The following is a 144179-nucleotide window of genomic DNA, read 5'->3' as shown; positions in this document are numbered from 1 at the left end:
AGACAACAACCAAGAGTCACGAAAGCACTCACACCTCGGCCTAGAGAACATACGGTGATTCCAGAAATGCCAAACGAATCACTTGGAATGAAGGGGAACGGACTGATAAGCATGTCTAAGGGGGATAGCTGAGAAATACCATGACGATTCTCCTATGGAAAAGAGACAAAGGTCCCAGAAAATGGAAGGCGAACAGAAATCACCCCTGGAGAATCCACAATGAAAGATGATGTCCGTCTTTAGACAGACTCTGCTGGAACGTTTGAAAGGCAGAGAAATTCACAAGCCAAAAGATGGCAGCGAAGGTCAAGGCTGGGCTAAGTGGGAAGGGTGAGTTATGAGACTGCTCCAAGCGGGCCAGGAAACCGTGTGTCCGTGAAGCTTGCCGGGACAGCAGAGACACGATTCTGACAAATCCTCTGACATCGCAGTGGACCCGAAAAACAACCTGGCCTCATCTACACAGTGCCAGACTTGGGCTCAAGTAGCATATTCAAGTCCCATTGAACTCAACTGCAGGTTGCCAACGGAACATGAAAGGGGCCGGCCGGTGGTGCAGCGGTGAGGTCCGCACCTTCTGGGTCGGTGGCCCGGGGTGGGCCGGGTGGACCCTCGGGTGAGCCTGCTCACCACTGCTTCAGGCCTTCTGGGGCAGGCGTCCGAGGTAGTGTAGAGGCAGATGGGAAGGGACGTTAGACAGGGCCAGACTTCCACAGCAAAGACAGGAGCATTGCCAGCAGATGTGAGCTCAGCGATGCACTTCTGCCAGAACAAAACCGATTCAAAGTTGCAAAGCATAGAGAAACTGAAGCTGAAAAGAAAAAGTGAAAAACTGCATGCCAGTGAGAAGGATGAGATCTCTATGAAGAAACTTAGCAAAACAGGTGAAAGCCATGGCAATGGAAAACTAACAAACGTTGGGGGAAAGAAATTCAAGAGGACACAAGGAGAAAGAAGGAGATTCCAGGATCTAGGAGTGGAAGCAGCAACACACTGGAAACGTCCCTACCAGAGCAAGGAATCTCTGGATTCCATGCAATCCCAGTCAAAGTTGCAGCAATGTTTCCCACAGAGACAGAAGAGGGAATCCTGAAGTTTCTAGCCAGCAACAAGAGACCCTGACTAGGCAAAGGAATCCTCAGGAAAACGAAAAAAGCAGGACGTGGCACACTTTCCGATTTCAACATATAGGACGAAGCACTAGGTACCGAGACGGCACAGTCTGGGCCCCAAAACAGGCACACAGACCCATGCAACAGAATCGAGAACCCAGAGCCCAACTCAAACGTACATGGACAGCCCATTTTCGACCAGGGAGCCAAGAGGAGACAGCGGAGAAAGGAGAGCCTCTACCATAAACGGTGCTGGGAAGCCTGCACAGCCACATGGAACACAACGAGAGTACACCATGATGTTACACCTGGCACACACACCACCTGAAATGGATCAAAGCCTTGAATGGCAGACTTGAAACCGTGAACCTTGTAGCAGAAGACCTAGGCAGAGTGTTCTTTGCCATCTGTCTGAGCCGCCTGTTTGCAAGAAGCAAGTCCGACTGGGCCAGGGCAACCAAGTCAACAAGAAACCAACGGGACCACGTCAAATGCGGACGCTTCTGGCCAGTGAAGGAAACCATCGACTGAATGGAAAGATAGCACAACGACTGGGGGAGGATGTTTGCAAACCACACATCGGACAAGGGGTGGAAAGCCCAAAGATGCAATCAACTCGCACGTCCCCAGAAGAAAAAAAAAACAACAAGCCAATGAAAACCTGGGCAGAAGATGGAAACAGAGATTTCTGCCAAGAAGATCGAAAGAGGGTCAACGGGTGCATGAACACTTGTTCACCGTCATTAAGTCTCAGGCCAATGCAAATGCAAACTGCAAGGGCACAGCAGCTCACTGTGGTCAGAATGGCTATAAGGAAGCAGACAGGAAGCCACAAGTGTCAGAGAGGAGGTGGAGAGAAGGGAAACCTCCTGCACCGTTGGTGGGAGTGCAGACCGGTGCAGCCACTACGCCAAGCGGTGTGGAACTGCCTCAGAACTTGAAGAATCCATGTCCCATATGATCCAGCTATTCCTCTGCGGCGTGTTGATCCAAAGAACTCGGAAACACTCCTGCATAAAGACATGTCCACCGCTGAGTTCACCACAGCGTCGCTCCCACTACCCAAGACTTGGAAGCCTCCCTGGAGCCCAGCAAGGGACCAGTGCAGAAGGAAGATGGGCTATAGCCATGCAATGGCATACCAGTCAGCCGGAACCAAGGATGCACTCCAGCCATTTGTGACCACCAGAATGGCTGTGAGGGTTTTAGAGAAGTGAAACAAGCCCCAGGGAGCAAGGCAAGTACCGTAGGACCTCACTTAAGAGGAGAGGAAAAAACAAGCGGTCAGGAACACGTGGCACGGGACATTTGATTGGGGGTTCCCAGAGACAAAGCGGGGAGGTGTGAGAGGGTGAAACAGATGATGAGGCACAAGTGTGTGGTGAGGGCCTGCTATTAGGCTTACGCAGGGGAAGATGATGTAAGCTACACGGAAGTCTACATCGATGAGGATGCAAATCGGAAAGATATAGGATGTTCTAATGCAGGGTTGCGGCAATAAATTCACCTCAAAGCAAAAATCCAAAATGGGGTCCAGAATGACGGCATAAAGCTTTGGGGCTGAAAGAGATTAGAGAAGGTGAACTTCCAAGGCTGGAAAATCACCTCAAAATGCGTACTGATGCTACAGAAAGGTAGACCATTCCAAATAGATGAAGAGCAATGCTACCCACAGCACATGCTGCCTGCGAAACCCATGCACCCACGGAAAAGGTTACCGTGCAGGATGTTACTACTAATCACCTTCACGAATAATCCAAACAGGCCCACGTGTTCCCAAGCTCAGGCAAAAGGTTGGTCCAAAAGTCCAATTCAGGGCCGGCCCTGTGGCGGAGCGGGTAAGCGCCCACGTTCCGCTTGGCCGGCCCAGGCCTCACTGTTTCACATCACGGGTGCAGATCACATTAGCAGTGTTAGGAAATATAGATTTCATGGTACGGTGCAGACAGGGATCATAAACTAAGTAGCAATGGTGAGGTCACCTTCTCAATACGCACCAGAAAAAGAACCGTGAGGCTTTTACAATCCATGAACGCATCTGGTACACTTCCCCAAAGGAAGCAGGAAGGAAAACATGGGACCTGCCTAGGTGGAATCGGCAGAGTGCTAGGAGATGACACGATCATTGCGCATCAGAGGATTGCCCGGGCAACTTCAACCTGGGAGGGAGTCCAGGACTTTCTCTGGGGAACGTCCACCCACTTGGCCATCTACATAAAATGTAAGAGGTAAAACCCAGGATAATCTTACAGGACAGAAACCAGTGTCTAGAGAGAATGTAGCAGGCCTTCCAAAGTTCGAGGGGCAAGACAGAAACCGACAAGAAATCGAGAAAAAGGAAAACTATCCTACCTGGAAAGGGTGAGGAGTCAGACTGGCCTGAGATGGCTCTGAAACTCTGTGTGCACGCAGGTTGTCAGGACAACTTCGAATTTTGAGGTTGTTTATGACATCACGAGGATCATGTCCGCCAAGATGGCCACACGGTTACAGACCGAGGATTGGCCTAGGCTAGGCTATTAAAGGGAGGGATACCCAGAAACAGCTTTGAGAAACAGAAAGCGGACACAGAAACTGGAAGGCATAAAACAGACGCTGATTCGAGGGGTAAGAAAGGGATCCTTGGCAAGAAGCGAGAATAGAGGGACAAGCCCCGAGAGGAGAACGTTGTCATCTATTCAAGTCTATGGGGAGGCCATGCTGATTCAAGCTTGCAACTTGATTGGAAGCAAGAGGCCGGACTTGGGCCTTATCAGACCTACGTGGTCCTTCTGCCTTAAGCATAAGCCAAAGTCAAGAATGAGGTCTTGAGGACGTTGAAGAGAAGCCTCGATGGCTCCTTTCCTAGGCCCCTGGCATTCTTTGCAGATCAGTCTCACTTTCCATAGCTCTGGCGTCACGGGGGCCCACTGGGTACATGCTAATGTGTCCCAAGACATGTCTTGGAAGCCTAGAAGGAATGGAGCCCCGTCACGCTTGGGCTATGTCTCTTTGTTTGGAAGTGCTCTACAAGGGTGCTGAAAAGCACCCTTTTCCACAGGCCTTCGTTCCTTCGTGAAGGCTGCCCTCCCAGGCTAGTGTGCTCAGTTTGCCTCCATCGAAATTCTCTCCCCCTACCTCTTGCCGTAGAAGGATTATGGATTATGTGTTTTGACACCACATGTAAGGAAGTGGGCTGAAAATGAGAACATTACAATTCTGTTTCAAGAAAAATAAACAGGCCAGGGCTGAGGATGTAAGGCAAACAAATGGCACAGCCTATAGAAATAAAGTAAGCCCGTATCTAGGCGGCACCTGGGGAAACTTTCCAGGATCAGGGGTGAAGTTCGAAACTTCCCAAATCCGGAAAGGAGACAGAAAAATATCTTTCCTGGAGAGAGGGATTCATCAGATTCGTCTAATTTGTCTTGCAAACATTGTGTCCGTGAAGGGGGATGTCAGAACCACCTCGAATTTGGAGTTTCCGACCTCAGGATGTCAAACCAACCCAGATGACCACGTGTTCCCAGTGCTTAGTTTGACCCAGGCTAGGACAGCAAAGACTCCTTCAAGTGACCGGTGCAAATTCAAAGACAACAACCAAGAGTCACGAAAGCACTCACACCTCGGCCTAGAGAACATACGGTGATTCCCGAAATGCAAAAGGAATCACTTGGAATGAAGGGCAACGGACTGATAAGCATGTCTAAGGGGGATAGCTGAGAAATACCATGACGATTCTCCTATGGAAAAGAGACAAAGGTCCCAGAAAATGGAAGGCGAACAGAAATCACACCTGGATAATCCACAATGAAAGATGATGTCCGTCTTTAGACAGACTCTGCTGGAACGTTTGAAAGGAGGAGAAATTCACAAGCCAAAAGACGGCAGCGAAGGTCAAGGCTGGGCTTATTGGGAAGGCTGAGTTATGAGACTGCTCCATGCGGGCCAGGAAACCGTGTGTCCGTGAAGCTTGCCGGGACAGCAGAGACACGATTCTGACAAATCCTCTGACATCGCAGTGGACCCGAAAAACAACCTGGCCTCATCTACACAGTGCCAGACTTGGGCTCAAGTAGCATATTCAAGTCCCATTGCCCTCAACTGCAGGTTGCCAACGGAACATGAAAGGGGCCGGCCGGTGGTGCAGCGGTGAGGTCCGCACCTTCTGGGTCGGTGGCCCGGGGTGGGCCGGGTGGACCCTCGGGTGAGCCTGCTCACCACTGCTTCAGGCCTTCTGGGGCAGGCGTCCGAGGTAGTGTAGAGGCAGATGGGAAGGGACGTTAGACAGGGCCAGACTTCCACAGCAAAGACAGGAGCATTGCCAGCAGATGTGAGCTCAGCGATGCACTTCTGCCAGAACAAAACCGATTCAAAGTTGCAAAGCATAGAGAAACTGAAGCTGAAAAGAAAAAGTGAAAAACTGCATGCCAGTGAGAAGGATGAGATCTCTATGAAGAAACTTAGCAAAACAGGTGAAAGCCATGGCAATGGAAAACTAACAAACGTTGGGGGAAAGAAATTCAAGAGGACACAAGGAGAAAGAAGGAGATTCCAGGATCTAGGAGTGGAAGCAGCAACACACTGGAAACGTCCCTACCAGAGCAAGGAATCTCTGGATTCCATGCAATCCCAGTCAAAGTTGCAGCAATGTTTCCCACAGAGACAGAAGAGGGAATCCTGAAGTTTCTAGCCAGCAACAAGAGACCCTGACTAGGCAAAGGAATCCTCAGGAAAACGAAAAAAGCAGGACGTGGCACACTTTCCAATTTCAACATATAGGACGAAGCACTAGGTACCGAGACGGCACAGTCTGGGCCCCAAAACAGGCACACAGACCCATGCAACAGAATCGAGAATGCAGAGCCCAACTCAAACGTACATGGACAGCCCATTTTCGACCAGGGAGCCAAGAGGAGACAGCGGAGAAAGGAGAGCCTCTACCATAAACGGTGCTGGGAAGCCTGCACAGCCACATGGAACACAACGAGAGTACACCATGATGTTACACCTGGCACACACACCACCTGAAATGGATCAAAGCCTTGAATGGCAGACTTGAAACCGTGAACCTTGTAGCAGAAGACCTAGGCAGAGTGCTCTTTGCCATCTGTCTGAGCCGGCTGTTTGGAAGAAGCAAGTCCGACTGGGCCAGGGCAACCAAGTCAACAAGAAACCAACGGGACCACGTCAAATGCGGACGCTTCTGGCCAGTGAAGGAAACCATCGACTGAATGGAGAGATAGCACAACGACTGGGGGAGGATGTTTGCAAACCACACATCGGACAAGGGGTGGAAAGCCCAAAGATGCAATCAACTCGCACGTCCCCAGAAGAAAAAAAAAACAACAAGCCAATGAAAACCTGGGCAGAAGATGGAAACAGAGATTTCTGCCAAGAAGATCGAAAGAGGGCCAACGGGTGCATGAACACTTGTTCACCGTCATTAAGTCTCAGGCCAATGCAAATGCAAACTGCAAGGGCACAGCAGCTCACTCTGGTCAGAATGGCTATAAGGAAGCAGACAGGAAGCCACAAGTGTCAGAGAGGAGGTGGAGAGAAGGGAAGCCTCCTGCACCGTTGGTGGGAGTGCAGACCGGTGCAGCCACTACGCCAAGCGGTGTGGAACTGCCTCAGAACTTGAAGAATCCATGTCCCATATGATCCAGCTATTCCTCTGCGGCGTGTTGATCCAAAGAACTCGGAAACACTCCTGCATAAAGACATGTCCACCGCTGAGTTCACCACAGCGTCGCTCCCACTACCCAAGACTTGGAAGCCTCCCTGGAGCCCAGCAAGGGACCAGTGCAGAAGGAAGATGGGCTATAGCCACGCAATGGCATACCAGTCAGCCGGAACCAAGGATGCAATCCAGCCATTTGTGACCACCAGAATGGCTGTGAGGGTTTTAGGGAAGTGAAACAAGCCCCAGGGAGCAAGGCAAGTACCGTAGGACCTCACTTAAGAGGAGAGGAAAAAACAAGCGGTCAGGAACAGGTGGCACGGGACCTGTGATTGGGGGTTCCCAGAGACAAAGCGGGGAGGTGTGAGAGGGTGAAACAGATGATGAGGCACAAGTGTGTGGTGAGGGCCTGCTATTAGGCTTACGCAGGGGAAGATGATGTAAGCTACACGGAAGTCTACATCGATGAGGATGCAAATCGGAAAGATATAGGATGATCTAATGCAGGGTTGCGGCAATAAATTCACCTCAAAGCAAAAATCCAAAATGGGGTCCAGAATGACGGTATAAAGCTTTGGGGCTGAAAGAGATTAGAGAAGGTGAACTTCCAAGGCTGGAAAATCACCTCAAAATGCATACTGATGCTACAGAAAGGTAGACCATTCCAAATAGATGAAGAGCAATGCTACCCACAGCACATGCTGCCTGCGAAACCCATGCACCCACGGAAAAGCTTACCGTCCAGGATGTTACTACTAATCACCTTCACGAATAATCCAAACAGGCCCACGTGTTCCCAAGCTCAGGCAAAAGGTTGGTCCAAAAGTCCAATTCAGGGCCGGCCCTGTGGCGGAGCGGGTAAGCGCCCACGTTCCGCTTGGCCGGCCCAGGCCTCACTGTTTCACATCACGGGTGCAGATCACATTAGCAGTGTTAGGAAATATAGATTTCATGGTACGGTGCAGACAGGGATCATAAACTAAGTAGCAATGGTGAGGTCACCTTCTCAATACGCACCAGAAAAAGAACCGTGAGGCGTTTACAATCCATGAACGCATCTGGTACACTTCCCCAAAGGAAGCAGGAAGGAAAACATGGGACCTGCCTAGGTGGAATCGGCAGAGTGCTAGGAGATGACACGATCATTGCGCATCAGAGGATTGCCCGGGCAACTTCAACCTGGGAGGGAGTCCAGGACTTTCTCTGGGGAACGTCCACCCACTTGGCCATCTACATAAAATGTAAGAGGTGAAACCCAGGATAATCTTACAGGACAGAAACCAGTGTCTAGAGAGAATGTAGCAGGCCTTCCAAAGTTCGAGGGGCAACACAGAAACCGACAAGAAATCGAGAAAAAGGAAAACTATCCTACCTGGAAAGGGTGAGGAGTCAGACTGGCCTGAGATGGCTCTGAAACTCTGTGTGCACGCAGGTTGTCAAGACAACTTCGAATTTTGAGGTTGTTTATGACATCACGAGGATCATGTCCGCCAAGATGGCCACACGGTTAAAGACCGAGGATTGGCCTAGGCTAGGCTATTAAAGGGAGGGATACCCAGAAACAGCTTTGAGAAACAGAAAGCGGACACAGAAACTGGAAGGCATAAAACAGACGCTGATTTGAGGGGTAAGAAAGGGATCCTTGGCAAGGAGCGAGAATAGAGGGACAAGCCCCGAGAGGAGAACGTTGTCATCTATTCAAGTCTATGGGGAGGCCATGCTGATTCAAGCTTGCAACTTGATTGGAAGCAAGAGGCCGGACTTGGGCCTTATCAGACCTACGTGGTCCTTCTGCCTTAAGCATAAGCCAAAGTCAAGAATGAGGTCTTGAGGACGTTGAAGAGAAGCCTCGATGGCTCCTTTCCTAGGCCCCTGGCATTCTTTGCAGATCAGTCTCACTTTCCATAGCTCTGGCGTCACGGGGGCCCACTGGGTACATGCTAATGTGTCCCAAGACATGTCTTGGAAGCCTAGAAGGAATGGAGCCCCGTCACGCTTGGGCTATGTCTCTTTGTTTGGAAGTGCTCTACAAGGGTGCTGAAAAGCACCCTTTTCCACAGGCCTTCGTTCCTTCGTGAAGGCTGCCCTCCCAGGCTAGTGTGCTCAGTTTGCCTCCATCGAAATTCTCTCCCCATACCTCTTGCCGTAGAAGGATTATGGATTATGTGTTTTGACACCACATGTAAGGAAGTGGGCTGAAAATGAGAACATTGCAATTCTGTTTCAAGAAAAATAAACAGGCCTGGGCTGAGGATGTAAGGCAAACAAATGGCACAGCCTATAGTAATAAAGGAAGCCCGTATCTAGACGGCACCTGGGGGAACGTTCCAGGATCAGGGGTGAAGTTCGAAACTTCCCAAATCCGGAAAGGAGACAGAAAAATATCTTTCCTGGAGAGAGGAATTCATCAGATTCGTCTAATTTGTCTTGGAAACATTGTGTCCGTGAAGGGGGATGCCAGGACCACCTCGAATTTGGAGTTTCTGACCTCAGGATGTCAAACCAACCCAGATGACCACGTGTTCCCAGTGCTTAGTTTGACCCAGGCTAGGACAGCAAAGACTCCTTCAAGTGACCGGTGCAAATTCAAAGACAACAACCAAGAGTCACGAAAGCACTCACACCTCGGCCTAGAGAACATACGGTGATTCCAGAAATGCCAAACGAATCACTTGGAATGAAGGGGAACGGACTGATAAGCATGTCTAAGGGGGATAGCTGAGAAATACCATGACGATTCTCCTATGGAAAAGAGACAAAGGTCCCAGAAAATGGAAGGCGAACAGAAATCACCCCTGGAGAATCCACAAAGAAAGATGATGTCCGTCTTTAGACAGACTCTGCTGGAACGTTTGAAAGGCAGAGAAATTCACAAGCCAAAAGACGGCAGCGAAGGTCAAGGCTGGGCTAAGTGGGAAGGGTGAGTTATGAGACTGCTCCAAGCGGGCCAGGAAACCGTGTGTCCGTGAAGCTTGCCGGGACAGCAGAGACACGATTCTGACAAATCCTCTGACATCGCAGTGGACCCGAAAAACAACCTGGCCTCATCTACACAGTGCCAGACTTGGGCTCAAGTAGCATATTCAAGTCCCATTGCCCTCAACTGCAGGTTGCCAACGGAACATGAAAGGGGCCGGCCGGTGGTGCAGCGGTGAGGTCCGCACCTTCTGGGTCGGTGGCCCGGGGTGGGCCGGGTGGACCCTCGGGTGAGCCTGCTCACCACTGCTTCAGGCCTTCTGGGGCAGGCGTCCGAGGTAGTGTAGAGGCAGATGGGAAGGGACGTTAGACAGGGCCAGACTTCCACAGCAAAGACAGGAGCATTGCCAGCAGATGTGAGCTCAGCGATGCACTTCTGCCAGAACAAAACCGATTCAAAGTTGCAAAGCATAGAGAAACTGAAGCTGAAAAGAAAAAGTGAAAAACTGCATGCCAGTGAGAAGGATGAGATCTCTATGAAGAAACTTAGCAAAACAGGTGAAAGCCATGGCAATGGAAAACTAACAAACGTTGGGGGAAAGAAATTCAAGAGGACACAAGGAGAAAGAAGGAGATTCCAGGATCTAGGAGTGGAAGCAGCAACACACTGGAAACGTCCCTACCAGAGCAAGGAATCTCTGGATTCCATGCAATCCCAGTCAAAGTTGCAGCAATGTTTCCCACAGAGACAGAAGAGGGAATCCTGAAGTTTCTAGCCAGCAACAAGAGACCCTGACTAGGCAAAGGAATCCTCAGGAAAACGAAAAAAGCAGGACGTGGCACACTTTCCGATTTCAACATATAGGACGAAGCACTAGGTACCGAGACGGCACAGTCTGGGCCCCAAAACAGGCACACAGACCCATGCAACAGAATCGAGAATGCAGAGCCCAACTCAAACGTACATGGACAGCCCATTTTCGACCAGGGAGCCAAGAGGAGACAGCGGAGAAAGGAGAGCCTCTACCATAAACGGTGCTGGGAAGCCTGCACAGCCACATGGAACACAACGAGAGTACACCATGATGTTACACCTGGCACACACACCACCTGAAATGGATCAAAGCCTTGAATGGCAGACTTGAAACCGTGAACCTTGTAGCAGAAGACCTAGGCAGAGTGCTCTTTGCCATCTGTCTGAGCCGGCTGTTTGGAAGAAGCAAGTCCGACTGGGCCAGGGCAACCAAGTCAACAAGAAACCAACGGGACCACGTCAAATGCGGACGCTTCTGGCCAGTGAAGGAAACCATCGACTGAATGGAGAGATAGCACAACGACTGGGGGAGGATGTTTGCAAACCACACATCGGACAAGGGGTGGAAAGCCCAAAGATGCAATCAACTCGCACGTCCCCAGAAGAAAAAAAAAACAACAAGCCAATGAAAACCTGGGCAGAAGATGGAAACAGAGATTTCTGCCAAGAAGATCGAAAGAGGGCCAACGGGTGCATGAACACTTGTTCACCGTCATTAAGTCTCAGGCCAATGCAAATGCAAACTGCAAGGGCACAGCAGCTCACTGTGGTCAGAATGGCTATAAGGAAGCAGACAGGAAGCCACAAGTGTCAGAGAGGAGGTGGAGAGAAGGGAAGCCTCCTGCACCGTTGGTGGGAGTGCAGACCGGTGCAGCCACTACGCCAAGCGGTGTGGAACTGCCTCAGAACTTGAAGAATCCATGTCCCATATGATCCAGCTATTCCTCTGCGGCGTGTTGATCCAAAGAACTCGGAAACACTCCTGCATAAAGACATGTCCACCGCTGAGTTCACCACAGCGTCGCTCCCACTACCCAAGACTTGGAAGCCTCCCTGGAGCCCAGCAAGGGACCAGTGCAGAAGGAAGATGGGCTATAGCCACGCAATGGCATACCAGTCAGCCGGAACCAAGGATGCAATCCAGCCATTTGTGACCACCAGAATGGCTGTGAGGGTTTTAGGGAAGTGAAACAAGCCCCAGGGAGCAAGGCAAGTACCGTAGGACCTCACTTAAGAGGAGAGGAAAAAACAAGCGGTCAGGAACAGGTGGCACGGGACCTGTGATTGGGGGTTCCCAGAGACAAAGCGGGGAGGTGTGAGAGGGTGAAACAGATGATGAGGCACAAGTGTGTGGTGAGGGCCTGCTATTAGGCTTACGCAGGGGAAGATGATGTAAGCTACACGGAAGTCTACATCGATGAGGATGCAAATCGGAAAGATATAGGATGATCTAATGCAGGGTTGCGGCAATAAATTCACCTCAAAGCAAAAATCCAAAATGGGGTCCAGAATGACGGTATAAAGCTTTGGGGCTGAAAGAGATTAGAGAAGGTGAACTTCCAAGGCTGGAAAATCACCTCAAAATGCATACTGATGCTACAGAAAGGTAGACCATTCCAAATAGATGAAGAGCAATGCTACCCACAGCACATGCTGCCTGCGAAACCCATGCACCCACGGAAAAGCTTACCGTCCAGGATGTTACTACTAATCACCTTCACGAATAATCCAAACAGGCCCACGTGTTCCCAAGCTCAGGCAAAAGGTTGGTCCAAAAGTCCAATTCAGGGCCGGCCCTGTGGCGGAGCGGGTAAGCGCCCACGTTCCGCTTGGCCGGCCCAGGCCTCACTGTTTCACATCACGGGTGCAGATCACATTAGCAGTGTTAGGAAATATAGATTTCATGGTACGGTGCAGACAGGGATCATAAACTAAGTAGCAATGGTGAGGTCACCTTCTCAATACGCACCAGAAAAAGAACCGTGAGGCGTTTACAATCCATGAACGCATCTGGTACACTTCCCCAAAGGAAGCAGGAAGGAAAACATGGGACCTGCCTAGGTGGAATCGGCAGAGTGCTAGGAGATGACACGATCATTGCGCATCAGAGGATTGCCCGGGCAACTTCAACCTGGGAGGGAGTCCAGGACTTTCTCTGGGGAACGTCCACCCACTTGGCCATCTACATAAAATGTAAGAGGTGAAACCCAGGATAATCTTACAGGACAGAAACCAGTGTCTAGAGAGAATGTAGCAGGCCTTCCAAAGTTCGAGGGGCAACACAGAAACCGACAAGAAATCGAGAAAAAGGAAAACTATCCTACCTGGAAAGGGTGAGGAGTCAGACTGGCCTGAGATGGCTCTGAAACTCTGTGTGCACGCAGGTTGTCAAGACAACTTCGAATTTTGAGGTTGTTTATGACATCACGAGGATCATGTCCGCCAAGATGGCCACACGGTTAAAGACCGAGGATTGGCCTAGGCTAGGCTATTAAAGGGAGGGATACCCAGAAACAGCTTTGAGAAACAGAAAGCGGACACAGAAACTGGAAGGCATAAAACAGACGCTGATTTGAGGGGTAAGAAAGGGATCCTTGGCAAGGAGCGAGAATAGAGGGACAAGCCCCGAGAGGAGAACGTTGTCATCTATTCAAGTCTATGGGGAGGCCATGCTGATTCAAGCTTGCAACTTGATTGGAAGCAAGAGGCCGGACTTGGGCCTTATCAGACCTACGTGGTCCTTCTGCCTTAAGCATAAGCCAAAGTCAAGAATGAGGTCTTGAGGACGTTGAAGAGAAGACTCGATGCCTCCTTTCCTAGGCCCCTGGCATTCTTTGCAGATCAGTCTCACTTTCCATAGCTCTGGCGTCACGGGGGCCCACTGGGTACATGCTAATGTGTCCCAAGACATGTCTTGGAAGCCTTGAAGGAATGGAGCCCTGTCACGCTTGGGCTATGTCTCTTTGTTTGGAAGTGCTCTACAAGGGTGCTGAAAAGCACCCTTTTCCACAGGCCTTCGTTCCTTCGTGAAGGCTGCCCTCCCAGGCTAGTGTGCTCAGTTTGCCTCCATCGAAATTCTCTCCCCCTACCTCTTGCCGTAGAAGGATTATGGATTATGTGTTTTGACACCACATGTAAGGAAGTGGGCTGAAAATGAGAACATTACAATTCTGTTTCAAGAAAAATAAACAGGCCTGGGCTGAGGATGTAAGGCAACCAAATGGCACAGCCTATAGTAATAAAGGAAGCCCGTATCTAGACGGCACCTGGGGGAACGTTCCAGGATCAGGGGTGAAGTTCGAAACTTCCCAAATCCGGAAAGGAGACAGAAAAATATCTTTCCTGGAGAGAGGAATTCATCAGATTCGTCTAATTTGTCTTGGAAACATTGTGTCCGTGAAGGGGGATGCCAGGACCACCTCGAGTTTGGAGTTTCTGACCTCAGGATGTCAAACCAACCCAGATGACCACGTGTTCCCAGTGCTTAGTTTGACCCAGGCTAGGACAGCAAAGACTCCTTCAAGTGACCGGTGCAAATTCAAAGACAACAACCAAGAGTCACGAAAGCACTCACACCTCGGCCTAGAGAACATACGGTGATTCCAGAAATGCCAAACGAATCACTTGGAATGAAGGGGAACGGACTGATAAGCATGTCTAAGGGGGATAGCTGAGAAATACCATGACGATTCTCCTATGGAAAAGAGACAAAGGTCCCAGAAAATGGAAGGCGAACAGAAATCACCCCTGGAGAATCCACAATGAAAGATGATGTCCGTCTTTAGACAGACTCTGCTGGAACGTTTGAAAGGCAGAGAAATTCACAAGCCAAAAGACGGCAGCGAAGGTCAAGGCTGGGCTAAGTGGGAAGGGTGAGTTATGAGACTGCTCCAAGCGGGCCAGGAAACCGTGTGTCCGTGAAGCTTGCCGGGACAGCAGAGACACGATTCTGACAAATCCTCTGACATCGCAGTGGACCCGAAAAACAACCTGGCCTCATCTACACAGTGCCAGACTTGGGCTCAAGTAGCATATTCAAGTCCCATTGCCCTCAACTGCAGGTTGCCAATGGAACGTGAAAGGGGCCGGCCGGTGGTGCAGCGGTGAGGTCCGCACCTTCTGGGTCGGTGGCCCGGGGTGGGCCGGGTGGACCCTCGGGTGAGCCTGCTCACCACTGCTTCAGGCCTTCTGGGGCAGGCGTCCGAGGTAGTGTAGAGGCAGATGGGAAGGGACGTTAGACAGGGCCAGACTTCCACAGCAAAGACAGGAGCATTGCCAGCAGATGTGAGCTCAGCGATGCACTTGTGCCAGAACAAAACCGATTCAAAGTTGCAAAGCATAGAGAGACTGAAGCTGAAAAGAAAAAGTGAAAAACTGCATGCCAGTGAGAAGGATGAGATCTCTATGAAGAAACTTAGCAAAACAGGTGAAAGCCATGGCAATGGAAAACTAACAAACGTTGGGGGAAAGAAATTCAAGAGGACACAAGGAGAAAGAAGGAGATTCCAGGATCTAGGAGTGGAAGCAGCAACACACTGGAAACGTCCCTACCAGAGCAAGGAATCTCTGGATTCCATGCAATCCCAGTCAAAGTTGCAGCAATGTTTCCCAAAGAGACAGAAGAGGGAATCCTGAAGTTTCTAGCCAGCAACAAGAGACCCTGACTAGGCAAAGGAATCCTCAGGAAAACGAAAAAAGCAGGACGTGGCACACTTTCCGATTTCAACATATAGGACGAAGCACTAGGTACCGAGACGGCACAGTCTGGGCCCCAAAACAGGCACACAGACCCATGCAACAGAATCGAGAACGCAGAGCCCAACTCAAACGTACATGGACAGCCCATTTTCGACCAGGGAGCCAAGAGGAGACAGCGGAGAAAGGAGAGCCTCTACCATAAACGGTGCTGGGAAGCCTGCACAGCCACATGGAACACAACGAGAGTACACCATGATGTTACACCTGGCACACACACCACCTGAAATGGATCAACGCCTTGAATGGCAGACTTGAAACCGTGAACCTTGTAGCAGAAGACCTAGGCAGAGTGCTCTTTGCCATCTGTCTGAGCCGCCTGTTTGGAAGAAGCAAGTCCGACTGGGCCAGGGCAACCAAGTCAACAAGAAACCAACGGGACCACGTCAAATGCGGACGCTTCTGGCCAGTGAAGGATACCATCGACTGAATGGAAAGATAGCACAACGACTGGGGGAGGATGTTTGCAAACCACACATCGGACAAGGGGTGGAAAGCCCAAAGATGCAATCAACTCGCACGTCCCCAGAAGAAAAAAAAAACAACAAGCCAATGAAAACCTGGGCAGAAGATGGAAACAGACATTTCTGCCAAGAAGATCGAAAGAGGGCCAACGGGTGCATGAACACTTGTTCACCGTCATTAAGTCTCAGGCCAATGCAAATGCAAACTGCAAGGGCACAGCAGCTCACTGTGGTCAGAATGGCTATAAGGAAGCAGACAGGAAGCCACAAGTGTCAGAGAGGAGGTGGAGAGAAGGGAAGCCTCCTGCACCGTTGGTGGGAGTGCAGACCGGTGCAGCCACTACGCCAAGCGGTGTGGAACTGCCTCAGAACTTGAAGAATCCATGTCCCATATGATCCAGCTATTCCTCTGCGGCGTGTTGATCCAAAGAACTCGGAAACACTCCTGCATAAAGACATGTCCACCGCTGAGTTCACCACAGCGTCGCTCCCACTACCCAAGACTTGGAAGCCTCCCTGGAGCCCAGCAAGGGACCAGTGCAGAAGGAAGATGGGCTATAGCCACGCAATGGCATACCAGTCAGCCGGAACCAAGGATGCAATCCAGCCATTTGTGACCACCAGAATGGCTGTGAGGGTTTTAGGGAAGTGAAACAAGCCCCAGGGAGCAAGGCAAGTACCGTAGGACCTCACTTAAGAGGAGAGGAAAAAACAAGCGGTCAGGAACAGGTGGCACGGGACCTGTGATTGGGGGTTCCCAGAGACAAAGCGGGGAGGTGTGAGAGGGTGAAACAGATGATGAGGCACAAGTGTGTGGTGAGGGCCTGCTATTAGGCTTACGCAGGGGAAGATGATGTAAGCTACACGGAAGTCTACATCGATGAGGATGCAAATCGGAAAGATATAGGATGTTCTAATGCAGGGTTGCGGCAATAAATTCACCTCAAAGCAAAAATCCAAAATGGGGTCCAGAATGACGGCATAAAGCTTTGGGGCTGAAAGAGATTAGAGAAGGTGAACTTCCAAGGCTGGAAAATCACCTCAAAATGCGTACTGATGCTACAGAAAGGTAGACCATTCCAAATAGATGAAGAGCAATGATACCCACAGCACATGCTGCCTGCGAAACCCATGCACCCACGGAAAAGGTTACCGTGCAGGATGTTGCTACTAATCACCTTCACGAATAATCCAAACAGGCCCACGTGTTCCCAAGCTCAGGCAAAAGGTTGGTCCAAAAGTCCAATTCAGGGCCGGCCCCGTGGCGGAGCGGGTAAGCGCCCACGTTCCGCTTGGCCGGCCCAGGCCTCACTGTTTCACATCACGGGTGCAGATCACATTAGCAGTGTTAGGAAATATAGATTTCATGGTACGGTGCAGACAGGGATCATAAACTAAGTAGCAATGGTGAGGTCACCTTCTCAATACGCACCAGAAAAAGAACCGTGAGGCTTTTACAATCCATGAACGCATCTGGTACACTTCCCCAAAGGAAGCAGGAAGGAAAACATGGGACCTGCCTAGGTGGAATCGGCAGAGTGCTAGGAGATGACACGATCATTGCGCATCAGAGGATTGCCCGGGCAACTTCAACCTGGGAGGGAGTCCAGGACTTTCTCTGGGGAACGTCCACCCACTTGGCCATCTACATAAAATGTAAGAGGTAAAACCCGGGATAATCTTACAGGACAGAAACCAGTGTCTAGAGAGAATGTAGCAGGCCTTCCAAAGTTCGAGGGGCAACACAGAAACCGACAAGAAATCGTGAAAAAGGAAAACTATCCTACCTGGAAAGGGTGAGGAGTCAGACTGGCCTGAGATGGCTCTGAAACTCTGTGTGCACGCAGGTTGTCAAGACAACTTCGAATTTTGAGGTTGTTTATGACATCACGAGGATCATGTCCGCCAAGATGGCCACACGGTTAAAGACCGAGGATTGGCCTAGGCTAGGCTATTAAAGGGAGGGATACCCAGAAACAGCTTTGAGAAACAGAAAGCGGACACAGAAACTGGAAGGCATAAAACAGACGCTGATTTGAGGGGTAAGAAAGGGATCCTTGGCAAGGAGCGAGAATAGAGGGACAAGCCCCGAGAGGAGAACGTTGTCATCTGTTCAAGTCTATGGGGAGGCCATGCTGATTCAAGCTTGCAACTTGATTGGAAGCAAGAGGCCGGACTTGGGCCTTATCAGACCTACGTGGTCCTTCTGCCTTAAGCATAAGCCAAAGTCAAGAATGAGGTCTTGAGGACGTTGAAGAGAAGACTCGATGCCTCCTTTCCTAGGCCCCTGGCATTCTTTGCAGATCAGTCTCACTTTCCATAGCTCTGGCGTCACGGGGGCCCACTGGGTACATGCTAATGTGTCCCAAGACATGTCTTGGAAGCCTTGAAGGAATGGAGCCCTGTCACGCTTGGGCTATGTCTCTTTGTTTGGAAGTGCTCTACAAGGGTGCTGAAAAGCACCCTTTTCCACAGGCCTTCGTTCCTTCGTGAAGGCTGCCCTCCCAGGCTAGTGTGCTCAGTTTGCCTCCATCGAAATTCTCTCCCCCTACCTCTTGCCGTAGAAGGATTATGGATTATGTGTTTTGACACCACATGTAAGGAAGTGGGCTGAAAATGAGAACATTACAATTCTGTTTCAAGAAAAATAAACAGGCCTGGGCTGAGGATGTAAGGCAACCAAATGGCACAGCCTATAGTAATAAAGGAAGCCCGTATCTAGACGGCACCTGGGGGAACGTTCCAGGATCAGGGGTGAAGTTCGAAACTTCCCAAATCCGGAAAGGAGACAGAAAAATATCTTTCCTGGAGAGAGGAATTCATCAGATTCGTCTAATTTGTCTTGGAAACATTGTGTCCGTGAAGGGGGATGCCAGGACCACCTCGAGTTTGGAGTTTCTGACCTCAGGATGTCAAACCAACCCAGATGACCACGTGTTCCCAGTGCTTAGTTTGACCCAGGCTAGGACAGCAAAGACTCCTTCAAGTGACCGGTGCAAATTCAAAGACAACAACCAAGAGTCACGAAAGCACTCACACCTCGGCCTAGAGAACATACGGTGATTCCAGAAATGCCAAACGAATCACTTGGAATGAAGGGGAACGGACTGATAAGCATGTCTAAGGGGGATAGCTGAGAAATACCATGACGATTCTCCTATGGAAAAGAGACAAAGGTCCCAGAAAATGGAAGGCGAACAGAAATCACCCCTGGAGAATCCACAATGAAAGATGATGTCCGTCTTTAGACAGACTCTGCTGGAACGTTTGAAAGGCAGAGAAATTCACAAGCCAAAAGACGGCAGCGAAGGTCAAGGCTGGGCTAAGTGGGAAGGGTGAGTTATGAGACTGCTCCAAGCGGGCCAGGAAACCGTGTGTCCGTGAAGCTTGCCGGGACAGCAGAGACACGATTCTGACAAATCCTCTGACATCGCAGTGGACCCGAAAAACAACCTGGCCTCATCTACACAGTGCCAGACTTGGGCTCAAGTAGCATATTCAAGTCCCATTGCCCTCAACTGCAGGTTGCCAATGGAACGTGAAAGGGGCCGGCCGGTGGTGCAGCGGTGAGGTCCGCACCTTCTGGGTCGGTGGCCCGGGGTGGGCCGGGTGGACCCTCGGGTGAGCCTGCTCACCACTGCTTCAGGCCTTCTGGGGCAGGCGTCCGAGGTAGTGTAGAGGCAGATGGGAAGGGACGTTAGACAGGGCCAGACTTCCACAGCAAAGACAGGAGCATTGCCAGCAGATGTGAGCTCAGCGATGCACTTGTGCCAGAACAAAACCGATTCAAAGTTGCAAAGCATAGAGAGACTGAAGCTGAAAAGAAAAAGTGAAAAACTGCATGCCAGTGAGAAGGATGAGATCTCTATGAAGAAACTTAGCAAAACAGGTGAAAGCCATGGCAATGGAAAACTAACAAACGTTGGGGGAAAGAAATTCAAGAGGACACAAGGAGAAAGAAGGAGATTCCAGGATCTAGGAGTGGAAGCAGCAACACACTGGAAACGTCCCTACCAGAGCAAGGAATCTCTGGATTCCATGCAATCCCAGTCAAAGTTGCAGCAATGTTTCCCACAGAGACAGAAGAGGGAATCCTGAAGTTTCTAGCCAGCAACAAGAGACCCTGACTAGGCAAAGGAATCCTCAGGAAAACGAAAAAAGCAGGACGTGGCACACTTTCCGATTTCAACATATAGGACGAAGCACTAGGTACCGAGACGGCACAGTCTGGGCCCCAAAACAGGCACACAGACCCATGCAACAGAATCGAGAACGCAGAGCCCAACTCAAACGTACATGGACAGCCCATTTTCGACCAGGGAGCCAAGAGGAGACAGCGGAGAAAGGAGAGCCTCTACCATAAACGGTGCTGGGAAGCCTGCACAGCCACATGGAACACAACGAGAGTACACCATGATGTTACACCTGGCACACACACCACCTGAAATGGATCAAAGCCTTGAATGGCAGACTTGAAACCGTGAACCTTGTAGCAGAAGACCTAGGCAGAGTGCTCTTTGCCATCTGTCTGAGCCGCCTGTTTGGAAGAAGCAAGTCCGACTGGGCCAGGGCAACCAAGTCAACAAGAAACCAACGGGACCACGTCAAATGCGGACGCTTCTGGCCAGTGAAGGATACCATCGACTGAATGGAAAGATAGCACAACGACTGGGGGAGGATGTTTGCAAACCACACATCGGACAAGGGGTGGAAAGCCCAAAGATGCAATCAACTCGCACGTCCCCACAAGAAAAAAAAAACAACAAGCCAATGAAAACCTGGGCAGAAGATGGAAACAGAGATTTCTGCCAAGAAGATCGAAAGAGGGCCAACGGGTGCATGAACACTTGTTCACCGTCATTAAGTCTCAGGCCAATGCAAATGCAAACTGCAAGGGCACAGCAGCTCACTGTGGTCAGAATGGCTATAAGGAAGCAGACAGGAAGCCACAAGTGTCAGAGAGGAGGTGGAGAGAAGGGAAGCCTCCTGCACCGTTGGTGGGAGTGCAGACCGGTGCAGCCACTACGCCAAGCGGTGTGGAACTGCCTCAGAACTTGAAGAATCCATGTCCCATATGATCCAGCTATTCCTCTGCGGCGTGTTGATCCAAAGAACTCGGAAACACTCCTGCATAAAGACATGTCCACCGCTGAGTTCACCACAGCGTCGCTCCCACTACCCAAGACTTGGAAGCCTCCCTGGAGCCCAGCAAGGGACCAGTGCAGAAGGAAGATGGGCTATAGCCACGCAATGGCATACCAGTCAGCCGGAACCAAGGATGCAATCCAGCCATTTGTGACCACCAGAATGGCTGTGAGGGTTTTAGGGAAGTGAAACAAGCCCCAGGGAGCAAGGCAAGTACCGTAGGACCTCACTTAAGAGGAGAGGAAAAAACAAGCGGTCAGGAACAGGTGGCACGGGACCTGTGATTGGGGGTTCCCAGAGACAAAGCGGGGAGGTGTGAGAGGGTGAAACAGATGATGAGGCACAAGTGTGTGGTGAGGGCCTGCTATTAGGCTTACGCAGGGGAAGATGATGTAAGCTACACGGAAGTCTACATCGATGAGGATGCAAATCGGAAAGATATAGGATGTTCTAATGCAGGGTTGCGGCAATAAATTCACCTCAAAGCAAAAATCCAAAATGGGGTCCAGAATGACGGCATAAAGCTTTGGGGCTGAAAGAGATTAGAGAAGGTGAACTTCCAAGGCTGGAAAATCACCTCAAAATGCGTACTGATGCTACAGAAAGGTAGACCATTCCAAATAGATGAAGAGCAATGCTACCCACAGCACATGCTGCCTGCGAAACCCATGCACCCACGGAAAAGGTTACCGTGCAGGATGTTGCTACTAATCACCTTCACGAATAATCCAAACAGGCCCACGTGTTCCCAAGCTCAGGCAAAAGGTTGGTCCAAAAGTCCAATTCAGGTCCGGCCCTGTGGCGGAGCGGGTAAGCGCCCACGTTCCACTTGGCCGGCCCAGGCCTCACTGTTTCACATCATGGGTGCAGATCACATTAGCAGTGTTAGGAAATATAGATTTCATGGTACGGTGCAGACAGGGATCATAAACTAAGTAGCAATGGTGAGGTCACCTTCTCAATACGCACCAGAAAAAGAACCGTGAGGCTTTTACAATCCATGAACGCATCTGGTACACTTCCCCGAAGGAAGCAGGAAGGAAAACATGGGACCTGCCTAGGTGGAATCGGCAGAGTGCTAGGAGATGACACGATCATTGCGCATCAGAGGATTGCCCGGGCAACTTCAACCTGGGAGGGAGTCCAGGACTTTCTCTGGGGAACGTCCACCCACTTGGCCATCTACATAAAATGTAAGAGGTGAAACCCAGGATAATCTTACAGGACAGAAACCAGTGTCTAGAGAGAATGTAGCAGGCCTTCCAAAGTTCGAGGGGCAACACAGAAACCGACAAGAAATCGAGAAAAAGGAAAACTATCCTACCTGGAAAGGGTGAGGAGTCAGACTGGCCTGAGATGGCTCTGAAACTCTGTGTGCACGCAGGTTGTCAGGACAACTTCGAATTTTGAGGTTGTTTATGACATCACGAGGATCATGTCCGCCAAGATGGCCACACGGTTACAGACCGAGGATTGGCCTAGGCTAGGCTATTAAAGGGAGGGATACCCAGAAACAGCTTTGAGAAACAGAAAGCGGACACAGAAACTGGAAGGCATAAAACAGACGCTGATTCGACGGGTAAGAAAAGGATCCTTGGCAAGAAGCGAGAATAGAGGGACAAGCCCCGAGAGGAGAACGTTGTCATCTATTCAAGTCTATGGGGAGGCCATGCTGATTCAAGCTTGCAACTTGATTGGAAGCAAGAGGCCGGACTTGGGCCTTATCAGACCTACGTGGTCCTTCTGCCTTAAGCATAAGCCAAAGTCAAGAATGAGGTCTTGAGGACGTTGAAGAGAAGCCTCGATGCCTCCTTTCCTAGGCCCCTGGCATTCTTTGCAGATCAGTCTCACTTTCCATAGCTCTGGCGTCACGGGGGCCCACTGGGTACATGCTAATGTGTCCCAAGACATGTCTTGGAAGCCTTGAAGGAATGGAGCCCTGTCACGCTTGGGCTATGTCTCTTTGTTTGGAAGTGCTCTACAAGGGTGCTGAAAAGCACCCTTTTCCACAGGCCTTCGTTCCTTCGTGAAGGCTGCCCTCCCAGGCTAGTGTGCTCAGTTTGCCTCCATCGAAATTCTCTCCCCCTACCTCTTGCCGTAGAAGGATTATGGATTATGTGTTTTGACACCACATGTAAGGAAGTGGGCTGAAAATGAGAACATTACAATTCTGTTTCAAGAAAAATAAACAGGCCTGGGCTGAGGATGTAAGGCAACAAAATGGCACAGCCTATAGTAATAAAGGAAGCCCGTATCTAGACGGCACCTGGGGGAACGTTCCAGGATCAGGGGTGAAGTTCGAAACTTCCCAAATCCGGAAAGGAGACAGAAAAATATCTTTCCTGGAGAGAGGAATTCATCAGATTCGTCTAATTTGTCTTGGAAACATTGTGTCCGTGAAGGGGGATGCCAGGACCACCTCGAGTTTGGAGTTTCTGACCTCAGGATGTCAAACCAACCCAGATGACCACGTGTTCCCAGTGCTTAGTTTGACCCAGGCTAGGACAGCAAAGACTCCTTCAAGTGACCGGTGCAAATTCAAAGACAACAACCAAGAGTCACGAAAGCACTCACACCTCGGCCTAGAGAACATACGGTGATTCCAGAAATGCCAAACGAATCACTTGGAATGAAGGGGAACGGACTGATAAGCATGTCTAAGGGGGATAGCTGAGAAATACCATGACGATTCTCCTATGGAAAAGAGACAAAGGTCCCAGAAAATGGAAGGCGAACAGAAATCACCCCTGGAGAATCCACAATGAAAGATGATGTCCGTCTTTAGACAGACTCTGCTGGAACGTTTGAAAGGCAGAGAAATTCACAAGCCAAAAGACGGCAGCGAAGGTCAAGGCTGGGCTAAGTGGGAAGGGTGAGTTATGAGACTGCTCCAAGCGGGCCAGGAAACCGTGTGTCCGTGAAGCTTGCCGGGACAGCAGAGACACGATTCTGACAAATCCTCTGACATCGCAGTGGACCCGAAAAACAACCTGGCCTCATCTACACAGTGCCAGACTTGGGCTCAAGTAGCATATTCAAGTCCCATTGCCCTCAACTGCAGGTTGCCAATGGAACGTGAAAGGGGCCGGCCGGTGGTGCAGCGGTGAGGTCCGCACCTTCTGGGTCGGTGGCCCGGGGTGGGCCGGGTGGACCCTCGGGTGAGCCTGCTCACCACTGCTTCAGGCCTTCTGGGGCAGGCGTCCGAGGTAGTGTAGAGGCAGATGGGAAGGGACGTTAGACAGGGCCAGACTTCCACAGCAAAGACAGGAGCATTGCCAGCAGATGTGAGCTCAGCGATGCACTTGTGCCAGAACAAAACCGATTCAAAGTTGCAAAGCATAGAGAGACTGAAGCTGAAAAGAAAAAGTGAAAAACTGCATGCCAGTGAGAAGGATGAGATCTCTATGAAGAAACTTAGCAAAACAGGTGAAAGCCATGGCAATGGAAAACTAACAAACGTTGGGGGAAAGAAATTCAAGAGGACACAAGGAGAAAGAAGGAGATTCCAGGATCTAGGAGTGGAAGCAGCAACACACTGGAAACGTCCCTACCAGAGCAAGGAATCTCTGGATTCCATGCAATCCCAGTCAAAGTTGCAGCAATGTTTCCCACAGAGACAGAAGAGGGAATCCTGAAGTTTCTAGCCAGCAACAAGAGACCCTGACTAGGCAAAGGAATCCTCAGGAAAACGAAAAAAGCAGGACGTGGCACACTTTCCGATTTCAACATATAGGACGAAGCACTAGGTACCGAGACGGCACAGTCTGGGCCCCAAAACAGGCACACAGACCCATGCAACAGAATCGAGAACGCAGAGCCCAACTCAAACGTACATGGACAGCCCATTTTCGACCAGGGAGCCAAGAGGAGACAGCGGAGAAAGGAGAGCCTCTACCATAAACGGTGCTGGGAAGCCTGCACAGCCACATGGAACACAACGAGAGTACACCATGATGTTACACCTGGCACACACACCACCTGAAATGGATCAAAGCCTTGAATGGCAGACTTGAAACCGTGAACCTTGTAGCAGAAGACCTAGGCAGAGTGCTCTTTGCCATCTGTCTGAGCCGCCTGTTTGGAAGAAGCAAGTCCGACTGGGCCAGGGCAACCAAGTCAACAAGAAACCAACGGGACCACGTCAAATGCGGACGCTTCTGGCCAGTGAAGGATACCATCGACTGAATGGAAAGATAGCACAACGACTGGGGGAGGATGTTTGCAAACCACACATCGGACAAGGGGTGGAAAGCCCAAAGATGCAATCAACTCGCACGTCCCCAGAAGAAAAAAAAAACAACAAGCCAATGAAAACCTGGGCAGAAGATGGAAACAGAGATTTCTGCCAAGAAGATCGAAAGAGGGCCAACGGGTGCATGAACACTTGTTCACCGTCATTAAGTCTCAGGCCAATGCAAATGCAAACTGCAAGGGCACAGCAGCTCACTGTGGTCAGAATGGCTATAAGGAAGCAGACAGGAAGCCACAAGTGTCAGAGAGGAGGTGGAGAGAAGGGAAGCCTCCTGCACCGTTGGTGGGAGTGCAGACCGGTGCAGCCACTACGCCAAGCGGTGTGGAACTGCCTCAGAACTTGAAGAATCCATGTCCCATATGATCCAGCTATTCCTCTGCGGCGTGTTGATCCAAAGAACTCGGAAACACTCCTGCATAAAGACATGTCCACCGCTGAGTTCACCACAGCGTCGCTCCCACTACCCAAGACTTGGAAGCCTCCCTGGAGCCCAGCAAGGGACCAGTGCAGAAGGAAGATGGGCTATAGCCACGCAATGGCATACCAGTCAGCCGGAACCAAGGATGCAATCCAGCCATTTGTGACCACCAGAATGGCTGGGAGGGTTTTAGGGAAGTGAAACAAGCCCCAGGGAGCAAGGCAAGTACCGTAGGACCTCACTTAAGAGGAGAAGCAAAAACAAGCGGTCAGGAACAGGTGGCACGGGACATTTGATTGGGGGTTCCCAGAGACAAAGCGGGGAGGTGTGAGAGGGTGAAACAGATGATGAGGCACAAGTGTGTGGTGAGGGCCTGCTATTAGGCTTACGCAGGGGAAGATGATGTAAGCTACACGGAAGTCTACATCGATGAGGATGCAAATCGGAAAGATGTAGGATGTTCTAATGCAGGGTTGCGGCAATAAATTCACCTCAAAGCAAAAATCCAAAATGGGGTCCAGAATGACGGCATAAAGCTTTGGGGCTGAAAGAGATTAGAGAAGGTGAACTTCCAAGGCTGGAAAATCACCTCAAAATGCGTACTGATGCTACAGAAAGGTAGACCATTCCAAATAGATGAAGAGCAATGCTACCCACAGCACATGCTGCCTGCGAAACCCATGCACCCACGGAAAAGGTTACCGTGCAGGATGTTGCTACTAATCACCTTCACGAATAATCCAAACAGGCCCACGTGTTCCCAAGCTCAGGCAAAAGGTTGGTCCAAAAGTCCAATTCAGGTCCGGCCCTGTGGCGGAGCGGGTAAGCGCCCACGTTCCACTTGGCCGGCCCAGGCCTCACTGTTTCACATCATGGGTGCAGATCACATTAGCAGTGTTAGGAAATATAGATTTCATGGTACGGTGCAGACAGGGATCATAAACTAAGTAGCAATGGTGAGGTCACCTTCTCAATACGCACCAGAAAAAGAACCGTGAGGCTTTTACAATCCATGAACGCATCTGGTACACTTCCCCGAAGGAAGCAGGAAGGAAAACATGGGACCTGCCTAGGTGGAATCGGCAGAGTGCTAGGAGATGACACGATCATTGCGCATCAGAGGATTGCCCGGGCAACTTCAACCTGGGAGGGAGTCCAGGACTTTCTCTGGGGAACGTCCACCCACTTGGCCATCTACATAAAATGTAAGAGGTGAAACCCAGGATAATCTTACAGGACAGAAACCAGTGTCTAGAGAGAATGTAGCAGGCCTTCCAAAGTTCGAGGGGCAACACAGAAACCGACAAGAAATCGAGAAAAAGGAAAACTATCCTACCTGGAAAGGGTGAGGAGTCAGACTGGCCTGAGATGGCTCTGAAACTCTGTGTGCACGCAGGTTGTCAGGACAACTTCGAATTTTGAGGTTGTTTATGACATCACGAGGATCATGTCCGCCAAGATGGCCACACGGTTACAGACCGAGGATTGGCCTAGGCTAGGCTATTAAAGGGAGGGATACCCAGAAACAGCTTTGAGAAACAGAAAGCGGACACAGAAACTGGAAGGCATAAAACAGACGCTGATTCGACGGGTAAGAAAAGGATCCTTGGCAAGAAGCGAGAATAGAGGGACAAGCCCCGAGAGGAGAACGTTGTCATCTATTCAAGTCTATGGGGAGGCCATGCTGATTCAAGCTTGCAACTTGATTGGAAGCAAGAGGCCGGACTTGGGCCTTATCAGACCTACGTGGTCCTTCTGCCTTAAGCATAAGCCAAAGTCAAGAATGAGGTCTTGAGGACATTGAAGAGAAGCCTCGATGCCTCCTTTCCTAGGCCCCTGGCATTCTTTGCAGATCAGTCTCACTTTCCATAGCTCTGGCGTCACGGGGGCCCACTGGGTACATGCTAATGTGTCCCAAGACATGTCTTGGAAGCCTTGAAGGAATGGAGCCCTGTCACGCTTGGGCTATGTCTCTTTGTTTGGAAGTGCTCTACAAGGGTGCTGAAAAGCACCCTTTTCCACAGGCCTTCGTTCCTTCGTGAAGGCTGCCCTCCCAGGCTAGTGTGCTCAGTTTGCCTCCATCGAAATTCTCTCCCCCTACCTCTTGCCGTAGAAGGATTATGGATTATGTGTTTTGACACCACATGTAAGGAAGTGGGCTGAAAATGAGAACATTACAATTCTGTTTCAAGAAAAATAAACAGGCCTGGGCTGAGGATGTAAGGCAACCAAATGGCACAGCCTATAGTAATAAAGGAAGCCCGTATCTAGACGGCACCTGGGGGAACGTTCCAGGATCAGGGGTGAAGTTCGAAACTTCCCAAATCCGGAAAGGAGACAGAAAAATATCTTTCCTGGAGAGAGGAATTCATCAGATTCGTCTAATTTGTCTTGGAAACATTGTGTCCGTGAAGGGGGATGCCAGGACCACCTCGAGTTTGGAGTTTCTGACCTCAGGATGTCAAACCAACCCAGATGACCACGTGTTCCCAGTGCTTAGTTTGACCCAGGCTAGGACAGCAAAGACTCCTTCAAGTGACCGGTGCAAATTCAAAGACAACAACCAAGAGTCACGAAAGCACTCACACCTCGGCCTAGAGAACATACGGTGATTCCAGAAATGCCAAACGAATCACTTGGAATGAAGGGGAACGGACTGATAAGCATGTCTAAGGGGGATAGCTGAGAAATACCATGACGATTCTCCTATGGAAAAGAGACAAAGGTCCCAGAAAATGGAAGGCGAACAGAAATCACCCCTGGAGAATCCACAATGAAAGATGATGTCCGTCTTTAGACAGACTCTGCTGGAACGTTTGAAAGGCAGAGAAATTCACAAGCCAAAAGACGGCAGCGAAGGTCAAGGCTGGGCTAAGTGGGAAGGGTGAGTTATGAGACTGCTCCAAGCGGGCCAGGAAACCGTGTGTCCGTGAAGCTTGCCGGGACAGCAGAGACACGATTCTGACAAATCCTCTGACATCGCAGTGGACCCGAAAAACAACCTGGCCTCATCTACACAGTGCCAGACTTGGGCTCAAGTAGCATATTCAAGTCCCATTGCCCTCAACTGCAGGTTGCCAATGGAACGTGAAAGGGGCCGGCCGGTGGTGCAGCGGTGAGGTCCGCACCTTCTGGGTCGGTGGCCCGGGGTGGGCCGGGTGGACCCTCGGGTGAGCCTGCTCACCACTGCTTCAGGCCTTCTGGGGCAGGCGTCCGAGGTAGTGTAGAGGCAGATGGGAAGGGACGTTAGACAGGGCCAGACTTCCACAGCAAAGACAGGAGCATTGCCAGCAGATGTGAGCTCAGCGATGCACTTGTGCCAGAACAAAACCGATTCAAAGTTGCAAAGCATAGAGAGACTGAAGCTGAAAAGAAAAAGTGAAAAACTGCATGCCAGTGAGAAGGATGAGATCTCTATGAAGAAACTTAGCAAAACAGGTGAAAGCCATGGCAATGGAAAACTAACAAACGTTGGGGGAAAGAAATTCAAGAGGACACAAGGAGAAAGAAGGAGATTCCAGGATCTAGGAGTGGAAGCAGCAACACACTGGAAACGTCCCTACCAGAGCAAGGAATCTCTGGATTCCATGCAATCCCAGTCAAAGTTGCAGCAATGTTTCCCACAGAGACAGAAGAGGGAATCCTGAAGTTTCTAGCCAGCAACAAGAGACCCTGACTAGGCAAAGGAATCCTCAGGAAAACGAAAAAAGCAGGACGTGGCACACTTTCCGATTTCAACATATAGGACGAAGCACTAGGTACCGAGACGGCACAGTCTGGGCCCCAAAACAGGCACACAGACCCATGCAACAGAATCGAGAACGCAGAGCCCAACTCAAACGTACATGGACAGCCCATTTTCGACCAGGGAGCCAAGAGGAGACAGCGGAGAAAGGAGAGCCTCTACCATAAACGGTGCTGGGAAGCCTGCACAGCCACATGGAACACAACGAGAGTACACCATGATGTTACACCTGGCACACACACCACCTGAAATGGATCAAAGCCTTGAATGGCAGACTTGAAACCGTGAACCTTGTAGCAGAAGACCTAGGCAGAGTGCTCTTTGCCATCTGTCTGAGCCGCCTGTTTGGAAGAAGCAAGTCCGACTGGGCCAGGGCAACCAAGTCAACAAGAAACCAACGGGACCACGTCAAATGCGGACGCTTCTGGCCAGTGAAGGATACCATCGACTGAATGGAAAGATAGCACAACGACTGGGGGAGGATGTTTGCAAACCACACATCGGACAAGGGGTGGAAAGCCCAAAGATGCAATCAACTCGCACGTCCCCAGAAGAAAAAAAAAACAACAAGCCAATGAAAACCTGGGCAGAAGATGGAAACAGAGATTTCTGCCAAGAAGATCGAAAGAGGGCCAACGGGTGCATGAACACTTGTTCACCGTCATTAAGTCTCAGGCCAATGCAAATGCAAACTGCAAGGGCACAGCAGCTCACTGTGGTCAGAATGGCTATAAGGAAGCAGACAGGAAGCCACAAGTGTCAGAGAGGAGGTGGAGAGAAGGGAAGCCTCCTGCACCGTTGGTGGGAGTGCAGACCGGTGCAGCCACTACGCCAAGCGGTGTGGAACTGCCTCAGAACTTGAAGAATCCATGTCCCATATGATCCAGCTATTCCTCTGCGGCGTGTTGATCCAAAGAACTCGGAAACACTCCTGCATAAAGACATGCCCACCGCTGAGTTCACCACAGCGTCGCTCCCACTACCCAAGACTTGGAAGCCTCCCTGGAGCCCAGCAAGGGACCAGTGCAGAAGGAAGATGGGCTATAGCCACGCAATGGCATACCAGTCAGCCGGAACCAAGGATGCAATCCAGCCATTTGTGACCACCAGAATGGCTGTGAGGGTTTTAGGGAAGTGAAACAAGCCCCAGGGAGCAAGGCAAGTACCGTAGGACCTCACTTAAGAGGAGAGGAAAAAACAAGCGGTCAGGAACAGGTGGCACGGGACCTGTGATTGGGGGTTCCCAGAGACAAAGCGGGGAGGTGTGAGAGGGTGAAACAGATGATGAGGCACAAGTGTGTGGTGAGGGCCTGCTATTAGGCTTACGCAGGGGAAGATGATGTAAGCTACACGGAAGTCTACATCGATGAGGATGCAAATCGGAAAGATATAGGATGTTCTAATGCAGGGTTGCGGCAATAAATTCACCTCAAAGCAAAAATCCAAAATGGGGTCCAGAATGACGGCATAAAGCTTTGGGGCTGAAAGAGATTAGAGAAGGTGAACTTCCAAGGCTGGAAAATCACCTCAAAATGCGTACTGATGCTACAGAAAGGTAGACCATTCCAAATAGATGAAGAGCAATGCTACCCACAGCACATGCTGCCTGCGAAACCCATGCACCCACGGAAAAGGTTACCGTGCAGGATGTTGCTACTAATCACCTTCACGAATAATCCAAACAGGCCCACGTGTTCCCAAGCTCAGGCAAAAGGTTGGTCCAAAAGTCCAATTCAGGTCCGGCCCTGTGGCGGAGCGGGTAAGCGCCCACGTTCCACTTGGCCGGCCCAGGCCTCACTGTTTCACATCATGGGTGCAGATCACATTAGCAGTGTTAGGAAATATAGATTTCATGGTACGGTGCAGACAGGGATCATAAACTAAGTAGCAATGGTGAGGTCACCTTCTCAATACGCACCAGAAAAAGAACCGTGAGGCTTTTACAATCCATGAACGCATCTGGTACACTTCCCCGAAGGAAGCAGGAAGGAAAACATGGGACCTGCCTAGGTGGAATCGGCAGAGTGCTAGGAGATGACACGATCATTGCGCATCAGAGGATTGCCCGGGCAACTTCAACCTGGGAGGGAGTCCAGGACTTTCTCTGGGGAACGTCCACCCACTTGGCCATCTACATAAAATGTAAGAGGTGAAACCCAGGATAATCTTACAGGACAGAAACCAGTGTCTAGAGAGAATGTAGCAGGCCTTCCAAAGTTCGAGGGGCAACACAGAAACCGACAAGAAATCGAGAAAAAGGAAAACTATCCTACCTGGAAAGGGTGAGGAGTCAGACTGGCCTGAGATGGCTCTGAAACTCTGTGTGCACGCAGGTTGTCAGGACAACTTCGAATTTTGAGGTTGTTTATGACATCACGAGGATCATGTCCGCCAAGATGGCCACACGGTTACAGACCGAGGATTGGCCTAGGCTAGGCTATTAAAGGGAGGGATACCCAGAAACAGCTTTGAGAAACAGAAAGCGGACACAGAAACTGGAAGGCATAAAACAGACGCTGATTCGACGGGTAAGAAAAGGATCCTTGGCAAGAAGCGAGAATAGAGGGACAAGCCCCGAGAGGAGAACGTTGTCATCTATTCAAGTCTATGGGGAGGCCATGCTGATTCAAGCTTGCAACTTGATTGGAAGCAAGAGGCCGGACTTGGGCCTTATCAGACCTACGTGGTCCTTCTGCCTTAAGCATAAGCCAAAGTCAAGAATGAGGTCTTGAGGACGTTGAAGAGAAGCCTCGATGCCTCCTTTCCTAGGCCCCTGGCATTCTTTGCAGATCAGTCTCACTTTCCATAGCTCTGGCGTCACGGGGGCCCACTGGGTACATGCTAATGTGTCCCAAGACATGTCTTGGAAGCCTTGAAGGAATGGAGCCCTGTCACGCTTGGGCTATGTCTCTTTGTTTGGAAGTGCTCTACAAGGGTGCTGAAAAGCACCCTTTTCCACAGGCCTTCGTTCCTTCGTGAAGGCTGCCCTCCCAGGCTAGTGTGCTCAGTTTGCCTCCATCGAAATTCTCTCCCCCTACCTCTTGCCGTAGAAGGATTATGGATTATGTGTTTTGACACCACATGTAAGGAAGTGGGCTGAAAATGAGAACATTACAATTCTGTTTCAAGAAAAATAAACAGGCCTGGGCTGAGGATGTAAGGCAACCAAATGGCACAGCCTATAGTAATAAAGGAAGCCCGTATCTAGACGGCACCTGGGGGAACGTTCCAGGATCAGGGGTGAAGTTCGAAACTTCCCAAATCCGGAAAGGAGACAGAAAAATATCTTTCCTGGAGAGAGGAATTCATCAGATTCGTCTAATTTGTCTTGGAAACATTGTGTCCGTGAAGGGGGATGCCAGGACCACCTCGAGTTTGGAGTTTCTGACCTCAGGATGTCAAACCAACCCAGATGACCACGTGTTCCCAGTGCTTAGTTTGACCCAGGCTAGGACAGCAAAGACTCCTTCAAGTGACCGGTGCAAATTCAAAGACAACAACCAAGAGTCACGAAAGCACTCACACCTCGGCCTAGAGAACATACGGTGATTCCAGAAATGCCAAACGAATCACTTGGAATGAAGGGGAACGGACTGATAAGCATGTCTAAGGGGGATAGCTGAGAAATACCATGACGATTCTCCTATGGAAAAGAGACAAAGGTCCCAGAAAATGGAAGGCGAACAGAAATCACCCCTGGAGAATCCACAATGAAAGATGATGTCCGTCTTTAGACAGACTCTGCTGGAACGTTTGAAAGGCAGAGAAATTCACAAGCCAAAAGACGGCAGCGAAGGTCAAGGCTGGGCTAAGTGGGAAGGGTGAGTTATGAGACTGCTCCAAGCGGGCCAGGAAACCGTGTGTCCGTGAAGCTTGCCGGGACAGCAGAGACACGATTCTGACAAATCCTCTGACATCGCAGTGGACCCGAAAAACAACCTGGCCTCATCTACACAGTGCCAGACTTGGGCTCAAGTAGCATATTCAAGTCCCATTGCCCTCAACTGCAGGTTGCCAATGGAACGTGAAAGGGGCCGGCCGGTGGTGCAGCGGTGAGGTCCGCACCTTCTGGGTCGGTGGCCCGGGGTGGGCCGGGTGGACCCTCGGGTGAGCCTGCTCACCACTGCTTCAGGCCTTCTGGGGCAGGCGTCCGAGGTAGTGTAGAGGCAGATGGGAAGGGACGTTAGACAGGGCCAGACTTCCACAGCAAAGACAGGAGCATTGCCAGCAGATGTGAGCTCAGCGATGCACTTGTGCCAGAACAAAACCGATTCAAAGTTGCAAAGCATAGAGAGACTGAAGCTGAAAAGAAAAAGTGAAAAACTGCATGCCAGTGAGAAGGATGAGATCTCTATGAAGAAACTTAGCAAAACAGGTGAAAGCCATGGCAATGGAAAACTAACAAACGTTGGGGGAAAGAAATTCAAGAGGACACAAGGAGAAAGAAGGAGATTCCAGGATCTAGGAGTGGAAGCAGCAACACACTGGAAACGTCCCTACCAGAGCAAGGAATCTCTGGATTCCATGCAATCCCAGTCAAAGTTGCAGCAATGTTTCCCACAGAGACAGAAGAGGGAATCCTGAAGTTTCTAGCCAGCAACAAGAGACCCTGACTAGGCAAAGGAATCCTCAGGAAAACGAAAAAAGCAGGACGTGGCACACTTTCCGATTTCAACATATAGGACGAAGCACTAGGTACCGAGACGGCACAGTCTGGGCCCCAAAACAGGCACACAGACCCATGCAACAGAATCGAGAACGCAGAGCCCAACTCAAACGTACATGGACAGCCCATTTTCGACCAGGGAGCCAAGAGGAGACAGCGGAGAAAGGAGAGCCTCTACCATAAACGGTGCTGGGAAGCCTGCACAGCCACATGGAACACAACGAGAGTACACCATGATGTTACACCTGGCACACACACCACCTGAAATGGATCAAAGCCTTGAATGGCAGACTTGAAACCGTGAACCTTGTAGCAGAAGACCTAGGCAGAGTGCTCTTTGCCATCTGTCTGAGCCGCCTGTTTGGAAGAAGCAAGTCCGACTGGGCCAGGGCAACCAAGTCAACAAGAAACCAACGGGACCACGTCAAATGCGGACGCTTCTGGCCAGTGAAGGATACCATCGACTGAATGGAAAGATAGCACAACGACTGGGGGAGGATGTTTGCAAACCACACATCGGACAAGGGGTGGAAAGCCCAAAGATGCAATCAACTCGCACGTCCCCACAAGAAAAAAAAAACAACAAGCCAATGAAAACCTGGGCAGAAGATGGAAACAGAGATTTCTGCCAAGAAGATCGAAAGAGGGCCAACGGGTGCATGAACACTTGTTCACCGTCATTAAGTCTCAGGCCAATGCAAATGCAAACTGCAAGGGCACAGCAGCTCACTGTGGTCAGAATGGCTATAAGGAAGCAGACAGGAAGCCACAAGTGTCAGAGAGGAGGTGGAGAGAAGGGAAGCCTCCTGCACCGTTGGTGGGAGTGCAGACCGGTGCAGCCACTACGCCAAGCGGTGTGGAACTGCCTCAGAACTTGAAGAATCCATGTCCCATATGATCCAGCTATTCCTCTGCGGCGTGTTGATCCAAAGAACTCGGAAACACTCCTGCATAAAGACATGTCCACCGCTGAGTTCACCACAGCGTCGCTCCCACTACCCAAGACTTGGAAGCCTCCCTGGAGCCCAGCAAGGGACCAGTGCAGAAGGAAGATGGGCTATAGCCACGCAATGGCATACCAGTCAGCCGGAACCAAGGATGCAATCCAGCCATTTGTGACCACCAGAATGGCTGTGAGGGTTTTAGGGAAGTGAAACAAGCCCCAGGGAGCAAGGCAAGTACCGTAGGACCTCACTTAAGAGGAGAGGAAAAAACAAGCGGTCAGGAACAGGTGGCACGGGACCTGTGATTGGGGGTTCCCAGAGACAAAGCGGGGAGGTGTGAGAGGGTGAAACAGATGATGAGGCACAAGTGTGTGGTGAGGGCCTGCTATTAGGCTTACGCAGGGGAAGATGATGTAAGCTACACGGAAGTCTACATCGATGAGGATGCAAATCGGAAAGATATAGGATGTTCTAATGCAGGGTTGCGGCAATAAATTCACCTCAAAGCAAAAATCCAAAATGGGGTCCAGAATGACGGCATAAAGCTTTGGGGCTGAAAGAGATTAGAGAAGGTGAACTTCCAAGGCTGGAAAATCACCTCAAAATGCGTACTGATGCTACAGAAAGGTAGACCATTCCAAATAGATGAAGAGCAATGCTACCCACAGCACATGCTGCCTGCGAAACCCATGCACCCACGGAAAAGGTTACCGTGCAGGATGTTGCTACTAATCACCTTCACGAATAATCCAAACAGGCCCACGTGTTCCCAAGCTCAGGCAAAAGGTTGGTCCAAAAGTCCAATTCAGGTCCGGCCCTGTGGCGGAGCGGGTAAGCGCCCACGTTCCACTTGGCCGGCCCAGGCCTCACTGTTTCACATCATGGGTGCAGATCACATTAGCAGTGTTAGGAAATATAGATTTCATGGTACGGTGCAGACAGGGATCATAAACTAAGTAGCAATGGTGAGGTCACCTTCTCAATACGCACCAGAAAAAGAACCGTGAGGCTTTTACAATCCATGAACGCATCTGGTACACTTCCCCGAAGGAAGCAGGAAGGAAAACATGGGACCTGCCTAGGTGGAATCGGCAGAGTGCTAGGAGATGACACGATCATTGCGCATCAGAGGATTGCCCGGGCAACTTCAACCTGGGAGGGAGTCCAGGACTTTCTCTGGGGAACGTCCACCCACTTGGCCATCTACATAAAATGTAAGAGGTGAAACCCAGGATAATCTTACAGGACAGAAACCAGTGTCTAGAGAGAATGTAGCAGGCCTTCCAAAGTTCGAGGGGCAACACAGAAACCGACAAGAAATCGAGAAAAAGGAAAACTATCCTACCTGGAAAGGGTGAGGAGTCAGACTGGCCTGAGATGGCTCTGAAACTCTGTGTGCACGCAGGTTGTCAGGACAACTTCGAATTTTGAGGTTGTTTATGACATCACGAGGATCATGTCCGCCAAGATGGCCACACGGTTACAGACCGAGGATTGGCCTAGGCTAGGCTATTAAAGGGAGGGATACCCAGAAACAGCTTTGAGAAACAGAAAGCGGACACAGAAACTGGAAGGCATAAAACAGACGCTGATTCGACGGGTAAGAAAAGGATCCTTGGCAAGAAGCGAGAATAGAGGGACAAGCCCCGAGAGGAGAACGTTGTCATCTATTCAAGTCTATGGGGAGGCCATGCTGATTCAAGCTTGCAACTTGATTGGAAGCAAGAGGCCGGACTTGGGCCTTATCAGACCTACGTGGTCCTTCTGCCTTAAGCATAAGCCAAAGTCAAGAATGAGGTCTTGAGGACGTTGAAGAGAAGCCTCGATGCCTCCTTTCCTAGGCCCCTGGCATTCTTTGCAGATCAGTCTCACTTTCCATAGCTCTGGCGTCACGGGGGCCCACTGGGTACATGCTAATGTGTCCCAAGACATGTCTTGGAAGCCTTGAAGGAATGGAGCCCTGTCACGCTTGGGCTATGTCTCTTTGTTTGGAAGTGCTCTACAAGGGTGCTGAAAAGCACCCTTTTCCACAGGCCTTCGTTCCTTCGTGAAGGCTGCCCTCCCAGGCTAGTGTGCTCAGTTTGCCTCCATCGAAATTCTCTCCCCCTACCTCTTGCCGTAGAAGGATTATGGATTATGTGTTTTGACACCACATGTAAGGAAGTGGGCTGAAAATGAGAACATTACAATTCTGTTTCAAGAAAAATAAACAGGCCTGGGCTGAGGATGTAAGGCAACCAAATGGCACAGCCTATAGTAATAAAGGAAGCCCGTATCTAGACGGCACCTGGGGGAACGTTCCAGGATCAGGGGTGAAGTTCGAAACTTCCCAAATCCGGAAAGGAGACAGAAAAATATCTTTCCTGGAGAGAGGAATTCATCAGATTCGTCTAATTTGTCTTGGAAACATTGTGTCCGTGAAGGGGGATGCCAGGACCACCTCGAGTTTGGAGTTTCTGACCTCAGGATGTCAAACCAACCCAGATGACCACGTGTTCCCAGTGCTTAGTTTGACCCAGGCTAGGACAGCAAAGACTCCTTCAAGTGACCGGTGCAAATTCAAAGACAACAACCAAGAGTCACGAAAGCACTCACACCTCGGCCTAGAGAACATACGGTGATTCCAGAAATGCCAAACGAATCACTTGGAATGAAGGGGAACGGACTGATAAGCATGTCTAAGGGGGATAGCTGAGAAATACCATGACGATTCTCCTATGGAAAAGAGACAAAGGTCCCAGAAAATGGAAGGCGAACAGAAATCACCCCTGGAGAATCCACAATGAAAGATGATGTCCGTCTTTAGACAGACTCTGCTGGAACGTTTGAAAGGCAGAGAAATTCACAAGCCAAAAGACGGCAGCGAAGGTCAAGGCTGGGCTAAGTGGGAAGGGTGAGTTATGAGACTGCTCCAAGCGGGCCAGGAAACCGTGTGTCCGTGAAGCTTGCCGGGACAGCAGAGACACGATTCTGACAAATCCTCTGACATCGCAGTGGACCCGAAAAACAACCTGGCCTCATCTACACAGTGCCAGACTTGGGCTCAAGTAGCATATTCAAGTCCCATTGCCCTCAACTGCAGGTTGCCAATGGAACGTGAAAGGGGCCGGCCGGTGGTGCAGCGGTGAGGTCCGCACCTTCTGGGTCGGTGGCCCGGGGTGGGCCGGGTGGACCCTCGGGTGAGCCTGCTCACCACTGCTTCAGGCCTTCTGGGGCAGGCGTCCGAGGTAGTGTAGAGGCAGATGGGAAGGGACGTTAGACAGGGCCAGACTTCCACAGCAAAGACAGGAGCATTGCCAGCAGATGTGAGCTCAGCGATGCACTTGTGCCAGAACAAAACCGATTCAAAGTTGCAAAGCATAGAGAGACTGAAGCTGAAAAGAAAAAGTGAAAAACTGCATGCCAGTGAGAAGGATGAGATCTCTATGAAGAAACTTAGCAAAACAGGTGAAAGCCATGGCAATGGAAAACTAACAAACGTTGGGGGAAAGAAATTCAAGAGGACACAAGGAGAAAGAAGGAGATTCCAGGATCTAGGAGTGGAAGCAGCAACACACTGGAAACGTCCCTACCAGAGCAAGGAATCTCTGGATTCCATGCAATCCCAGTCAAAGTTGCAGCAATGTTTCCCACAGAGACAGAAGAGGGAATCCTGAAGTTTCTAGCCAGCAACAAGAGACCCTGACTAGGCAAAGGAATCCTCAGGAAAACGAAAAAAGCAGGACGTGGCACACTTTCCGATTTCAACATATAGGACGAAGCACTAGGTACCGAGACGGCACAGTCTGGGCCCCAAAACAGGCACACAGACCCATGCAACAGAATCGAGAACGCAGAGCCCAACTCAAACGTACATGGACAGCCCATTTTCGACCAGGGAGCCAAGAGGAGACAGCGGAGAAAGGAGAGCCTCTACCATAAACGGTGCTGGGAAGCCTGCACAGCCACATGGAACACAACGAGAGTACACCATGATGTTACACCTGGCACACACACCACCTGAAATGGATCAAAGCCTTGAATGGCAGACTTGAAACCGTGAACCTTGTAGCAGAAGACCTAGGCAGAGTGCTCTTTGCCATCTGTCTGAGCCGCCTGTTTGGAAGAAGCAAGTCCGACTGGGCCAGGGCAACCAAGTCAACAAGAAACCAACGGGACCACGTCAAATGCGGACGCTTCTGGCCAGTGAAGGATACCATCGACTGAATGGAAAGATAGCACAACGACTGGGGGAGGATGTTTGCAAACCACACATCGGACAAGGGGTGGAAAGCCCAAAGATGCAATCAACTCGCACGTCCCCAGAAGAAAAAAAAAACAACAAGCCAATGAAAACCTGGGCAGAAGATGGAAACAGAGATTTCTGCCAAGAAGATCGAAAGAGGGCCAACGGGTGCATGAACACTTGTTCACCGTCATTAAGTCTCAGGCCAATGCAAATGCAAACTGCAAGGGCACAGCAGCTCACTGTGGTCAGAATGGCTATAAGGAAGCAGACAGGAAGCCACAAGTGTCAGAGAGGAGGTGGAGAGAAGGGAAGCCTCCTGCACCGTTGGTGGGAGTGCAGACCGGTGCAGCCACTACGCCAAGCGGTGTGGAACTGCCTCAGAACTTGAAGAATCCATGTCCCATATGATCCAGCTATTCCTCTGCGGCGTGTTGATCCAAAGAACTCGGAAACACTCCTGCATAAAGACATGTCCACCGCTGAGTTCACCACAGCGTCGCTCCCACTACCCAAGACTTGGAAGCCTCCCTGGAGCCCAGCAAGGGACCAGTGCAGAAGGAAGATGGGCTATAGCCACGCAATGGCATACCAGTCAGCCGGAACCAAGGATGCAATCCAGCCATTTGTGACCACCAGAATGGCTGTGAGGGTTTTAGGGAAGTGAAACAAGCCCCAGGGAGCAAGGCAAGTACCGTAGGACCTCACTTAAGAGGAGAGGAAAAAACAAGCGGTCAGGAACAGGTGGCACGGGACCTGTGATTGGGGGTTCCCAGAGACAAAGCGGGGAGGTGTGAGAGGGTGAAACAGATGATGAGGCACAAGTGTGTGGTGAGGGCCTGCTATTAGGCTTACGCAGGGGAAGATGATGTAAGCTACACGGAAGTCTACATCGATGAGGATGCAAATCGGAAAGATATAGGATGTTCTAATGCAGGGTTGCGGCAATAAATTCACCTCAAAGCAAAAATCCAAAATGGGGTCCAGAATGACGGCATAAAGCTTTGGGGCTGAAAGAGATTAGAGAAGGTGAACTTCCAAGGCTGGAAAATCACCTCAAAATGCGTACTGATGCTACAGAAAGGTAGACCATTCCAAATAGATGAAGAGCAATGCTACCCACAGCACATGCTGCCTGCGAAACCCATGCACCCACGGAAAAGGTTACCGTGCAGGATGTTGCTACTAATCACCTTCACGAATAATCCAAACAGGCCCACGTGTTCCCAAGCTCAGGCAAAAGGTTGGTCCAAAAGTCCAATTCAGGTCCGGCCCTGTGGCGGAGCGGGTAAGCGCCCACGTTCCACTTGGCCGGCCCAGGCCTCACTGTTTCACATCATGGGTGCAGATCACATTAGCAGTGTTAGGAAATATAGATTTCATGGTACGGTGCAGACAGGGATCATAAACTAAGTAGCAATGGTGAGGTCACCTTCTCAATACGCACCAGAAAAAGAACCGTGAGGCTTTTACAATCCATGAACGCATCTGGTACACTTCCCCGAAGGAAGCAGGAAGGAAAACATGGGACCTGCCTAGGTGGAATCGGCAGAGTGCTAGGAGATGACACGATCATTGCGCATCAGAGGATTGCCCGGGCAACTTCAACCTGGGAGGGAGTCCAGGACTTTCTCTGGGGAACGTCCACCCACTTGGCCATCTACATAAAATGTAAGAGGTGAAACCCAGGATAATCTTACAGGACAGAAACCAGTGTCTAGAGAGAATGTAGCAGGCCTTCCAAAGTTCGAGGGGCAACACAGAAACCGACAAGAAATCGAGAAAAAGGAAAACTATCCTACCTGGAAAGGGTGAGGAGTCAGACTGGCCTGAGATGGCTCTGAAACTCTGTGTGCACGCAGGTTGTCAGGACAACTTCGAATTTTGAGGTTGTTTATGACATCACGAGGATCATGTCCGCCAAGATGGCCACACGGTTACAGACCGAGGATTGGCCTAGGCTAGGCTATTAAAGGGAGGGATACCCAGAAACAGCTTTGAGAAACAGAAAGCGGACACAGAAACTGGAAGGCATAAAACAGACGCTGATTCAACGGGTAAGAAAAGGATCCTTGGCAAGAAGCGAGAATAGAGGGACAAGCCCCGAGAGGAGAACGTTGTCATCTATTCAAGTCTATGGGGAGGCCATGCTGATTCAAGCTTGCAACTTGATTGGAAGCAAGAGGCCGGACTTGGGCCTTATCAGACCTACGTGGTCCTTCTGCCTTAAGCATAAGCCAAAGTCAAGAATGAGGTCTTGAGGACGTTGAAGAGAAGCCTCGATGCCTCCTTTCCTAGGCCCCTGGCATTCTTTGCAGATCAGTCTCACTTTCCATAGCTCTGGCGTCACGGGGGCCCACTGGGTACATGCTAATGTGTCCCAAGACATGTCTTGGAAGCCTTGAAGGAATGGAGCCCTGTCACGCTTGGGCTATGTCTCTTTGTTTGGAAGTGCTCTACAAGGGTGCTGAAAAGCACCCTTTTCCACAGGCCTTCGTTCCTTCGTGAAGGCTGCCCTCCCAGGCTAGTGTGCTCAGTTTGCCTCCATCGAAATTCTCTCCCCCTACCTCTTGCCGTAGAAGGATTATGGATTATGTGTTTTGACACCACATGTAAGGAAGTGGGCTGAAAATGAGAACATTACAATTCTGTTTCAAGAAAAATAAACAGGCGTGGGCTGAGGATGTAAGGCAACCAAATGGCACAGCCTATAGTAATAAAGGAAGCCCGTATCTAGACGGCACCTGGGGGAACGTTCCAGGATCAGGGGTGAAGTTCGAAACTTCCCAAATCCGGAAAGGAGACAGAAAAATATCTTTCCTGGAGAGAGGGATTCATCAGATTCGTCTAATTTGTCTTGGAAACATTGTGTCCGTGAAGGGGGATGCCAGGACCACCTCGAGTTTGGAGTTTCTGACCTCAGGATGTCAAACCAACCCAGATGACCACGTGTTCCCAGTGCTTAGTTTGACCCAGGCTAGGACAGCAAAGACTCCTTCAAGTGACCGGTGCAAATTCAAAGACAACAACCAAGAGTCACGAAAGCACTCACACCTCGGCCTAGAGAACATACGGTGATTCCAGAAATGCCAAACGAATCACTTGGAATGAAGGGGAACGGACTGATAAGCATGTCTAAGGGGGATAGCTGAGAAATACCATGACGATTCTCCTATGGAAAAGAGACAAAGGTCCCAGAAAATGGAAGGCGAACAGAAATCACCCCTGGAGAATCCACAATGAAAGATGATGTCCGTCTTTAGACAGACTCTGCTGGAACGTTTGAAAGGCAGAGAAATTCACAAGCCAAAAGACGGCAGCGAAGGTCAAGGCTGGGCTAAGTGGGAAGGGTGAGTTATGAGACTGCTCCAAGCGGGCCAGGAAACCGTGTGTCCGTGAAGCTTGCCGGGACAGCAGAGACACGATTCTGACAAATCCTCTGACATCGCAGTGGACCCGAAAAACAACCTGGCCTCATCTACACAGTGCCAGACTTGGGCTCAAGTAGCATATTCAAGTCCCATTGCCCTCAACTGCAGGTTGCCAATGGAACGTGAAAGGGGCCGGCCGGTGGTGCAGCGGTGAGGTCCGCACCTTCTGGGTCGGTGGCCCGGGGTGGGCCGGGTGGACCCTCGGGTGAGCCTGCTCACCACTGCTTCAGGCCTTCTGGGGCAGGCGTCCGAGGTAGTGTAGAGGCAGATGGGAAGGGACGTTAGACAGGGCCAGACTTCCACAGCAAAGACAGGAGCATTGCCAGCAGATGTGAGCTCAGCGATGCACTTGTGCCAGAACAAAACCGATTCAAAGTTGCAAAGCATAGAGAGACTGAAGCTGAAAAGAAAAAGTGAAAAACTGCATGCCAGTGAGAAGGATGAGATCTCTATGAAGAAACTTAGCAAAACAGGTGAAAGCCATGGCAATGGAAAACTAACAAACGTTGGGGGAAAGAAATTCAAGAGGACACAAGGAGAAAGAAGGAGATTCCAGGATCTAGGAGTGGAAGCAGCAACACACTGGAAACGTCCCTACCAGAGCAAGGAATCTCTGGATTCCATGCAATCCCAGTCAAAGTTGCAGCAATGTTTCCCACAGAGACAGAAGAGGGAATCCTGAAGTTTCTAGCCAGCAACAAGAGACCCTGACTAGGCAAAGGAATCCTCAGGAAAACGAAAAAAGCAGGACGTGGCACACTTTCCGATTTCAACATATAGGACGAAGCACTAGGTACCGAGACGGCACAGTCTGGGCCCCAAAACAGGCACACAGACCCATGCAACAGAATCGAGAACGCAGAGCCCAACTCAAACGTACATGGACAGCCCATTTTCGACCAGGGAGCCAAGAGGAGACAGCGGAGAAAGGAGAGCCTCTACCATAAACGGTGCTGGGAAGCCTGCACAGCCACATGGAACACAACGAGAGTACACCATGATGTTACACCTGGCACACACACCACCTGAAATGGATCAAAGCCTTGAATGGCAGACTTGAAACCGTGAACCTTGTAGCAGAAGACCTAGGCAGAGTGCTCTTTGCCATCTGTCTGAGCCGCCTGTTTGGAAGAAGCAAGTCCGACTGGGCCAGGGCAACCAAGTCAACAAGAAACCAACGGGACCACGTCAAATGCGGACGCTTCTGGCCAGTGAAGGATACCATCGACTGAATGGAAAGATAGCACAACGACTGGGGGAGGATGTTTGCAAACCACACATCGGACAAGGGGTGGAAAGCCCAAAGATGCAATCAACTCGCACGTCCCCAGAAGAAAAAAAAAACAACAAGCCAATGAAAACCTGGGCAGAAGATGGAAACAGAGATTTCTGCCAAGAAGATCGAAAGAGGGCCAACGGGTGCATGAACACTTGTTCACCGTCATTAAGTCTCAGGCCAATGCAAATGCAAACTGCAAGGGCACAGCAGCTCACTGTGGTCAGAATGGCTATAAGGAAGCAGACAGGAAGCCACAAGTGTCAGAGAGGAGGTGGAGAGAAGGGAAGCCTCCTGCACCGTTGGTGGGAGTGCAGACCGGTGCAGCCACTACGCCAAGCGGTGTGGAACTGCCTCAGAACTTGAAGAATCCATGTCCCATATGATCCAGCTATTCCTCTGCGGCGTGTTGATCCAAAGAACTCGGAAACACTCCTGCATAAAGACATGTCCACCGCTGAGTTCACCACAGCGTCGCTCCCACTACCCAAGACTTGGAAGCCTCCCTGGAGCCCAGCAAGGGACCAGTGCAGAAGGAAGATGGGCTATAGCCACGCAATGGCATACCAGTCAGCCGGAACCAAGGATGCAATCCAGCCATTTGTGACCACCAGAATGGCTGTGAGGGTTTTAGGGAAGTGAAACAAGCCCCAGGGAGCAAGGCAAGTACCGTAGGACCTCACTTAAGAGGAGAGGAAAAAACAAGCGGTCAGGAACAGGTGGCACGGGACCTGTGATTGGGGGTTCCCAGAGACAAAGCGGGGAGGTGTGAGAGGGTGAAACAGATGATGAGGCACAAGTGTGTGGTGAGGGCCTGCTATTAGGCTTACGCAGGGGAAGATGATGTAAGCTACACGGAAGTCTACATCGATGAGGATGCAAATCGGAAAGATATAGGATGTTCTAATGCAGGGTTGCGGCAATAAATTCACCTCAAAGCAAAAATCCAAAATGGGGTCCAGAATGACGGCATAAAGCTTTGGGGCTGAAAGAGATTAGAGAAGGTGAACTTCCAAGGCTGGAAAATCACCTCAAAATGCGTACTGATGCTACAGAAAGGTAGACCATTCCAAATAGATGAAGAGCAATGCTACCCACAGCACATGCTGCCTGCGAAACCCATGCACCCACGGAAAAGGTTACCGTGCAGGATGTTGCTACTAATCACCTTCACGAATAATCCAAACAGGCCCACGTGTTCCCAAGCTCAGGCAAAAGGTTGGTCCAAAAGTCCAATTCAGGTCCGGCCCTGTGGCGGAGCGGGTAAGCGCCCACGTTCCACTTGGCCGGCCCAGGCCTCACTGTTTCACATCATGGGTGCAGATCACATTAGCAGTGTTAGGAAATATAGATTTCATGGTACGGTGCAGACAGGGATCATAAACTAAGTAGCAATGGTGAGGTCACCTTCTCAATACGCACCAGAAAAAGAACCGTGAGGCTTTTACAATCCATGAACGCATCTGGTACACTTCCCCGAAGGAAGCAGGAAGGAAAACATGGGACCTGCCTAGGTGGAATCGGCAGAGTGCTAGGAGATGACACGATCATTGCGCATCAGAGGATTGCCCGGGCAACTTCAACCTGGGAGGGAGTCCAGGACTTTCTCTGGGGAACGTCCACCCACTTGGCCATCTACATAAAATGTAAGAGGTGAAACCCAGGATAATCTTACAGGACAGAAACCAGTGTCTAGAGAGAATGTAGCAGGCCTTCCAAAGTTCGAGGGGCAACACAGAAACCGACAAGAAATCGAGAAAAAGGAAAACTATCCTACCTGGAAAGGGTGAGGAGTCAGACTGGCCTGAGATGGCTCTGAAACTCTGTGTGCACGCAGGTTGTCAGGACAACTTCGAATTTTGAGGTTGTTTATGACATCACGAGGATCATGTCCGCCAAGATGGCCACACGGTTACAGACCGAGGATTGGCCTAGGCTAGGCTATTAAAGGGAGGGATACCCAGAAACAGCTTTGAGAAACAGAAAGCGGACACAGAAACTGGAAGGCATAAAACAGACGCTGATTCGACTGGTAAGAAAAGGATCCTTGGCAAGAAGCGAGAATAGAGGGACAAGCCCCGAGAGGAGAACGTTGTCATCTATTCAAGTCTATGGGGAGGCCATGCTGATTCAAGCTTGCAACTTGATTGGAAGCAAGAGGCCGGACTTGGGCCTTATCAGACCTACGTGGTCCTTCTGCCTTAAGCATAAGCCAAAGTCAAGAATGAGGTCTTGAGGACGTTGAAGAGAAGCCTCGATGCCTCCTTTCCTAGGCCCCTGGCATTCTTTGCAGATCAGTCTCACTTTCCATAGCTCTGGCGTCACGGGGGCCCACTGGGTACATGCTAATGTGTCCCAAGACATGTCTTGGAAGCCTTGAAGGAATGGAGCCCCGTCACGCTTGGGCTATGTCTCTTTGTTTGGAAGTGCTCTACAAGGGTGCTGAAAAGCACCCTTTTCCACAGGCCTTCGTTCCTTCGTGAAGGCTGCCCTCCCAGGCTAGTGTGCTCAGTTTGCCTCCATCGAAATTCTCTCCCCCTACCTCTTGCCGTAGAAGGATTATGGATTATGTGTTTTGACACCACATGTAAGGAAGTGGGCTGAAAATGAGAACATTACAATTCTGTTTCAAGAAAAATAAACAGGCCTGGGCTGAGGATGTAAGGCAACAAAATGGCACAGCCTATAGTAATAAAGGAAGCCCGTATCTAGACGGCACCTGGGGGAACGTTCCAGGATCAGGGGTGAAGTTCGAAACTTCCCAAATCCAGAAAGGAGACAGAAAAATATCTTTCCTGGAGAGAGGAATTCATCAGATTCGTCTAATTTGTCTTGGAAACATTGTGTCCGTGAAGGGGGATGCCAGGACCACCTCGAGTTTGGAGTTTCTGACCTCAGGATGTCAAACCAACCCAGATGACCACGTGTTCCCAGTGCTTAGTTTGACCCAGGCTAGGACAGCAAAGACTCCTTCAAGTGACCGGTGCAAATTCAAAGACAACAACCAAGAGTCACGAAAGCACTCACACCTCGGCCTAGAGAACATACGGTGATTCCAGAAATGCCAAACGAATCACTTGGAATGAAGGGGAACGGACTGATAAGCATGTCTAAGGGGGATAGCTGAGAAATACCATGACGATTCTCCTATGGAAAAGAGACAAAGGTCCCAGAAAATGGAAGGCGAACAGAAATCACCCCTGGAGAATCCACAATGAAAGATGATGTCCGTCTTTAGACAGACTCTGCGGGAACGTTTGAAAGGCAGAGAAATTCACAAGCCAAAAGACGGCAGCGAAGGTCAAGGCTGGGCTAAGTGGGAAGGGTGAGTTATGAGACTGCTCCAAGCGGGCCAGGAAACCGTGTGTCCGTGAAGCTTGCCGGGACAGCAGAGACACGATTCTGACAAATCCTCTGACATCGCAGTGGACCCGAAAAACAACCTGGCCTCATCTACACAGTGCCAGACTTGGGCTCAAGTAGCATATTCAAGTCCCATTGCCCTCAACTGCAGGTTGCCAACGGAACGTGAAAGGGGCCGGCCGGTGGTGCAGCGGTGAGGTCCGCACCTTCTGGGTCGGTGGCCCGGGGTGGGCCGGGTGGACCCTCGGGTGAGCCTGCTCACCACTGCTTCAGGCCTTCTGGGGCAGGCGTCCGAGGTAGTGTAGAGGCAGATGGGAAGGGACGTTAGACAGGGCCAGACTTCCACAGCAAAGACAGGAGCATTGCCAGCAGATGTGAGCTCAGCGATGCACTTGTGCCAGAACAAAACCGATTCAAAGTTGCAAAGCATAGAGAGACTGAAGCTGAAAAGAAAAAGTGAAAAACTGCATGCCAGTGAGAAGGATGAGATCTCTATGAAGAAACTTAGCAAAACAGGTGAAAGCCATGGCAATGGAAAACTAACAAACGTTGGGGGAAAGAAATTCAAGAGGACACAAGGAGAAAGAAGGAGATTCCAGGATCTAGGAGTGGAAGCAGCAACACACTGGAAACGTCCCTACCAGAGCAAGGAATCTCTGGATTCCATGCAATCCCAGTCAAAGTTGCAGCAATGTTTCCCACAGAGACAGAAGAGGGAATCCTGAAGTTTCTAGCCAGCAACAAGAGACCCTGACTAGGCAAAGGAATCCTCAGGAAAACGAAAAAAGCAGGACGTGGCACACTTTCCGATTTCAACATATAGGACGAAGCACTAGGTACCGAGACGGCACAGTCTGGGCCCCAAAACAGGCACACAGACCCATGCAACAGAATCGAGAACGCAGAGCCCAACTCAAACGTACATGGACAGCCCATTTTCGACCAGGGAGCCAAGAGGAGACAGCGGAGAAAGGAGAGCCTCTACCATAAACGGTGCTGGGAAGCCTGCACAGCCACATGGAACACAACGAGAGTACACCATGATGTTACACCTGGCACACACACCACCTGAAATGGATCAAAGCCTTGAATGGCAGACTTGAAACCGTGAACCTTGTAGCAGAAGACCTAGGCAGAGTGCTCTTTGCCATCTGTCTGAGCCGCCTGTTTGGAAGAAGCAAGTCCGACTGGGCCAGGGCAACCAAGTCAACAAGAAACCAACGGGACCACGTCAAATGCGGACGCTTCTGGCCAGTGAAGGATACCATCGACTGAATGGAAAGATAGCACAACGACTGGGGGAGGATGTTTGCAAACCACACATCGGACAAGGGGTGGAAAGCCCAAAGATGCAATCAACTCGCACGTCCCCAGAAGAAAAAAAAAACAACAAGCCAATGAAAACCTGGGCAGAAGATGGAAACAGAGATTTCTGCCAAGAAGATCGAAAGAGGGCCAACGGGTGCATGAACACTTGTTCACCGTCATTAAGTCTCAGGCCAATGCAAATGCAAACTGCAAGGGCACAGCAGCTCACTGTGGTCAGAATGGCTATAAGGAAGCAGACAGGAAGCCACAAGTGTCAGAGAGGAGGTGGAGAGAAGGGAAGCCTCCTGCACCGTTGGTGGGAGTGCAGACCGGTGCAGCCACTACGCCAAGCGGTGTGGAACTGCCTCAGAACTTGAAGAATCCATGTCCCATATGATCCAGCTATTCCTCTGCGGCGTGTTGATCCAAAGAACTCGGAAACACTCCTGCATAAAGACATGTCCACCGCTGAGTTCACCACAGCGTCGCTCCCACTACCCAAGACTTGGAAGCCTCCCTGGAGCCCAGCAAGGGACCAGTGCAGAAGGAAGATGGGCTATAGCCACGCAATGGCATACCAGTCAGCCGGAACCAAGGATGCAATCCAGCCATTTGTGACCACCAGAATGGCTGTGAGGGTTTTAGGGAAGTGAAACAAGCCCCAGGGAGCAAGGCAAGTACCGTAGGACCTCACTTAAGAGGAGAGGAAAAAACAAGCGGTCAGGAACAGGTGGCACGGGACCTGTGATTGGGGGTTCCCAGAGACAAAGCGGGGAGGTGTGAGAGGGTGAAACAGATGATGAGGCACAAGTGTGTGGTGAGGGCCTGCTATTAGGCTTACGCAGGGGAAGATGATGTAAGCTACACGGAAGTCTACATCGATGAGGATGCAAATCGGAAAGATATAGGATGTTCTAATGCAGGGTTGCGGCAATAAATTCACCTCAAAGCAAAAATCCAAAATGGGGTCCAGAATGACGGCATAAAGCTTTGGGGCTGAAAGAGATTAGAGAAGGTGAACTTCCAAGGCTGGAAAATCACCTCAAAATGCGTACTGATGCTACAGAAAGGTAGACCATTCCAAATAGATGAAGAGCAATGCTACCCACAGCACATGCTGCCTGCGAAACCCATGCACCCACGGAAAAGGTTACCGTGCAGGATGTTGCTACTAATCACCTTCACGAATAATCCAAACAGGCCCACGTGTTCCCAAGCTCAGGCAAAAGGTTGGTCCAAAAGTCCAATTCAGGTCCGGCCCTGTGGCGGAGCGGGTAAGCGCCCACGTTCCACTTGGCCGGCCCAGGCCTCACTGTTTCACATCACGGGTGCAGATCACATTAGCAGTGTTAGGAAATATAGATTTCATGGTACGGTGCAGACAGGGATCATAAACTAAGTAGCAATGGTGAGGTCACCTTCTCAATACGCACCAGAAAAAGAACCGTGAGGCTTTTACAATCCATGAACGCATCTGGTACACTTCCCCGAAGGAAGCAGGAAGGAAAACATGGGACCTGCCTAGGTGGAATCGGCAGAGTGCTAGGAGATGACACGATCATTGCGCATCAGAGGATTGCCCGGGCAACTTCAACCTGGGAGGGAGTCCAGGACTTTCTCTGGGGAACGTCCACCCACTTGGCCATCTACATAAAATGTAAGAGGTGAAACCCAGGATAATCTTACAGGACAGAAACCAGTGTCTAGAGAGAATGTAGCAGGCCTTCCAAAGTTCGAGGGGCAAGACAGAAACCGACAAGAAATCGAGAAAAAGGAAAACTATCCTACCTGGAAAGGGTGAGGAGTCAGACTGGCCTGAGATGGCTCTGAAACTCTGTGTGCACGCAGGTTGTCAGGACAACTTCGAATTTTGAGGTTGTTTATGACATCACGAGGATCATGTCCGCCAAGATGGCCACACGGTTACAGACCGAGGATTGGCCTAGGCTAGGCTATTAAAGGGAGGGATACCCAGAAACAGCTTTGAGAAACAGAAAGCGGACACAGAAACTGGAAGGCATAAAACAGACGCTGATTCGAGGGGTAAGAAAAGGATCCTTGGCAAGAAGCGAGAATAGAGGGACAAGCCCCGAGAGGAGAACGTTGTCATCTATTCAAGTCTATGGGGAGGCCATGCTGATTCAAGCTTGCAACTTGATTGGAAGCAAGAGGCCGGACTTGGGCCTTATCAGACCTACGTGGTCCTTCTGCCTTAAGCATAAGCCAAAGTCAAGAATGAGGTCTTGAGGACGTTGAAGAGAAGCCTCGATGCCTCCTTTCCTAGGCCCCTGGCATTCTTTGCAGATCAGTCTCACTTTCCATAGCTCTGGCGTCACGGGGGCCCACTGGGTACATGCTAATGTGTCCCAAGACATGTCTTGGAAGCCTTGAAGGAATGGAGCCCCGTCACGCTTGGGCTATGTCTCTTTGTTTGGAAGTGCTCTACAAGGGTGCTGAAAAGCACCCTTTTCCACAGGCCTTCGTTCCTTCGTGAAGGCTGCCCTCCCAGGCTAGTGTGCTCAGTTTGCCTCCATCGAAATTCTCTCCCCCTACCTCTTGCCGTAGAAGGATTATGGATTATGTGTTTTGACACCACATGTAAGGAAGTGGGCTGAAAATGAGAACATTACAATTCTGTTTCAAGAAAAATAAACAGGCCTGGGCTGAGGATGTAAGGCAAACAAATGGCACAGCCTATAGTAATAAAGGAAGCCCGTATCTAGACGGCACCTGGGGGAACGTTCCAGGATCAGGGGTGAAGTTCGAAACTTCCCAAATCCGGAAAGGAGACAGAAAAATATCTTTCCTGGAGAGAGGAATTCATCAGATTCGTCTAATTTGTCTTGGAAACATTGTGTCCGTGAAGGGGGATGCCAGGACCACCTCGAGTTTGGAGTTTCTGACCTCAGGATGTCAAACCAACCCAGATGACCACGTGTTCCCAGTGCTTAGTTTGACCCAGGCTAGGACAGCAAAGACTCCTTCAAGTGACCGGTGCAAATTCAAAGACAACAACCAAGAGTCACGAAAGCACTCACACCTCGGCCTAGCGAACATACGGTGATTCCAGAAATGCCAAACGAATCACTTGGAATGAAGGGGAACGGACTGATAAGCATGTCTAAGGGGGATAGCTGAGAAATACCATGACGATTCTCCTATGGAAAAGAGACAAAGGTCCCAGAAAATGGAAGGCGAACAGAAATCACCCCTGGAGAATCCACAATGAAAGATGATGTCCGTCTTTAGACAGACTCTGCGGGAACGTTTGAAAGGCAGAGAAATTCACAAGCCAAAAGACGGCAGCGAAGGTCAAGGCTGGGCTAAGTGGGAAGGGTGAGTTATGAGACTGCTCCAAGCGGGCCAGGAAACCGTGTGTCCGTGAAGCTTGCCGGGACAGCAGAGACACGATTCTGACAAATCCTCTGACATCGCAGTGGACCCGAAAAACAACCTGGCCTCATCTACACAGTGCCAGACTTGGGCTCAAGTAGCATATTCAAGTCCCATTGCCCTCAACTGCAGGTTGCCAACGGAACATGAAAGGGGCCGGCCGGTGGTGCAGCGGTGAGGTCCGCACCTTCTGGGTCGGTGGCCCGGGGTGGGCCGGGTGGAACCTCGGGTGAGCCTGCTCACCACTGCTTCAGGCCTTCTGGGGCAGGCGTCCGAGGTAGTGTAGAGGCAGATGGGAAGGGACGTTAGACAGGGCCAGACTTCCACAGCAAAGACAGGAGCATTGCCAGCAGATGTGAGCTCAGCGATGCACTTCTGCCAGAACAAAACCGATTCAAAGTTGCAAAGCATAGAGAAACTGAAGCTGAAAAGAAAAAGTGAAAAACTGCATGCCAGTGAGAAGGATGAGATCTCTATGAAGAAACTTAGCAAAACAGGTGAAAGCCATGGCAATGGAAAACTAACAAACGTTGGGGGAAAGAAATTCAAGAAGACACAAGGAGAAAGAAGGAGATTCCAGGATCTAGGAGTGGAAGCATCAACACACTGGAAACGTCCCTACCAGAGCAAGGAACCTCTGGATTCCATGCAATCCCAGTCAAAGTTGCAGCAATGTTTCCCACAGAGACAGAAGAGGGAATCCTGAAGCTTCTAGCCAGCAACAAGAGACCCTGACTAGGCAAAGGAATCCTCAGGAAAACGAAAAAAGCAGGACGTGGCACACTTTCCGATTTCAACATATAGGACGAAGCACTAGGTACCGAGACGGCACAGTCTGGGCCCCAAAACAGGCACACAGACCCATGCAACAGAATCGAGAACGCAGAGCCCAACTCAAACGTACATGGACAGCCCATTTTCGACCAGGGAGCCAAGAGGAGACAGCGGAGAAAGGAGAGCCTCTACCATAAACGGTGCTGGGAAGCCTGCACAGCCACATGGAACACAACGAGAGTACACCATGATGTTACACCTGGCACACACACCACCTGAAATGGATCAAAGCCTTGAATGGCAGACTTGAAACCGTGAACCTTGTAGCAGAAGATCTAGGCAGAGTGCTCTTTGCCATCTGTCTGAGCCGGCTGATTGGAAGAAGCAAGTCCGACGGGGCCAGGGCAACCAAGTCAACAAGAAACCAACGGGACCACGTCAAATGCGGACGCTTCTGGCCAGTGAAGGAAACCATCGACTGAATGGAAAGATAGCACAACGACTGGGGGAGGATGTTTGCAAACCACACATCGGACAAGGGGTGGAAAGCCCAAAGATGCAATCAACTCGCACGTCCCCAGAAGAAAAAAAAAACAACAAGCCAATGAAAACCTGGGCAGAAGATGGAAACAGAGATTTCTGCCAAGAAGATCGAAAGAGGGCCAACGGGTGCATGAACACTTGTTCACCGTCATTAAGTCTCAGGCCAATGCAAATGCAAACTGCAAGGGCACAGCAGCTCACTGTGGTCAGAATGGCTATAAGGAAGCAGACAGGAAGCCACAAGTGTCAGAGAGGAGGTGGAGAGAAGGGAAGCCTCCCGCACCGTTGGTGGGGGTGCAGACCGGTGCAGCCACTACGCCAAGCGGTGTGGAACTGCCTCAGAACTTGAAGAATCCATGTCCCATATGATCCAGCTATTCCTCTGCGGCGTGTTGATCCAAAGAACTCGGAAACACTCCTGCATAAAGACATGTGCACCGCTGAGTTCACCACAGCGTCGCTCCCACTACCCAAGACTTGGAAGCCTCCCTGGAGCCCAGCAAGGGACCAGTGCAGAAGGAAGATGGGCTATAGCCACGCAATGGCATACCAGTCAGCCGGAACCAAGGATGCACTCCAGCCATTTGTGACCACCAGAATGGCTGTGAGGGTTTTAGGGAAGTGAAACAAGCCCCAGGGAGCAAGGCAAGTACCGTAGGACCTCACTTAAGAGGAGAAGCAAAAACAAGCGGTCAGGAACAGGTGGCACGGGACATTTGATTGGGGGTTCCCAGAGACAAAGCGGGGAGGTGTGAGAGGGTGAAACAGATGATGAGGCACAAGTGTGTGGTGAGGGCCTGCTATTAGGCTTACGCAGGGGAAGATGATGTAAGCTACACGGAAGTCTACATCGATGAGGATGCAAATCGGAAAGATATAGGATGTTCTAATGCAGGGTTGCGGCAATAAATTCACCTCAAAGCAAAAATCCAAAATGGGGTCCAGAATGACGGCATAAAGCTTTGGGGCTGAAAGAGATTAGAGAAGGTGAACTTCCAAGGCTGGAAAATCACCTCAAAATGCGTACTGATGCTACAGAAAGGTAGACCATTCCAAATAGATGAAGAGCAATGCTACCCACAGCACATGCTGCCTGCGAAACCCATGCAGCCACGGAAAAGGTTACCGTGCAGGATGTTACTACTAATCACCTTCACGAATAATCCAAACAGGCCCACGTGTTCCCAAGCTCAGGCAAAAGGTTGGTCCAAAAGTCCAATTCAGGGCCGGCCCTGTGGCGGAGCGGGTAAGCGCCCACGTTCCGCTTGGCCGGCCCAGGCCTCACTGTTTCACATCACGGGTGCAGATCACATTAGCAGTGTTAGGAAATACAGATTTCATGGTACGGTGCGGACAGGGATCATAAACTAAGTAGCAATGGTGAGGTCACCTTCTAATACGCACCAGAAAAAGAACCGTGAGGCTTTTACAATCCATGAACGCATCTGGTACACTTCCCCAAAGGAAGCAGGAAGGAAAACATGGGACCTGCCTAGGTGGAATCGGCAGAGTGCTAGGAGATGACACGATCATTGCGCATCAGAGGATTGCCCGGGCAACTTCAACCTGGGAGGGAGTCCAGGACTTTCTCTGGGGAACGTCCACCCACTTGGCCATCTACATAAAATGTAAGAGGTGAAACCCAGGATAATCTTACAGGACAGAAACCAGTGTCTAGAGAGAATGTAGCAGGCCTTCCAAAGTTCGAGGGGCAACACAGAAACCGACAAGAAATCGAGAAAAAGGAAAACTATCCTACCTGGAGAGGGTGAGGAGTCAGACTGGCCTGAGATGGCTCTGAAACTCTGTGTGCACGCAGGTTGTCAGGACAACTTCGAATTTTGAGGTTGTTTATGACATCACGAGGATCATGTCCGCCAAGATGGCCACACGGTTACAGACCGAGGATTGGCCTAGGCTAGGCTATTAAAGGGAGGGATACCCAGAAACAGCTTTGAGAAACAGAAAGCGGACACAGAAACTGGAAGGCATAAAACAGACGCTGATTCGAGGGGTAAGAAAGGGATCCTTGGCAAGAAGCGAGAATAGAGGGACAAGCCCCGAGAGGAGAACGTTGTCATCTATTCAAGTCTATGGGGAGGCCATGCTGATTCAAGCTTGCAACTTGATTGGAAGCAAGAGGCCGGACTTGGGCCTTATCAGACCTATGTGGTCCTTCTGCCTTAAGCATAAGCCAAAGTCAAGAATGAGGTCTTGAGGACGTTGAAGAGAAGCCTCGATGCCTCCTTTCCTAGGCCCCTGGCATTCTTTGCAGATCAGTCTCACTTTCCATAGCTCTGGCGTCACGGGGGCCCACTGGGTACATGCTAATGTGTCCCAAGACATGTCTTGGAAGCCTTGAAGGAATGGAGCCCTGTCACGCTTGGGCTATGTCTCTTTGTTTGGAAGTGCTCTACAAGGGTGCTGAAAAGCACCCTTTTCCACAGGCCTTCGTTCCTTCGTGAAGGCTGCCCTCCCAGGCTAGTGTGCTCAGTTTGCCTCCATCGAAATTCTCTCCCCCTACCTCTTGCCGTAGAAGGATTATGGATTATGTGTTTTGACACCACATGTAAGGAAGTGGGCTGAAAATGAGAACATTACAATTCTGTTTCAAGAAAAATAAACAGGCCTGGGCTGAGGATGTAAGGCAAACAAATGGCACAGCCTATAGTAATAAAGGAAGCCCGTAACTAGACGGCACCTGGGGGAACGTTCCAGGATCAGGGGTGAAGTTCGAAACTTCCCAAATCCGGAAAGGAGACAGAAAAATATCTTTCCTGGAGAGAGGGATTCATCAGATTCGTCTAATTTGTCTTGGAAACATTGTGTCCGTGAAGGGGGATGCCAGGACCACCTCGAGTTTGGAGTTTCTGACCTCAGGATGTCAAACCAACCCAGATGACCACGTGTTCCCAGTGCTTAGTTTGACCCAGGCTAGGACAGCAAAGACTCCTTCAAGTGACCAGTGCAAATTCAAAGACAACAACCAAGAGTCACGAAAGCACTCACACCTCGGCCTAGAGAACATACGGTGATTCCAGAAATGCAAAACGAATCACTTGGAATGAAGGGGAACGGACTGATAAGCATGTCTAAGGGGGATAGCTGAGAAATACCATGACGATTCTCCTATGGAAAAGAGACAAAGGTCCCAGAAAATGGAAGGCGAACAGAAATCACCCCTGGATAACCCACAATGAAAGATGATGTCCGTCTTTAGACAGACTCTGCTGGAACGTTTGAAAGGCAGAGAAATTCACAAGCCAAAAGACGGCAGCGAAGGTCAAGGCTGGGCTAAGTGGGAAGGGTGAGTTATGAGACTGCTCCAAGCGGGCCAGGAAACCGTGTGTCCGTGAAGCTTGCCGGGACAGCAGAGACACGATTCTGACAAATCCTCTGACATCGCAGTGGACCCGAAAAACAACCTGGCCTCATCTACACAGTGCCAGACTTGGGCTCAAGTAGCATATTCAAGTCCCATTGCCCTCAACTGCAGGTTGCCAACGGAACATGAAAGGGGCCGGCCGGTGGTGCAGCGGTGAGGTCCGCACCTTCTGGGTCGGTGGCCCGGGGTGGGCCGGGTGGAACCTCGGGTGAGCCTGCTCACCACTGCTTCAGGCCTTCTGGGGCAGGCGTCCGAGGTAGTGTAGAGGCAGATGGGAAGGGACGTTAGACAGGGCCAGACTTCCACAGCAAAGACAGGAGCATTGCCAGCAGATGTGAGCTCAGCGATGCACTTCTGCCAGAAAAAAACCGATTCAAAGTTGCAAAGCATAGAGAAACTGAAGCTGAAAAGAAAAAGTGAAAAACTGCATGCCAGTGAGAAGGATGAGATCTCTATGAAGAAACTTAGCAAAACAGGTGAAAGCCATGGCAATGGAAAACTAACAAACGTTGGGGGAAAGAAATTCAAGAAGACACAAGGAGAAAGAAGGAGATTCCAGGATCTAGGAGTGGAAGCATCAACACACTGGAAACGTCCCTACCAGAGCAAGGAACCTCTGGATTCCATGCAATCCCAGTCAAAGTTGCAGCAATGTTTCCCACAGAGACAGAAGAGGGAATCCTGAAGCTTCTAGCCAGCAACAAGAGACCCTGACTAGGCAAAGGAATCCTCAGGAAAACGAAAAAAGCAGGACGTGGCACACTTTCCGATTTCAACATATAGGACGAAGCACTAGGTACCGAGACGGCACAGTCTGGGCCCCAAAACAGGCACACAGACCCATGCAACAGAATCGAGAACGCAGAGCCCAACTCAAACGTACATGGACAGCCCATTTTCGACCAGGGAGCCAAGAGGAGACAGCGGAGAAAGGAGAGCCTCTACCATAAACGGTGCTGGGAAGCCTGCACAGCCACATGGAACACAACGAGAGTACACCATGATGTTACACCTGGCACACACACCACCTGAAATGGATCAAAGCCTTGAATGGCAGACTTGAAACCGTGAACCTTGTAGCAGAAGACCTAGGCAGAGTGCTCTTTGCCATCTGTCTGAGCCGGCTGTTTGGAAGAAGCAAGTCCGACTGGGCCAGGGCAACCAAGTCAACAAGAAACCAACGGGACCACGTCAAATGCGGACGCTTCTGCCCAGTGAAGGAAACCATCGACTGAATGGAAAGATAGCACAACGACTGGGGGAGGATGTTTGCAAACCACTCATCGGACAAGGAGTGGAAAGCCCAAAGATGCAATCAACTCGCACGTCCCCAGAAGAAAAAAAAAACAACAAGCCAATGAAAACCTGGGCAGAAGATGGAAACAGAGATTTCTGCCAAGAAGATCGAAAGAGGGCCAACGGGTGCATGAACACTTGTTCACCGTCATTAAGTCTCAGGCCAATGCAAATGCAAACTGCAAGGGCACAGCAGCTCACTGTGGTCAGAATGGCTATAAGGAAGCAGACAGGAAGCCACAAGTGTCAGAGAGGAGGTGGAGAGAAGGGAAGCCTCCCGCACCGTTGGTGGGAGTGCAGACGGTGCAGCCACTACGCCAAGCGGTGTGGAACTGCCTCAGAACTTGAAGAATCCATGTCCCATATGATCCAGCTATTCCTCTGCGGCGTGTTGATCCAAAGAACTCGGAAACACTCCTGCATAAAGACATGTCCACCGCTGAGTTCACCACAGCGTCGCTCCCACTACCCAAGACTTGGAAGCCTCCCTGGAGCCCAGCAAGGGACCAGTGCAGAAGGAAGATGGGCTATAGCCACGCAATGGCATACCAGTCAGCCGGAACCAAGGATGCAATCCAGCCATTTGTGACCACCAGAATGGCTGGGAGGGTTTTAGGGAAGTGAAACAAGCCCCAGGGAGCAAGGCAAGTACCGTAGGACCTCACTTAAGAGGAGAAGCAAAAACAAGCGGTCAGGAACAGGTGGCACGGGACATTTGATTGGGGGTTCCCAGAGACAAAGCGGGGAGGTGTGAGAGGGTGAAACAGATGATGAGGCACAAGTGTGTGGTGAGGGCCTGCTATTAGGCTTACGCAGGGGAAGATGATGTAAGCTACACGGAAGTCTACATCGATGAGGATGCAAATCGGAAAGATGTAGGATGTTCTAATGCAGGGTTGCGGCAATAAATTCACCTCAAAGCAAAAATCCAAAATGGGGTCCAGAATGACGGCATAAAGCTTTGGGGCTGAAAGAGATTAGAGAAGGTGAACTTCCAAGGCTGGAAAATCACCTCAAAATGCGTACTGATGCTACAGAAAGGTAGACCATTCCAAATAGATGAAGAGCAATGCTACCCACAGCACATGCTGCCTGCGAAACCCATGCACCCACGGAAAAGGTTACCGTGCAGGATGTTACTACTAATCACCTTCACGAATAATCCAAACAGGCCCACGTGTTCCCAAGCTCAGGCAAAAGGTTGGTCCAAAAGTCCAATTCAGGGCCGGCCCTGTGGCGGAGCGGGTAAGCGCCCACGTTCCGCTTGGCCGGCCCAGGCCTCACTGTTTCACATCACGGGTGCAGATCACATTAGCAGTCTTAGGAAATATAGATTTCATGGTACGGTGCGGACAGGGATCATAAACTAAGTAGCAATGGTGAGGTCACCTTCTAATACGCACCAGAAAAAGAACCGTGAGGCTTTTACAATCCATGAACGCATCTGGTACACTTCCCCAAAGGAAGCAGGAAGGAAAACATGGGACCTGCCTAGGTGGAATCGGCAGAGTGCTAGGAGATGACACGATCATTGCGCATCAGAGGATTGCCCGGGCAACTTCAACCTGGGAGGGAGTCCAGGACTTTCTCTGGGGAACGTCCACCCACTTGGCCATCTACATAAAATGTAAGAGGTGAAACCCAGGATAATCTTACAGGACAGAAACCAGTGTCTAGAGAGAATGTAGCAGGCCTTCCAAAGTTCGAGGGGCAACACAGAAACCGACAAGAAATCGAGAAAAAGGAAAACTATCCTACCTGGAGAGGGTGAGGAGTCAGACTGGCCTGAGATGGCTCTGAAACTCTGTGTGCACGCAGGTTGTCAGGACAACTTCGAATTTTGAGGTTGTTTATGACATCACGAGGATCATGTCCGCCAAGATGGCCACACGGTTACAGACCGAGGATTGGCCTAGGCTAGGCTATTAAAGGGAGGGATACCCAGAAACAGCTTTGAGAAACAGAAAGCGGACACAGAAACTGGAAGGCATAAAACAGACGCTGATTCGAGGGGTAAGAAAGGGATCCTTGGCAAGAAGCGAGAATAGAGGGACAAGCCCCGAGAGGAGAACGTTGTCATCTATTCAAGTCTATGGGGAGGCCATGCTGATTCAAGCTTGCAACTTGATTGGAAGCAAGAGGCCGGACTTGGGCCTTATCAGACCTACGTGGTCCTTCTGCCTTAAGCATAAGCCAAAGTCAAGAATGAGGTCTTGAGGACGTTGAAGAGAAGCCTCGATGGCTCCTTTCCTAGGCCCCTGGCATTCTTTGCAGATCAGTCTCACTTTCCATAGCTCTGGCGTCACGGGGGCCCACTGGGTACATGCTAATGTGTCCCAAGACATGTCTTGGAAGCCTTGAAGGAATGGAGCCCTGTCACGCTTGGGCTATGTCTCTTTGTTTGGAAGTGCTCTACAAGGGTGCTGAAAAGCACCCTTTTCCACAGGCCTTCGTTCCTTCGTGAAGGCTGCCCTCCCAGGCTAGTGTGCTCAGTTTGCCTCCATCGAAATTCTCTCCCCCTACCTCTTGCCGTAGAAGGATTATGGATTATGTGTTTTGACACCACATGTAAAGAAGTGGGCTGAAAATGAGAACATTACAATTCTGTTTCAAGAAAAATAAACAGGCGTGGGCTGAGGATGTAATGCAAACAAATGGCACAGCCTATAGTAATAAAGGAAGCCCGTATCTAGACGGCACCTGGGGGAACGTTCCAGGATCAGGGGTGAAGTTCGAAACTTCCCAAATCCGGAAAGGAGACAGAAAAATATCTTTCCTGGAGAGAGGGATTCATCAGATTCGTCTAATTTGTCTTGGAAACATTGTGTCCGTGAAGGGGGATGCCAGGACCACCTCGAGTTTGGAGTTTCTGACCTCAGGATGTCAAACCAACCCAGATGACCACGTGTTCCCAGTGCTTAGTTTGACCCAGGCTAGGACAGCAAAGACTCCTTCAAGTGACCGGTGCAAATTCAAAGACAACAACCAAGAGTCATGAAAGCACTCACACCTCGGCCTAGAGAACATACGGTGATTCCAGAAATGCCAAACGAATCACTTGGAATGAAGGGGAACGGACTGATAAGCATGTCTAAGGGGGATAGCTGAGAAATACCATGACGATTCTCCTATGGAAAAGAGACAAAGGTCCCAGAAAATGGAAGGCGAACAGAAATCACCCCTGGAGAATCCACAATGAAAGATGATGTCCGTCTTTAGACAGACTCTGCTGGAACGTTTGAAAGGCAGAGAAATTCACAAGCCAAAAGACGGCAGCGAAGGTCAAGGCTGGGCTAAGTGGGAAGGGTGAGTTATGAGACTGCTCCAAGCGGGCCAGGAAACCGTGTGTGCGTGAAGCTTGCCGGGACAGCAGAGACACGATTCTGACAAATCCTCTGACATCGCAGTGGACCCGAAAAACAACCTGGCCTCATCTACACAGTGCCAGACTTGGGCTCAAGTAGCATATTCAAGTCCCATTGCCCTCAACTGCAGGTTGCCAACGGAACATGAAAGGGGCCGGCCGGTGGTGCAGCGGTGAGGTCCGCACCTTCTGGGTCGGTGGCCCGGGGTGGGCCGGGTGGAACCTCGGGTGAGCCTGCTCACCACTGCTTCAGGCCTTCTGGGGCAGGCGTCCGAGGTAGTGTAGAGGCAGATGGGAAGGGACGTTAGACAGGGCCAGACTTCCACAGCAAAGACAGGAGCATTGCCAGCAGATGTGAGCTCAGCGATGCACTTCTGCCAGAACAAAACCGATTCAAAGTTGCAAAGCATAGAGAAACTGAAGCTGAAAAGAAAAAGTGAAAAACTGCATGCCAGTGAGAAGGATGAGATCTCTATGAAGAAACTTAGCAAAACAGGTGAAAGCCATGGCAATGGAAAACTAACAAACGTTGGGGTGAAGAAATTCAAGAGGACACAAGGAGAAAGAAGGAGATTCCAGGATCTAGGAGTGGAAGCATCAACACACTGGAAACGTCCCTACCAGAGCAAGGAACCTCTGGATTCCATGCAATCCCAGTCAAAGTTGCAGCAATGTTTCCCACAGAGACAGAAGAGGGAATCCTGAAGCTTCTAGCCAGCAACAAGAGACCCTGACTAGGCAAAGGAATCCTCAGGAAAACGAAAAAAGCAGGACGTGGCACACTTTCCGATTTCAACATATAGGACGAAGCACTAGGTACCGAGACGGCACAGTCTGGGCCCCAAAACAGGCACACAGACCCATGCAACAGAATCGAGAACGCAGAGCCCAACTCAAACGTACATGGACAGCCCATTTTCGACCAGGGAGCCAAGAGGAGACAGCGGAGAAAGGAGAGCCTCTACCATAAACGGTGCTGGGAAGCCTGCACAGCCACATGGAACACAACGAGAGTACACCATGATGTTACACCTGGCACACACACCACCTGAAATGGATCAAAGCCTTGAATGGCAGACTTGAAACCGTGAACCTTGTAGCAGAAGATCTAGGCAGAGTGCTCTTTGCCATCTGTCTGAGCCGGCTGATTGGAAGAAGCAAGTCCGACGGGGCCAGGGCAACCAAGTCAACAAGAAACCAACGGGACCACGTCAAATGCGGACGCTTCTGGCCAGTGAAGGAAACCATCGACTGAATGGAAAGATAGCACAACGACTGGGGGAGGATGTTTGCAAACCACACATCGGACAAGGGGTGGAAAGCCCAAAGATGCAATCAACTCGCACGTCCCCAGAAGAAAAAAAAAACAACAAGCCAATGAAAACCTGGGCAGAAGATGGAAACAGAGATTTCTGCCAAGAAGATCGAAAGAGGGCCAACGGGTGCATGAACACTTGTTCACCGTCATTAAGTCTCAGGCCAATGCAAATGCAAACTGCAAGGGCACAGCAGCTCACTGTGGTCAGAATGGCTATAAGGAAGCAGACAGGAAGCCACAAGTGTCAGAGAGGAGGTGGAGAGAAGGGAAGCCTCCCGCACCGTTGGTGGGGGTGCAGACCGGTGCAGCCACTACGCCAAGCGGTGTGGAACTGCCTCAGAACTTGAAGAATCCATGTCCCATATGATCCAGCTATTCCTCTGCGGCGTGTTGATCCAAAGAACTCGGAAACACTCCTGCATAAAGACATGTGCACCGCTGAGTTCACCACAGCGTCGCTCCCACTACCCAAGACTTGGAAGCCTCCCTGGAGCCCAGCAAGGGACCAGTGCAGAAGGAAGATGGGCTATAGCCACGCAATGGCATACCAGTCAGCCGGAACCAAGGATGCACTCCAGCCATTTGTGACCACCAGAATGGCTGTGAGGGTTTTAGGGAAGTGAAACAAGCCCCAGGGAGCAAGGCAAGTACCGTAGGACCTCACTTAAGAGGAGAAGCAAAAACAAGCGGTCAGGAACAGGTGGCACGGGACATTTGATTGGGGGTTCCCAGAGACAAAGCGGGGAGGTGTGAGAGGGTGAAACAGATGATGAGGCACAAGTGTGTGGTGAGGGCCTGCTATTAGGCTTACGCAGGGGAAGATGATGTAAGCTACACGGAAGTCTACATCGATGAGGATGCAAATCGGAAAGATATAGGATGTTCTAATGCAGGGTTGCGGCAATAAATTCACCTCAAAGCAAAAATCCAAAATGGGGTCCAGAATGACGGCATAAAGCTTTGGGGCTGAAAGAGATTAGAGAAGGTGAACTTCCAAGGCTGGAAAATCACCTCAAAATGCGTACTGATGCTACAGAAAGGTAGACCATTCCAAATAGATGAAGAGCAATGCTACCCACAGCACATGCTGCCTGCGAAACCCATGCAGCCACGGAAAAGGTTACCGTGCAGGATGTTACTACTAATCACCTTCACGAATAATCCAAACAGGCCCACGTGTTCCCAAGCTCAGGCAAAAGGTTGGTCCAAAAGTCCAATTCAGGGCCGGCCCTGTGGCGGAGCGGGTAAGCGCCCACGTTCCGCTTGGCCGGCCCAGGCCTCACTGTTTCACATCACGGGTGCAGATCACATTAGCAGTGTTAGGAAATACAGATTTCATGGTACGGTGCGGACAGGGATCATAAACTAAGTAGCAATGGTGAGGTCACCTTCTAATACGCACCAGAAAAAGAACCGTGAGGCTTTTACAATCCATGAACGCATCTGGTACACTTCCCCAAAGGAAGCAGGAAGGAAAACATGGGACCTGCCTAGGTGGAATCGGCAGAGTGCTAGGAGATGACACGATCATTGCGCATCAGAGGATTGCCCGGGCAACTTCAACCTGGGAGGGAGTCCAGGACTTTCTCTGGGGAACGTCCACCCACTTGGCCATCTACATAAAATGTAAGAGGTGAAACCCAGGATAATCTTACAGGACAGAAACCAGTGTCTAGAGAGAATGTAGCAGGCCTTCCAAAGTTCGAGGGGCAAGACAGAAACCGACAAGAAATCGAGAAAAAGGAAAACTATCCTACCTGGAGAGGGTGAGGAGTCAGACTGGCCTGAGATGGCTCTGAAACTCTGTGTGCACGCAGGTTGTCAGGACAACTTCGAATTTTGAGGTTGTTTATGACATCACGAGGATCATGTCCGCCAAGATGGCCACACGGTTACAGACCGAGGATTGGCCTAGGCTAGGCTATTAAAGGGAGGGATACCCAGAAACAGCTTTGAGAAACAGAAAGCGGACACAGAAACTGGAAGGCATAAAACAGACGGTGATTCGAGGGGTAAGAAAGGGATCCTTGGCAAGAAGCGAGAATAGAGGGACAAGCCCCGAGAGGAGAACGTTGTCATCTATTCAAGTCTATGGGGAGGCCATGCTGATTCAAGCTTGCAACTTGATTGGAAGCAAGAGGCCGGACTTGGGCCTTATCAGACCTATGTGGTCCTTCTGCCTTAAGCATAAGCCAAAGTCAAGAATGAGGTCTTGAGGACGTTGAAGAGAAGCCTCGATGCCTCCTTTCCTAGGCCCCTGGCATTCTTTGCAGATCAGTCTCACTTTCCATAGCTCTGGCGTCACGGGGGCCCACTGGGTACATGCTAATGTGTCCCAAGACATGTCTTGGAAGCCTTGAAGGAATGGAGCCCTGTCACGCTTGGGCTATGTCTCTTTGTTTGGAAGTGCTCTACAAGGGTGCTGAAAAGCACCCTTTTCCACAGGCCTTCGTTCCTTCGTGAAGGCTGCCCTCCCAGGCTAGTGTGCTCAGTTTGCCTCCATCGAAATTCTCTCCCCCTACCTCTTGCCGTAGAAGGATTATGGATTATGTGTTTTGACACCACATGTAAGGAAGTGGGCTGAAAATGAGAACATTACAATTCTGTTTCAAGAAAAATAAACAGGCCTGGGCTGAGGATGTAAGGCAAACAAATGGCACAGCCTATAGTAATAAAGGAAGCCCGTAACTAGACGGCACCTGGGGGAACGTTCCAGGATCAGGGGTGAAGTTCGAAACTTCCCAAATCCGGAAAGGAGACAGAAAAATATCTTTCCTGGAGAGAGGGATTCATCAGATTCGTCTAATTTGTCTTGGAAACATTGTGTCCGTGAAGGGGGATGCCAGGACCACCTCGAGTTTGGAGTTTCTGACCTCAGGATGTCAAACCAACCCAGATGACCACGTGTTCCCAGTGCTTAGTTTGACCCAGGCTAGGACAGCAAAGACTCCTTCAAGTGACCAGTGCAAATTCAAAGACAACAACCAAGAGTCACGAAAGCACTCACACCTCGGCCTAGAGAACATACGGTGATTCCAGAAATGCAAAACGAATCACTTGGAATGAAGGGGAACGGACTGATAAGCATGTCTAAGGGGGATAGCTGAGAAATACCATGACGATTCTCCTATGGAAAAGAGACAAAGGTCCCAGAAAATGGAAGGCGAACAGAAATCACCCCTGGATAACCCACAATGAAAGATGATGTCCGTCTTTAGACAGACTCTGCTGGAACGTTTGAAAGGCAGAGAAATTCACAAGCCAAAAGACGGCAGCGAAGGTCAAGGCTGGGCTAAGTGGGAAGGGTGAGTTATGAGACTGCTCCAAGCGGGCCAGGAAACCGTGTGTCCGTGAAGCTTGCCGGGACAGCAGAGACACGATTCTGACAAATCCTCTGACATCGCAGTGGACCCGAAAAACAACCTGGCCTCATCTACACAGTGCCAGACTTGGGCTCAAGTAGCATATTCAAGTCCCATTGCCCTCAACTGCAGGTTGCCAACGGAACATGAAAGGGGCCGGCCGGTGGTGCAGCGGTGAGGTCCGCACCTTCTGGGTCGGTGGCCCGGGGTGGGCCGGGTGGAACCTCGGGTGAGCCTGCTCACCACTGCTTCAGGCCTTCTGGGGCAGGCGTCCGAGGTAGTGTAGAGGCAGATGGGAAGGGACGTTAGACAGGGCCAGACTTCCACAGCAAAGACAGGAGCATTGCCAGCAGATGTGAGCTCAGCGATGCACTTCTGCCAGAACAAAACCGATTCAAAGTTGCAAAGCATAGAGAAACTGAAGCTGAAAAGAAAAAGTGAAAAACTGCATGCCAGTGAGAAGGATGAGATCTCTATGAAGAAACTTAGCAAAACAGGTGAAAGCCATGGCAATGGAAAACTAACAAACGTTGGGGGAAAGAAATTCAAGAAGACACAAGGAGAAAGAAGGAGATTCCAGGATCTAGGAGTGGAAGCATCAACACACTGGAAACGTCCCTACCAGAGCAAGGAACCTCTGGATTCCATGCAATCCCAGTCAAAGTTGCAGCAATGTTTCCCACAGAGACAGAAGAGGGAATCCTGAAGCTTCTAGCCAGCAACAAGAGACCCTGACTAGGCAAAGGAATCCTCAGGAAAACGAAAAAAGCAGGACGTGGCACACTTTCCGATTTCAACATATAGGACGAAGCACTAGGTACCGAGACGGCACAGTCTGGGCCCCAAAACAGGCACACAGACCCATGCAACAGAATCGAGAACGCAGAGCCCAACTCAAACGTACATGGACAGCCCATTTTCGACCAGGGAGCCAAGAGGAGACAGCGGAGAAAGGAGAGCCTCTACCATAAACGGTGCTGGGAAGCCTGCACAGCCACATGGAACACAACGAGAGTACACCATGATGTTACACCTGGCACACACACCACCTGAAATGGATCAAAGCCTTGAATGGCAGACTTGAAACCGTGAACCTTGTAGCAGAAGACCTAGGCAGAGTGCTCTTTGCCATCTGTCTGAGCCGGCTGTTTGGAAGAAGCAAGTCCGACTGGGCCAGGGCAACCAAGTCAACAAGAAACCAACGGGACCACGTCAAATGCGGACGCTTCTGCCCAGTGAAGGAAACCATCGACTGAATGGAAAGATAGCACAACGACTGGGGGAGGATGTTTGCAAACCACTCATCGGACAAGGAGTGGAAAGCCCAAAGATGCAATCAACTCGCACGTCCCCAGAAGAAAAAAAAAACAACAAGCCAATGAAAACCTGGGCAGAAGATGGAAACAGAGATTTCTGCCAAGAAGATCGAAAGAGGGCCAACGGGTGCATGAACACTTGTTCACCGTCATTAAGTCTCAGGCCAATGCAAATGCAAACTGCAAGGGCACAGCAGCTCACTGTGGTCAGAATGGCTATAAGGAAGCAGACAGGAAGCCACAAGTGTCAGAGAGGAGGTGGAGAGAAGGGAAGCCTCCCGCACCGTTGGTGGGAGTGCAGACGGTGCAGCCACTACGCCAAGCGGTGTGGAACTGCCTCAGAACTTGAAGAATCCATGTCCCATATGATCCAGCTATTCCTCTGCGGCGTGTTGATCCAAAGAACTCGGAAACACTCCTGCATAAAGACATGTCCACCGCTGAGTTCACCACAGCGTCGCTCCCACTACCCAAGACTTGGAAGCCTCCCTGGAGCCCAGCAAGGGACCAGTGCAGAAGGAAGATGGGCTATAGCCACGCAATGGCATACCAGTCAGCCGGAACCAAGGATGCAATCCAGCCATTTGTGACCACCAGAATGGCTGGGAGGGTTTTAGGGAAGTGAAACAAGCCCCAGGGAGCAAGGCAAGTACCGTAGGACCTCACTTAAGAGGAGAAGCAAAAACAAGCGGTCAGGAACAGGTGGCACGGGACATTTGATTGGGGGTTCCCAGAGACAAAGCGGGGAGGTGTGAGAGGGTGAAACAGATGATGAGGCACAAGTGTGTGGTGAGGGCCTGCTATTAGGCTTACGCAGGGGAAGATGATGTAAGCTACACGGAAGTCTACATCGATGAGGATGCAAATCGGAAAGATATAGGATGTTCTAATGCAGGGTTGCGGCAATAAATTCACCTCAAAGCAAAAATCCAAAATGGGGTCCAGAATGACGGCATAAAGCTTTGGGGCTGAAAGAGATTAGAGAAGGTGAACTTCCAAGGCTGGAAAATCACCTCAAAATGCGTACTGATGCTACAGAAAGGTAGACCATTCCAAATAGATGAAGAGCAATGCTACCCACAGCACATGCTGCCTGCGAAACCCATGCACCCACGGAAAGGGTTACCGTGCAGGATGTTACTACTAATCACCTTCACGAATAATCCAAACAGGCCCACGTGTTCCCAAGCTCAGGCAAAAGGTTGGTCCAAAAGTCCAATTCAGGGCCGGCCCTGTGGCGGAGCGGGTAAGCGCCCACGTTCCGCTTGGCCGGCCCAGGCCTCACTGTTTCACATCACGGGTGCAGATCACATTAGCAGTGTTAGGAAATACAGATTTCATGGTACGGTGCGGACAGGGATCATAAACTAAGTAGCAATGGTGAGGTCACCTTCTAATACGCACCAGAAAAAGAACCGTGAGGCTTTTACAATCCATGAACGCATCTGGTACACTTCCCCAAAGGAAGCAGGAAGGAAAACATGGGACCTGCCTAGGTGGAATCGGCAGAGTGCTAGGAGATGACACGATCATTGCGCATCAGAGGATTGCCCGGGCAACTTCAACCTGGGAGGGAGTCCAGGACTTTCTCTGGGGAACGTCCACCCACTTGGCCATCTACATAAAATGTAAGAGGTGAAACCCAGGATAATCTTACAGGACAGAAACCAGTGTCTAGAGAGAATGTAGCAGGCCTTCCAAAGTTCGAGGGGCAACACAGAAACCGACAAGAAATCGAGAAAAAGGAAAACTATCGTACCTGGAGAGGGTGAGGAGTCAGACTGGCCTGAGATGGCTCTGAAACTCTGTGTGCACGCAGGTTGTCAGGACAACTTCGAATTTTGAGGTTGTTTATGACATCACGAGGATCATGTCCGCCAAGATGGCCACACGGTTACAGACCGAGGATTGGCCTAGGCTAGGCTATTAAAGGGAGGGATACCCAGAAACAGCTTTGAGAAACAGAAAGCGGACACAGAAACTGGAAGGCATAAAACAGACGCTGATTCGAGGGGTAAGAAAGGGATCCTTGGCAAGAAGCGAGAATAGAGGGACAAGCCCCGAGAGGAGAACGTTGTCATCTATTCAAGTCTATGGGGAGGCCATGCTGATTCAAGCTTGCAACTTGATTGGAAGCAAGAGGCCGGACTTGGGCCTTATCAGACCTACGTGGTCCTTCTGCCTTAAGCATAAGCCAAAGTCAAGAATGAGGTCTTGAGGACGTTGAAGAGAAGCCTCGATGCCTCCTTTCCTAGGCCCCTGGCATTCTTTGCAGATCAGTCTCACTTTCCATAGCTCTGGCGTCACGGGGGCCCACTGGGTACATGCTAATGTGTCCCAAGACATGTCTTGGAAGCCTTGAAGGAATGGAGCCCTGTCACGCTTGGGCTATGTCTCTTTGTTTGGAAGTGCTCTACAAGGGTGCTGAAAAGCACCCTTTTCCACAGGCCTTCGTTCCTTCGTGAAGGCTGCCCTCCCAGGCTAGTGTGCTCAGTTTGCCTCCATCGAAATTCTCTCCCCCTACCTCTTGCCGTAGAAGGATTATGGATTATGTGTTTTGACACCACATGTAAGGAAGTGGGCTGAAAATGAGAACATTACAATTCTGTTTCAAGAAAAATAAACAGGCCTGGGCTGAGGATGTAAGGCAAACAAATGGCACAGCCTATAGTAATAAAGGAAGCCCGTAACTAGACGGCACCTGGGGGAACGTTCCAGGATCAGGGGTGAAGTTCGAAACTTCCCAAATCCGGAAAGGAGACAGAAAAATATCTTTCCTGGAGAGAGGGATTCATCAGATTCGTCTAATTTGTCTTGGAAACATTGTGTCCGTGAAGGGGGATGCCAGGACCACCTCGAGTTTGGAGTTTCTGACCTCAGGATGTCAAACCAACCCAGATGACCACGTGTTCCCAGTGCTTAGTTTGACCCAGGCTAGGACAGCAAAGACTCCTTCAAGTGACCAGTGCAAATTCAAAGACAACAACCAAGAGTCACGAAAGCACTCACACCTCGGCCTAGAGAACATACGGTGATTCCAGAAATGCAAAACGAATCACTTGGAATGAAGGGGAACGGACTGATAAGCATGTCTAAGGGGGATAGCTGAGAAATACCATGACGATTCTCCTATGGAAAAGAGACAAAGGTCCCAGAAAATGGAAGGCGAACAGAAATCACCCCTGGATAACCCACAATGAAAGATGATGTCCGTCTTTAGACAGACTCTGCTGGAACGTTTGAAAGGCAGAGAAATTCACAAGCCAAAAGACAGCAGCGAAGGTCAAGGCTGGGCTAAGTGGGAAGGGTGAGTTATGAGACTGCTCCAAGCGGGCCAGGAAACCGTGTGTCCGTGAAGCTTGCCGGGACAGCAGAGACACGATTCTGACAAATCCTCTGACATCGCAGTGGACCCGAAAAACAACCTGGCCTCATCTACACAGTGCCAGACTTGGGCTCAAGTAGCATATTCAAGTCCCATTGCCCTCAACTGCAGGTTGCCAACGGAACATGAAAGGGGCCGGCCGGTGGTGCAGCGGTGAGGTCCGCACCTTCTGGGTCGGTGGCCCGGGGTGGGCCGGGTGGAACCTCGGGTGAGCCTGCTCACCACTGCTTCAGGCCTTCTGGGGCAGGCGTCCGAGGTAGTGTAGAGGCAGATGGGAAGGGACGTTAGACAGGGCCAGACTTCCACAGCAAAGACAGGAGCATTGCCAGCAGATGTGAGCTCAGCGATGCACTTCTGCCAGAACAAAACCGATTCAAAGTTGCAAAGCATAGAGAAACTGAAGCTGAAAAGAAAAAGTGAAAAACTGCATGCCAGTGAGAAGGATGAGATCTCTATGAAGAAACTTAGCAAAACAGGTGAAAGCCATGGCAATGGAAAACTAACAAACGTTGAGGGAAAGAAATTCAAGAAGACACAAGGAGAAAGAAGGAGATTCCAGGATCTAGGAGTGGAAGCATCAACACACTGGAAACGTCCCTACCAGAGCAAGGAACCTCTGGATTCCATGCAATCCCAGTCAAAGTTGCAGCAATGTTTCCCACAGAGACAGAAGATGGAATCCTGAAGCTTCTAGCCAGCAACAAGAGACCCTGACTAGGCAAAGGAATCCTCAGGAAAACGAAAAAAGCAGGACGTGGCACACTTTCCGATTTCAACATATAGGACGAAGCACTAGGTACCGAGACGGCACAGTCTGGGCCCCAAAACAGGCACACAGACCCATGCAACAGAATCGAGAACGCAGAGCCCAACTCAAACGTACATGGACAGCCCATTTTCGACCAGGGAGCCAAGAGGAGACAGCGGAGAAAGGAGAGCCTCTACCATAAACGGTGCTGGGAAGCCTGCACAGCCACATGGAACACAACGAGAGTACACCATGATGTTACACCTGGCACACACACCACCTGAAATGGATCACAGCCTTGAATGGCAGACTTGAAACCGTGAACCTTGTAGCAGAAGACCTAGGCAGAGTGCTCTTTGCCATCTGTCTGAGCCGGCTGTTTGGAAGAAGCAAGTCCGACTGGGCCAGGGCAATCAAGTCAACAAGAAACCAACGGGACCACGTCAAATGCGGACGCTTCTGCCCAGTGAAGGAAACCATCGACTGAATGGAAAGATAGCACAACGACTGGGGGAGGATGTTTGCAAACCACACATCGGACAAGGGGTGGAAAGCCCAAAGATGCAATCAACTCGCACGTCCCCAGAAGAAAAAAAAAACAACAAGCCAATGAAAACCTGGGCAGAAGATGGAAACAGAGATTTCTGCCAAGAAGATCGAAAGAGGGCCAACGGGTGCATGAACACTTGTTCACCGTCATTAAGTCTCAGGCCAATGCAAATGCAAACTGCAAGGGCACAGCAGCTCACTGTGGTCAGAATGGCTATAAGGAAGCAGACAGGAAGCCACAAGTGTCAGAGAGGAGGTGGAGAGAAGGGAAGCCTCCCGCACCGTTGGTGGGAGTGCAGACCGGTGCAGCCACTACGCCAAGCGGTGTGGAACTGCCTCAGAACTTGAAGAATCCATGTCCCATATGATCCAGCTATTCCTCTGCGGCGTGTTGATCCAAAGAACTCGGAAACACTCCTGCCTAAAGACATGTGCACCGCTGAGTTCACCACAGCGTCACTCCCACTACCCAAGACTTGGAAGCCTCCCTGGAGCCCAGCAAGGGACCAGTGCAGAAGGAAGATGGGCTATAGCCACGCAATGGCATACCAGTCAGCCGGAACCAAGGATGCAATCCAGCCATTTGTGACCACCAGAATGGCTGGGAGGGTTTTAGGGAAGTGTAACAAGCCCCAGGGAGCAAGGCAAGTACCGTAGGACCTCACTTAAGAGGAGAAGCAAAAACAAGCGGTCAGGAACAGGTGGCACGGGACATTTGATTGGGGGTTCCCAGAGACAAAGCGGGGAGGTGTGAGAGGGTGAAACAGATGATGAGGCACAAGTGTGTGGTGAGGGCCTGCTATTAGGCTTACGCAGGGGAAGATGATGTAAGCTACACGGAAGTCTACATCGATGAGGATGCAAATCGGAAAGATATAGGATGTTCTAATGCAGGGTTGCGGCAATAAATTCACCTCAAAGCAAAAATCCAAAATGGGGTCCAGAATGACGGCATAAAGCTTTGGGGCTGAAAGAGATTAGAGAAGGTGAACTTCCAAGGCTGGAAAATCACCTCAAAATGCGTACTGATGCTACAGAAAGGTAGACCATTCCAAATAGATGAAGAGCAATGCTACCCACAGCACATGCTGCCTGCGAAACCCATGCACCCACGGAAAGGGTTACCGTGCAGGATGTTACTACTAATCACCTTCACGAATAATCCAAACAGGCCCACGTGTTCCCAAGCTCAGGCAAAAGGTTGGTCCAAAAGTCCAATTCAGGGCCGGCGCTGTGGCGGAGCGGGTAAGCGCCCACGTTCCGCTTGGCCGGCCCAGGCCTCACTGTTTCACATCACGGGTGCAGATCACATTAGCAGTGTTAGGAAATACAGATTTCATGGTACGGTGCGGACAGGGATCATAAACTAAGTAGCAATGGTGAGGTCACCTTCTAATACGCACCAGAAAAAGAACCGTGAGGCTTTTACAATCCATGAACGCATCTGGTACACTTCCCCAAAGGAAGCAGGAAGGAAAACATGGGACCTGCCTAGGTGGAATCGGCAGAGTGCTAGGAGATGACACGATCATTGCGCATCAGAGGATTGCCCGGGCAACTTCAACCTGGGAGGGAGTCCAGGACTTTCTCTGGGGAACGTCCACCCACTTGGCCATCTACATAAAATGTAAGAGGTGAAACCCAGGATAATCTTACAGGACAGAAACCAGTGTCTAGAGAGAATGTAGCAGGCCTTCCAAAGTTCGAGGGGCAACACAGAAACCGACAAGAAATCGAGAAAAAGGAAAACTATCCTACCTGGAGAGGGTGAGGAGTCAGACTGGCCTGAGATGGCTCTGAAACTCTGTGTGCACGCAGGTTGTCAGGACAACTTCGAATTTTGAGGTTGTTTATGACATCACGAGGATCATGTCCGCCAAGATGGCCACACGGTTACAGACCGAGGATTGGCCTAGGCTAGGCTATTAAAGGGAGGGATACCCAGAAACAGCTTTGAGAAACAGAAAGCGGACACAGAAACTGGAAGGCATAAAACAGACGCTGATTCGAGGGGTAAGAAAGGGATCCTTGGCAAGAAGCGAGAATAGAGGGACAAGCCCCGAGAGGAGAACGTTGTCATCTATTCAAGTCTATGGGGAGGCCATGCTGATTCAAGCTTGCAACTTGATTGGAAGCAAGAGGCCGGACTTGGGCCTTATCAGACCTATGTGGTCCTTCTGCCTTAAGCATAAGCCAAAGTCAAGAATGAGGTCTTGAGGACGTTGAAGAGAAGCCTCGATGCCTCCTTTCCTAGGCCCCTGGCATTCTTTGCAGATCAGTCTCACTTTCCATAGCTCTGGCGTCACGGGGGCCCACTGGGTACATGCTAATGTGTCCCAAGACATGTCTTGGAAGCCTTGAAGGAATGGAGCCCTGTCACGCTTGGGCTATGTCTCTTTGTTTGGAAGTGCTCTACAAGGGTGCTGAAAAGCACCCTTTTCCACAGGCCTTCGTTCCTTCGTGAAGGCTGCCCTCCCAGGCTAGTGTGCTCAGTTTGCCTCCATCGAAATTCTCTCCCCCTACCTCTTGCCGTAGAAGGATTATGGATTATGTGTTTTGACACCACATGTAAGGAAGTGGGCTGAAAATGAGAACATTACAATTCTGTTTCAAGAAAAATAAACAGGCCTGGGCTGAGGATGTAAGGCAAACAAATGGCACAGCCTATAGTAATAAAGGAAGCCCGTAACTAGACGGCACCTGGGGGAACGTTCCAGGATCAGGGGTGAAGTTCGAAACTTCCCAAATCCGGAAAGGAGACAGAAAAATATCTTTCCTGGAGAGAGGGATTCATCAGATTCGTCTAATTTGTCTTGGAAACATTGTGTCCGTGAAGGGGGATGCCAGGACCACCTCGAGTTTGGAGTTTCTGACCTCAGGATGTCAAACCAACCCAGATGACCACGTGTTCCCAGTGCTTAGTTTGACCCAGGCTAGGACAGCAAAGACTCCTTCAAGTGACCAGTGCAAATTCAAAGACAACAACCAAGAGTCACGAAAGCACTCACACCTCGGCCTAGAGAACATACGGTGATTCCAGAAATGCAAAACGAATCACTTGGAATGAAGGGGAACGGACTGATAAGCATGTCTAAGGGGGATAGCTGAGAAATACCATGACGATTCTCCTATGGAAAAGAGACAAAGGTCCCAGAAAATGGAAGGCGAACAGAAATCACCCCTGGATAACCCACAATGAAAGATGATGTCCGTCTTTAGACAGACTCTGCTGGAACGTTTGAAAGGCAGAGAAATTCACAAGCCAAAAGACGACAGCGAAGGTCAAGGCTGGGCTAAGTGGGAAGGGTGAGTTATGAGACTGCTCCAAGCGGGCCAGGAAACCGTGTGTCCGTGAAGCTTGCCGGGACAGCAGAGACACGATTCTGACAAATCCTCTGACATCGCAGTGGACCCGAAAAACAACCTGGCCTCATCTACACAGTGCCAGACTTGGGCTCAAGTAGCATATTCAAGTCCCATTGCCCTCAACTGCAGGTTGCCAACGGAACATGAAAGGGGCCGGCCGGTGGTGCAGCGGTGAGGTCCGCACCTTCTGGGTCGGTGGCCCGGGGTGGGCCGGGTGGAACCTCGGGTGAGCCTGCTCACCACTGCTTCAGGCCTTCTGGGGCAGGCGTCCGAGGTAGTGTAGAGGCAGATGGGAAGGGACGTTAGACAGGGCCAGACTTCCACAGCAAAGACAGGAGCATTGCCAGCAGATGTGAGCTCAGCGATGCACTTCTGCCAGAACAAAACCGATTCAAAGTTGCAAAGCATAGAGAAACTGAAGCTGAAAAGAAAAAGTGAAAAACTGCATGCCAGTGAGAAGGATGAGATCTCTATGAAGAAACTTAGCAAAACAGGTGAAAGCCATGGCAATGGAAAACTAACAAACGTTGAGGGAAAGAAATTCAAGAAGACACAAGGAGAAAGAAGGAGATTCCAGGATCTAGGAGTGGAAGCATCAACACACTGGAAACGTCCCTACCAGAGCAAGGAACCTCTGGATTCCATGCAATCCCAGTCAAAGTTGCAGCAATGTTTCCCACAGAGACAGAAGATGGAATCCTGAAGCTTCTAGCCAGCAACAAGAGACCCTGACTAGGCAAAGGAATCCTCAGGAAAACGAAAAAAGCAGGACGTGGCACACTTTCCGATTTCAACATATAGGACGAAGCACTAGGTACCGAGACGGCACAGTCTGGGCCCCAAAACAGGCACACAGACCCATGCAACAGAATCGAGAACGCAGAGCCCAACTCAAACGTACATGGACAGCCCATTTTCGACCAGGGAGCCAAGAGGAGACAGCGGAGAAAGGAGAGCCTCTACCATAAACGGTGCTGGGAAGCCTGCACAGCCACATGGAACACAACGAGAGTACACCATGATGTTACACCTGGCACACACACCACCTGAAATGGATCAAAGCCTTGAATGGCAGACTTGAAACCGTGAACCTTGTAGCAGAAGACCTAGGCAGAGTGCTCTTTGCCATCTGTCTGAGCCGGCTGTTTGGAAGAAGCAAGTCCGACTGGGCCAGGGCAACCAAGTCAACAAGAAACCAACGGGACCACGTCAAATGCGGACGCTTCTGCCCAGTGAAGGAAACCATCGACTGAATGGAAAGATAGCACAACGACTGGGGGAGGATGTTTGCAAACCACACATCGGACAAGGGGTGGAAAGCCCAAAGATGCAATCAACTCGCACGTCCCCAGAAGAAAAAAAAAACAACAAGCCAATGAAAACCTGGGCAGAAGATGGAAACAGAGATTTCTGCCAAGAAGATCGAAAGAGGGCCAACGGGTGCATGAACACTTGTTCACCGTCATTAAGTCTCAGGCCAATGCAAATGCAAACTGCAAGGGCACAGCAGCTCACTGTGGTCAGAATGGCTATAAGGAAGCAGACAGGAAGCCACAAGTGTCAGAGAGGAGGTGGAGAGAAGGGAAGCCTCCCGCACCGTTGGTGGGAGTGCAGACCGGTGCAGCCACTACGCCAAGCGGTGTGGAACTGCCTCAGAACTTGAAGAATCCATGTCCCATATGATCCAGCTATTCCTCTGCGGCGTGTTGATCCAAAGAACTCGGAAACACTCCTGCCTAAAGACATGTGCACCGCTGAGTTCACCACAGCGTCACTCCCACTACCCAAGACTTGGAAGCCTCCCTGGAGCCCAGCAAGGGACCAGTGCAGAAGGAAGATGGGCTATAGCCACGCAATGGCATACCAGTCAGCCGGAACCAAGGATGCAATCCAGCCATTTGTGACCACCAGAATGGCTGGGAGGGTTTTAGGGAAGTGTAACAAGCCCCAGGGAGCAAGGCAAGTACCGTAGGACCTCACTTAAGAGGAGAAGCAAAAACAAGCGGTCAGGAACAGGTGGCACGGGACATTTGATTGGGGGTTCCCAGAGACAAAGCGGGGAGGTGTGAGAGGGTGAAACAGATGATGAGGCACAAGTGTGTGGTGAGGGCCTGCTATTAGGCTTACGCAGGGGAAGATGATGTAAGCTACACGGAAGTCTACATCGATGAGGATGCAAATCGGAAAGATATAGGATGTTCTAATGCAGGGTTGCGGCAATAAATTCACCTCAAAGCAAAAATCCAAAATGGGGTCCAGAATGACGGCATAAAGCTTTGGGGCTGAAAGAGATTAGAGAAGGTGAACTTCCAAGGCTGGAAAATCACCTCAAAATGCGTACTGATGCTACAGAAAGGTAGACCATTCCAAATAGATGAAGAGCAATGCTACCCACAGCACATGCTGCCTGCGAAACCCATGCACCCACGGAAAGGGTTACCGTGCAGGATGTTACTACTAATCACCTTCACGAATAATCCAAACAGGCCCACGTGTTCCCAAGCTCAGGCAAAAGGTTGGTCCAAAAGTCCAATTCAGGGCCGGCCCTGTGGCGGAGCGGGTAAGCGCCCACGTTCCGCTTGGCCGGCCCAGGCCTCACTGTTTCACATCACGGGTGCAGATCACATTAGCAGTCTTAGGAAATACAGATTTCATGGTACGGTGCGGACAGGGATCATAAACTAAGTAGCAATGGTGAGGTCACCTTCTAATACGCACCAGAAAAAGAACCGTGAGGCTTTTACAATCCATGAACGCATCTGGTACACTTCCCCAAAGGAAGCAGGAAGGAAAACATGGGACCTGCCTAGGTGGAATCGGCAGAGTGCTAGGAGATGACACGATCATTGCGCATCAGAGGATTGCCCGGGCAACTTCAACCTGGGAGGGAGTCCAGGACTTTCTCTGGGGAACGTCCACCCACTTGGCCATCTACATAAAATGTAAGAGGTGAAACCCAGGATAATCTTACAGGACAGAAACCAGTGTCTAGAGAGAATGTAGCAGGCCTTCCAAAGTTCGAGGGGCAACACAGAAACCGACAAGAAATCGAGAAAAAGGAAAACTATCCTACCTGGAGAGGGTGAGGAGTCAGACTGGCCTGAGATGGCTCTGAAACTCTGTGTGCACGCAGGTTGTCAGGACAACTTCGAATTTTGAGGTTGTTTATGACATCACGAGGATCATGTCCGCCAAGATGGCCACACGGTTACAGACCGAGGATTGGCCTAGGCTAGGCTATTAAAGGGAGGGATACCCAGAAACAGCTTTGAGAAACAGAAAGCGGACACAGAAACTGGAAGGCATAAAACAGACGCTGATTCGAGGGGTAAGAAAGGGATCCTTGGCAAGAAGCGAGAATAGAGGGACAAGCCCCGAGAGGAGAACGTTGTCATCTATTCAAGTCTATGGGGAGGCCATGCTGATTCAAGCTTGCAACTTGATTGGAAGCAAGAGGCCGGACTTGGGCCTTATCAGACCTATGTGGTCCTTCTGCCTTAAGCATAAGCCAAAGTCAAGAATGAGGTCTTGAGGACGTTGAAGAGAAGCCTCGATGCCTCCTTTCCTAGGCCCCTGGCATTCTTTGCAGATCAGTCTCACTTTCCATAGCTCTGGCGTCACGGGGGCCCACTGGGTACATGCTAATGTGTCCCAAGACATGTCTTGGAAGCCTTGAAGGAATGGAGCCCTGTCACGCTTGGGCTATGTCTCTTTGTTTGGAAGTGCTCTACAAGGGTGCTGAAAAGCACCCTTTTCCACAGGCCTTCGTTCCTTCGTGAAGGCTGCCCTCCCAGGCTAGTGTGCTCAGTTTGCCTCCATCGAAATTCTCTCCCCCTACCTCTTGCCGTAGAAGGATTATGGATTATGTGTTTTGACACCACATGTAAGGAAGTGGGCTGAAAATGAGAACATTACAATTCTGTTTCAAGAAAAATAAACAGGCCTGGGCTGAGGATGTAAGGCAAACAAATGGCAGAGCCTATAGTAATAAAGGAAGCCCGTAACTAGACGGCACCTGGGGGAACGTTCCAGGATCAGGGGTGAAGTTCGAAACTTCCCAAATCCGGAAAGGAGACAGAAAAATATCTTTCCTGGAGAGAGGGATTCATCAGATTCGTCTAATTTGTCTTGGAAACATTGTGTCCGTGAAGGGGGATGCCAGGACCACCTCGAGTTTGGAGTTTCTGACCTCAGGATGTCAAACCAACCCAGATGACCACGTGTTCCCAGTGCTTAGTTTGACCCAGGCTAGGACAGCAAAGACTCCTTCAAGTGACCAGTGCAAATTCAAAGACAACAACCAAGAGTCACGAAAGCACTCACACCTCGGCCTAGAGAACATACGGTGATTCCAGAAATGCAAAACGAATCACTTGGAATGAAGGGGAACGGACTGATAAGCATGTCTAAGGGGGATAGCTGAGAAATACCATGACGATTCTCCTATGGAAAAGAGACAAAGGTCCCAGAAAATGGAAGGCGAACAGAAATCACCCCTGGATAACCCACAATGAAAGATGATGTCCGTCTTTAGACAGACTCTGCTGGAACGTTTGAAAGGCAGAGAAATTCACAAGCCAAAAGACGACAGCGAAGGTCAAGGCTGGGCTAAGTGGGAAGGGTGAGTTATGAGACTGCTCCAAGCGGGCCAGGAAACCGTGTGTCCGTGAAGCTTGCCGGGACAGCAGAGACACGATTCTGACAAATCCTCTGACATCGCAGTGGACCCGAAAAACAACCTGGCCTCATCTACACAGTGCCAGACTTGGGCTCAAGTAGCATATTCAAGTCCCATTGCCCTCAACTGCAGGTTGCCAACGGAACATGAAAGGGGCCGGCCGGTGGTGCAGCGGTGAGGTCCGCACCTTCTGGGTCGGTGGCCCGGGGTGGGCCGGGTGGAACCTCGGGTGAGCCTGCTCACCACTGCTTCAGGCCTTCTGGGGCAGGCGTCCGAGGTAGTGTAGAGGCAGATGGGAAGGGACGTTAGACAGGGCCAGACTTCCACAGCAAAGACAGGAGCATTGCCAGCAGATGTGAGCTCAGCGATGCACTTCTGCCAGAACAAAACCGATTCAAAGTTGCAAAGCATAGAGAAACTGAAGCTGAAAAGAAAAAGTGAAAAACTGCATGCCAGTGAGAAGGATGAGATCTCTATGAAGAAACTTAGCAAAACAGGTGAAAGCCATGGCAATGGAAAACTAACAAACGTTGGGGGAAAGAAATTCAAGAAGACACAAGGAGAAAGAAGGAGATTCCAGGATCTAGGAGTGGAAGCATCAACACACTGGAAACGTCCCTACCAGAGCAAGGAACCTCTGGATTCCATGCAATCCCAGTCAAAGTTGCAGCAATGTTTCCCACAGAGACAGAAGAGGGAATCCTGAAGCTTCTAGCCAGCAACAAGAGACCCTGACTAGGCAAAGGAATCCTCAGGAAAACGAAAAAAGCAGGACGTGGCACACTTTCCGATTTCAACATATAGGACGAAGCACTAGGTACCGAGACGGCACAGTCTGGGCCCCAAAACAGGCACACAGACCCATGCAACAGAATCGAGAACGCAGAGCCCAACTCAAACGTACATGGACAGCCCATTTTCGACCAGGGAGCCAAGAGGAGACAGCGGAGAAAGGAGAGCCTCTACCATAAACGGTGCTGGGAAGCCTGCACAGCCACATGGAACACAACGAGAGTACACCATGATGTTACACCTGGCACACACACCACATGAAATGGATCAAAGCCTTGAATGGCAGACTTGAAACCGTGAACCTTGTAGCAGAAGACCTAGGCAGAGTGCTCTTTGCCATCTGTCTGAGCCGGCTGTTTGGAAGAAGCAAGTCCGACTGGGCCAGGGCAACCAAGTCAACAAGAAACCAACGGGACCACGTCAAATGCGGACGCTTCTGCCCAGTGAAGGAAACCATCGACTGAATGGAAAGATAGCACAACGACTGGGGGAGGATGTTTGCAAACCACACATCGGACAAGGAGTGGAAAGCCCAAAGATGCAATCAACTCGCACGTCCCCAGAAGAAAAAAAAAACAACAAGCCAATGAAAACCTGGGCAGAAGATGGAAACAGAGATTTCTGCCAAGAAGATCGAAAGAGGGCCAACGGGTGCATGAACACTTGTTCACCGTCATTAAGTCTCAGGCCAATGCAAATGCAAACTGCAAGGGCACAGCAGCTCACTGTGGTCAGAATGGCTATAAGGAAGCAGACAGGAAGCCACAAGTGTCAGAGAGGAGGTGGAGAGAAGGGAAGCCTCCCGCACCGTTGGTGGGAGTGCAGACGGTGCAGCCACTACGCCAAGCGGTGTGGAACTGCCTCAGAACTTGAAGAATCCATGTCCCATATGATCCAGCTATTCCTCTGCGGCGTGTTGATCCAAAGAACTCGGAAACACTCCTGCATAAAGACATGTCCACCGCTGAGTTCACCACAGCGTCGCTCCCACTACCCAAGACTTGGAAGCCTCCCTGGAGCCCAGCAAGGGACCAGTGCAGAAGGAAGATGGGCTATAGCCACGCAATGGCATACCAGTCAGCCGGAACCAAGGATGCAATCCAGCCATTTGTGACCACCAGAATGGCTGGGAGGGTTTTAGGGAAGTGAAACAAGCCCCAGGGAGCAAGGCAAGTACCGTAGGACCTCACTTAAGAGGAGAAGCAAAAACAAGCGGTCAGGAACAGGTGGCACGGGACATTTGATTGGGGGTTCCCAGAGACAAAGCGGGGAGGTGTGAGAGGGTGAAACAGATGATGAGGCACAAGTGTGTGGTGAGGGCCTGCTATTAGGCTTACGCAGGGGAAGATGATGTAAGCTACACGGAAGTCTACATCGATGAGGATGCAAATCGGAAAGATGTAGGATGTTCTAATGCAGGTTTGCGGCAATAAATTCACCTCAAAGCAAAAATCCAAAATGGGGTCCAGAATGACGGCATAAAGCTTTGGGGCTGAAAGAGATTAGAGAAGGTGAACTTCCAAGGCTGGAAAATCACCTCAAAATGCGTACTGATGCTACAGAAAGGTAGACCATTCCAAATAGATGAAGAGCAATGCTACCCACAGCACATGCTGCCTGCGAAACCCATGCACCCACGGAAAAGGTTACCGTGCAGGATGTTACTACTAATCACCTTCACGAATAATCCAAACAGGCCCACGTGTTCCCAAGCTCAGGCAAAAGGTTGGTCCAAAAGTCCAATTCAGGGCCGGCCCTGTGGCGGAGCGGGTAAGCGCCCACGTTCCGCTTGGCCGGCCCAGGCCTCACTGTTTCACATCACGGGTGCAGATCACATTAGCAGTCTTAGGAAATATAGATTTCATGGTACGGTGCGGACAGGGATCATAAACTAAGTAGCAATGGTGAGGTCACCTTCTAATACGCACCAGAAAAAGAACCGTGAGGCTTTTACAATCCATGAACGCATCTGGTACACTTCCCCAAAGGAAGCAGGAAGGAAAACATGGGACCTGCCTAGGTGGAATCGGCAGAGTGCTAGGAGATGACACGATCATTGCGCATCAGAGGATTGCCCGGGCAACTTCAACCTGGGAGGGAGTCCAGGACTTTCTCTGGGGAACGTCCACCCACTTGGCCATCTACATAAAATGTAAGAGGTGAAACCCAGGATAATCTTACAGGACAGAAACCAGTGTCTAGAGAGAATGTAGCAGGCCTTCCAAAGTTCGAGGGGCAACACAGAAACCGACAAGAAATCGAGAAAAAGGAAAACTATCCTACCTGGAGAGGGTGAGGAGTCAGACTGGCCTGAGATGGCTCTGAAACTCTGTGTGCACGCAGGTTGTCAGGACAACTTCGAATTTTGAGGTTGTTTATGACATCACGAGGATCATGTCCGCCAAGATGGCCACACGGTTACAGACCGAGGATTGGCCTAGGCTAGGCTATTAAAGGGAGGGATACCCAGAAACAGCTTTGAGAAACAGAAAGCGGACACAGAAACTGGAAGGCATAAAACAGACGCTGATTCGAGGGGTAAGAAAGGGATCCTTGGCAAGAAGCGAGAATAGAGGGACAAGCCCCGAGAGGAGAACGTTGTCATCTATTCAAGTCTATGGGGAGGCCATGCTGATTCAAGCTTGCAACTTGATTGGAAGCAAGAGGCCGGACTTGGGCCTTATCAGACCTACGTGGTCCTTCTGCCTTAAGCATAAGCCAAAGTCAAGAATGAGGTCTTGAGGACGTTGAAGAGAAGCCTCGATGGCTCCTTTCCTAGGCCCCTGGCATTCTTTGCAGATCAGTCTCACTTTCCATAGCTCTGGCGTCACGGGGGCCCACTGGGTACATGCTAATGTGTCCCAAGACATGTCTTGGAAGCCTTGAAGGAATGGAGCCCTGTCACGCTTGGGCTATGTCTCTTTGTTTGGAAGTGCTCTACAAGGGTGCTGAAAAGCACCCTTTTCCACAGGCCTTCGTTCCTTCGTGAAGGCTGCCCTCCCAGGCTAGTGTGCTCAGTTTGCCTCCATCGAAATTCTCTCCCCCTACCTCTTGCCGTAGAAGGATTATGGATTATGTGTTTTGACACCACATGTAAGGAAGTGGGCTGAAAATGAGAACATTACAATTCTGTTTCAAGAAAAATAAACAGGCGTGGGCTGAGGATGTAATGCAAACAAATGGCACAGCCTATAGTAATAAAGGAAGCCCGTATCTAGACGGCACCTGGGGGAACGTTCCAGGATCAGGGGTGAAGTTCGAAACTTCCCAAATCCGGAAAGGAGACAGAAAAATATCTTTCCTGGAGAGAGGGATTCATCAGATTCGTCTAATTTGTCTTGGAAACATTGTGTCCGTGAAGGGGGATGCCAGGACCACCTCGAGTTTGGAGTTTCTGACCTCAGGATGTCAAACCAACCCAGATGACCACGTGTTCCCAGTGCTTAGTTTGACCCAGGCTAGGACAGCAAAGACTCCTTCAAGTGACCGGTGCAAATTCAAAGACAACAACCAAGAGTCATGAAAGCACTCACACCTCGGCCTAGAGAACATACGGTGATTCCAGAAATGCCAAACGAATCACTTGGAATGAAGGGGAACGGACTGATAAGCATGTCTAAGGGGGATAGCTGAGAAATACCATGACGATTCTCCTATGGAAAAGAGACAAAGGTCCCAGAAAATGGAAGGCGAACAGAAATCACCCCTGGAGAATCCACAATGAAAGATGATGTCCGTCTTTAGACAGACTCTGCTGGAACGTTTGAAAGGCAGAGAAATTCACAAGCCAAAAGACGGCAGCGAAGGTCAAGGCTGGGCTAAGTGGGAAGGGTGAGTTATGAGACTGCTCCAAGCGGGCCAGGAAACCGTGTGTCCGTGAAGCTTGCCGGGACAGCAGAGACACGATTCTGACAAATCCTCTGACATCGCAGTGGACCCGAAAAACAACCTGGCCTCATCTACACAGTGCCAGACTTGGGCTCAAGTAGCATATTCAAGTCCCATTGCCCTCAACTGCAGGTTGCCAACGGAACATGAAAGGGGCCGGCCGGTGGTGCAGCGGTGAGGTCCGCACCTTCTGGGTCGGTGGCCCGGGGTGGGCCGGGTGGAACCTCGGGTGAGCCTGCTCACCACTGCTTCAGGCCTTCTGGGGCAGGCGTCCGAGGTAGTGTAGAGGCAGATGGGAAGGGACGTTAGACAGGGCCAGACTTCCACAGCAAAGACAGGAGCATTGCCAGCAGATGTGAGCTCAGCGATGCACTTCTGCCAGAACAAAACCGATTCAAAGTTGCAAAGCATAGAGAAACTGAAGCTGAAAAGAAAAAGTGAAAAACTGCATGCCAGTGAGAAGGATGAGATCTCTATGAAGAAACTTAGCAAAACAGGTGAAAGCCATGGCAATGGAAAACTAACAAACGTTGGGGTGAAGAAATTCAAGAGGACACAAGGAGAAAGAAGGAGATTCCAGGATCTAGGAGTGGAAGCATCAACACACTGGAAACGTCCCTACCAGAGCAAGGAACCTCTGGATTCCATGCAATCCCAGTCAAAGTTGCAGCAATGTTTCCCACAGAGACAGAAGAGGGAATCCTGAAGCTTCTAGCCAGCAACAAGAGACCCTGACTAGGCAAAGGAATCCTCAGGAAAACGAAAAAAGCAGGACGTGGCACACTTTCCGATTTCAACATATAGGACGAAGCACTAGGTACCGAGACGGCACAGTCTGGGCCCCAAAACAGGCACACAGACCCATGCAACAGAATCGAGAACGCAGAGCCCAACTCAAACGTACATGGACAGCCCATTTTCGACCAGGGAGCCAAGAGGAGACAGCGGAGAAAGGAGAGCCTCTACCATAAACGGTGCTGGGAAGCCTGCACAGCCACATGGAACACAACGAGAGTACACCATGATGTTACACCTGGCACACACACCACCTGAAATGGATCAAAGCCTTGAATGGCAGACTTGAAACCGTGAACCTTGTAGCAGAAGACCTAGGCAGAGTGCTCTTTGCCATCTGTCTGAGCCGGCTGTTTGGAAGAAGCAAGTCCAACTGGGCCAGGGCAACCAAGTCAACAAGAAACCAACGGGACCACGTCAAATGCGGACGCTTCTGCCCAGTGAAGGAAACCATCGACTGAATGGAAAGATAGCACAACGACTGGGGGAGGATGTTTGCAAACCACACATCGGACAAGGGGTGGAAAGCCCAAAGATGCAATCAACTCGCACGTCCCCAGAAGAAAAAAAAAACAACAAGCCAATGAAAACCTGGGCAGAAGATGGAAACAGAGATTTCTGCCAAGAAGATCGAAAGAGGGCCAACGGGTGCATGAACACTTGTTCACCGTCATTAAGTCTCAGGCCAATGCAAATGCAAACTGCAAGGGCACAGCAGCTCACTGTGGTCAGAATGGCTATAAGGAAGCAGACAGGAAGCCACAAGTGTCAGAGAGGAGGTGGAGAGAAGGGAAGCCTCCCGCACCGTTGGTGGGAGTGCAGACCGGTGCAGCCACTACGCCAAGCGGTGTGGAACTGCCTCAGAACTTGAAGAATCCATGTCCCATATGATCCAGCTATTCCTCTGCGGCGTGTTGATCCAAAGAACTCGGAAACACTCCTGCCTAAAGACATGTGCACTGCTGAGTTCACCACAGCGTCGCTCCCACTACCCAAGACTTGGAAGCCTCCCTGGAGCCCAGCAAGGGACCAGTGCAGAAGGAAGATGGGCTATAGCCACGCAATGGCATACCAGTCAGCCGGAACCAAGGATGCAATCCAGCCATTTGTGACCACCAGAATGGCTGGGAGGGTTTTAGGGAAGTGAAACAAGCCCCAGGGAGCAAGGCAAGTACCGTAGGACCTCACTTAAGAGGAGAAGCAAAAACAAGCGGTCAGGAACAGGTGGCACGGGACATTTGATTGGGGGTTCCCAGAGACAAAGCGGGGAGGTGTGAGAGGGTGAAACAGATGATGAGGCACAAGTGTGTGGTGAGGGCCTGCTATTAGGCTTACGCAGGGGAAGATGATGTAAGCTACACGGAAGTCTACATCGATGAGGATGCAAATCGGAAAGATATAGGATGTTCTAATGCAGGGTTGCGGCAATAAATTCACCTCAAAGCAAAAATCCAAAATGGGGTCCAGAATGACGGCATAAAGCTTTGGGGCTGAAAGAGATTAGAGAAGGTGAACTTCCAAGGCTGGAAAATCACCTCAAAATGCGTACTGATGCTACAGAAAGGTAGACCATTCCAAATAGATGAAGAGCAATGCTACCCACAGCACATGCTGCCTGCGAAACCCATGCACCCACGGAAAGGGTTACCGTGCAGGATGTTACTACTAATCACCTTCACGAATAATCCAAACAGGCCCACGTGTTCCCAAGCTCAGGCAAAAGGTTGGTCCAAAAGTCCAATTCAGGGCCGGCCCTGTGGCGGAGCGGGTAAGCGCCCACGTTCCGCTTGGCCGGCCCAGGCCTCACTGTTTCACATCACGGGTGCAGATCACATTAGCAGTCTTAGGAAATATAGATTTCATGGTACGGTGCGGACAGGGATCATAAACTAAGTAGCAATGGTGAGGTCACCTTCTAATACGCACCAGAAAAAGAACCGTGAGGCTTTTACAATCCATGAACGCATCTGGTACACTTCCCCAAAGGAAGCAGGAAGGAAAACATGGGACCTGCCTAGGTGGAATCGGCAGAGTGCTAGGAGATGACACGATCATTGCGCATCAGAGGATTGCCCGGGCAACTTCAACCTGGGAGGGAGTCCAGGACTTTCTCTGGGGAACGTCCACCCACTTGGCCATCTACATAAAATGTAAGAGGTGAAACCCAGGATAATCTTACAGGACAGAAACCAGTGTCTAGAGAGAATGTAGCAGGCCTTCCAAAGTTCGAGGGGCAACACAGAAACCGACAAGAAATCGAGAAAAAGGAAAACTATCCTACCTGGAGAGGGTGAGGAGTCAGACTGGCCTGAGATGGCTCTGAAACTCTGTGTGCACGCAGGTTGTCAGGACAACTTCGAATTTTGAGGTTGTTTATGACATCACGAGGATCATGTCCGCCAAGATGGCCACACGGTTACAGACCGAGGATTGGCCTAGGCTAGGCTATTAAAGGGAGGGATACCCAGAAACAGCTTTGAGAAACAGAAAGCGGACACAGAAACTGGAAGGCATAAAACAGACGCTGATTCGAGGGGTAAGAAAGGGATCCTTGGCAAGAAGCGAGAATAGAGGGACAAGCCCCGAGAGGAGAACGTTGTCATCTATTCAAGTCTATGGGGAGGCCATGCTGATTCAAGCTTGCAACTTGATTGGAAGCAAGAGGCCGGACTTGGGCCTTATCAGACCTACGTGGTCCTTCTGCCTTAAGCATAAGCCAAAGTCAAGAATGAGGTCTTGAGGACGTTGAAGAGAAGCCTCGATGGCTCCTTTCCTAGGCCCCTGGCATTCTTTGCAGATCAGTCTCACTTTCCATAGCTCTGGCGTCACGGGGGCCCACTGGGTACATGCTAATGTGTCCCAAGACATGTCTTGGAAGCCTTGAAGGAATGGAGCCCTGTCACGCTTGGGCTATGTCTCTTTGTTTGGAAGTGCTCTACAAGGGTGCTGAAAAGCACCCTTTTCCACAGGCCTTCGTTCCTTCGTGAAGGCTGCCCTCCCAGGCTAGTGTGCTCAGTTTGCCTCCATCGAAATTCTCTCCCCCTACCTCTTGCCGTAGAAGGATTATGGATTATGTGTTTTGACACCACATGTAAGGAAGTGGGCTGAAAATGAGAACATTACAATTCTGTTTCAAGAAAAATAAACAGGCGTGGGCTGAGGATGTAAGGCAAACAAATGGCACAGCCTATAGTAATAAAGGAAGCCCGTATCTAGACGGCACCTGGGGGAACGTTCCAGGATCAGGGGTGAAGTTCGAAATTTCCCAAATCCGGAAAGGAGACAGAAAAATATCTTTCCTGGAGAGAGGGATTCATCAGATTCGTCTAATTTGTCTTGGAAACATTGTGTCCGTGAAGGGGGATGCCAGGACCACCTCGAGTTTGGAGTTTCTGACCTCAGGATGTCAAACCAACCCAGATGACCACGTGTTCCCAGTGCTTAGTTTGACCCAGGCTAGGACAGCAAAGACTCCTTCAAGTGACCGGTGCAAATTCAAAGACAACAACCAAGAGTCACGAAAGCACTCACACCTCGGCCTAGAGAACATACGGTGATTCCAGAAATGCCAAACGAATCACTTGGAATGAAGGGGAACGGACTGATAAGCATGTCTAAGGGGGATAGCTGAGAAATACCATGACGATTCTCCTATGGAAAAGAGACAAAGGTCCCAGAAAATGGAAGGCGAACAGAAATCACCCCTGGATAATCCACAATGAAAGATGATGTCCGTCTTTAGACAGACTCTGCTGGAACGTTTGAAAGGCAGAGAAATTCACAAGCCAAAAGACGGCAGCGAAGGTCAAGGCTGGGCTAAGTGGGAAGGGTGAGTTATGAGACTGCTCCAAGCGGGCCAGGAAACCGTGTGTCCGTGAAGCTTGCCGGGACAGCAGAGACACGATTCTGACAAATCCTCTGACATCGCAGTGGACCCGAAAAACAACCTGGCCTCATCTACACAGTGCCAGACTTGGGCTCAAGTAGCATATTCAAGTCCCATTGCCCTCAACTGCAGGTTGCCAACGGAACATGAAAGGGGCCGGCCGGTGGTGCAGCGGTGAGGTCCGCACCTTCTGGGTCGGTGGCCCGGGGTGGGCCGGGTGGAACCTCGGGTGAGCCTGCTCACCACTGCTTCAGGCCTTCTGGGGCAGGCGTCCGAGGTAGTGTAGAGGCAGATGGGAAGGGACGTTAGACAGGGCCAGACTTCCACAGCAAAGACAGGAGCATTGCCAGCAGATGTGAGCTCAGCGATGCACTTCTGCCAGAACAAAACCGATTCAAAGTTGCAAAGCATAGAGAAACTGAAGCTGAAAAGAAAAAGTGAAAAACTGCATGCCAGTGAGAAGGATGAGATCTCTATGAAGAAACTTAGCAAAACAGGTGAAAGCCATGGCAATGGAAAACTAACAAACGTTGGGGTGAAGAAATTCAAGAGGACACAAGGAGAAAGAAGGAGATTCCAGGATCTAGGAGTGGAAGCATCAACACACTGGAAACGTCCCTACCAGAGCAAGGAACCTCTGGATTCCATGCAATCCCAGTCAAAGTTGCAGCAATGTTTCCCACAGAGACAGAAGAGGGAATCCTGAAGCTTCTAGCCAGCAACAAGAGACCCTGACTAGGCAAAGGAATCCTCAGGAAAACGAAAAAAGCAGGACGTGGCACACTTTCCGATTTCAACATATAGGACGAAGCACTAGGTACCGAGACGGCACAGTCTGGGCCCCAAAACAGGCACACAGACCCATGCAACAGAATCGAGAACCCAGAGCCCAACTCAAACGTACATGGACAGCCCATTTTCGACCAGGGAGCCAAGAGGAGACAGCGGAGAAAGGAGAGCCTCTACCATAAACGGTGCTGGGAAGCCTGCACAGCCACATGGAACACAACGAGAGTACACCATGATGTTACACCTGGCACACACACCACCTGAAATGGATCACAGCCTTGAATGGCAGACTTGAAACCGTGAACCTTGTAGCAGAAGACCTAGGCAGAGTGCTCTTTGCCATCTGTCTGAGCCGGCTGTTTGGAAGAAGCAAGTCCGACTGGGCCAGGGCAACCAAGTCAACAAGAAACCAACGGGACCACGTCAAATGCGGACGCTTCTGCCCAGTGAAGGAAACCATCGACTGAATGGAAAGATAGCACAACGACTGGGGGAGGATGTTTGCAAACCACACATCGGACAAGGGGTGGAAAGCCCAAAGATGCAATCAACTCGCACGTCCCCAGAAGAAAAAAAAAACAACAAGCCAATGAAAACCTGGGCAGAAGATGGAAACAGAGATTTCTGCCAAGAAGATCGAAAGAGGGCCAACGGGTGCATGAACACTTGTTCACCGTCATTAAGTCTCAGGCCAATGCAAATGCAAACTGCAAGGGCACAGCAGCTCACTGTGGTCAGAATGGCTATAAGGAAGCAGACAGGAAGCCACAAGTGTCAGAGAGGAGGTGGAGAGAAGGGAAGCCTCCCGCACCGTTGGTGGGAGTGCAGACCGGTGCAGCCACTACGCCAAGCGGTGTGGAACTGCCTCAGAACTTGAAGAATCCATGTCCCATATGATCCAGCTATTCCTCTGCGGCGTGTTGATCCAAAGAACTCGGAAACACTCCTGCCTAAAGACATGTGCACCGCTGAGTTCACCACAGCGTCGCTCCCACTACCCAAGACTTGGAAGCCTCCCTGGAGCCCAGCAAGGGACCAGTGCAGAAGGAAGATGGGCTATAGCCACGCAATGGCATACCAGTCAGCCGGAACCAAGGATGCAATCCAGCCATTTGTGACCACCAGAATGGCTGGGAGGGTTTTAGGGAAGTGAAACAAGCCCCAGGGAGCAAGGCAAGTACCGTAGGACCTCACTTAAGAGGAGAAGCAAAAACAAGCGGTCAGGAACAGGTGGCACGGGACATTTGATTGGGGGTTCCCAGAGACAAAGCGGGGAGGTGTGAGAGGGTGAAACAGATGATGAGGCACAAGTGTGTGGTGAGGGCCTGCTATTAGGCTTACGCAGGGGAAGATGATGTAAGCTACACGGAAGTCTACATCGATGAGGATGCAAATCGGAAAGATATAGGATGTTCTAATGCAGGGTTGCTGCAATAAATTCACCTCAAAGCAAAAATCCAAAATGGGGTCCAGAATGACGGCATAAAGCTTTGGGGCTGAAAGAGATTAGAGAAGGTGAACTTCCAAGGCTGGAAAATCACCTCAAAATGCGTACTGATGCTACAGAAAGGTAGACCATTCCAAATAGATGAAGAGCAATGCTACCCACAGCACATGCTGCCTGCGAAACCCATGCACCCATGGAAAAGGTTACCGTGCAGGATGTTACTACTAATCACCTTCACGAATAATCCAAACAGGCCCACGTGTTCCCAAGCTCAGGCAAAAGGTTGGTCCAAAAGTCCAATTCAGGGCCGGCCCTGTGGCGGAGCGGGTAAGCGCCCACGTTCCGCTTGGCCGGCCCAGGCCTCACTGTTTCACATCACGGGTGCAGATCACATTAGCAGTCTTAGGAAATATAGATTTCATGGTACGGTGCGGACAGGGATCATAAACTAAGTAGCAATGGTGAGGTCACCTTCTAATACGCACCAGAAAAAGAACCGTGAGGCTTTTACAATCCATGAACGCATCTGGTACACTTCCCCAAAGGAAGCAGGAAGGAAAACATGGGACCTGCCTAGGTGGAATCGGCAGAGTGCTAGGAGATGACACGATCATTGCGCATCAGAGGATTGCCCGGGCAACTTCAACCTGGGAGGGAGTCCAGGACTTTCTCTGGGGAACGTCCACCCACTTGGCCATCTACATAAAATGTAAGAGGTGAAACCCAGGATAATCTTACAGGACAGAAACCAGTGTCTAAAGAGAATGTAGCAGGCCTTCCAAAGTTTGAGGGGCAAGACAGAAACCGACAAGAAATCGAGAAAAAGGAAAACTATCCTACCTGGAAAGGGTGAGGAGTCAGACTGGCCTGAGATGGCTCTGAAACTCTGTGTGCACGCAGGTTGTCAGGACAACTTCGAATTTTGAGGTTGTTTATGACATCACGAGGATCATGTCCGCCAAGATGGCCACACGGTTACAGACCGAGGATTGGCCTAGGCTAGGCTATTAAAGGGAGGGATACCCAGAAACAGCTTTGAGAAACAGAAAGCGGACACAGAAACTGGAAGGCATAAAACAGACGCTGATTCGAGGGGTAAGAAAGGGATCCTTGGCAAGAAGCGAGAATAGAGGGACAAGCCCCGAGAGGAGAACGTTGTCATCTATTCAAGTCTATGGGGAGGCCATGCTGATTCAAGCTTGCAACTTGATTGGAAGCAAGAGGCCGGACTTGGGCCTTATCAGACCTACGTGGTCCTTCTGCCTTAAGCATAAGCCAAAGTCAAGAATGAGGTCTTGAGGACGTTGAAGAGAAGCCTCGATGGCTCCTTTCCTAGGCCCCTGGCATTCTTTGCAGATCAGTCTCACTTTCCATAGCTCTGGCGTCACGGGGGCCCACTGGGTACATGCTAATGTGTCCCAAGACATGTCTTGGAAGCCTTGAAGGAATGGAGCCCTGTCACGCTTGGGCTATGTCTCTTTGTTTGGAAGTGCTCTACAAGGGTGCTGAAAAGCACCCTTTTCCACAGGCCTTCGTTCCTTCGTGAAGGCTGCCCTCCCAGGCTAGTGTGCTCAGTTTGCCTCCATCGAAATTCTCTCCCCCTACCTCTTGCCGTAGAAGGATTATGGATTATGTGTTTTGACACCACATGTAAGGAAGTGGGCTGAAAATGAGAACATTACAATTCTGTTTCAAGAAAAATAAACAGGCGTGGGCTGAGGATGTAAGGCAAACAAATGGCACAGCCTATAGTAATAAAGGAAGCCCGTATCTAGACGGCACCTGGGGGAACGTTCCAGGATCAGGGGTGAAGTTCGAAATTTCCCAAATCCGGAAAGGAGACAGAAAAATATCTTTCCTGGAGAGAGGGATTCATCAGATTCGTCTAATTTGTCTTGGAAACATTGTGTCCGTGAAGGGGGATGCCAGGACCACCTCGAGTTTGGAGTTTCTGACCTCAGGATGTCAAACCAACCCAGATGACCACGTGTTCCCAGTGCTTAGTTTGACCCAGGCTAGGACAGCAAAGACTCCTTCAAGTGACCGGTGCAAATTCAAAGACAACAACCAAGAGTCACGAAAGCACTCACACCTCGGCCTAGAGAACATACGGTGATTCCAGAAATGCCAAACGAATCACTTGGAATGAAGGGGAACGGACTGATAAGCATGTCTAAGGGGGATAGCTGAGAAATACCATGACGATTCTCCTATGGAAAAGAGACAAAGGTCCCAGAAAATGGAAGGCGAACAGAAATCACCCCTGGATAATCCACAATGAAAGATGATGTCCGTCTTTAGACAGACTCTGCTGGAACGTTTGAAAGGCAGAGAAATTCACAAGCCAAAAGACGGCAGCGAAGGTCAAGGCTGGGCTAAGTGGGAAGGGTGAGTTATGAGACTGCTCCAAGCGGGCCAGGAAACCGTGTGTCCGTGAAGCTTGCCGGGACAGCAGAGACACGATTCTGACAAATCCTCTGACATCGCAGTGGACCCGAAAAACAACCTGGCCTCATCTACACAGTGCCAGACTTGGGCTCAAGTAGCATATTCAAGTCCCATTGCCCTCAACTGCAGGTTGCCAACGGAACATGAAAGGGGCCGGCCGGTGGTGCAGCGGTGAGGTCCGCACCTTCTGGGTCGGTGGCCCGGGGTGGGCCGGGTGGAACCTCGGGTGAGCCTGCTCACCACTGCTTCAGGCCTTCTGGGGCAGGCGTCCGAGGTAGTGTAGAGGCAGATGGGAAGGGACGTTAGACAGGGCCAGACTTCCACAGCAAAGACAGGAGCATTGCCAGCAGATGTGAGCTCAGCGATGCACTTCTGCCAGAACAAAACCGATTCAAAGTTGCAAAGCATAGAGAAACTGAAGCTGAAAAGAAAAAGTGAAAAACTGCATGCCAGTGAGAAGGATGAGATCTCTATGAAGAAACTTAGCAAAACAGGTGAAAGCCATGGCAATGGAAAACTAACAAACGTTGGGGTGAAGAAATTCAAGAGGACACAAGGAGAAAGAAGGAGATTCCAGGATCTAGGAGTGGAAGCATCAACACACTGGAAACGTCCCTACCAGAGCAAGGAACCTCTGGATTCCATGCAATCCCAGTCAAAGTTGCAGCAATGTTTCCCACAGAGACAGAAGAGGGAATCCTGAAGCTTCTAGCCAGCAACAAGAGACCCTGACTAGGCAAAGGAATCCTCAGGAAAACGAAAAAAGCAGGACGTGGCACACTTTCCGATTTCAACATATAGGACGAAGCACTAGGTACCGAGACGGCACAGTCTGGGCCCCAAAACAGGCACACAGACCCATGCAACAGAATCGAGAACGCAGAGCCCAACTCAAACGTACATGGACAGCCCATTTTCGACCAGGGAGCCAAGAGGAGACAGCGGAGAAAGGAGAGCCTCTACCATAAACGGTGCTGGGAAGCCTGCACAGCCACATGGAACACAACGAGAGTACACCATGATGTTACACCTGGCACACACACCACCTGAAATGGATCACAGCCTTGAATGGCAGACTTGAAACCGTGAACCTTGTAGCAGAAGACCTAGGCAGAGTGCTCTTTGCCATCTGTCTGAGCCGGCTGTTTGGAAGAAGCAAGTCCGACTGGGCCAGGGCAACCAAGTCAACAAGAAACCAACGGGACCACGTCAAATGCGGACGCTTCTGCCCAGTGAAGGAAACCATCGACTGAATGGAAAGATAGCACAACGACTGGGGGAGGATGTTTGCAAACCACACATCGGACAAGGGGTGGAAAGCCCAAAGATGCAATCAACTCGCACGTCCCCAGAAGAAAAAAAAAACAACAAGCCAATGAAAACCTGGGCAGAAGATGGAAACAGAGATTTCTGCCAAGAAGATCGAAAGAGGGCCAACGGGTGCATGAACACTTGTTCACCGTCATTAAGTCTCAGGCCAATGCAAATGCAAACTGCAAGGGCACAGCAGCTCACTGTGGTCAGAATGGCTATAAGGAAGCAGACAGGAAGCCACAAGTGTCAGAGAGGAGGTGGAGAGAAGGGAAGCCTCCCGCACCGTTGGTGGGAGTGCAGACCGGTGCAGCCACTACGCCAAGCGGTGTGGAACTGCCTCAGAACTTGAAGAATCCATGTCCCATATGATCCAGCTATTCCTCTGCGGCGTGTTGATCCAAAGAACTCGGAAACACTCCTGCCTAAAGACATGTGCACCGCTGAGTTCACCACAGCGTCGCTCCCACTACCCAAGACTTGGAAGCCTCCCTGGAGCCCAGCAAGGGACCAGTGCAGAAGGAAGATGGGCTATAGCCACGCAATGGCATACCAGTCAGCCGGAACCAAGGATGCAATCCAGCCATTTGTGACCACCAGAATGGCTGGGAGGGTTTTAGGGAAGTGAAACAAGCCCCAGGGAGCAAGGCAAGTACCGTAGGACCTCACTTAAGAGGAGAAGCAAAAACAAGCGGTCAGGAACAGGTGGCACGGGACATTTGATTGGGGGTTCCCAGAGACAAAGCGGGGAGGTGTGAGAGGGTGAAACAGATGATGAGGCACAAGTGTGTGGTGAGGGCCTGCTATTAGGCTTACGCAGGGGAAGATGATGTAAGCTACACGGAAGTCTACATCGATGAGGATGCAAATCGGAAAGATGTAGGATGTTCTAATGCAGGGTTGCGGCAATAAATTCACCTCAAAGCAAAAATCCAAAATGGGGTCCAGAATGACGGCATAAAGCTTTGGGGCTGAAAGAGATTAGAGAAGGTGAACTTCCAAGGCTGGAAAATCACCTCAAAATGCGTACTGATGCTACAGAAAGGTAGACCATTCCAAATAGATGAAGAGCAATGCTACCCACAGCACATGCTGCCTGCGAAACCCATGCACCCACGGAAAAGGTTACCGTGCAGGATGTTACTACTAATCACCTTCACGAATAATCCAAACAGGCCCACGTGTTCCCAAGCTCAGGCAAAAGGTTGGTCCAAAAGTCCAATTCAGGGCCGGCCCTGTGGCGGAGCGGGTAAGCGCCCACGTTCCGCTTGGCCGGCCCAGGCCTCACTGTTTCACATCACGGGTGCAGATCACATTAGCAGTCTTAGGAAATATAGATTTCATGGTACGGTGCGGACAGGGATCATAAACTAAGTAGCAATGGTGAGGTCACCTTCTAATACGCACCAGAAAAAGAACCGTGAGGCTTTTACAATCCATGAACGCATCTGGTACACTTCCCCAAAGGAAGCAGGAAGGAAAACATGGGACCTGCCTAGGTGGAATCGGCAGAGTGCTAGGAGATGACACGATCATTGCGCATCAGAGGATTGCCCGGGCAACTTCAACCTGGGAGGGAGTCCAGGACTTTCTCTGGGGAACGTCCACCCACTTGGCCATCTACATAAAATGTAAGAGGTGAAACCCAGGATAATCTTACAGGACAGAAACCAGTGTCTAGAGAGAATGTAGCAGGCCTTCCAAAGTTCGAGGGGCAACACAGAAACCGACAAGAAATCGAGAAAAAGGAAAACTATCCTACCTGGAGAGGGTGAGGAGTCAGACTGGCCTGAGATGGCTCTGAAACTCTGTGTGCACGCAGGTTGTCAGGACAACTTCGAATTTTGAGGTTGTTTATGACATCACGAGGATCATGTCCGCCAAGATGGCCACACGGTTACAGACCGAGGATTGGCCTAGGCTAGGCTATTAAAGGGAGGGATACCCAGAAACAGCTTTGAGAAACAGAAAGCGGACACAGAAACTGGAAGGCATAAAACAGACGCTGATTCGAGGGGTAAGAAAGGGATCCTTGGCAAGAAGCGAGAATAGAGGGACAAGCCCCGAGAGGAGAACGTTGTCATCTATTCAAGTCTATGGGGAGGCCATGCTGATTCAAGCTTGCAACTTGATTGGAAGCAAGAGGCCGGACTTGGGCCTTATCAGACCTACGTGGTCCTTCTGCCTTAAGCATAAGCCAAAGTCAAGAATGAGGTCTTGAGGACGTTGAAGAGAAGCCTCGATGGCTCCTTTCCTAGGCCCCTGGCATTCTTTGCAGATCAGTCTCACTTTCCATAGCTCTGGCGTCACGGGGGCCCACTGGGTACATGCTAATGTGTCCCAAGACATGTCTTGGAAGCCTTGAAGGAATGGAGCCCTGTCACGCTTGGGCTATGTCTCTTTGTTTGGAAGTGCTCTACAAGGGTGCTGAAAAGCACCCTTTTCCACAGGCCTTCGTTCCTTCGTGAAGGCTGCCCTCCCAGGCTAGTGTGCTCAGTTTGCCTCCATCGAAATTCTCTCCCCCTACCTCTTGCCGTAGAAGGATTATGGATTATGTGTTTTGACACCACATGTAAGGAAGTGGGCTGAAAATGAGAACATTACAATTCTGTTTCAAGAAAAATAAACAGGCGTGGGCTGAGGATGTAAGGCAAACAAATGGCACAGCCTATAGTAATAAAGGAAGCCCGTATCTAGACGGCACCTGGGGGAACGTTCCAGGATCAGGGGTGAAGTTCGAAATTTCCCAAATCCGGAAAGGAGACAGAAAAATATCTTTCCTGGAGAGAGGGATTCATCAGATTCGTCTAATTTGTCTTGGAAACATTGTGTCCGTGAAGGGGGATGCCAGGACCACCTCGAGTTTGGAGTTTCTGACCTCAGGATGTCAAACCAACCCAGATGACCACGTGTCCCCAGTGCTTAGTTTGACCCAGGCTAGGACAGCAAAGACTCCTTCAAGTGACCGGTGCAAATTCAAAGACAACAACCAAGAGTCACGAAAGCACTCACACCTCGGCCTAGAGAACATACGGTGATTCCAGAAATGCAAAACGAATCACTTGGAATGAAGGGGAACGGACTGATAAGCATGTCTAAGGGGGATAGCTGAGAAATACCATGACGATTCTCCTATGGAAAAGAGACAAAGGTCCCAGAAAATGGAAGGCGAACAGAAATCACCCCTGGATAATCCACAATGAAAGATGATGTCCGTCTTTAGACAGACTCTGCTGGAACGTTTGAAAGGCAGAGAAATTCACAAGCCAAAAGACGGCAGCGAAGGTCAAGGCTGGGCTAAGTGGGAAGGGTGAGTTATGAGACTGCTCCAAGCGGGCCAGGAAACCGTGTGTCCGTGAAGCTTGCCGGGACAGCAGAGACACGATTCTGACAAATCCTCTGACATCGCAGTGGACCCGAAAAACAACCTGGCCTCATCTACACAGTGCCAGACTTGGGCTCAAGTAGCATATTCAAGTCCCATTGCCCTCAACTGCAGTTTGCCAACGGAACATGAAAGGGGCCGGCCGGTGGTGCAGCGGTGAGGTCCGCACCTTCTGGGTCGGTGGCCCGGGGTGGGCCGGGTGGAACCTCGGGTGAGCCTGCTCACCACTGCTTCAGGCCTTCTGGGGCAGGCGTCCGAGGTAGTGTAGAGGCAGATGGGAAGGGACGTTAGACAGGGCCAGACTTCCACAGCAAAGACAGGAGCATTGCCAGCAGATGTGAGCTCAGCGATGCACTTCTGCCAGAACAAAACCGATTCAAAGTTGCAAAGCATAGAGAAACTGAAGCTGAAAAGAAAAAGTGAAAAACTGCATGCCAGTGAGAAGGATGAGATCTCTATGAAGAAACTTAGCAAAACAGGTGAAAGCCATGGCAATGGAAAACTAACAAACGTTGGGGTGAAGAAATTCAAGAGGACACAAGGAGAAAGAAGGAGATTCCAGGATCTAGGAGTGGAAGCATCAACACACTGGAAACGTCCCTACCAGAGCAAGGAACCTCTGGATTCCATGCAATCCCAGTCAAAGTTGCAGCAATGTTTCCCACAGAGACAGAAGAGGGAATCCTGAAGCTTCTAGCCAGCAACAAGAGACCCTGACTAGGCAAAGGAATCCTCAGGAAAACGAAAAAAGCAGGACGTGGCACACTTTCCGATTTCAACATATAGGACGAAGCACTAGGTACCGAGACGGCACAGTCTGGGCCCCAAAACAGGCACACAGACCCATGCAACAGAATCGAGAACCCAGAGCCCAACTCAAACGTACATGGACAGCCCATTTTCGACCAGGGAGCCAAGAGGAGACAGCGGAGAAAGGAGAGCCTCTACCATAAACGGTGCTGGGAAGCCTGCACAGCCACATGGAACACAACGAGAGTACACCATGATGTTACACCTGGCACACACACCACCTGAAATGGATCACAGCCTTGAATGGCAGACTTGAAACCGTGAACCTTGTAGCAGAAGACCTAGGCAGAGTGCTCTTTGCCATCTGTCTGAGCCGGCTGTTTGGAAGAAGCAAGTCCGACTGGGCCAGGGCAACCAAGTCAACAAGAAACCAACGGGACCACGTCAAATGCGGACGCTTCTGCCCAGTGAAGGAAACCATCGACTGAATGGAAAGATAGCACAACGACTGGGGGAGGATGTTTGCAAACCACACATCGGACAAGGGGTGGAAAGCCCAAAGATGCAATCAACTCGCACGTCCCCAGAAGAAAAAAAAAACAACAAGCCAATGAAAACCTGGGCAGAAGATGGAAACAGAGATTTCTGCCAAGAAGATCGAAAGAGGGCCAACGGGTGCATGAACACTTGTTCACCGTCATTAAGTCTCAGGCCAATGCAAATGCAAACTGCAAGGGCACAGCAGCTCACTGTGGTCAGAATGGCTATAAGGAAGCAGACAGGAAGCCACAAGTGTCAGAGAGGAGGTGGAGAGAAGGGAAGCCTCCCGCACCGTTGGTGGGAGTGCAGACCGGTGCAGCCACTACGCCAAGCGGTGTGGAACTGCCTCAGAACTTGAAGAATCCATGTCCCATATGATCCAGCTATTCCTCTGCGGCGTGTTGATCCAAAGAACTCGGAAACACTCCTGCCTAAAGACATGTGCACCGCTGAGTTCACCACAGCGTCGCTCCCACTACCCAAGACTTGGAAGCCTCCCTGGAGCCCAGCAAGGGACCAGTGCAGAAGGAAGATGGGCTATAGCCACGCAATGGCATACCAGTCAGCCGGAACCAAGGATGCAATCCAGCCATTTGTGACCACCAGAATGGCTGGGAGGGTTTTAGGGAAGTGAAACAAGCCCCAGGGAGCAAGGCAAGTACCGTAGGACCTCACTTAAGAGGAGAAGCAAAAACAAGCGGTCAGGAACAGGTGGCACGGGACATTTGATTGGGGGTTCCCAGAGACAAAGCGGGGAGGTGTGAGAGGGTGAAACAGATGATGAGGCACAAGTGTGTGGTGAGGGCCTGCTATTAGGCTTACGCAGGGGAAGATGATGTAAGCTACACGGAAGTCTACATCGATGAGGATGCAAATCGGAAAGATATAGGATGTTCTAATGCAGGGTTGCTGCAATAAATTCACCTCAAAGCAAAAATCCAAAATGGGGTCCAGAATGACGGCATAAAGCTTTGGGGCTGAAAGAGATTAGAGAAGGTGAACTTCCAAGGCTGGAAAATCACCTCAAAATGCGTACTGATGCTACAGAAAGGTAGACCATTCCAAATAGATGAAGAGCAATGCTACCCACAGCACATGCTGCCTGCGAAACCCATGCACCCATGGAAAAGGTTACCGTGCAGGATGTTACTACTAATCACCTTCACGAATAATCCAAACAGGCCCACGTGTTCCCAAGCTCAGGCAAAAGGTTGGTCCAAAAGTCCAATTCAGGGCCGGCCCTGTGGCGGAGCGGGTAAGCGCCCACGTTCCGCTTGGCCGGCCCAGGCCTCACTGTTTCACATCACGGGTGCAGATCACATTAGCAGTCTTAGGAAATATAGATTTCATGGTACGGTGCGGACAGGGATCATAAACTAAGTAGCAATGGTGAGGTCACCTTCTAATACGCACCAGAAAAAGAACCGTGAGGCTTTTACAATCCATGAACGCATCTGGTACACTTCCCCAAAGGAAGCAGGAAGGAAAACATGGGACCTGCCTAGGTGGAATCGGCAGAGTGCTAGGAGATGACACGATCATTGCGCATCAGAGGATTGCCCGGGCAACTTCAACCTGGGAGGGAGTCCAGGACTTTCTCTGGGGAACGTCCACCCACTTGGCCATCTACATAAAATGTAAGAGGTGAAACCCAGGATAATCTTACAGGACAGAAACCAGTGTCTAAAGAGAATGTAGCAGGCCTTCCAAAGTTTGAGGGGCAAGACAGAAACCGACAAGAAATCGAGAAAAAGGAAAACTATCCTACCTGGAAAGGGTGAGGAGTCAGACTGGCCTGAGATGGCTCTGAAACTCTGTGTGCACGCAGGTTGTCAGGACAACTTCGAATTTTGAGGTTGTTTATGACAAAACGAGGATCATGTCCGCCAAGATGGCCACACGGTTACAGACCGAGGATTGGCCTAGGCTAGGCTATTAAAGGGAGGGATACCCAGAAACAGCTTTGAGAAACAGAAAGCGGACACAGAAACTGGAAGGCATAAAACAGACGCTGATTCGAGGGGTAAGAAAGGGATCCTTGGCAAGAAGCGAGAATAGAGGGACAAGCCCCGAGAGGAGAACGTTGTCATCTGTTCAAGTCTATGGGGAGGCCATGCTGATTTAAGCTTGCAACTTGATTGGATGCAAGAGGCCGGACTTGGGCCTTATCAGACCTACGTGGTCCTTCTGCCTTAAGCATAAGCCAAAGTCAAGAATGAGGTCTTGAGGACGTTGAAGAGAAGCCTCGATGCCTCCTTTCCTAGGCCCCTGGCATTCTTTGCAGATCAGTCTCACTTTCCATAGCTCTGGCGTCACAGGGGCCCACTGGGTACATGCTAATGTGTCCCAAGACATGTCTTGGAAGCCTTGAAGGAATGGAGCCCTGTCACGCTTGGGCTATGTCTCTTTGTTTGGAAGTGCTCTACAAGGGTGCTGAAAAGCACCCTTTTCCACAGGCCTTCGTTCCTTCGTGAAGGCTGCCCTCCCAGGCTAGTGTGCTCAGTTTGCCTCCATCGAAATTCTCTCCCCCTACCTCTTGCCGTAGAAGGATTATGGATTATGCATTTTGACACCACATGTAAGGAAGTGGGCTGAAAATGAGAACATTACAATTCTGTTTCAAGAAAAATAAACAGGCGTGGGCTGAGGATGTAAGGCAAACAAATGGCACAGCCTATAGTAATAAAGGAAGCCCGTATCTAGACGGCACCTGGGGGAACGTTCCAGGATCAGGGGTGAAGTTCGAAACTTCCCAAATCCGGAAAGGAGACAGAAAAATATCTTTCCTGGAGAGAGGAATTCATCAGATTCGTCTAATTTGTCTTGGAAACATTGTGTCCGTGAAGGGGGATGCCAGGACCACCTCGAGTTTGGAGTTTCTGACCTCAGGATGTCAAACCAACCCAGATGACCACGTGTCCCCAGTGCTTAGTTTGACCCAGGCTAGGACAGCAAAGACTCCTTCAAGTGACCGGTGCAAATTCAAAGACAACAACCAAGAGTCACGAAAGCTCTCACACCTCGGCCTAGAGAACATACGGTGATTCCAGAAATGCAAAACGAATCACTTGGAATGAAGGGGAACGGACTGATAAGCATGTCTAAGGGGGATAGCTGAGAAATACCATGACGATTCTCCTATGGAAAAGAGACAAAGGTCCCAGAAAATGGAAGGCGAACAGAAATCACCCCTGGAGAACCCACAATGAAAGATGATGTCCGTCTTTAGACAGACTCTGCTGGAACGTTTGAAAGGCAGAGAAATTCACAAGCCAAAAGACGGCAGCGAAGGTCAAGGCTGGGCTAAGTGGGAAGGGTGAGTTATGAGACTGCTCCAAGCGGGCCAGGAAACCGTGTGTCCGTGAAGCTTGCCGGGACAGCAGAGACACGATTCTGACAAATCCTCTGACATCGCAGTGGACCCGAAAAACAACCTGGCCTCATCTACACAGTGCCAGACTTGGGCTCAAGTAGCATATTCAAGTCCCATTGCCCTCAACTGCAGGTTGCCAACGGAACATGAAAGGGGCCGGCCGGTGGTGCAGCGGTGAGGTCCGCACCTTCTGGGTCGGTGGCCCGGGGTGGGCCGGGTGGAACCTCGGGTGAGCCTGCTCACCACTGCTTCAGGCCTTCTGGGGCAGGCGTCCGAGGTAGTGTAGAGGCAGATGGGAAGGGACGTTAGACAGGGCCAGACTTCCACAGCAAAGACAGGAGCATTGCCAGCAGATGTGAGCTCAGCGATGCACTTCTGCCAGAACAAAACCGATTCAAAGTTGCAAAGCATAGAGAAACTGAAGCTGAAAAGAAAAAGTGAAAAACTGCATGCCAGTGAGAAGGATGAGATCTCTATGAAGAAACTTAGCAAAACAGGTGAAAGCCATGGCAATGGAAAACTAACAAACGTTGGGGTGAAGAAATTCAAGAGGACACAAGGAGAAAGAAGGAGATTCCAGGATCTAGGAGTGGAAGCATCAACACACTGGAAACGTCCCTACCAGAGCAAGGAACCTCTGGATTCCATGCAATCCCAGTCAAAGTTGCAGCAATGTTTCCCACAGAGACAGAAGAGGGAATCCTGAAGCTTCTAGCCAGCAACAAGACACCCTGACTAGGCAAAGGAATCCTCAGGAAAACGAAAAAAGCAGGACGTGGCACACTTTCCGATTTCAACATATAGGACGAAGCACTAGGTACCGAGACGGCACAGTCTGGGCCCCAAAACAGGCACACAGACCCATGCAACAGAATCGAGAACCCAGAGCCCAACTCAAACGTACATGGACAGCCCATTTTCGACCAGGGAGCCAAGAGGAGACAGCGGAGAAAGGAGAGCCTCTACCATAAACGGTGCTGGGAAGCCTGCACAGCCACATGGAACACAACGAGAGTACACCATGATGTTACACCTGGCACACACACCACCTGAAATGGATCAAAGCCTTGAATGGCAGACTTGAAACCGTGAACCTTGTAGCAGAAGACCTAGGCAGAGTGCTCTTTGCCATCTGTCTGAGCCGGCTGTTTGGAAGAAGCAAGTCCGACTGGGCCAGGGCAACCAAGTCAACAAGAAACCAACGGGACCACGTCAAATGCGGACGCTTCTGGCCAGTGAAGGAAACCATCGACTGAATGGAAAGATAGCACAACGACTGGGGGAGGATGTTTGCAAACCACACATCGGACAAGGGGTGGAAAGCCCAAAGATGCAATCAACTCGCACGTCCCCAGAAGAAAAAAAAAACAACAAGCCAATGAAAACCTGGGCAGAAGATGGAAACAGACATTTCTGCCAAGAAGATCGAAAGAGGGCCAACGGGTGCATGAACACTTGTTCACCGTCATTAAGTCTCAGGCCAATGCAAATGCAAACTGCAAGGGCACAGCAGCTCACTGTGGTCAGAATGGCTATAAGGAAGCAGACAGGAAGCCACAAGTGTCAGAGAGGAGGTGGAGAGAAGGGAAGCCTCCCGCACCGTTGGTGGGAGTGCAGACCGGTGCAGCCACTACGCCAAGCGGTGTGGAACTGCCTCAGAACTTGAAGAATCCATGTCCCATATGATCCAGCTATTCCTCTGCGGCGTGTTGATCCAAAGAACTCGGAAACACTCCTGCCTAAAGACATGTGCACCGCTGAGTTCACCACAGCGTCGCTCCCACTACCCAAGACTTGGAAGCCTCCCTGGAGCCCAGCAAGGGACCAGTGCAGAAGGAAGATGGGCTATAGCCACGCAATGGCATACCAGTCAGCCGGAACCAAGGATGCAATCCAGCCATTTGTGACCACCAGAATGGCTGGGAGGGTTTTAGGGAAGTGAAACAAGCCCCAGGGAGCAAGGCAAGTACCGTAGGACCTCACTTAAGAGGAGAAGCAAAAACAAGCGGTCAGGAACAGGTGGCACGGGACATTTGATTGGGGGTTCCCAGAGACAAAGCGGGGAGGTGTGAGAGGGTGAAACAGATGATGAGGCACAAGTGTGTGGTGAGGGCCTGCTATTAGGCTTACGCAGGGGAAGATGATGTAAGCTACACGGAAGTCTACATCGATGAGGATGCAAATCGGAAAGATATAGGATGTTCTAATGCAGGGTTGCGGCAATAAATTCACCTCAAAGCAAAAATCCAAAATGGGGTCCAGAATGACGGCATAAAGCTTTGGGGCTGAAAGAGATTAGAGAAGGTGAACTTCCAAGGCTGGAAAATCACCTCAAAATGCGTACTGATGCTACAGAAAGGTAGACCATTCCAAATAGATGAAGAGCAATGCTACCCACAGCACATGCTGCCTGCGAAACCCATGCACCCACGGAAAAGGTTACCGTGCAGGATGTTACTACTAATCACCTTCACGAATAATCCAAACAGGCCCACGTGTTCCCAAGCTCAGGCAAAAGGTTGGTCCAAAAGTCCAATTCAGGGCCGGCCCTGTGGCGGAGCGGGTAAGCGCCCACGTTCCGCTTGGCCGGCCCAGGCCTCACTGTTTCACATCACGGGTGCAGATCACATTAGCAGTCTTAGGAAATATAGATTTCATGGTACGGTGCGGACAGGGATCATAAACTAAGTAGCAATGGTGAGGTCACCTTCTAATACGCACCAGAAAAAGAACCGTGAGGCTTTTACAATCCATGAACGCATCTGGTACACTTCCCCAAAGGAAGCAGGAAGGAAAACATGGGACCTGCCTAGGTGGAATCGGCAGAGTGCTAGGAGATGACACGATCATTGCGCATCAGAGGATTGCCCGGGCAACTTCAACCTGGGAGGGAGTCCAGGACTTTCTCTGGGGAACGTCCACCCACTTGGCCATCTACATAAAATGTAAGAGGTGAAACCCAGGATAATCTTACAGGACAGAAACCAGTGTCTAGAGAGAATGTAGCAGGCCTTCCAAAGTTTGAGGGGCAAGACAGAAACCGACAAGAAATCGAGAAAAAGGAAAACTATCCTACCTGGAAAGGGTGAGGAGTCAGACTGGCCTGAGATGGCTCTGAAACTCTGTGTGCACGCAGGTTGTCAGGACAACTTCGAATTTTGAGGTTGTTTATGACATCACGAGGATCATGTCCGCCAAGATGGCCACACGGTTACAGACCGAGGATTGGCCTAGGCTAGGCTATTAAAGGGAGGGATACCCAGAAACAGCTTTGAGAAACAGAAAGCGGACACAGAAACTGGAAGGCATAAAACAGACGCTGATTCGAGGGGTAAGAAAGGGATCCTTGGCAAGAAGCGAGAATAGAGGGACAAGCCCCGAGAGGAGAACGTTGTCATCTGTTCAAGTCTATGGGGAGGCCATGCTGATTCAAGCTTGCAACTTGATTGGAAGCAAGAGGCCGGACTTGGGCCTTATCAGACCTACGTGGTCCTTCTGCCTTAAGCATAAGCCAAAGTCAAGAATGAGGTCTTGAGGACGTTGAAGAGAAGCCTCGATGCCTCCTTTCCTAGGCCCCTGGCATTCTTTGCAGATCAGTCTCACTTTCCATAGCTCTGGCGTCACAGGGGCCCACTGGGTACATGCTAATGTGTCCCAAGACATGTCTTGGAAGCCTTGAAGGAATGGAGCCCTGTCACGCTTGGGCTATGTCTCTTTGTTTGGAAGTGCTCTACAAGGGTGCTGAAAAGCACCCTTTTCCACAGGCCTTCGTTCCTTCGTGAAGGCTGCCCTCCCAGGCTAGTGTGCTCAGTTTGCCTCCATCGAAATTCTCTCCCCCTACCTCTTGCCGTAGAAGGATTATGGATTATGCATTTTGACACCACATGTAAGGAAGTGGGCTGAAAATGAGAACATTACAATTCTGTTTCAAGAAAAATAAACAGGCGTGGGCTGAGGATGTAAGGCAAACAAATGGCACAGCCTATAGTAATAAAGGAAGCCCGTATCTAGACGGCACCTGGGGGAACGTTCCAGGATCAGGGGTGAAGTTCGAAACTTCCCAAATCCGGAAAGGAGACAGAAAAATATCTTTCCTGGAGAGAGGAATTCATCAGATTCGTCTAATTTGTCTTGGAAACATTGTGTCCGTGAAGGGGGATGCCAGGACCACCTCGAGTTTGGAGTTTCTGACCTCAGGATGTCAAACCAACCCAGATGACCACGTGTCCCCAGTGCTTAGTTTGACCCAGGCTATGACAGCAAAGACTCCTTCAAGTGACCGGTGCAAATTCAAAGACAACAACCAAGAGTCACGAAAGCTCTCACACCTCGGCCTAGAGAACATACGGTGATTCCAGAAATGCAAAACGAATCACTTGGAATGAAGGGGAACGGACTGATAAGCATGTCTAAGGGGGATAGCTGAGAAATACCATGACGATTCTCCTATGGAAAAGAGACAAAGGTCCCAGAAAATGGAAGGCGAACAGAAATCACCCCTGGATAATCCACAATGAAAGATGATGTCCGTCTTTAGACAGACTCTGCTGGAACGTTTGAAAGGCAGAGAAATTCACAAGCCAAAAGACGGCAGCGAAGGTCAAGGCTGGGCTAAGTGGGAAGGGTGAGTTATGAGACTGCTCCAAGCGGGCCAGGAAACCGTGTGTCCGTGAAGCTTGCCGGGACAGCAGAGACACGATTCTGACAAATCCTCTGACATCGCAGTGGACCCGAAAAACAACCTGGCCTCATCTACACAGTGCCAGACTTGGGCTCAAGTAGCATATTCAAGTCCCATTGCCCTCAACTGCAGGTTGCCAATGGAACGTGAAAGGGGCCGGCCGGTGGTGCAGCGGTGAGGTCCGCACCTTCTGGGTCGGTGGCCCGGGGTGGGCCGGGTGGACCCTCGGGTGAGCCTGCTCACCACTGCTTCAGGCCTTCTGGGGCAGGCGTCCGAGCTAGTGTAGAGGCAGATGGGAAGGGACGTTAGACAGGGCCAGACTTCCACAGCAAAGACAGGAGCATTGCCAGCAGATGTGAGCTCAGCGATGCACTTCTGCCAGAACAAAACCGATTCAAAGTTGCAAAGCATAGAGAAACTGAAGCTGAAAAGAAAAAGTGAAAAACTGCATGCCAGTGAGAAGGATGAGATCTCTATGAAGAAACTTAGCAAAACAGGTGAAAGCCATGGCAATGGAAAACTAACAAACGTTGGGGGAAAGAAATTCAAGAGGACACAAGGAGAAAGAAGGAGATTCCAGGATCTAGGAGTGGAAGCAGCAACACACTGGAAACGTCCCTACCAGAGCAAGGAATCTCTGGATTCCATGCAATCCCAGTCAAAGTTGCAGCAATGTTTCCCACAGAGACAGAAGAGGGAATCCTGAAGTTTCTAGCCAGCAACAAGAGACCCTGACTAGGCAAAGGAATCCTCAGGAAAACGAAAAAAGCAGGACGTGGCACACTTTCCGATTTCAACATATAGGACGAAGCACTAGGTACCGAGACGGCACAGTCTGGGCCCCAAAACAGGCACACAGACCCATGCAACAGAATCGAGAACGCAGAGCCCAACTCAAACGTACATGGACAGCCCATTTTCGACCAGGGAGCCAAGAGGAGACAGCGGAGAAAGGAGAGCCTCTACCATAAACGGTGCTGGGAAGCCTGCACAGCCACATGGAACACAACGAGAGTACACCATGATGTTACACCTGGCACACACACCACCTGAAATGGATCAAAGCCTTGAATGGCAGACTTGAAACCGTGAACCTTGTAGCAGAAGACCTAGGCAGAGTGCTCTTTGCCATCTGTCTGAGCCGCCTGTTTGGAAGAAGCAAGTCTGACTGGGCCAGGGCAACCAAGTCAACAAGAAACCAACGGGACCACGTCAAATGCGGACGCTTCTGGCCAGTGAAGGATACCATCGACTGAATGGAAAGATAGCACAACGACTGGGGGAGGATGTTTGCAAACCACACATCGGACAAGGGGTGGAAAGCCCAAAGATGCAATCAACTCGCACGTCCCCAGAAGAAAAAAAAAACAACAAGCCAGTGAAAACCTGGGCAGAAGATGGAAACAGACATTTCAGCCAAGAAGATCGAAAGAGGGCCAACGGGTGCATGAACACTTGTTCACCGTCATTAAGTCTCAGGCCAATGCAAATGCAAACTGCAAGGGCACAGCAGCTCACTGTGGTCAGAATGGCTATAAGGAAGCAGACAGGAAGCCACAAGTGTCAGAGAGGAGGTGGAGAGAAGGGAAGCCTCCTGCACCGTTGGTGGGAGTGCAGACCGGTGCAGCCACTACGCCAAGCGGTGTGGAACTGCCTCAGAACTTGAAGAATCCATGTCCCATATGATCCAGCTATTCCTCTGCGGCGTGTTGATCCAAAGAACTCGGAAACACTCCTGCATAAAGACATGTCCACCGCTGAGTTCACCACAGCGTCGCTCCCACTACCCAAGACTTGGAAGCCTCCCTGGAGCCCAGCAAGGGACCAGTGCAGAAGGAAGATGGGCTATAGCCACGCAATGGCATACCAGTCAGCCGGAACCAAGGATGCAATCCAGCCATTTGTGACCACCAGAATGGCTGTGAGGGTTTTAGGGAAGTGAAACAAGCCCCAGGGAGCAAGGCAAGTACCGTAGGACCTCACTTAAGAGGAGAGGAAAAAACAAGCGGTCAGGAACAGGTGGCACGGGACCTGTGATTGGGGGTTCCCAGAGACAAAGCGGGGAGGTGTGAGAGGGTGAAACAGATGATGAGGCACAAGTGTGTGGTGAGGGCCTGCTATTAGGCTTACGCAGGGGAAGATGATGTAAGCTACACGGAAGTCTACATCGATGAGGATGCAAATCGGAAAGATATAGGATGTTCTAATGCAGGGTTGCGGCAATAAATTCACCTCAAAGCAAAAATCCAAAATGGGGTCCAGAATGACGGCATAAAGCTTTGGGGCTGAAAGAGATTAGAGAAGGTGAACTTCCAAGGCTGGAAAATCACCTCAAAATGCGTACTGATGCTACAGAAAGGTAGACCATTCCAAATAGATGAAGAGCAATGCTACCCACAGCACATGCTGCCTGCGAAACCCATGCACCCACGGAAAAGGTTACCGTGCAGGATGTTGCTACTAATCACCTTCACGAATAATCCAAACAGGCCCACGTGTTCCCAAGCTCAGGCAAAAGGTTGGTCCAAAAGTCCAATTCAGGGCCGGCCCTGTGGCGGAGCGGGTAAGCGCCCACGTTCCACTTGGCCATCCCAGGCCTCACTGTTTCACATCATGGGTGCAGATCACATTAGCAGTGTTAGGAAATATAGATTTCATGGTACGGTGCGGACAGGGATCATAAACTAAGTAGCAATGGTGAGGTCACCTTCTCAATACGCACCAGAAAAACAACCGTGAGGCTTTTACAATCCATGAACGCATCTGGTACACTTCCCCAAAGGAAGCAGGAAGGAAAACATGGGACCTGCCTAGGTGGAATCGGCAGAGTGCTAGGAGATGACACGATCATTGCGCATCAGAGGATTGCCCGGGCAACTTCAACCTGGGAGGGAGTCCAGGACTTTCTCTGGGGAACGTCCACCCACTTGGCCATCTACATAAAATGTAAGAGGTGAAACCCAGGATAATCTTACAGGACAGAAACCAGTGTCTAGAGAGAATGTAGCAGGCCTTCCAAAGTTTGAGGGGCAAGACAGAAACCGACAAGAAATCGAGAAAAAGGAAAACTATCCTACCTGGAAAGGGTGAGGAGTCAGACTGGCCTGAGATGGCTCTGAAACTCTGTGTGCACGCAGGTTGTCAGGACAACTTCGAATTTTGAGGTTGTTTATGACATCACGAGGATCATGTCCGCCAAGATGGCCACACGGTTACAGACCGAGGATTGGCCTAGGCTAGGCTATTAAAGGGAGGGATACCCAGAAACAGCTTTGAGAAACAGAAAGCGGACACAGAAACTGGAAGGCATAAAACAGACGCTGATTCGAGGGGTAAGAAAGGGATCCTTGGCAAGAAGCGAGAATAGAGGGACAAGCCCCGAGAGGAGAACGTTGTCATCTGTTCAAGTCTATGGGGAGGCCATGCTGATTCAAGCTTGCAACTTGATTGGAAGCAAGAGGCCGGACTTGGGCCTTATCAGACCTACGTGGTCCTTCTGCCTTAAGCATAAGCCAAAGTCAAGAATGAGGTCTTGAGGACGTTGAAGAGAAGCCTCGATGCCTCCTTTCCTAGGCCCCTGGCATTCTTTGCAGATCAGTCTCACTTTCCATAGCTCTGGCGTCACAGGGGCCCACTGGGTACATGCTAATGTGTCCCAAGACATGTCTTGGAAGCCTTGAAGGAATGGAGCCCTGTCACGCTTGGGCTATGTCTCTTTGTTTGGAAGTGCTCTACAAGGGTGCTGAAAAGCACCCTTTTCCACAGGCCTTCGTTCCTTCGTGAAGGCTGCCCTCCCAGGCTAGTGTGCTCAGTTTGCCTCCATCGAAATTCTCTCCCCCTACCTCTTGCCGTAGAAGGATTATGGATTATGCATTTTGACACCACATGTAAGGAAGTGGGCTGAAAATGAGAACATTACAATTCTGTTTCAAGAAAAATAAACAGGCGTGGGCTGAGGATGTAAGGCAAACAAATGGCACAGCCTATAGTAATAAAGGAAGCCCGTATCTAGACGGCACCTGGGGGAACGTTCCAGGATCAGGGGTGAAGTTCGAAACTTCCCAAATCCGGAAAGGAGACAGAAAAATATCTTTCCTGGAGAGAGGAATTCATCAGATTCGTCTAATTTGTCTTGGAAACATTGTGTCCGTGAAGGGGGATGCCAGGACCACCTCGAGTTTGGAGTTTCTGACCTCAGGATGTCAAACCAACCCAGATGACCACGTGTCCCCAGTGCTTAGTTTGACCCAGGCTAGGACAGCAAAGACTCCTTCAAGTGACCGGTGCAAATTCAAAGACAACAACCAAGAGTCACGAAAGCTCTCACACCTCGGCCTAGAGAACATACGGTGATTCCAGAAATGCAAAACGAATCACTTGGAATGAAGGGGAACGGACTGATAAGCATGTCTAAGGGGGATAGCTGAGAAATACCATGACGATTCTCCTATGGAAAAGAGACAAAGGTCCCAGAAAATGGAAGGCGAACAGAAATCACCCCTGGATAATCCACAATGAAAGATGATGTCCGTCTTTAGACAGACTCTGCTGGAACGTTTGAAAGGCAGAGAAATTCACAAGCCAAAAGACGGCAGCGAAGGTCAAGGCTGGGCTAAGTGGGAAGGGTGAGTTATGAGACTGCTCCAAGCGGGCCAGGAAACCGTGTGTCCGTGAAGCTTGCCGGGACAGCAGAGACACGATTCTGACAAATCCTCTGACATCACAGTGGACCCGAAAAACAACCTGGCCTCATCTACACAGTGCCAGACTTGGGCTCAAGTAGCATATTCAAGTCCCATTGCCCTCAACTGCAGGTTGCCAACGGAACATGAAAGGGGCCGGCCGGTGGTGCAGCGGTGAGGTCCGCACCTTCTGGGTCGGTGGCCCGGGGTGGGCCGGGTGGACCCTCGGGTGAGCCTGCTCACCACTGCTTCAGGCCTTCTGGGGCAGGCGTCCGAGGTAGTGTAGAGGCAGATGGGAAGGGACGTTAGACAGGGCCAGACTTCCACAGCAAAGACAGGAGCATTGCCAGCAGATGTGAGCTCAGCGATGCACTTCTGCCAGAACAAAACCGATTCAAAGTTGCAAAGCATAGAGAAACTGAAGCTGAAAAGAAAAAGTGAAAAACTGCATGCCAGTGAGAAGGATGAGATCTCTATGAAGAAACTTAGCAAAACAGGTGAAAGCCATGGCAATGGAAAACTAACAAACGTTGGGGGAAAGAAATTCAAGAGGACACAAGGAGAAAGAAGGAGATTCCAGGATCTAGGAGTGGAAGCAGCAACACACTGGAAACGTCCCTACCAGAGCAAGGAATCTCTGGATTCCATGCAATCCCAGTCAAAGTTGCAGCAATGTTTCCCACAGAGACAGAAGAGGGAATCCTGAAGTTTCTAGCCAGCAACAAGAGACCCTGACTAGGCAAAGGAATCCTCAGGAAAACGAAAAAAGCAGGACGTGGCACACTTTCCGATTTCAACATATACGACGAAGCACTAGGTACCGAGACGGCACAGTCTGGGCCCCAAAACAGGCACACAGACCCATGCAACAGAATCGAGAACGCAGAGCCCAACTCAAACGTACATGGACAGCCCATTTTCGACCAGGGAGCCAAGAGGAGACAGCGGAGAAAGGAGAGCCTCTACCATAAACGGTGCTGGGAAGCCTGCACAGCCACATGGAACACAACGAGAGTACACCATGATGTTACACCTGGCACACACACCACCTGAAATGGATCAAAGCCTTGAATGGCAGACTTGAAACCGTGAACCTTGTAGCAGAAGACCTAGGCAGAGTGCTCTTTGCCATCTGTCTGAGCCGCCTGTTTGGAAGAAGCAAGTCCGACTGGGCCAGGGCAACCAAGTCAACAAGAAACCAACGGGACCACGTCAAATGCGGACGCTTCTGGCCAGTGAAGGAAACCATCGACTGAATGGAAAGATAGCACAACGACTGGGGGAGGATGTTTGCAAACCACACATCGGACAAGGGGTGGAAAGCCCAAAGATGCAATCAACTCGCACGTCCCCAGAAGAAAAAAAAAACAACAAGCCAATGAAAACCTGGGCAGAAGATGGAAACAGAGATTTCTGCCAAGAAGATCGAAAGAGGGCCAACGGGTGCATGAACACTTGTTCACCGTCATTAAGTCTCAGGCCAATGCAAATGCAAACTGCAAGGGCACAGCAGCTCACTGTGGTCAGAATGGCTATAAGGAAGCAGACAGGAAGCCACAAGTGTCAGAGAGGAGGTGGAGAGAAGGGAAGCCTCCTGCACCGTTGGTGGGAGTGCAGACCGGTGCAGCCACTACGCCAAGCGGTGTGGAACTGCCTCAGAACTTGAAGAATCCATGTCCCATATGATCCAGCTATTCCTCTGCGGCGTGTTGATCCAAAGAACTCGGAAACACTCCTGCATAAAGACATGTCCACCGCTGAGTTCACCACAGCGTCGCTCCCACTACCCAAGACTTGGAAGCCTCCCTGGAGCCCAGCAAGGGACCAGTGCAGAAGGAAGATGGGCTATAGCCACGCAATGGCATACCAGTCAGCCGGAACCAAGGATGCAATCCAGCCATTTGTGACCACCAGAATGGCTGTGAGGGTTTTAGGGAAGTGAAACAAGCCCCAGGGAGCAAGGCAAGTACCGTAGGACCTCACTTAAGAGGAGAGGAAAAAACAAGCGGTCAGGAACAGGTGGCACGGGACCTGTGATTGGGGGTTCCCAGAGACAAAGCGGGGAGGTGTGAGAGGGTGAAACAGATGATGAGGCACAAGTGTGTGGTGAGGGCCTGCTATTAGGCTTACGCAGGGGAAGATGATGTAAGCTACACGGAAGTCTACATCGATGAGGATGCAAATCGGAAAGATATAGGATGTTCTAATGCAGGGTTGCGGCAATAAATTCACCTCAAAGCAAAAATCCAAAATGGGGTCCAGAATGACGGCATAAAGCTTTGGGGCTGAAAGAGATTAGAGAAGGTGAACTTCCAAGGCTGGAAAATCACCTCAAAATGCGTACTGATGCTACAGAAAGGTAGACCATTCCAAATAGATGAAGAGCAATGCTACCCACAGCACATGCTGCCTGCGAAACCCATGCACCCATGGAAAAGGTTACCGTGCAGGATGTTGCTACTAATCACCTTCACGAATAATCCAAACAGGCCCACGTGTTCCCAAGCTCAGGCAAAAGGTTGGTCCAAAAGTCCAATTCAGGTCCGGCCCTGTGGCGGAGCGGGTAAGCGCCCACGTTCCACTTGGCCGGCCCAGGCCTCACTGTTTCACATCATGGGTGCAGATCACATTAGCAGTGTTAGGAAATATAGATTTCATGGTACGGTGCAGACAGGGATCATAAACTAAGTAGCAATGGTGAGGTCACCTTCTCAATACGCACCAGAAAAAGAACCGTGAGGCTTTTACAATCCATGAACGCATCTGGTACACTTCCCCGAAGGAAGCAGGAAGGAAAACATGGGACCTGCCTAGGTGGAATCGGCAGAGTGCTAGGAGATGACACGATCATTGCGCATCAGAGGATTGCCCGGGCAACTTCAACCTGGGAGGGAGTCCAGGACTTTCTCTGGGGAACGTCCACCCACTTGGCCATCTACATAAAATGTAAGAGGTGAAACCCAGGATAATCTTACAGGACAGAAACCAGTGTCTAGAGAGAATGTAGCAGGCCTTCCAAAGTTCGAGGGGCAACACAGAAACCGACAAGAAATCGAGAAAAAGGAAAACTATCCTACCTGGAAAGGGTGAGGAGTCAGACTGGCCTGAGATGGCTCTGAAACTCTGTGTGCACGCAGGTTGTCAGGACAACTTCGAATTTTGAGGTTGTTTATGACATCACGAGGATCATGTCCGCCAAGATGGCCACACGGTTACAGACCGAGGATTGGCCTAGGCTAGGCTATTAAAGGGAGGGATACCCAGAAACAGCTTTGAGAAACAGAAAGCGGACACAGAAACTGGAAGGCATAAAACAGACGCTGATTCGAGGGGTAAGAAAAGGATCCTTGGCAAGAAGCGAGAATAGAGGGACAAGCCCCGAGAGGAGAACGTTGTCATCTATTCAAGTCTATGGGGAGGCCATGCTGATTCAAGCTTGCAACTTGATTGGAAGCAAGAGGCCGGACTTGGGCCTTATCAGACCTACGTGGTCCTTCTGCCTTAAGCATAAGCCAAAGTCAAGAATGAGGTCTTGAGGACGTTGAAGAGAAGCCTCGATGCCTCCTTTCCTAGGCCCCTGGCATTCTTTGCAGATCAGTCTCACTTTCCATAGCTCTGGCGTCACGGGGGCCCACTGGGTACATGCTAATGTGTCCCAAGACATGTCTTGGAAGCCTTGAAGGAATGGAGCCCTGTCACGCTTGGGCTATGTCTCTTTGTTTGGAAGTGCTCTACAAGGGTGCTGAAAAGCACCCTTTTCCACAGGCCTTCGTTCCTTCGTGAAGGCTGCCCTCCCAGGCTAGTGTGCTCAGTTTGCCTCCATCGAAATTCTCTCCCCCTACCTCTTGCCGTAGAAGGATTATGGATTATGTGTTTTGACACCACATGTAAGGAAGTGGGCTGAAAATGAGAACATTACAATTCTGTTTCAAGAAAAATAAACAGGCCTGGGCTGAGGATGTAAGGCAACCAAATGGCACAGCCTATAGTAATAAAGGAAGCCCGTATCTAGACGGCACCTGGGGGAACGTTCCAGGAGCAGGGGTGAAGTTCGAAACTTCCCAAATCCAGAAAGGAGACAGAAAAATATCTTTCCTGGAGAGAGGAATTCATCAGATTCGTCTAATTTGTCTTGGAAACATTGTGTCCGTGAAGGGGGATGCCAGGACCACCTCGAGTTTGGAGTTTCTGACCTCAGGATGTCAAACCAACCCAGATGACCACGTGTTCCCAGTGCTTAGTTTGACCCAGGCTAGGACAGCAAAGACTCCTTCAAGTGACCGGTGCAAATTCAAAGACAACAACCAAGAGTCACGAAAGCACTCACACCTCGGCCTAGAGAACATACGGTGATTCCAGAAATGCCAAACGAATCACTTGGAATGAAGGGGAACGGACTGATAAGCATGTCTAAGGGGGATAGCTGAGAAATACCATGACGATTCTCCTATGGAAAAGAGACAAAGGTCCCAGAAAATGGAAGGCGAACAGAAATCACCCCTGGATAATCCACAATGAAAGATGATGTCCGTCTTTAGACAGACTCTGCGGGAACGTTTGAAAGGCAGAGAAATTCACAAGCCAAAAGACGGCAGCGAAGGTCAAGGCTGAGCTAAGTGGGAAGGGTGAGTTATGAGACTGCTCCAAGCGGGCCAGGAAACCGTGTGTCCGTGAAGCTTGCCGGGACAGCAGAGACACGATTCTGACAAATCCTCTGACATCACAGTGGACCCGAAAAACAACCTGGCCTCATCTACACAGTGCCAGACTTGGGCTCAAGTAGCATATTCAAGTCCCATTGCCCTCAACTGCAGGTTGCCAACGGAACATGAAAGGGGCCGGCCGGTGGTGCAGCGGTGAGGTCCGCACCTTCTGGGTCGGTGGCCCGGGGTGGGCCGGGTGGACCCTCGGGTGAGCCTGCTCACCACTGCTTCAGGCATTCTGGGGCAGGCGTCCGAGGTAGTGTAGAGGCAGATGGGAAGGGACGTTAGACAGGGCCAGACTTCCACAGCAAAGACAGGAGCATTGCCAGCAGATGTGAGCTCAGCGATGCACTTCTGCCAGAACAAAACCGATTCGAAGTTGCAAAGCATAGAGAAACTGAAGCTGAAAAGAAAAAGTGAAAAACTGCATGCCAGTGAGAAGGATGAGATCTCTATGAAGAAACTTAGCAAAACAGGTGAAAGCCATGGCAATGGAAAACTAACAAACGTTGGGGGAAAGAAATTCAAGAGGACACAAGGAGAAAGAAGGAGATTCCAGGATCTAGGAGTGGAAGCAGCAACACACTGGAAACGTCCCTACCAGAGCAAGGAATCTCTGGATTCCATGCAATCCCAGTCAAAGTTGCAGCAATGTTTCCCACAGAGACAGAAGAGGGAATCCTGAAGTTTCTAGCCAGCAACAAGAGACCCTGACTAGGCAAAGGAATCCTCAGGAAAACGAAAAAAGCAGGACGTGGCACACTTTCCGATTTCAACATATACGACGAAGCACTAGGTACCGAGACGGCACAGTCTGGGCCCCAAAACAGGCACACAGACCCATGCAACAGAATCGAGAACGCAGAGCCCAACTCAAACGTACATGGACAGCCCATTTTCGACCAGGGAGCCAAGAGGAGACAGCGGAGAAAGGAGAGCCTCTACCATAAACGGTGCTGGGAAGCCTGCACAGCCACATGGAACACAACGAGAGTACACCATGATGTTACACCTGGCACACACACCACCTGAAATGGATCAAAGCCTTGAATGGCAGACTTGAAACCGTGAACCTTGTAGCAGAAGACCTAGGCAGAGTGCTCTTTGCCATCTGTCTGAGCCGCCTGTTTGGAAGAAGCAAGTCCGACTGGGCCAGGGCAACCAAGTCAACAAGAAACCAACGGGACCACGTCAAATGCGGACGCTTCTGGCCAGTGAAGGAAACCATCGACTGAATGGAAAGATAGCACAACGACTGGGGGAGGATGTTTGCAAACCACACATCGGACAAGGGGTGGAAAGCCCAAAGATGCAATCAACTCGCACGTCCCCAGAAGAAAAAAAAAACAACAAGCCAATGAAAACCTGGGCAGAAGATGGAAACAGAGATTTCTGCCAAGAAGATCGAAAGAGGGCCAACGGGTGCATGAACACTTGTTCACCGTCATTAAGTCTCAGGCCAATGCAAATGCAAACTGCAAGGGCACAGCAGCTCACTGTGGTCAGAATGGCTATAAGGAAGCAGACAGGAAGCCACAAGTGTCAGAGAGGAGGTGGAGAGAAGGGAAGCCTCCTGCACCGTTGGTGGGAGTGCAGACCGGTGCAGCCACTACGCCAAGCGGTGTGGAACTGCCTCAGAACTTGAAGAATCCATGTCCCATATGATCCAGCTATTCCTCTGCGGCGTGTTGATCCAAAGAACTCGGAAACACTCCTGCATAAAGACATGTCCACCGCTGAGTTCACCACAGCGTCGCTCCCACTACCCAAGACTTGGAAGCCTCCCTGGAGCCCAGCAAGGGACCAGTGCAGAAGGAAGATGGGCTATAGCCACGCAATGGCATACCAGTCAGCCGGAACCAAGGATGCAATCCAGCCATTTGTGACCACCAGAATGGCTGTGAGGGTTTTAGGGAAGTGAAACAAGCCCCAGGGAGCAAGGCAAGTACCGTAGGACCTCACTTAAGAGGAGAGGAAAAAACAAGCGGTCAGGAACAGGTGGCACGGGACCTGTGATTGGGGGTTCCCAGAGACAAAGCGGGGAGGTGTGAGAGGGTGAAACAGATGATGAGGCACAAGTGTGTGGTGAGGGCCTGCTATTAGGCTTACGCAGGGGAAGATGATGTAAGCTACACAAAAGTCTACATCGATGAGGATGCAAATTGGAAAGATATAGGATGTTCTAATGCAGGGTTGCGGCAATAAATTCACCTCAAAGCAAAAATCCAAAATGGGGTCCAGAATGACGGCATAAAGCTTTGGGGCTGAAAGAGATTAGAGAAGGTGAACTTCCAAGGCTGGAAAATCACCTCAAAATGCGTACTGATGCTACAGAAAGGTAGACCATTCCAAATAGATGAAGAGCAATGCTACCCACAGCACATGCTGCCTGCGAAACCCATGCACCCATGGAAAAGGTTACCGTGCAGGATGTTGCTACTAATCACCTTCACGAATAATCCAAACAGGCCCACGTGTTCCCAAGCTCAGGCAAAAGGTTGGTCCAAAAGTCCAATTCAGGTCCGGCCCTGTGGCGGAGCGGGTAAGCGCCCACGTTCCACTTGGCCGGCCCAGGCCTCACTGTTTCACATCATGGGTGCAGATCACATTAGCAGTGTTAGGAAATATAGATTTCATGGTACGGTGCAGACAGGGATCATAAACTAAGTAGCAATGGTGAGGTCACCTTCTCAATACGCACCAGAAAAAGAACCGTGAGGCTTTTACAATCCATGAACGCATCTGGTACACTTCCCCGAAGGAAGCAGGAAGGAAAACATGGGACCTGCCTAGGTGGAATCGGCAGAGTGCTAGGAGATGACACAATCATTGCGCATCAGAGGATTGCCCGGGCAACTTCAACCTGGGAGGGAGTCCAGGACTTTCTCTGGGGAACGTCCACCCACTTGGCCATCTACATAAAATGTAAGAGGTGAAACCCAGGATAATCTTACAGGACAGAAACCAGTGTCTAGAGAGAATGTAGCAGGCCTTCCAAAGTTCGAGGGGCAACACAGAAACCGACAAGAAATCGAGAAAAAGGAAAACTATCCTACCTGGAAAGGGTGAGGAGTCAGACTGGCCTGAGATGGCTCTGAAACTCTGTGTGCACGCAGGTTGTCAGGACAACTTCGAATTTTGAGGTTGTTTATGACATCACGAGGATCATGTCCGCCAAGATGGCCACACGGTTACAGACCGAGGATTGGCCTAGGCTAGGCTATTAAAGGGAGGGATACCCAGAAACAGCTTTGAGAAACAGAAAGCGGACACAGAAACTGGAAGGCATAAAACAGACGCTGATTCGAGGGGTAAGAAAAGGATCCTTGGCAAGAAGCGAGAATAGAGGGACAAGCCCCGAGAGGAGAACGTTGTCATCTATTCAAGTCTATGGGGAGGCCATGCTGATTCAAGCTTGCAACTTGATTGGAAGCAAGAGGCCGGACTTGGGCCTTATCAGACCTACGTGGTCCTTCTGCCTTAAGCATAAGCCAAAGTCAAGAATGAGGTCTTGAGGACGTTGAAGAGAAGCCTCGATGCCTCCTTTCCTAGGCCCCTGGCATTCTTTGCAGATCAGTCTCACTTTCCATAGCTCTGGCGTCACGGGGGCCCACTGGGTACATGCTAATGTGTCCCAAGACATGTCTTGGAAGCCTTGAAGGAATGGAGCCCTGTCACGCTTGGGCTATGTCTCTTTGTTTGGAAGTGCTCTACAAGGGTGCTGAAAAGCACCCTTTTCCACAGGCCTTCGTTCCTTCGTGAAGGCTGCCCTCCCAGGCTAGTGTGCTCAGTTTGCCTCCATCGAAATTCTCTCCCCCTACCTCTTGCCGTAGAAGGATTATGGATTATGTGTTTTGACACCACATGTAAGGAAGTGGGCTGAAAATGAGAACATTACAATTCTGTTTCAAGAAAAATAAACAGGCCTGGGCTGAGGATGTAAGGCAACCAAATGGCACAGCCTATAGTAATAAAGGAAGCCCGTATCTAGACGGCACCTGGGGGAACGTTCCAGGAGCAGGGGTGAAGTTCGAAACTTCCCAAATCCAGAAAGGAGACAGAAAAATATCTTTCCTGGAGAGAGGAATTCATCAGATTCGTCTAATTTGTCTTGGAAACATTGTGTCCGTGAAGGGGGATGCCAGGACCACCTCGAGTTTGGAGTTTCTGACCTCAGGATGTCAAACCAACCCAGATGACCACGTGTTCCCAGTGCTTAGTTTGACCCAGGCTAGGACAGCAAAGACTCCTTCAAGTGACCGGTGCAAATTCAAAGACAACAACCAAGAGTCACGAAAGCACTCACACCTCGGCCTAGAGAACATACGGTGATTCCAGAAATGCCAAACGAATCACTTGGAATGAAGGGGAACGGACTGATAAGCATGTCTAAGGGGGATAGCTGAGAAATACCATGACGATTCTCCTATGGAAAAGAGACAAAGGTCCCAGAAAATGGAAGGCGAACAGAAATCACCCCTGGATAATCCACAATGAAAGATGATGTCCGTCTTTAGACAGACTCTGCGGGAACGTTTGAAAGGCAGAGAAATTCACAAGCCAAAAGACGGCAGCGAAGGTCAAGGCTGAGCTAAGTGGGAAGGGTGAGTTATGAGACTGCTCCAAGCGGGCCAGGAAACCGTGTGTCCGTGAAGCTTGCCGGGACAGCAGAGACACGATTCTGACAAATCCTCTGACATCACAGTGGACCCGAAAAACAACCTGGCCTCATCTACACAGTGCCAGACTTGGGCTCAAGTAGCATATTCAAGTCCCATTGCCCTCAACTGCAGGTTGCCAACGGAACATGAAAGGGGCCGGCCGGTGGTGCAGCGGTGAGGTCCGCACCTTCTGGGTCGGTGGCCCGGGGTGGGCCGGGTGGACCCTCGGGTGAGCCTGCTCACCACTGCTTCAGGCATTCTGGGGCAGGCGTCCGAGGTAGTGTAGAGGCAGATGGGAAGGGACGTTAGACAGGGCCAGACTTCCACAGCAAAGACAGGAGCATTGCCAGCAGATGTGAGCTCAGCGATGCACTTCTGCCAGAACAAAACCGATTCGAAGTTGCAAAGCATAGAGAAACTGAAGCTGAAAAGAAAAAGTGAAAAACTGCATGCCAGTGAGAAGGATGAGATCTCTATGAAGAAACTTAGCAAAACAGGTGAAAGCCATGGCAATGGAAAACTAACAAACGTTGGGGGAAAGAAATTCAAGAGGACACAAGGAGAAAGAAGGAGATTCCAGGATCTAGGAGTGGAAGCAGCAACACACTGGAAACGTCCCTACCAGAGCAAGGAATCTCTGGATTCCATGCAATCCCAGTCAAAGTTGCAGCAATGTTTCCCACAGAGACAGAAGAGGGAATCCTGAAGTTTCTAGCCAGCAACAAGAGACCCTGACTAGGCAAAGGAATCCTCAGGAAAACGAAAAAAGCAGGACGTGGCACACTTTCCGATTTCAACATATACGACGAAGCACTAGGTACCGAGACGGCACAGTCTGGGCCCCAAAACAGGCACACAGACCCATGCAACAGAATCGAGAACGCAGAGCCCAACTCAAACGTACATGGACAGCCCATTTTCGACCAGGGAGCCAAGAGGAGACAGCGGAGAAAGGAGAGCCTCTACCATAAACGGTGCTGGGAAGCCTGCACAGCCACATGGAACACAACGAGAGTACACCATGATGTTACACCTGGCACACACACCACCTGAAATGGATCAAAGCCTTGAATGGCAGACTTGAAACCGTGAACCTTGTAGCAGAAGACCTAGGCAGAGTGCTCTTTGCCATCTGTCTGAGCCGCCTGTTTGGAAGAAGCAAGTCCGACTGGGCCAGGGCAACCAAGTCAACAAGAAACCAACGGGACCACGTCAAATGCGGACGCTTCTGGCCAGTGAAGGAAACCATCGACTGAATGGAAAGATAGCACAACGACTGGGGGAGGATGTTTGCAAACCACACATCGGACAAGGGGTGGAAAGCCCAAAGATGCAATCAACTCGCACGTCCCCAGAAGAAAAAAAAAACAACAAGCCAATGAAAACCTGGGCAGAAGATGGAAACAGAGATTTCTGCCAAGAAGATCGAAAGAGGGCCAACGGGTGCATGAACACTTGTTCACCGTCATTAAGTCTCAGGCCAATGCAAATGCAAACTGCAAGGGCACAGCAGCTCACTGTGGTCAGAATGGCTATAAGGAAGCAGACAGGAAGCCACAAGTGTCAGAGAGGAGGTGGAGAGAAGGGAAGCCTCCTGCACCGTTGGTGGGAGTGCAGACCGGTGCAGCCACTACGCCAAGCGGTGTGGAACTGCCTCAGAACTTGAAGAATCCATGTCCCATATGATCCAGCTATTCCTCTGCGGCGTGTTGATCCAAAGAACTCGGAAACACTCCTGCATAAAGACATGTCCACCGCTGAGTTCACCACAGCGTCGCTCCCACTACCCAAGACTTGGAAGCCTCCCTGGAGCCCAGCAAGGGACCAGTGCAGAAGGAAGATGGGCTATAGCCACGCAATGGCATACCAGTCAGCCGGAACCAAGGATGCAATCCAGCCATTTGTGACCACCAGAATGGCTGTGAGGGTTTTAGGGAAGTGAAACAAGCCCCAGGGAGCAAGGCAAGTACCGTAGGACCTCACTTAAGAGGAGAGGAAAAAACAAGCGGTCAGGAACAGGTGGCACGGGACCTGTGATTGGGGGTTCCCAGAGACAAAGCGGGGAGGTGTGAGAGGGTGAAACAGATGATGAGGCACAAGTGTGTGGTGAGGGCCTGCTATTAGGCTTACGCAGGGGAAGATGATGTAAGCTACACGGAAGTCTACATCGATGAGGATGCAAATTGGAAAGATATAGGATGTTCTAATGCAGGGTTGCGGCAATAAATTCACCTCAAAGCAAAAATCCAAAATGGGGTCCAGAATGACGGCATAAAGCTTTGGGGCTGAAAGAGATTAGAGAAGGTGAACTTCCAAGGCTGGAAAATCACCTCAAAATGCGTACTGATGCTACAGAAAGGTAGACCATTCCAAATAGATGAAGAGCAATGCTACCCACAGCACATGCTGCCTGCGAAACCCATGCACCCATGGAAAAGGTTACCGTGCAGGATGTTGCTACTAATCACCTTCACGAATAATCCAAACAGGCCCACGTGTTCCCAAGCTCAGGCAAAAGGTTGGTCCAAAAGTCCAATTCAGGGCCGGCCCTGTGGCGGAGCGGGTAAGCGCCCACGTTCCACTTGGCCGGCCCAGGCCTCACTGTTTCACATCATGGGTGCAGATCACATTAGCAGTGTTAGGAAATATAGATTTCATGGTACGGTGCAGACAGGGATCATAAACTAAGTAGCAATGGTGAGGTCACCTTCTCAATACGCACCAGAAAAAGAACCGTGAGGCTTTTACAATCCATGAACGCATCTGGTACACTTCGCCGAAGGAAGCAGGAAGGAAAACATGGGACCTGCCTAGGTGGAATCGGCAGAGTGCTAGGAGATGACACGATCATTGCGCATCAGAGGATTGCCCGGGCAACTTCAACCTGGGAGGGAGTCCAGGACTTTCTCTGGGGAACGTCCACCCACTTGGCCATCTACATAAAATGTAAGAGGTGAAACCCAGGATAATCTTACAGGACAGAAACCAGTGTCTAGAGAGAATGTAGCAGGCCTTCCAAAGTTCGAGGGGCAACACAGAAACCGACAAGAAATCGAGAAAAAGGAAAACTATCCTACCTGGAAAGGGTGAGGAGTCAGACTGGCCTGAGATGGCTCTGAAACTCTGTGTGCACGCAGGTTGTCAGGACAACTTCGAATTTTGAGGTTGTTTATGACATCACGAGGATCATGTCCGCCAAGATGGCCACACGGTTACAGACCGAGGATTGGCCTAGGCTAGGCTATTAAAGGGAGGGATACCCAGAAACAGCTTTGAGAAACAGAAAGCGGACACAGAAACTGGAAGGCATAAAACAGACGCTGATTCGAGGGGTAAGAAAAGGATCCTTGGCAAGAAGCGAGAATAGAGGGACAAGCCCCGAGAGGAGAACGTTGTCATCTATTCAAGTCTATGGGGAGGCCATGCTGATTCAAGCTTGCAACTTGATTGGAAGCAAGAGGCCGGACTTGGGCCTTATCAGACCTACGTGGTCCTTCTGCCTTAAGCATAAGCCAAAGTCAAGAATGAGGTCTTGAGGACGTTGAAGAGAAGCCTCGATGCCTCCTTTCCTAGGCCCCTGGCATTCTTTGCAGATCAGTCTCACTTTCCATAGCTCTGGCGTCACGGGGGCCCACTGGGTACATGCTAATGTGTCCCAAGACATGTCTTGGAAGCCTTGAAGGAATGGAGCCCTGTCACGCTTGGGCTATGTCTCTTTGTTTGGAAGTGCTCTACAAGGGTGCTGAAAAGCACCCTTTTCCACAGGCCTTCGTTCCTTCGTGAAGGCTGCCCTCCCAGGCTAGTGTGCTCAGTTTGCCTCCATCGAAATTCTCTCCCCCTACCTCTTGCCGTAGAAGGATTATGGATTATGTGTTTTGACACCACATGTAAGGAAGTGGGCTGAAAATGAGAACATTACAATTCTGTTTCAAGAAAAATAAACAGGCCTGGGCTGAGGATGTAAGGCAACCAAATGGCACAGCCTATAGTAATAAAGGAAGCCCGTATCTAGACGGCACCTGGGGGAACGTTCCAGGAGCAGGGGTGAAGTTCGAAACTTCCCAAATCCAGAAAGGAGACAGAAAAATATCTTTCCTGGAGAGAGGAATTCATCAGATTCGTCTAATTTGTCTTGGAAACATTGTGTCCGTGAAGGGGGATGCCAGGACCACCTCGAGTTTGGAGTTTCTGACCTCAGGATGTCAAACCAACCCAGATGACCACGTGTTCCCAGTGCTTAGTTTGACCCAGGCTAGGACAGCAAAGACTCCTTCAAGTGACCGGTGCAAATTCAAAGACAACAACCAAGAGTCACGAAAGCACTCACACCTCGGCCTAGAGAACATACGGTGATTCCAGAAATGCCAAACGAATCACTTGGAATGAAGGGGAACGGACTGATAAGCATGTCTAAGGGGGATAGCTGAGAAATACCATGACGATTCTCCTATGGAAAAGAGACAAAGGTCCCAGAAAATGGAAGGCGAACAGAAATCACCCCTGGATAATCCACAATGAAAGATGATGTCCGTCTTTAGACAGACTCTGCGGGAACGTTTGAAAGGCAGAGAAATTCACAAGCCAAAAGACGGCAGCGAAGGTCAAGGCTGAGCTAAGTGGGAAGGGTGAGTTATGAGACTGCTCCAAGCGGGCCAGGAAACCGTGTGTCCGTGAAGCTTGCCGGGACAGCAGAGACACGATTCTGACAAATCCTCTGACATCACAGTGGACCCGAAAAACAACCTGGCCTCATCTACACAGTGCCAGACTTGGGCTCAAGTAGCATATTCAAGTCCCATTGCCCTCAACTGCAGGTTGCCAACGGAACATGAAAGGGGCCGGCCGGTGGTGCAGCGGTGAGGTCCGCACCTTCTGGGTCGGTGGCCCGGGGTGGGCCGGGTGGACCCTCGGGTGAGCCTGCTCACCACTGCTTCAGGCATTCTGGGGCAGGCGTCCGAGGTAGTGTAGAGGCAGATGGGAAGGGACGTTAGACAGGGCCAGACTTCCACAGCAAAGACAGGAGCATTGCCAGCAGATGTGAGCTCAGCGATGCACTTCTGCCAGAACAAAACCGATTCGAAGTTGCAAAGCATAGAGAAACTGAAGCTGAAAAGGAAAAGTGAAAAACTGCATGCCAGTGAGAAGGATGAGATCTCTATGAAGAAACTTAGCAAAACAGGTGAAAGCCATGGCAATGGAAAACTAACAAACGTTGGGGGAAAGAAATTCAAGAGGACACAAGGAGAAAGAAGGAGATTCCAGGATCTAGGAGTGGAAGCAGCAACACACTGGAAACGTCCCTACCAGAGCAAGGAATCTCTGGATTCCATGCAATCCCAGTCAAAGTTGCAGCAATGTTTCCCACAGAGACAGAAGAGGGAATCCTGAAGTTTCTAGCCAGCAACAAGAGACCCTGACTAGGCAAAGGAATCCTCAGGAAAACGAAAAAAGCAGGACGTGGCACACTTTCCGATTTCAACATATAGGACGAAGCACTAGGTACCGAGACGGCACAGTCTGGGCCCCAAAACAGGCACACAGACCCATGCAACAGAATCGAGAACGCAGAGCCCAACTCAAACGTACATGGACAGCCCATTTTCGACCAGGGAGCCAAGAGGAGACAGCGGAGAAAGGAGAGCCTCTACCATAAACGGTGCTGGGAAGCCTGCACAGCCACATGGAACACAACGAGAGTACACCATGATGTTACACCTGGCACACACACCACCTGAAATGGATCAAAGCCTTGAATGGCAGACTTGAAACCGTGAACCTTGTAGCAGAAGACCTAGGCAGAGTGCTCTTTGCCATCTGTCTGAGCCGCCTGTTTGGAAGAAGCAAGTCCGACTGGGCCAGGGCAACCAAGTCAACAAGAAACCAACGGGACCACGTCAAATGCGGACGCTTCTGGCCAGTGAAGGAAACCATCGACTGAATGGAAAGATAGCACAACGACTGGGGGAGGATGTTTGCAAACCACACATCGGACAAGGGGTGGAAAGCCCAAAGATGCAATCAACTCGCACGTCCCCAGAAGAAAAAAAAAACAACAAGCCAATGAAAACCTGGGCAGAAGATGGAAACAGACATTTCTGCCAAGAAGATCGAAAGAGGGCCAACGGGTGCATGAACACTTGTTCACCGTCATTAAGTCTCAGGCCAATGCAAATGCAAACTGCAAGGGCACAGCAGCTCACTGTGGTCAGAATGGCTATAAGGAAGCAGACAGGAAGCCACAAGTGTCAGAGAGGAGGTGGAGAGAAGGGAAGCCTCCTGCACCGTTGGTGGGAGTGCAGACCGGTGCAGCCACTATGCCAAGCGGTGTGGAACTGCCTCAGAACTTGAAGAATCCATGTCCCATATGATCCAGCTATTCCTCTGCGGCGTGTTGATCCAAAGAACTCGGAAACACTCCTGCATAAAGACATGTCCACCGCTGAGTTCACCACAGCGTCGCTCCCACTACCCAAGACTTGGAAGCCTCCCTGGAGCCCAGCAAGGGACCAGTGCAGAAGGAAGATGGGCTATAGCCACGCAATGGCATACCAGTCAGCCGGAACCAAGGATGCAATCCAGCCATTTGTGACCACCAGAATGGCTGTGAGGGTTTTAGGGAAGTGAAACAAGCCCCAGGGAGCAAGGCAAGTACCGTAGGACCTCACTTAAGAGGAGAGGAAAAAACAAGCGGTCAGGAACAGGTGGCACGGGACCTGTGATTGGGGGTTCCCAGAGACAAAGCGGGGAGGTGTGAGAGGGTGAAACAGATGATGAGGCACAAGTGTGTGGTGAGGGCCTGCTATTAGGCTTACGCAGGGGAAGATGATGTAAGCTACACGGAAGTCTACATCGATGAGGATGCAAATTGGAAAGATATAGGATGTTCTAATGCAGGGTTGCGGCAATAAATTCACCTCAAAGCAAAAATCCAAAATGGGGTCCAGAATGACGGCATAAAGCTTTGGGGCTGAAAGAGATTAGAGAAGGTGAACTTCCAAGGCTGGAAAATCACCTCAAAATGCGTACTGATGCTACAGAAAGGTAGACCATTCCAAATAGATGAAGAGCAATGCTACCCACAGCACATGCTGCCTGCGAAACCCATGCACCCATGGAAAAGGTTACCGTGCAGGATGTTGCTACTAATCACCTTCACGAATAATCCAAACAGGCCCACGTGTTCCCAAGCTCAGGCAAAAGGTTGGTCCAAAAGTCCAATTCAGGGCCGGCCCTGTGGCGGAGCGGGTAAGCGCCCACGTTCCACTTGGCCGGCCCAGGCCTCACTGTTTCACATCATGGGTGCAGATCACATTAGCAGTGTTAGGAAATATAGATTTCATGGTACGGTGCAGACAGGGATCATAAACTAAGTAGCAATGGTGAGGTCACCTTCTCAATACGCACCAGAAAAAGAACCGTGAGGCTTTTACAATCCATGAACGCATCTGGTACACTTCGCCGAAGGAAGCAGGAAGGAAAACATGGGACCTGCCTAGGTGGAATCGGCAGAGTGCTAGGAGATGACACGATCATTGCGCATCAGAGGATTGCCCGGGCAACTTCAACCTGGGAGGGAGTCCAGGACTTTCTCTGGGGAACGTCCACCCACTTGGCCATCTACATAAAATGTAAGAGGTGAAACCCAGGATAATCTTACAGGACAGAAACCAGTGTCTAGAGAGAATGTAGCAGGCCTTCCAAAGTTCGAGGGGCAACACAGAAACCGACAAGAAATCGAGAAAAAGGAAAACTATCCTACCTGGAAAGGGTGAGGAGTCAGACTGGCCTGAGATGGCTCTGAAACTCTGTGTGCACGCAGGTTGTCAGGACAACTTCGAATTTTGAGGTTGTTTATGACATCACGAGGATCATGTCCGCCAAGATGGCCACACGGTTACAGACCGAGGATTGGCCTAGGCTAGGCTATTAAAGGGAGGGATACCCAGAAACAGCTTTGAGAAACAGAAAGCGGACACAGAAACTGGAAGGCATAAAACAGACGCTGATTCGAGGGGTAAGAAAAGGATCCTTGGCAAGAAGCGAGAATAGAGGGACAAGCCCCGAGAGGAGAACGTTGTCATCTATTCAAGTCTATGGGGAGGCCATGCTGATTCAAGCTTGCAACTTGATTGGAAGCAAGAGGCCGGACTTGGGCCTTATCAGACCTACGTGGTCCTTCTGCCTTAAGCATAAGCCAAAGTCAAGAATGAGGTCTTGAGGACGTTGAAGAGAAGCCTCGATGCCTCCTTTCCTAGGCCCCTGGCATTCTTTGCAGATCAGTCTCACTTTCCATAGCTCTGGCGTCACGGGGGCCCACTGGGTACATGCTAATGTGTCCCAAGACATGTCTTGGAAGCCTTGAAGGAATGGAGCCCTGTCACGCTTGGGCTATGTCTCTTTGTTTGGAAGTGCTCTACAAGGGTGCTGAAAAGCACCCTTTTCCACAGGCCTTCGTTCCTTCGTGAAGGCTGCCCTCCCAGGCTAGTGTGCTCAGTTTGCCTCCATCGAAATTCTCTCCCCCTACCTCTTGCCGTAGAAGGATTATGGATTATGTGTTTTGACACCACATGTAAGGAAGTGGGCTGAAAATGAGAACATTACAATTCTGTTTCAAGAAAAATAAACAGGCCTGGGCTGAGGATGTAAGGCAACCAAATGGCACAGCCTATAGTAATAAAGGAAGCCCGTATCTAGACGGCACCTGGGGGAACGTTCCAGGAGCAGGGGTGAAGTTCGAAACTTCCCAAATCCAGAAAGGAGACAGAAAAATATCTTTCCTGGAGAGAGGAATTCATCAGATTCGTCTAATTTGTCTTGGAAACATTGTGTCCGTGAAGGGGGATGCCAGGACCACCTCGAGTTTGGAGTTTCTGACCTCAGGATGTCAAACCAACCCAGATGACCACGTGTTCCCAGTGCTTAGTTTGACCCAGGCTAGGACAGCAAAGACTCCTTCAAGTGACCGGTGCAAATTCAAAGACAACAACCAAGAGTCACGAAAGCACTCACACCTCGGCCTAGAGAACATACGGTGATTCCAGAAATGCCAAACGAATCACTTGGAATGAAGGGGAACGGACTGATAAGCATGTCTAAGGGGGATAGCTGAGAAATACCATGACGATTCTCCTATGGAAAAGAGACAAAGGTCCCAGAAAATGGAAGGCGAACAGAAATCACCCCTGGATAATCCACAATGAAAGATGATGTCCGTCTTTAGACAGACTCTGCGGGAACGTTTGAAAGGCAGAGAAATTCACAAGCCAAAAGACGGCAGCGAAGGTCAAGGCTGAGCTAAGTGGGAAGGGTGAGTTATGAGACTGCTCCAAGCGGGCCAGGAAACCGTGTGTCCGTGAAGCTTGCCGGGACAGCAGAGACACGATTCTGACAAATCCTCTGACATCACAGTGGACCCGAAAAACAACCTGGCCTCATCTACACAGTGCCAGACTTGGGCTCAAGTAGCATATTCAAGTCCCATTGCCCTCAACTGCAGGTTGCCAACGGAACATGAAAGGGGCCGGCCGGTGGTGCAGCGGTGAGGTCCGCACCTTCTGGGTCGGTGGCCCGGGGTGGGCCGGGTGGACCCTCGGGTGAGCCTGCTCACCACTGCTTCAGGCATTCTGGGGCAGGCGTCCGAGGTAGTGTAGAGGCAGATGGGAAGGGACGTTAGACAGGGCCAGACTTCCACAGCAAAGACAGGAGCATTGCCAGCAGATGTGAGCTCAGCGATGCACTTCTGCCAGAACAAAACCGATTCGAAGTTGCAAAGCATAGAGAAACTGAAGCTGAAAAGGAAAAGTGAAAAACTGCATGCCAGTGAGAAGGATGAGATCTCTATGAAGAAACTTAGCAAAACAGGTGAAAGCCATGGCAATGGAAAACTAACAAACGTTGGGGGAAAGAAATTCAAGAGGACACAAGGAGAAAGAAGGAGATTCCAGGATCTAGGAGTGGAAGCAGCAACACACTGGAAACGTCCCTACCAGAGCAAGGAATCTCTGGATTCCATGCAATCCCAGTCAAAGTTGCAGCAATGTTTCCCACAGAGACAGAAGAGGGAATCCTGAAGTTTCTAGCCAGCAACAAGAGACCCTGACTAGGCAAAGGAATCCTCAGGAAAACGAAAAAAGCAGGACGTGGCACACTTTCCGATTTCAACATATAGGACGAAGCACTAGGTACCGAGACGGCACAGTCTGGGCCCCAAAACAGGCACACAGACCCATGCAACAGAATCGAGAACGCAGAGCCCAACTCAAACGTACATGGACAGCCCATTTTCGACCAGGGAGCCAAGAGGAGACAGCGGAGAAAGGAGAGCCTCTACCATAAACGGTGCTGGGAAGCCTGCACAGCCACATGGAACACAACGAGAGTACACCATGATGTTACACCTGGCACACACACCACCTGAAATGGATCAAAGCCTTGAATGGCAGACTTGAAACCGTGAACCTTGTAGCAGAAGACCTAGGCAGAGTGCTCTTTGCCATCTGTCTGAGCCGCCTGTTTGGAAGAAGCAAGTCCGACTGGGCCAGGGCAACCAAGTCAACAAGAAACCAACGGGACCACGTCAAATGCGGACGCTTCTGGCCAGTGAAGGAAACCATCGACTGAATGGAAAGATAGCACAACGACTGGGGGAGGATGTTTGCAAACCACACATCGGACAAGGGGTGGAAAGCCCAAAGATGCAATCAACTCGCACGTCCCCAGAAGAAAAAAAAAACAACAAGCCAATGAAAACCTGGGCAGAAGATGGAAACAGACATTTCTGCCAAGAAGATCGAAAGAGGGCCAACGGGTGCATGAACACTTGTTCACCGTCATTAAGTCTCAGGCCAATGCAAATGCAAACTGCAAGGGCACAGCAGCTCACTGTGGTCAGAATGGCTATAAGGAAGCAGACAGGAAGCCACAAGTGTCAGAGAGGAGGTGGAGAGAAGGGAAGCCTCCTGCACCGTTGGTGGGAGTGCAGACCGGTGCAGCCACTACGCCAAGCGGTGTGGAACTGCCTCAGAACTTGAAGAATCCATGTCCCATATGATCCAGCTATTCCTCTGCGGCGTGTTGATCCAAAGAACTCGGATACACTCCTGCATAAAGACATGTCCACCGCTGAGTTCACCACAGCGTCGCTCCCACTACCCAAGACTTGGAAGCCTCCCTGGAGCCCAGCAAGGGACCAGTGCAGAAGGAAGATGGGCTATAGCCACGCAATGGCATACCAGTCAGCCGGAACCAAGGATGCAATCCAGCCATTTGTGACCACCAGAATGGCTGTGAGGGTTTTAGGGAAGTGAAACAAGCCCCAGGGAGCAAGGCAAGTACCGTAGGACCTCACTTAAGAGGAGAGGAAAAAACAAGCGGTCAGGAACAGGTGGCACGGGACCTGTGATTGGGGGTTCCCAGAGACAAAGCGGGGAGGTGTGAGAGGGTGAAACAGATGATGAGGCACAAGTGTGTGGTGAGGGCCTGCTATTAGGCTTACGCAGGGGAAGATGATGTAAGCTACACGGAAGTCTACATCGATGAGGATGCAAATCGGAAAGATATAGGATGTTCTAATGCAGGGTTGCGGCAATAAATTCACCTCAAAGCAAAAATCCAAAATGGGGTCCAGAATGACGGCATAAAGATTTGGGGCTGAAAGAGATTAGAGAAGGTGAACTTCCAAGGCTGGAAAATCACCTCAAAATGCGTACTGATGCTACAGAAAGGTAGACCATTCCAAATAGATGAAGAGCAATGCTACCCACAGCACATGCTGCCTGCGAAACCCATGCACCCATGGAAAAGGTTACCGTGCAGGATGTTGCTACTAATCACCTTCACGAATAATCCAAACAGGCCCACGTGTTCCCAAGCTCAGGCAAAAGGTTGGTCCAAAAGTCCAATTCAGGGCCGGCCCTGTGGCGGAGCGGGTAAGCGCCCACGTTCCACTTGGCCGGCCCAGGCCTCACTGTTTCACATCATGGGTGCAGATCACATTAGCAGTGTTAGGAAATATAGATTTCATGATACGGTGCAGACAGGGATCATAAACTAAGTAGCAATGGTGAGGTCACCTTCTCAATACGCACCAGAAAAAGAACCGTGAGGCTTTTACAATCCATGAACGCATCTGGTACACTTCCCCGAAGGAAGCAGGAAGGAAAACATGGGACCTGCCTAGGTGGAATCGGCAGAGTGCTAGGAGATGACACGATCATTGCGCATCAGAGGATTGCCCGGGCAACTTCAACCTGGGAGGGAGTCCAGGACTTTCTCTGGGGAACGTCCACCCACTTGGCCATCTACATAAAATGTAAGAGGTGAAACCCAGGATAATCTTACAGGACAGAAACCAGTGTCTAGAGAGAATGTAGCAGGCCTTCCAAAGTTCGAGGGGCAACACAGAAACCGACAAGAAATCGAGAAAAAGGAAAACTATCCTACCTGGAAAGGGTGAGGAGTCAGACTGGCCTGAGATGGCTCTGAAACTCTGTGTGCACGCAGGTTGTCAGGACAACTTCGAATTTTGAGGTTGTTTATGACATCACGAGGATCATGTCCGCCAAGATGGCCACACGGTTACAGACCGAGGATTGGCCTAGGCTAGGCTATTAAAGGGAGGGATACCCAGAAACAGCTTTGAGAAACAGAAAGCGGACACAGAAACTGGAAGGCATAAAACAGACGCTGATTCGAGGGGTAAGAAAAGGATCCTTGGCAAGAAGCGAGAATAGAGGGACAAGCCCCGAGAGGAGAACGTTGTCATCTATTCAAGTCTATGGGGAAGCCATGCTGATTCAAGCTTGCAACTTGATTGGAAGCAAGAGGCCGGACTTGGGCCTTATCAGACCTACGTGGTCCTTCTGCCTTAAGCATAAGCCAAAGTCAAGAATGAGGTCTTGAGGACGTTGAAGAGAAGCCTCGATGCCTCCTTTCCTAGGCCCCTGGCATTCTTTGCAGATCAGTCTCACTTTCCATAGCTCTGGCGTCACGGGGGCCCACTGGGTACATGCTAATGTGTCCCAAGACATGTCTTGGAAGCCTTGAAGGAATGGAGCCCTGTCACGCTTGGGCTATGTCTCTTTGTTTGGAAGTGCTCTACAAGGGTGCTGAAAAGCACCCTTTTCCACAGGCCTTCGTTCCTTCGTGAAGGCTGCCCTCCCAGGCTAGTGTGCTCAGTTTGCCTCCATCGAAATTCTCTCCCCCTACCTCTTGCCGTAGAAGGATTATGGATTATGTGTTTTGACACCACATGTAAGGAAGTGGGCTGAAAATGAGAACATTACAATTCTGTTTCAAGAAAAATAAACAGGCCTGGGCTGAGGATGTAAGGCAACAAAATGGCACAGCCTATAGTAATAAAGGAAGCCCGTATCTAGACGGCACCTGGGGGAACGTTCCAGGATCAGGGGTGAAGTTCGAAACTTCCCAAATCCAGAAAGGAGACAGAAAAATATCTTTCCTGGAGAGAGGAATTCATCAGATTCGTCTAATTTGTCTTGGAAACATTGTGTCCGTGAAGGGGGATGCCAGGACCACCTCGAGTTTGGAGTTTCTGACCTCAGGATGTCAAACCAACCCAGATGACCACGTGTTCCCAGTGCTTAGTTTGACCCAGGCTAGGACAGCAAAGACTCCTTCAAGTGACCGGTGCAAATTCAAAGACAACAACCAAGAGTCACGAAAGCACTCACACCTCGGCCTAGAGAACATACGGTGATTCCAGAAATGCCAAACGAATCACTTGGAATGAAGGGGAACGGACTGATAAGCATGTCTAAGGGGGATAGCTGAGAAATACCATGACGATTCTCCTATGGAAAAGAGACAAAGGTCCCAGAAAATGGAAGGCGAACAGAAATCACCCCTGGATAATCCACAATGAAAGATGATGTCCGTCTTTAGACAGACTCTGCGGGAACGTTTGAAAGGCAGAGAAATTCACAAGCCAAAAGACGGCAGCGAAGGTCAAGGCTGAGCTAAGTGGGAAGGGTGAGTTATGAGACTGCTCCAAGCGGGCCAGGAAACCGTGTGTCCGTGAAGCTTGCCGGGACAGCAGAGACACGATTCTGACAAATCCTCTGACATCACAGTGGACCCGAAAAACAACCTGGCCTCATCTACACAGTGCCAGACTTGGGCTCAAGTAGCATATTCAAGTCCCATTGCCCTCAACTGCAGGTTGCCAACGGAACATGAAAGGGGCCGGCCGGTGGTGCAGCGGTGAGGTCCGCACCTTCTGGGTCGGTGGCCCGGGGTGGGCCGGGTGGACCCTCGGGTGAGCCTGCTCACCACTGCTTCAGGCATTCTGGGGCAGGCGTCCGAGGTAGTGTAGAGGCAGATGGGAAGGGACGTTAGACAGGGCCAGACTTCCACAGCAAAGACAGGAGCATTGCCAGCAGATGTGAGCTCAGCGATGCACTTCTGCCAGAACAAAACCGATTCGAAGTTGCAAAGCATAGAGAAACTGAAGCTGAAAAGAAAAAGTGAAAAACTGCATGCCAGTGAGAAGGATGAGATCTCTATGAAGAAACTTAGCAAAACAGGTGAAAGCCATGGCAATGGAAAACTAACAAACGTTGGGGGAAAGAAATTCAAGAGGACACAAGGAGAAAGAAGGAGATTCCAGGATCTAGGAGTGGAAGCAGCAACACACTGGAAACGTCCCTACCAGAGCAAGGAATCTCTGGATTCCATGCAATCCCAGTCAAAGTTGCAGCAATGTTTCCCACAGAGACAGAAGAGGGAATCCTGAAGTTTCTAGCCAGCAACAAGAGACCCTGACTAGGCAAAGGAATCCTCAGGAAAACGAAAAAAGCAGGACGTGGCACACTTTCCGATTTCAACATATAGGACGAAGCACTAGGTACCGAGACGGCACAGTCTGGGCCCCAAAACAGGCACACAGACCCATGCAACAGAATCGAGAACGCAGAGCCCAACTCAAACGTACATGGACAGCCCATTTTCGACCAGGGAGCCAAGAGGAGACAGCGGAGAAAGGAGAGCCTCTACCATAAACGGTGCTGGGAAGCCTGCACAGCCACATGGAACACAACGAGAGTACACCATGATGTTACACCTGGCACACACACCACCTGAAATGGATCAAAGCCTTGAATGGCAGACTTGAAACCGTGAACCTTGTAGCAGAAGACCTAGGCAGAGTGCTCTTTGCCATCTGTCTGAGCCGCCTGTTTGGAAGAAGCAAGTCCGACTGGGCCAGGGCAACCAAGTCAACAAGAAACCAACGGGACCACGTCAAATGCGGACGCTTCTGGCCAGTGAAGGAAACCATCGACTGAATGGAAAGATAGCACAACGACTGGGGGAGGATGTTTGCAAACCACACATCGGACAAGGGGTGGAAAGCCCAAAGATGCAATCAACTCGCACGTCCCCAGAAGAAAAAAAAAACAACAAGCCAATGAAAACCTGGGCAGAAGATGGAAACAGACATTTCTGCCAAGAAGATCGAAAGAGGGCCAACGGGTGCATGAACACTTGTTCACCGTCATTAAGTCTCAGGCCAATGCAAATGCAAACTGCAAGGGCACAGCAGCTCACTGTGGTCAGAATGGCTATAAGGAAGCAGACAGGAAGCCACAAGTGTCAGAGAGGAGGTGGAGAGAAGGGAAGCCTCCTGCACCGTTGGTGGGAGTGCAGACCGGTGCAGCCACTACGCCAAGCGGTGTGGAACTGCCTCAGAACTTGAAGAATCCATGTCCCATATGATCCAGCTATTCCTCTGCGGCGTGTTGATCCAAAGAACTCGGATACACTCCTGCATAAAGACATGTCCACCGCTGAGTTCACCACAGCGTCGCTCCCACTACCCAAGACTTGGAAGCCTCCCTGGAGCCCAGCAAGGGACCAGTGCAGAAGGAAGATGGGCTATAGCCACGCAATGGCATACCAGTCAGCCGGAACCAAGGATGCAATCCAGCCATTTGTGACCACCAGAATGGCTGGGAGGGTTTTAGGGAAGTGAAACAAGCCCCAGGGAGCAAGGCAAGTACCGTAGGACCTCACTTAAGAGGAGAGGAAAAAACAAGCGGTCAGGAACAGGTGGCACGGGACCTGTGATTGGGGGTTCCCAGAGACAAAGCGGGGAGGTGTGAGAGGGTGAAACAGATGATGAGGCACAAGTGTGTGGTGAGGGCCTGCTATTAGGCTTACGCAGGGGAAGATGATGTAAGCTACACGGAAGTCTACATCGATGAGGATGCAAATCGGAAAGATATAGGATGTTCTAATGCAGGGTTGCGGCAATAAATTCACCTCAAAGCAAAAATCCAAAATGGGGTCCAGAATGACGGCATAAAGATTTGGGGCTGAAAGAGATTAGAGAAGGTGAACTTCCAAGGCTGGAAAATCACCTCAAAATGCGTACTGATGCTACAGAAAGGTAGACCATTCCAAATAGATGAAGAGCAATGCTACCCACAGCACATGCTGCCTGCGAAACCCATGCACCCATGGAAAAGGTTACCGTGCAGGATGTTGCTACTAATCACCTTCACGAATAATCCAAACAGGCCCACGTGTTCCCAAGCTCAGGCAAAAGGTTGGTCCAAAAGTCCAATTCAGGGCCGGCCCTGTGGCGGAGCGGGTAAGCGCCCACGTTCCACTTGGCCGGCCCAGGCCTCACTGTTTCACATCATGGGTGCAGATCACATTAGCAGTGTTAGGAAATATAGATTTCATGGTACGGTGCAGACAGGGATCATAAACTAAGTAGCAATGGTGAGGTCACCTTCTCAATACGCACCAGAAAAAGAACCGTGAGGCTTTTACAATCCATGAACGCATCTGGTACACTTCCCCGAAGGAAGCAGGAAGGAAAACATGGGACCTGCCTAGGTGGAATCGGCAGAGTGCTAGGAGATGACACGATCATTGCGCATCAGAGGATTGCCCGGGCAACTTCAACCTGGGAGGGAGTCCAGGACTTTCTCTGGGGAACGTCCACCCACTTGGCCATCTACATAAAATGTAAGAGGTGAAACCCAGGATAATCTTACAGGACAGAAACCAGTGTCTAGAGAGAATGTAGCAGGCCTTCCAAAGTTCGAGGGGCAAGACAGAAACCGACAAGAAATCGAGAAAAAGGAAAACTATCCTACCTGGAAAGGGTGAGGAGTCAGACTGGCCTGAGATGGCTCTGAAACTCTGTGTGCACGCAGGTTGTCAGGACAACTTCGAATTTTGAGGTTGTTTATGACATCACGAGGATCATGTCCGCCAAGATGGCCACACGGTTACAGACCGAGGATTGGCCTAGGCTAGGCTATTAAAGGGAGGGATACCCAGAAACAGCTTTGAGAAACAGAAAGCGGACACAGAAACTGGAAGGCATAAAACAGACGCTGATTCGAGGGGTAAGAAAAGGATCCTTGGCAAGAAGCGAGAATAGAGGGACAAGCCCCGAGAGGAGAACGTTGTCATCTATTCAAGTCTATGGGGAAGCCATGCTGATTCAAGCTTGCAACTTGATTGGAAGCAAGAGGCCGGACTTGGGCCTTATCAGACCTACGTGGTCCTTCTGCCTTAAGCATAAGCCAAAGTCAAGAATGAGGTCTTGAGGACGTTGAAGAGAAGCCTCGATGCCTCCTTTCCTAGGCCCCTGGCATTCTTTGCAGATCAGTCTCACTTTCCATAGCTCTGGCGTCACGGGGGCCCACTGGGTACATGCTAATGTGTCCCAAGACATGTCTTGGAAGCCTTGAAGGAATGGAGCCCTGTCACGCTTGGGCTATGTCTCTTTGTTTGGAAGTGCTCTACAAGGGTGCTGAAAAGCACCCTTTTCCACAGGCCTTCGTTCCTTCGTGAAGGCTGCCCTCCCAGGCTAGTGTGCTCAGTTTGCCTCCATCGAAATTCTCTCCCCCTACCTCTTGCCGTAGAAGGATTATGGATTATGTGTTTTGACACCACATGTAAGGAAGTGGGCTGAAAATGAGAACATTACAATTCTGTTTCAAGAAAAATAAACAGGCCTGGGCTGAGGATGTAAGGCAACCAAATGGCACAGCCTATAGTAATAAAGGAAGCCCGTATCTAGACGGCACCTGGGGGAACGTTCCAGGATCAGGGGTGAAGTTCGAAACTTCCCAAATCCAGAAAGGAGACAGAAAAATATCTTTCCTGGAGACAGGAATTCATCAGATTCGTCTAATTTGTCTTGGAAACATTGTGTCCGTGAAGGGGGATGCCAGGACCACCTCGAGTTTGGAGTTTCTGACCTCAGGATGTCAAACCAACCCAGATGACCACGTGTTCCCAGTGCTTAGTTTGACCCAGGCTAGGACAGCAAAGACTCCTTCAAGTGACCGGTGCAAATTCAAAGACAACAACCAAGAGTCACGAAAGCACTCACACCTCGGCCTAGAGAACATACGGTGATTCCAGAAATGCCAAACGAATCACTTGGAATGAAGGGGAACGGACTGATAAGCATGTCTAAGGGGGATAGCTGAGAAATACCATGACGATTCTCCTATGGAAAAGAGACAAAGGTCCCAGAAAATGGAAGGCGAACAGAAATCACCCCGGATAATCCACAATGAAAGATGATGTCCGTCTTTAGACAGACTCTGCGGGAACGTTTGAAAGGCAGAGAAATTCACAAGCCAAAAGACGGCAGCGAAGGTCAAGGCTGGGCTAAGTGGGAAGGGTGAGTTATGAGACTGCTCCAAGCGGGCCAGGAAACCGTGTGTCCGTGAAGCTTGCCGGGACAGCAGAGACACGATTCTGACAAATCCTCTGACATCACAGTGGACCCGAAAAACAACCTGGCCTCATCTACACAGTGCCAGACTTGGGCTCAAGTAGCATATTCAAGTCCCATTGCCCTCAACTGCAGGTTGCCAACGGAACATGAAAGGGGCCGGCCGGTGGTGCAGCGGTGAGGTCCGCACCTTCTGGGTCGGTGGCCCGGGGTGGGCCGGGTGGACCCTCGGGTGAGCCTGCTCACCACTGCTTCAGGCATTCTGGGGCAGGCGTCCGAGGTAGTGTAGAGGCAGATGGGAAGGGACGTTAGACAGGGCCAGACTTCCACAGCAAAGACAGGAGCATTGCCAGCAGATGTGAGCTCAGCGATGCACTTCTGCCAGAACAAAACCGATTCGAAGTTGCAAAGCATAGAGAAACTGAAGCTGAAAAGAAAAAGTGAAAAACTGCATGCCAGTGAGAAGGATGAGATCTCTATGAAGAAACTTAGCAAAACAGGTGAAAGCCATGGCAATGGAAAACTAACAAACGTTGGGGGAAAGAAATTCAAGAGGACACAAGGAGAAAGAAGGAGATTCCAGGATCTAGGAGTGGAAGCAGCAACACACTGGAAACGTCCCTACCAGAGCAAGGAATCTCTGGATTCCATGCAATCCCAGTCAAAGTTGCAGCAATGTTTCCCACAGAGACAGAAGAGGGAATCCTGAAGTTTCTAGCCAGCAACAAGAGACCCTGACTAGGCAAAGGAATCCTCAGGAAAACGAAAAAAGCAGGACGTGGTACACTTTCCGATTTCAACATATACGACGAAGCACTAGGTACCGAGACGGCACAGTCTGGGCCCCAAAACAGGCACACAGACCCATGCAACAGAATCGAGAACGCAGAGCCCAACTCAAACGTACATGGACAGCCCATTTTCGACCAGGGAGCCAAGAGGAGACAGCGGAGAAAGGAGAGCCTCTACCATAAACGGTGCTGGGAAGCCTGCACAGCCACATGGAACACAACGAGAGTACACCATGATGTTACACCTGGCACACACACCACCTGAAATGGATCAAAGCCTTGAATGGCAGACTTGAAACCGTGAACCTTGTAGCAGAAGACCTAGGCAGAGTGCTCTTTGCCATCTGTCTGAGCCGCCTGTTTGGAAGAAGCAAGTCCGACTGGGCCAGGGCAACCAAGTCAACAAGAAACCAACGGGACCACGTCAAATGCGGACGCTTCTGGCCAGTGAAGGAAACCATCGACTGAATGGAAAGATAGCACAACGACTGGGGGAGGATGTTTGCAAACCACACATCGGACAAGGGGTGGAAAGCCCAAAGATGCAATCAACTCGCACGTCCCCAGAAGAAAAAAAAAACAACAAGCCAATGAAAACCTGGGCAGAAGATGGAAACAGACATTTCTGCCAAGAAGATCGAAAGAGGGCCAACGGGTGCATGAACACTTGTTCACCGTCATTAAGTCTCAGGCCAATGCAAATGCAAACTGCAAGGGCACAGCAGCTCACTGTGGTCAGAATGGCTATAAGGAAGCAGACAGGAAGCCACAAGTGTCAGAGAGGAGGTGGAGAGAAGGGAAGCCTCCTGCACCGTTGGTGGGAGTGCAGACCGGTGCAGCCACTACGCCAAGCGGTGTGGAACTGCCTCAGAACTTGAAGAATCCATGTCCCATATGATCCAGCTATTCCTCTGCGGCGTGTTGATCCAAAGAACTCGGAAACACTCCTGCATAAAGACATGTCCACCGCTGAGTTCACCACAGCGTCGCTCCCACTACCCAAGACTTGGAAGCCTCCCTGGAGCCCAGCAAGGGACCAGTGCAGAAGGAAGATGGGCTATAGCCACGCAATGGCATACCAGTCAGCCGGAACCAAGGATGCAATCCAGCCATTTGTGACCACCAGAATGGCTGGGAGGGTTTTAGGGAAGTGAAACAAGCCCCAGGGAGCAAGGCAAGTACCGTAGGACCTCACTTAAGAGGAGAGGAAAAAACAAGCGGTCAGGAACAGGTGGCACGGGACCTGTGATTGGGGGTTCCCAGAGACAAAGCGGGGAGGTGTGAGAGGGTGAAACAGATGATGAGGCACAAGTGTGTGGTGAGGGCCTGCTATTAGGCTTACGCAGGGGAAGATGATGTAAGCTACACGGAAGTCTACATCGATGAGGATGCAAATCGGAAAGATATAGGATGTTCTAATGCAGGGTTGCGGCAATAAATTCACCTCAAAGCAAAAATCCAAAATGGGGTCCAGAATGACGGCATAAAGCTTTGGGGCTGAAAGAGATTAGAGAAGGTGAACTTCCAAGGCTGGAAAATCACCTCAAAATGCGTACTGATGCTACAGAAAGGTAGACCATTCCAAATAGATGAAGAGCAATGCTACCCACAGCACATGCTGCCTGCGAAACCCATGCACCCACGGAAAAGGTTACCGTGCAGGATGTTACTACTAATCACCTTCACGAATAATCCAAACAGGCCCACGTGTTCCCAAGCTCAGGCAAAAGGTTGGTCCAAAAGTCCAATTCAGGGCCGGCCCTGTGGCGGAGCGGGTAAGCGCCCACGTTCCACTTGGCCGGTCCAGGCCTCACTGTTTCACATCATGGGTGCAGATCACATTAGCAGTGTTAGGAAATATAGATTTCATGGTACGGTGCAGACAGGGATCATAAACTAAGTAGCAATGGTGAGGTCACCTTCTCAATACGCACCAGAAAAAGAACCGTGAGGCTTTTACAATCCATGAACGCATCTGGTACACTTCCCCGAAGGAAGCAGGAAGGAAAACATGGGACCTGCCTAGGTGGAATCGGCAGAGTGCTAGGAGATGACACGATCATTGCCCATCAGAGGATTGCCCGGGCAACTTCAACCTGGGAGGGAGTCCAGGACTTTCTCTGGGGAACGTCCACCCACTTGGCCATCTACATAAAATGTAAGAGGTGAAACCCAGGATAATCTTACAGGACAGAAACCAGTGTCTAGAGAGAATGTAGCAGGCCTTCCAAAGTTCGAGGGGCAAGACAGAAACCGACAAGAAATCGAGAAAAAGGAAAACTATCCTACCTGGAAAGGGTGAGGAGTCAGACTGGCCTGAGATGGCTCTGAAACTCTGTGTGCACGCAGGTTGTCAGGACAACTTCGAATTTTGAGGTTGTTTATGACATCACGAGGATCATGTCCGCCAAGATGGCCACACGGTTACAGACCGAGGATTGGCCTAGGCTAGGCTATTAAAGGGAGGGATACCCAGAAACAGCTTTGAGAAACAGAAAGCGGACACAGAAACTGGAAGGCATAAAACAGACGCTGATTCGAGGGGTAAGAAAAGGATCCT

Source organism: Equus asinus, chromosome 1, assembly GCF_041296235.1.
Source record: "Equus asinus isolate D_3611 breed Donkey chromosome 1, EquAss-T2T_v2, whole genome shotgun sequence".
NCBI lineage: Eukaryota > Metazoa > Chordata > Mammalia > Perissodactyla > Equidae > Equus > Equus asinus.
This window is presented reverse-complemented; position numbering follows the sequence as displayed.